The sequence below is a fragment of the Cryptomeria japonica genome, chromosome 2, assembly GCF_030272615.1.
Source record: "Cryptomeria japonica chromosome 2, Sugi_1.0, whole genome shotgun sequence".
In the NCBI taxonomy this organism is placed as follows: domain Eukaryota; kingdom Viridiplantae; phylum Streptophyta; class Pinopsida; order Cupressales; family Cupressaceae; genus Cryptomeria; species Cryptomeria japonica.
The window spans coordinates 66,045,307-66,189,485 of record NC_081406.1 but is presented as its reverse complement, the minus strand read 5'-3'; positions in this window follow the sequence as shown (position 1 = coordinate 66,189,485).

The window sequence follows — 144,179 nt, the reverse complement described above, 5'->3', positions numbered from 1 at the left end:
AAAGGACCATGAACCATTGGATGATGAAGATGTGGTTAGAAATTTGTTGAGAAAAGATGATGTACAAGAAAGGAGAAGAAAATGGAAAAATTTGATGAGAGTTGAAGTAGAATTGAAGGCTGTTGACCCTAGTTTCTTAGGTTTTTGCCCTGATAGCCCGTACCTGGAGAGGATTAACAAAATGTTGAGTTTATATGAAAATCTGATGGAACAAATGCCTCAAATTCTAGATTCAGAAGTGGCTGCTCAATAGCAACTGCAAGACCCCCAAGATGGACATTCTTCACATGGCAAGAGGCCACTTATTGTGTCTGTTGATGATGTAGAGAGTGGGGATGAAGTTCAATCTACCTGAGTGCCAGCTGCAAAGAAACAAAAAACCAATGAGGTCGGTACAAATTTGAGGAGAGACCCTGCTAGAGCAATTGTTACAGAACAAGGACAATACTTTCATCAAATAAGGACACATCTCAGAGAAGCAGGGCAAAATGAAGAACAGGGAGAAACAAACGAAGCCCTTACTCAAGGCTTTGATGAGTGTGTGATGTTGTCAAATGAGTTCATGAAAGATGATGACTTTATTAAGTCAGATGAATTTAAAAGTTTTTGACAAGATTGAAATGAAAACAATTAAGAGAAAATCAGATCATAGAGGAAGCAAATGAAGAAAAGAAATAGGAGATCATCAAGGCACTATAGGAATATGATCCTGACAGGGAGCAAATATCTGTGGAACAAGCAAGACAATTGATTAAGAGTACTGGTATGATTATGATGCCTAACTGGGATATCCTGTAATGTCCGCCAAAATACCCTAGAGAAATATAGCTAAAACATGCTAATTTAATTTTGTTTTTTTAACCAATATAGCACATAACATCACTTAGTCAATGCAGTGAGCACACAACAACATTTAAGTGTTATGAACATAGAATAATTCACTCAAACTATTCAAACAATTACGCAAGCGAAATACAATAAATCATTACTACCAACTCCCTAGGGTATCTCAACACCATTACTTAATCTAGTTACATAAGCAATAAACATTTACTTTCTTCTAGATCAAAACCACATAATATTAATCATTATACACACATAGATACATCATAGGAATACCTAACACACATGATATGCAATCTACTTAATCTTTCATTTAACATGAGATTATATCTTTTAATGCACATCTATTTCCCTTTTCACTTAGATTCATTTTATACACCAAGTCCAAATGTTCCTATTACCTTTAGCCAACCTTCGACTATGGACATCACCATCCATATATCAAGATTAACCCTTTCATTGCATTAACATAATTTCAATTTACAATTAACTCCTACATAGTCACTTATAATTCTATGCTCCTAGCATACTTATTACTTCATCATGATTCCAGAAGCACATAATGCAATACTCACAAAGTATCCTTAATCATTTGACCCATAGCTCATTTAATACTCATAAAATATCTTACACTGTATCAATTAACCAACAATCATCTCATTACAAATCAGGTAACTACACGAATTCATCTCAACACAAACTAAGGTACAATATCCCAATTCCATAACAACTAATAGCATCCACCAAATGGAGATATAATTCTTAAACTATAACACATGATACATTCTAATCCTTTCCTAAAAGACAAGAACTCATTTAATCATCTTCCCATACACTTACTAGTAATTTCCATTAATAAGATTAGCAATTCATTCACTAAGAACATCCATACAATATTTCATAAGGAACCTTCAATTACATCCCAAGCATTATAGGATTTCGATTCAATCATTAGATCATTGTCTACGAAGTATGAAATATAATTTCAAATTATTTAATCACAACTCATAAACATGTCATAGAATATCTTCCAACATTACTCAAACTCATACATCCTATCAAGACATAACATTTCTTCTACTTAAATCATTAGTTAAAGACATCATTTCAGATCTAATACCATTGCCATAACATTTGCACCATTTTCTTTTAACATGGCTTATCAAGAACACGAAATGCATCATTAAATTCTAAACCACCATACTTATCCACATCTCATGTATCAATTTCATTTAATATAACTATGTTACAACACAAATCAAGGTTCATCATTACAATCATATATCATAATCAAAATCTATCACTATATCTAGAACAACATAGTCATTCCTCATAAACATGATCTCTTTTACAACCATTACATAAGAATTTCATTACATAAGTCACATCATTATTTACATTCTTTCTCTAATTATTATCCATAAATAATCTAAGAAGCATCCTCATCCACACAAGAAGAATCCAAAGACAGGAACATCACAATGGTTTAAAAGCACCAACCACCCAACCATGTGGAACCAAAGGAACCACCCCCCATGCTAGGAGATGACACAAGGTCCCAACACACACTCTACATCTAGGCTGAGAGTCAAAACCAAAGAGACTAACCAATAAGGACTCTCAAACAAGAACTCACACAGAGCCACAAGAATAAACTCCTAGAGGCGTAAAACTCATAAGGACATAAATGCATCCAATAAGCATATTCATAAATCACAAAGGGAGAACACATGTAGGAGTGGAGTGTCATCACATGCCATCCTCATAACATAATAACACAAGGCACTAGCCTGATGGACATGTGGAGCCATCTCAACCTATGAGAGACCAAGGGAGATTAGCTTACCGTCTTCACGGCCTTCTCATGTTTATCCTAAAACATCCTCCCTAGGACATAAGTCATGAGGCTCAAAACTATTCATTATCTTATTTAAATGAGTTATAATTTTTCCATCCCAATAAATTTATTATCAATGTTATCACTTGTTTACAAATCATGGAAAACTCCAATGTGCCCTGGTGGTCTAGACTTGATGCATCCTTACAAGGAACCTCATGCAAGCCTATCTCTCATGACCCCGATCATCACAAGGAAGCCCACTCCTCCTAACATGGCCCAACAACACATCACAAGAGGCTCTACCAATATAAATACATTAAAATAATACTCAATGCAACCAATAACTTCCACACATACTCTCACAACATATGCAAGGCTACAATAACATCAATATAACAAAATGAGCCTCTTGGCTAGCAATAAACAAAGGCATATCAAGCCATCAAATGCTACCATCAAATAGAAGATAACATCACAACAAGGCCTACTCACTTTCTGGTCCAAAATAGAATATATATTCACCTCAATCATCCATGGCCTATTCACATGGAAGAGAGTCTATAATGTCAACAATGGTGCAGAGGAGCAAATATACATGAGACCATCCAAATACATCGAAACTGATAAAAGCCAAATCTGGAAAATATAATAGCCCTCAAATAAAACCTCTAGTACAAAAATTAATCCGGAAAGTACCACATAAGCAAACAAATAGAAAATTAACCTATAGGAAAAACTAGAGGAAAAACTACAGGAAAAGTTATAGGCAAAATTACAGGGAAAAACCACAGGAAACCATTTCTCACATTCTAATTTGATCTCTCAAAAACAAGAAGAATAAAATAATCCCTTCCAAATTTGATTTCTGAAAATCCCAAAAAAACACTAGTCCAAGCCTTTAAACCAATTTAAATCCAACCACCAGAAATCTCCAAATTAATCTCAAGAAATTCATTAACTTTTAAATAAAAGAATACAAATTAGCCCCCTTTTAATTACTTAATGGTAAAATAATATTACCCAATAAATAAAATTCACTTCAACATTAAATAAATAAGAAACACTTGAAGGCCAATATTAAATCAAGACTCCATGCATGACACAGACTCAGAAAGACACAGAAGGCTTTCAGCAAACCTAGAAATACAAATATTTACCACAAACTATAGAATAAAACCTTACAACAAATTTATGCCTTCATATATTTCCTTCCTCACTATACAAATTTTAGATTCATTTCCCCAAGCTCACGCATTCAATCTATAGACACGGAGCATACAGGAAAACTGTAAAATAAAATATAGAAAGGTAGAATACATCTCCAACCTGCAACCCGTGTTATGGAAGAAGCTGAAGAAGAGATTCCACCAGCCAAACCAAATCCAACCCACGCTCCAGCCAAAATCCAAGAGAGAAGAAAACCAAAACCAAGAAGAAAACTTGCTGGAGAAAATTTTTCCAGAGAGGAACCAGCCCCCGAAAACTTCACAGAAAATAAAATAAAAAGACAAACATTAACCAAAACCCCTAGCCTCAATCTCAGCCAATCAAAATATTCCAATCTATAATATATTTTACCAACCCCACCATATAATATAATTTTACCTCCCTTTTAAATTCAACCAATAAGAGAAGAGGGTAGGTAAGGTAAATATAAATCATGCTTTTACAATTTGGTGGGAATGTTTTATCATTTTATTATTTATACAACCCACTTAATATAAAAGTCAAACTAATAAATAAAACATGAGCCACAATTAAATAAATCAAATGGGAAAATTAAATTAAATAAACCAAAGGCTCATAAATGAATTAATGAACCAGATAAACATTAAAAGCCAAATAAATATTAAACCATATACGATTAAATAAATAAATAAATTCCAATAAAGGTCAAATCACAAATAAATATAAAACACATCATAAAATAAACAAATAAAAATTAAATAAATATTAAATCATCATTAAAATAAATAAACATTTAAATATCAAATAATCAAATCACCAAAAAGGCAAGAATCTAGTAAATTAAATTAAACATTAGATAACCAAATAATCAAATCGCTATTAATCCAAATAATTAAAATAAACATCATTAATTATTTAATCTCGCATCAATAATCAATAGTCAATCTCAACATAAAAGGAATAATCAGCTAATACTAGCATACTCACAACACAGAAGAAACTCAGCTTACTAACTATCATGACGACTTGTGCCAAGACACTGATGACTCACAGTGAACAACTTAGACCTAGAGTATGTGAGGGGAAATTGTGCCGACTCCGAACCACATACCATTGGGATTTAAAGACATGCTCAAACCTGTGGAGCCAGGTGGAGTCGGTGTCTGGTACCTACAAATCTTGCATCCACAAAGAAATGATATGACATATGCACATATATATATTATAACAGACAAGGGTTAGAGAATCACAACGACACATCCTGCTCGCAATGAGTGATGTGGAATTGTCTCTATCCCGAAGACAGTCATACAACAATCAAGCACACCATAAGATCAACTCATCATAGATAATCATTAAATATGGTTAGTACATAAAAACATCATCAAGTACATGATTAGTATAATTCACGATTATAGTAAGGCATGTAAAATCCATCAACAATTATGCTCATCAAATCACATGATCAATATAATCTTTCGATAGTCAATCACATAATAAGCATATAGTGTCTAATAAATCACACGATCATTAATGATAGTATCAACATCCTATAAATCATCTAAAATAGCCTTTTCCCAATAGTGTCTATCACGCATGAATTAAAGGTCAACTCTAGTCAAACAAGTCAAGTCAGGGGTGGACCCTACATATCCAGTGTATTTTTATTATTGATCAGATTAGGAAGCAAGAGGACCCAATGTTTAAAACTGAATTTGAAATTGGAGATGTAATAAGAGGAACATGATTTAATCCTAAGTCAAAGACACTTGCTGCTTGGTCTTTGGCCCCTTCCACTCAAAAGCCCCATGTTCTAAACATCCAAGTAGAAAAGAAAGTTGACAGAATGATCTGGAACTTTCAGAACACAACTGACACGAAGATTGCCTCATTTTTGACTCAAGTGTCTTTCATGAATTTATCAAAAACAAAGGATTTGTCAAGAAGATACATAGAAACATATACCCAATTGATTGCATTGTCTAAAAAATATGAAGAGACACTGATGAAGAAGGGTGCTATGGAGGAAGAGTTAGTGTAGTTGAAAGAAAAAATTACAAATGAGCCCCCTCCAATACAGATTACAGAACAAGTACAAGAAATACCAGCTGATGCGACAACAAAAATGGAGGAATACACAGGGAAAATTGAAAAGCTTGAAAAGGAATAAAATTTAATGCTATCTCTATTGTGTCAAGAATTCTGAAACATAGGATTAATGTATTGAAAGGAAAATTGATGGTAGTGCATGATTTGCACATTTCTTTGAAAGAGGCAAGTAAAACATCCTATGAGGCTGTCGCTTTTCTTGGACCTTTGTTCAATGTATGGTCAAGAAGAAGCAGATTAATGGATAAGCTAGATACTGCAATGATGTATAGTGATGAGTTCCCTCCCAAGATCAGTGACACTAAAGACATGGTGGAGGTAATGAATGTAGCTTATGCATTTTTCACAGGGAAGGATGTGCTTATAAATGAAAAATTGCAGACATTTGGGGAAGGTTATAGTAAATTGGTGCCTTCAATTTATGGTAGTAATGGAGATTTGAAATCGGTTTTTGTTTGGACCAATGAAATTTATTTGATTCTGGAGCAAGAAGAAATAATCAAGCATGTAAATAAACAGGTTGATGTTGATTTCCTTAACGGTATGCTTGATTCATTGTTCAAGGTTGAGGTTGACCATGCAAAGTTTATTGTTGAGTCCAGGGTAGTTACAGATGCTAGATGGATAGATTCAGTTGCAAAGTTGGAAGAGGTAAAGGCATTCAATTGGCCAATAGACAAAGAGGTGGACAAGTGGCAAGCCATGCTAAAGCCAAAGAAGAAATCTCAAGTTGAGGTTGCTACCCAAGATTCCTCACAGTAATCCTAAGCTTGTTGAATCCTCATCTTATAAAAGGATTCCAAGATTAATTTGAGAGGGATGACCACTTTTTATTTTTGATCGGTAGAGAGGGATGGCCAGTTGGCCACTTTTATTGATGTTGAACTTGAAAACTCTTATATAGTTATAATAGCTCAACTATTCAAGAATTTGATAAGTGCATAGTTGAATCGCATTGTGAATTTACTTTCTAATATCATTATGAATATAATATCAATATCATTTGCATTTTGAGCAATGAGATCTTCACATAATTGTCTTTGTGTTGAATTTATGTTTTCACTATGAATTGAATGGTCAAGGGTTTTTCAGTTTACATATGAATTTGGGTTGTGTATGTAATGGCATTATTCATAATTTCATTCCTATTTATCTACAAATGAATCTTATTGAAGTTTATTATCAGGTTGTCTTGAATTGTAAGTGATTGAGACTCTATGCCCTAGGATAAGGCACTGGTCTGTTGTCTTGATGTTTTACTAATTATGTTGTATTCCTATCTATTGTGGTGTTTAATACTTTCATTCTTAATACTCTTATTATTTTATATGCTATGGATGTTTATGTAATATATATGGAGGTGTTCTATGATTGTCTATAATCTGCCCACCAATTACAATGAGGTGAATCCTTAATATGATTCCAGACTAATAGAAATTTTGTATTCCTAGGCATAATAGGATTAGGAAGCATTAAATGAAAAATTACATACACCATAACAATGCAACAAATGAAAAAACTTAAATCTCATGATTCTGATCATTTGAAAGAGATACAATTATACACAAAATAAATTTATATATAACTCCTTCAAGAACCTACACAAAGCTTGACACTAAATGCTTTTCATTTGCTCTGTAAATGACTATATAGTATAAAACTTGCTCCCTTCACCTAGAGTCTAGAATCACTATTGGAACTAGAAAAGGAACCTCAATGACTATACAACTTGCAAAACTTCTTGAGCCATGCCATTATCACCCTGATGCCTTCATTTTGGATGGAATGTGAGATGTTATGTTCTATCCAACAGATCATTTCCAAATAGAGGAGGAAGCCTTCATGCCCAGAAACAAAGAAAATGGAAAGAGGAGCTTGATTCTTCATGCCCACGATCAGGAAAAGTGGAAACAAGAGCTTTAGGGTAAATGTAATCTGTTTGGGAGGGGTCACAGCTTGTTGTCACAAAGATGACTGGCTGCCACTCCCCACCCAAACAAATCCTTCTTTCATTCCTCTATGGGCTCCTTCTTCAAATCCCTTGCCATCCTATGGCAGAGTAGAAGCAAAGGATGTGCTATGCTTGGCCCTTCTTGACAAGAAAAGGCTTTCACACCCCCTCTGGCAATCCTCTCACTTTCACAACCCCTCTGACAATAAACAAACTCACACAGAAGAAAACAAAAAAACACCCATCTGGTATCACAAAGCACACAACAAGTACAAATCCATGCACAATCCTACTCAAACATCATCTTCCTTTCTGAGGAAAAAAATCCACTCTCAGAAAATGAAAAAGGTTTATTTTCTCTTCTACTAATTAAGTCACCACTCCATTGTATTTATAACATTTTCCCACTTCATTTGGTGATTCTCATTCACATGAAAAATCATCATTTTGGTGGTTTTCAACATGACTGTAGACTCGATGGTTTTGGAAGCGGCAATGGGAGAAGGAGCAGGAAGCGGAAATAGGAGAATTCAAAATTCAAATTCTTTGCAAGGCGGGAACTCTAGTTCCAATGGTGGGAGCGGCTAGATCAATGTAGCTGGTCTCATAGGAGAGAAGGATAAGCCTCTGGACATTCTGAAAGTTGTTGCCATTCCACAGACTGGTGGTACTCTGCTAGAGGAGAAAATTGGTTCCTCTGAGCTCTTGGGGGAAGGGTCCAGTGGGGGGCCCATCCCACGTGCGGACTCCGGGGAGAGCGGCGAAAAATAAACAAAAAAATGGTCTTCTCTCTTTGGAACTAGACCAACTAGTAAATCCTCACTTCCTCCTGTTAAGAATATTTTTGATCCTTCTGGTGGAAAGTTCGCTATCTCTATCCTTGATTTGGTTTTGGATCACAATATAAATAGTATGTTGAATTCCTTGGTAGGCAAATTTATGGGCTCGCGTCCTAATATTGAAGTTGTTAGGGCTTATGTCAAACGAAAATGGGCCCTTAAGGGTAATGTAAAAATTTTGGCCTTACCTAAAGGCCTTCTATCTTTTACTTTCTCATGCGAAGAAGATAAACTTAGGATTCTTTATGGGAGTCCTTGGTTGGTAGGAAAGATAGCCTTGGTTCTTCGAAAATGGCAACCGAATCTGAATATGAATGACTCTCTCTTGGCACAAGTTCTAGTTTGGGTAAACCTACCAGGCTTACCTCTTGAATATTGGGTAGAAAGAATCTTCTCTAGAATTGCAAACTCCTTTGGTGAACTACTTTCTATAGACCCAATAACAGCCTCAAAAAGGAGACTCACTCATGCTAGGTTCTGCGTAGGGATAGCCCATGATGCAGACATGACGAAACAAATAGATTTAGTATCAAAGTTGGGAACATGGAAGAAACATATTGAATATGAATCTATTCCCTTTGCCTGCTTCCATTGTAAAAAAGTAGGTCACTAGGCAAAATCCTGTCCAATCAAACCAAAGGTAGAATCCAAGCAGCCTAAGCCTCATACTGAAAACCAAAGGGCGCCAGAAAAAATGGTATGGCAAGTTAAAAACTCAAAGAATAAAGAAGAAAACTCAAATCATTTTAATCCTTTGGGGGAGAAGAAGGAAGTGCCCTTAGCTTCTATCTCTAGTCCCTTAACCTAGGAAGCATTGAGAAACAATTCAACCAAAGTCAACATTTCGCTTACTTCTCAAACAGGGGAGTTGAAAGATTAGACTAATTACCCAAATGATATAGCTGAAGTGGTAGCTGACATTTTTGAGGGAAAGGAACTACAAGAGAAATATGATCAACCTGAGGAAGGAGAGATCCCTGACTCCCAAGAAGAAAAGACTGACTCCTCTCTGCTCATGCCTAGTCTTAAAATACAAGAAGCCCAAAAATGTGCAATTTTGGGTCTGAACCTCTCAGACTCAGACCAGGGCTCAAAAATAGCTAACAGTGATTCAAATGCTTCCAGAACCCCTAATTGGGGTAATGAAGAAGAAATTTCCAAAATTATTAGCAACCCGGAAGTGGCTCTTGAGATAGATGTTGAGTGGAAAATTCCAAAGCATAGGAATAAGAAAGGAACTACTCCCTCAACTTCTCTTCTAAGGAAATCCAGTAGAATAGCTCAAGTTGATGTCGGGTATACCTCCTCTTCCCTAGGTCGACCCTCTAACCATATAGTTAGAAACAAGGAGGCCAACAAGAACATTGCAGATGGAACCCAAAAGACTCTTAAGGAGTTAGGAATTGGTAAGTAACTATGAAGATTATTTCTTGGAATATTAGGGGACTCAATAATTCCCATAAGAATGATATCATTAGGAATATGATAAGGGATAGTAAACCTGATATTTTTCTAGTTCAAGAAACCAAAATGAGTAAAGAAAAAGTTGAATCATTGAAGTTTTTCAAAAATGGAAATGTTAGTGGCGACAGTTCTAAAGGTACCTTAGGAGGCATAGCTACCATTTAGAACCTTAATTCTATCAAAGGTCATGTTATTATTCAGGATAACAATTTCTCTTGTATCAAATTTGAGCATTTAAAAGATGGTACTTCATGGGTTCTCACCAACATTTATGCTCCCAACACTTTGAAGGCTAGAAATTCCTTCTGGAAAAAACTTATTCAAGCTAGGGACAGCTTCAGAAATCTTAGCTGGCTGGTTATGGGAGACTTCAATACTCCTTTGAGAGAGGAGGAAAAATATAGAGGAAGCCCCCCTTAGCTGAAAAGTAGGTTGGCCCTTATGGATTTCATTAATTCTTAGGCTCTCAATGACTTGGAAATTCAGGGATGTAATTATACTTGGACTAACAGGAGAAATGGTAATGATCTTATCCAAGTTCATCTTGATAGGACTCTCATCTCTGATGACTGGTATAGTCATTATTTATGTTCTCTATCGGCCCACATTTGGGTTGGATTGGATCACTTTCCTATCACTTTCATTGCTGACTCCATTAATAGAAGGAGAAACTTCCCCTTCAGATTTGAAAAAATGTGGACCCTTCACCCAGACATCAAAAGTAATATCCAGAAATGGTGGAGCATCCAAGTTGAGGGAACTACTATGTATAGAGTTGTTAAGAAGCTCAAAAGTGTAAAGGATAACATAAGACTCTAGAATAAATCTAGCTTTGGGAGCACTTTTTAGGCCAAAGGCAAAGTCCAGGAAGACCTTAAAGAAATATAGGCTCAAATCCAGAAAGATGGTTTCAGTACTGTGTCCATTGTTGATGAAAATGAGACTCTCAAAAAATACCATGATATCATTTCCAAAGAGGAAACCTTCTGGAAGAAGAGATCTAGATGCATTTGGCTTAAGGAAGGAGATAGGAAGACAAGATTCTTCCATATGTCGACGATCAAGCATAAAGCAGTTAATAGGGTTACCAAACTAGTGGTGGATAATGGGGAGATGATCAAGGAGGATGAAATTAGGAACAAAGCTAAAAGGTTTTTCTCGAAACTGCTAAAGAGGGATCATAGTTTGGATGTTGAAGCTCAATCTTCTTTTCTTCATAGCATCCCTTGTCTCATTGATGAACAAAAGAATGCCTCCCTTTCTTCCATTCCTTTGATTTTGGAAATTAAAAATGTTGTCTTCTCCTTCGATGGTAACAAAGCGCCTAGCCCGGATGGTTTCCCCATGTTCTTTTTTCAAGATTTTTGGGATATTGTCGAGAAAGATGTTTCCAATGGGGTCAAGGAATTTTTGGGGCTAGAAATTTTTTGAAAGAAATCAATGGTAATTTTATTTCTCTCATTCCCAAAACTCAAGATGCTGACTCTATGGACAAATTTAGACCTATTAGTCTTTGCAATTCTTTTTATAATATTATCTCTAAGGTTCTAACTTCCAGATTTTTGTCTGTCCTTCCTACTCTTATTAATCACTAGCAAAATGGTTTTGTCCCTGGATGACAAATTCTTGACTCTATTATAACTGTCCATGAGAATATCCACTCTCTTGTTAAAGCAAAGAAGCAAGGTCTCATCCTCAAGCTTGATCTCTCCAAAGCCTATGACAGGGTTGACTGGTCATTTCTCATGAAGGTTCTTATGTCTTTTGGTTTCTCCTCCAGAGTTTTGGACCTCATCACCCAACTTATCACCTCTACCTCTTTTGTTGTCCTTGTCAATGATTCCCCATCTCCCTTCTTCCAAGATTCTAGAGGTCTAAGGAAAGGGGATCCTATTTCCCCCATCCTCTTCATTATTATGGCAAAATGTTTTGGAAGGACAATGGAAAATATGGTTCTGCAAGGCTCCTTTAAGGGTCTCCAACCTTCCTCAGCTGATCTTGTTTGTTCTCATCAATAGTTTGTCAATGATACTATTATCATTGGGGAATCTAGTATTTCTAAAGCTAAAATCTTGAAGAGTACTCTTTGTAAGTTTGTCTCTGCTTCTGGTCAGCTAATTAACTAGACAAAAAGCGAGGTTTTTTTCATCAATTCCCCTGAGAGAAGACAACAGAGAATCAATAGAATCTTGGAGTGTAGGATTGCTGATCTTCTTGCTACCTACCTTGGTCTCCCCATGGGCACTGCACCTCCGGACTCCTTCTAGAGTTCTCTAGTGGACAAATTCCATAAAAAGTTAGTTGGATGGAAAGAAGCCCTCTTAAACTAGGCTGGAAAGCTCCAACTACTTAAAGCTTCTCTTCAAAGTATTCCAATTTACGCTCTTAGTCTTTTCAGAATTCCAGTTAATTAAGTTGATGCAATCGAGAAAATTCAAAGAAGATTCCTATGGTCTGGAGTTGAGCACAAGAAAAGAATGTCTTTGGCGGATTGGGACCAGGTCTGTAGACCGCAGAGCCAAGGAGGTCTGGGCCTGAGGAGAATTCAAATCTTAAATGAAGCTCTCCTATCCAAACAAGTCTGGAGAATGTTTCATTTAGATACTAAATGGTGTAAAATTTGGCAAAGTAAGTACTCTCTTCAGTCCTCCTCTCTTTCTTCTTTTATCAATTCGGATCTCAGTATTAATGGATCCCACATATGGAATCATGCCTCTAAATGCAAAGAAAGTTTAGCCAAAGGAGTGATCTAGAAAGTTGGAAATGGTAGGAAAGTTAAATTCTGGGAGGATCCCTGGCTTTTTGATAAACCTTTGATAGAAATCAATGAATGGGCCCCCCATGCTCCCTCTTGTATTAGAACTTTTGGCTCCTTGGTTGCTGAGTACTGGGTTGGTAACAATTGGTAGAATATTGAAAGCATCCATCCAAGCCTTTCTAAGCTCAAGATCCATCTGTCTACGATTTGGTTGAATAAAGAGGTAGACTCCCTAATTTGGAAACATGATCCCAAAGGTACTTTAACTGTTTCCTCTATGTATTGTTTCATGCCCCCCACCCCTTCAGGTAATCCTTACTAGTCAAAACCCTAGATTAAGGGTCTTACCCCCAAAATCAATTTCTTCTTATGGACCATCCTCCAAAATAAAATCTTGACCCTTGACAACCTAAAAAGAAGAGGCTTTGCCTTCCCTAATAGATGCACTTTGTGCCTTCAGGAAGAAGAGTCTGTGGACCACCTTGCCATCCACTGTTCCTACTCAGCCTCAATCTGGGATAGATTTCTTATAAGTTTTAGCATTGACTGGGTGTTTCCTAACACTATCAGTGATTTGTTTTCCTCTTGGAATATAAAATGGACTAACTCCTTTTTGAGATCTTTGTGGCAGCTATCTCTTCCTCACATCCTATGGGGACTATGGAAAGAAAGAAATAATTGAATCTTCAAGGATGTCTCCTTCAATCAAGATATTGTGTTCCAGAAAATTCAATGGGTGATTTTGGAAAATATAGGGATCATTGAGGGTCCTTGTTTCTCGAACAACTCTCTGGAATCAAATATCTTAAGTGCATGGAATTTGAAGATTACTGATAGTTCTAACTCCAACCATAATAAAAGACTTGAAGCTAGATGGAAAACCCCCCTTTATGGTTGGTTCAAAGTTAATTTTGACAGTGCTACCAAAGGTAACTTGGGTCCTTCAGGTTGTGGAGCTGTTCTTAAAGACGACAAAGGAATTTGCAAGGAAATGGTTGCTATCTCCATTAGAATCCAAACTAACTATAAAGTTGAAGCAATGACAGCTCTCCAAGGTATCCTCCTTGCTAAAAAATGGAACTGTACCTACCTATGGATTGAAGGGGACTCAAACAATATCATAAAATGTCTTAAGGGGATCTCAAAACCCTCATGGTCGATCAAAAATATAATCATCTCTACTATAGACCTTATTAGCACTTTTTAAAAAAGCTACATTTCCCACATTTACCGAGAGGCCAATGGCTTTGCTAACTGGGCTGCCAATGTGGCGGTTAGCAAAGAGGAAATGATTATGTGGATGGGAGAACAAGGACTCCCCAAAAATGTCAGGAAAATCATTTTTAATGATCAATATAGAAGCACTCCAAAGATTCTTGATGGACAGGATAATAATGAAAAGGACTAATTGGAGTACTTTGAGTCATTATAATAATGAGAGACTCACTCATTATAATACCTATGCCATTAGTTCCCACACTTTCAGGGTAACTTTGATAGTTCTGAAAAGCTCTCCGGCTAATTTGCTCTGCAAGTTTCAAAATTTGGCTTTAAACAGTGACAACATGGGTGGTAACAGGAGGTGATACGAACCAAGTAGTTGCAAAGAATGGAAATAGAAGGAGGAGGTTTGGGGTATACTACAGAAGGGTGGTTTCTCAAAATTCATGGAGAGACTCCATGAATGAGATGGCACGGTCACCAGTTTTTTTTGCAAAAACTGGAGAAAAGGTATGCTAAAAATAGGAGACCAGACTATTGAAATTGATGAAGATCTAATTGCCCAAGCCACAGACCTCACAAGAGAAGGTTGCAACTTCTACAGAGATATGAAAATCAGTAAGGAAGCTATCAAAAGATACCCCGATACCGAGAAGGAGAAAAAATGACTAGTAAAGTTGAGCAAAACCTACTACTCGCCTAGGGATTTTTCCAAACCCTAGTGGGAGGTCCTCTTTGTTTTAGTGTGCTACATCACATTAGATGGTAGGTTCACAAAAGTTTATGGTTATCACTTTGTTCTACTGAATCATTTTAGGCACAATGAAAAGGTTAATTTCCCTTATTTTCTGCTCTGCTTGATGAATGCTACTATTAAGGCCTACAAAGAGAACCCAATGGGGGATACTGCCATGCATCAAGGCCTAATGGTCCTTATTTATGACCATCTCAAGGCCAACCAAATTGCCTAGATGCAGCCCTCTATGGATTCTAAGGATGAAGGGTCTGACTCTGCCTTCTTAGTGGAAGAGGAGTTTGACAGTGACCCTTCGAGTGATACTGAGGATAGCATGGCTGTTTCAGATTATAAAAGTGGGAAGAAAAGGAAACACATCAAAACAAGACCTTCTTCCTCTAAGGGCAAAAAGCCTAAAGGTAGATCCCAGATTAGCATTTCTTTGGAGGAGGAGGTCTTAGAAGACTCTGAGGAGGAGAACCTTCAAGGGTTGTTGAAGAAGAAGACAAAAGCTCACACCCAGACTAGGAAAAAGCACAAGAAGGAGGAGATTGTTAAGGAACCAGAGGTCCACAAGCAGGTAAGGACCTTGGTAGCTGAACATAATCTAGAGAAGGTGACCATGGAAGAGGCTCTTAGGGTTGAAGACACAACCACTATCTGGGACACCCCTAAAAAGGAAAAAGCAACCCCTGGTAAGCCTGACCCCCCCCTAACCCTCCACTAGAGGATATGCAAGGTTTCATGGATACTATGGAGTGGCTTATTAATGGTTACAAGAAAGCTGTGGACAAAAACAAAAAAATCTGCAACAAAATTCTGATTTTGGAAACCATCAATACTGGGGAAGGGAAGACCATGGCTAATTACATAGAGGACTTGAAAAGTACCATTGGCAAAGCCAAAAACATAAGAGATGCCTTCAACTCCAGGTTTGAGAAAATAGAGAAGGATTTGCTGGAAAGGAAAAATCTTGCTGACGCTAATGACCAAACTATCATGGATACTATTAGCAAAGTCAGCAAAATTGAGGAGTGTCTAAAGAGCATTGTTGAACAGAGTCTAAGCATCTTGAAGATTTCAGCTAACAACACCAACACTCTCATCATCAAACTAGATGAAGAAAAGGAAATCCTGGATATTGACCCGGATACTGAAGGAACAGGGGAAGTTCAAGGTCCTAGAACCCGTACCAAAGGTAAAAAGAAGGAAAAGAAACCTAACAAGGACCTGGAAGACCTCAAAGTTGTCGGGGCCACTTACAAGAAACTGGTGAAAAGGCAGAGGACCTGTTGAAGAAAATAATTGTGTAGCACCTTCTTTGTTTCTTTGCTGTTGTTTGTTTAGCTGTCCTTTTGGTTTGCTGGTTTTTTTGCCAGTCATTTTGTAAGCAGTTCTTAAGCATTGGACATTTTAATCTCCTATCTTAAAGGTTTCGAGTCCTAAAAACCTATTTTTTTAATTAATCAGAACATGACTATAGACTCTAGAAGTCATCATCATGCCTATCAAATCCACTGCATCCTGCTAAGGCTCATCTATTATGAACGATTTTGTTCTAATTTTATTCCTCCTTTATTGGACAAATTCTGCTTCAAAATCCCTAACAACAAGCAACCTGAGCTCTTATTTCTCATAGAAATCTATGATCTCCCATCTCTAACTCAGAAGCTATCCAATCTTTTTATGCCTCTGAAACCGTCATCCTTTCTTGTCTAATCAACCTCGACTCAGGAGAAACCTTCAAACTAGTTCCTCAGGAATGAGTCAGCATCCAAGCCTTAAAAATTTTAGGTTGTGAGCTAGCGACCAGATAGTTTGTGGTTAATTTTTATGGTTATCTCTAGCTCACAAGGTAAAATGTTTGAAGATGTGATCAAACCGTGAGCTGGCGACAAGTTGGTTTGGGTTTACATCGCAAGGTCTCTAGATTTTTGGGTGTTAGCATTTTATGTTACCGAGCTAGAGATTGTTAGTGAAATTGCTTTGGTCGTGAGGTCTCGAGTTTGTCTGATGTCATACATTATAGCTACGAGTGTTAGCGAGTAACTCATTTCATACAGTTGTTGCTAGCTCTCATGTTTGTTTAATGTTAGCATTTTAGGTCACGAGCTAGCGACTAGACAGTTTGTGGTTAGGTTTAATGGTTATCGCCAGCTCGCGAAGTTAAATGTCTGAAGACCTGATCAAGCCATGAGCTTGCAAGTGAAGTGCTAGCGGTTAAGAGATAAACAATTTTATGTTGGCGAGTATGTGACAAGGGTTAAAATTACCACTATCTCCAAGTCACTGCAGAGAGTTGACGACTATGTGCCATGTGTTTTAATGACTTAAAGTTAATATCTTGAAATTGCCAATATTTTTTTTTATGGTTTGTAAATAGATTGAAATAGCCAAAATTTTATTATTATGGTTTGAAAATAGGTTGAAATCACCAATATTTTTTTTAATGGTTTGAAAATAGGTTGAAATCGCCAATGCAAATATTTTTCTATTTTTAAAAAACATTACAATTCGCCCATGCAAATATTTTTTGGGTTTTAAAAACATTACAATTCACCAAGATTTTTCACAAACTTTGAGCAATCACGGCTAATTCGCCAATGGAGATTATTATTTTTCTCTGTAAACTGCAAAAATTCACCAGTAAAATTAACATTTTCCTCGAGAATTATACAAATTTCACCATGTTTTTACACCTTATCCAATGGGGGGGGCTTCTTAAAGTTTTCCTTTCTTGGTTCTTCTTGGAACCCTCATGGCTTGAAATTGATTAATGTTGTAGTCTTAGGGCAATCGACTGATCAATCTAAATGTCCTAAGTAGTTTAACCAAGTCATCTTTATGTCGGTACTACCGGGTCATCCAATCTGAGTCAGTTACCTATCTCCTAACCACTACAGGGTTTTGCCACCGACATCTCATCAAACACACAGAGCAAGAACAACAAAACCAATCATTAAAACTGCCTGAGCTATGATTGAAATTTTCTTTGTATTATGTCTTTTAAATTAGTTTTCGCTTATTATTGCCTCTGAGTAACTCAAGGAAGTCTATCTTGACTAAGAGGAGCAAGGATTGGGGGCATAATAATTTTCTTTGTTTTTTGCTTGTAGGAATGATTCTGATGATCAACTCAATGATGAATAGTGAGTACCAAACTGGTACTGAGAGGGGGGCGGGGGGGTGAATGAGTACAGACACAAAAAACTTTTCTTGAACTAGTTTGAGTGCAAACAGTGCACTTGACAGACAAACACAAATATCGATCTAAACTAGATTACTACCGGTTAAACATAATGAGACTGTGAAAGACATAAACCGGCAACACTTAGCTTTCCATACAACCTACTTCCTCATTTCCACTTTATCCTTATGCATAAATAGATATTCTATCATTCTGAGATACAATAATTTGCTAGATCAACATGATTCACCACTAAACAGGAAATAACAAAACATCACATGAAAGAGGCATCACACATGACACACATATTTTTCACGTGGAAACCCAATTGGAAAAAACCATGGTGGGGATGAATACCCACAAGCTGTTTTTGAACTCTTTAGAAGTCCACTCTGTTAGGAACCTAGTCCGGTTAAAGACTGTTACAATAGGTTCTGTTAGGAACTGATCCTGTTAGGGATCACGCGGTTAAGGGATGGCTACAATACCTGGTTAAGGGTTAAACCCTGTTAAGGGTTACCTTGTTAGAGGATTTAATGAACTCAATGGCTTTGAGTCACCCTGTTAAAAGATTTACAACAATTTGGTTAAAGCTACCCTGTTAAGGGATTTTCCAATTGTTGAAGTGATTAGAGATCAACAAGTATTACAATGATCTGGTAATAGCACTCAATGCCAATGCAGACCCGGTTTAGTTCCTTCCTTTTGCACACACACTTTGTAGGTATCAATCTCTTATTTGGTCTAGCAAGAATCACGTATTTATGTACTTAGATACACATGCAACATTTTAAAACAACCTCAACATCAAACACAACATCAACCTTATAGGAAACAAATAGGTCAGTAGCATAAACCCTAGACCCTAAACATTTAGGTTGAGCAATTCAGTCGGTTCAATCCTGACCATTGAACACTTTGTATTTGAATACAACGGTCTTGAACAAATATCAAGACATTCTCTATCGTTCATTCTTCACCACTTCTTGGAGGTGATAACCCATCACGCGTTCTTCACCATTTGCAGGGACTTCACACATTCTTGAGGTAGATAGGATCAATCCCTTTCATGCAAGATCCTTCATGTGCACGAGGCTGACGTGGCAACATGATATGATCTCCATTACAATGCTAACTCATCACATAATGCCATCGATTGAATCACACAGGCTCGAAACACTTCAACTGGAAACCCTAAGGCTGGAACTACCAACCGGTAGTCATACCATATTAAACCTTGATAGAGAACATTCCATATACTAGTTCACTTGGACAAATGTACCACTTCACCTTTTGCACATATACCAGTTCACAATCTTATATCGGTTCACTTTTCCAGTTGCTTAACTTCAATAAACTGGTTCATCTTCTACATAATACCGGTTCACTCTCCAGTATATTCACATCAATGACAACACAATATCACCATGTCAACATACTCTCCTCATATGCCAACAATCTCCCCCTTTGGCATTGATGGAAATATACAAAGATAACTCTCTTTTTGCATCACATCAACATTCAATAATATTGCAGATATCTTATCTGCTTCACATCTTCTCCCCCTTTGACAACAATGCCAAAGTGGAGGCACGAGCTTCCTTGTTCCACTATACTGCTCCCCCTAAGGAGTAGCATCCTTGAACACATCAATCTTGAAAAGATATAGCAAATTAATAGCTGACTGATGTGGAGCACAAAGCTTTAGTTTACCTCTTGAAGGGGCAGTACCCCTAATTCACCTCTTAGATAGGTAAAAGTAACCTTCGATAGAGGCTTAGTGAATATGTCTGCTAACTACTCCTTACTGGAAACATCTTCCAATACCACCTCTTTGTTCTGAACCTTTTCCCTCAAGGAATGATACTTGAGTTCAAAGTACTTGGTTCTAGCATGTAAAATCAGATTCTTGGAGATGTTAATTGTACTTGTATTGTCACAAAATATACTTACCGGTTGAGATACATGAAGTTTGAAGCCATTCAATACATGCTTCATCCAAATAGTCTAGGTGCAGTTCATAAAAGTTGCAACATACTCTGCTTCTACTGTAGACTGAGAGATACAACTCTGCTTTTTACTCATCCATGAGACCAGTCTACCACCAAGAAAGAATGCACCACCGGTTGTGCTTTTCTGGTCATCCACATTACCAGTCCAATCAGCATCTATGAACACTTTCAAGTTGAAATCATCATTATATGGATACCATAATCCATAGTCAATAGTTCCCTTCAGATATCTAAGGATCCGCTTGACTACTACCAAGTGGGATTCTCTTGGGCTTTTCTTAAACTGAGTGATAATACCCACTACATGTGCAATGTTTGGTCTGCTATGTACTACATAATGCAACTTACCAATCATTGATCAGTATTCCTTCTCATTTACCAATGCTGAGTCATCCTCTTTTGATAGTTTACAACCGGTCACCATTGGTGTACCGACCGGTTTGCTGTCTTCCATGCCAAAAGTCTTCAACACCTCTTTGACATACTTGGACTAAGTAATAAAGATTCCATCTTTCATTTGCTGAATCTGTAGTCCAATGAAGAACCTAATCCCCCCTATGAGTGACATCTCAAATTCCTTCTTCATCTCATTTGCAAAGTCATGACTCATCTTGTCATCTCCACCAAAGATTATGTCATCAAAAAATACTTCACAAATCAAAATCTGATCTCCTTCTGATTTCAAGTAGATATTGCTATCTTCACTTGTTCTTTCAAATCCAATCTTCACAAGATGGGAGTGCAAGTGTTCACATCATGCTTTAGGTGCTTGCTTCAGTCCATACAAGGCTTTATGTAGCCTACACACCATGTCATTGTCTTCTGATAGGGAAAACCCATCTAGTTGCTCTATATACACCTCTTCTTCAAGTATTCTATTTAGAAATGCAAATTTTACATCCATTTGGTATACCTTGAATCCTTTAAAAGATGCATATGTAAGAAGCATACAAACCCCTTCCAATCTTGCTACTAGAGCAAAGGTTTCTCCATAGTCTTCTCCTTCTTCTTAGGCATATCCTTTACATACTAGTCTGGCTTTGTTCCTTACCATTGTGCCATCCGCATTCAGTTTATTTCTGAAGACCCATTTGGTTCCAATGACATTTTTATGCTCTGGTCTAGGTACCAAAGACCATGTACCATTCTTTTCTATCTGATCAAGTTCCTCTTCCATTGCCTTGATCCAGTCTTCATCTTTATGTGCTTCTTTGAATGATTTAGGCTCAAATTAAGAGATCATACATGAGTTTACTTTGACCTTTCTTCTTGTAAGAATTCCTGCATCTTTGTCTCCTATCATCTTCTTTGGATCATGATTGAGTTTTACATACCTAGGTATATTCTTAACAGATTCCTCTTGCTTTTCTTCTTCATCCTCATCTTCATCAACATTAGCATCCACCAGTGTAGGAGCACAATGATAACTTAATGATGAACAATAAGTACCAAATTGGTACTAAGAGGGGGGGGTGAATCAGTATAGTCACAAAAAATTTTCTTGAATTGGTTTGACTGCAAACACTGCAAATGTTTGATAGACAGTAACACCGGTCTGAAATAGAATGCAACCGGTAAGACTAGGAATGACTGTGACAAGCATTAACCAGTTAATCACTTAGTTTTCCACTCAACTTAATACTACACTTCCATTTCACCCTTATGCATGAATAGGTAATCTAAAATATAATAACAGCTAGCTCAACATGTTTTACTTTCAGACACAAATCACTTAATCATCACATGAAAAATACTACACATGACACACAAATTTTTCACGTGGAAACCCAACTGGGAAAAAACACGGTGGCGATCAATACCCACAAACTACTTTTGAACTCTTTAGAAGTCTGCTCTGTTAGGAGCCTAGTCCGGTTAAAGACTATTACAATAGGTTCTGCTAGGAACCGATCCTGTTAGAGATCACTCGGTTAAGGGATGGCTAAATACCCAGTTAAGGATTAAACCCTGTTACAGGTTACCTTGTTAGAAGATTTCAAGAACTCAATTAGTTTGAGTCACCCTGTTAGAGGATTTACAACAAGCTGATTAAAGTTACCCGGTTAAGGGATTTTCCAACTGTTGAAGTGGTTAAAGATCAACAGGTATTACAATGATCTGATAATAGCACTCAATGCCTAATGCAGGTCTGCTTAAGTTCCTTCCTTCTGCACACACACAATGCAAGAATTAACCCTCTTATCTCATCTGGTCTAGCAAGAATCACATATTTCTTCACTTAGATACACACACACCATTTGCCAACAACCTCAGAAAGAAACACAACATCAACCTTATAGGAAATAGATAGGTCAGTAGCATAAACCCTAAACCCTAAACATTTAGGTTAAGCAATTCAGGTGATTCAATCCTGGCCATTGAACACTTTGCATTTGAATACAAAAATCTTGAACATATCTCAAGACATTCTCCATCGTTCATTCTTCACCACTTTCATGGCAGCTTGTAACCCATCACACGTTCTCCACCGTTTACAGAGACTTCGCATATTCTTGAGGTAGATAAGATCAATCTCCTTCATGCAAGATCCTTCACGTGCTCAAGTTGACGTGGAAACATGATCGGATCTTCATTACAATGCTAACTCATCACACAATGTTATCAGTTGAATCACATAGGCTTGGAACACTTCAACCAGAAACGCTTAAGCTAAGACTACCAACTGATAGTCATATCATGTCAAGTCTTCATAGAGAACATTCCATATGCCAGTTCACATTTCATCATACCGGTTCTCTTGGACAAACATTCCACTTCACCTATAGCTCATTATACCGATTTATACCACTATACCGGTTCACTTTGCCAACTATTAGCTTCAATATACTTGTTCACTTCTTTGCACATATACCAGTTCACCACATTGTACCGGTTCACATTTCAGCATATTTTCGGTTCACTCTCCAACATATTGGCATCAATGACAACATAATATCATCATGTCAACATACTCAGTACAAATGCCAACAATCCCCCCCTTTGGCATTGATGGCAATATACAAAGATCTCTCTTTCTGCATCACATCTTCTCCCCATTGCTACAGATATCTTCTCTGCTTCAAATATTCTCCCCCTTTGACAACAATGCCAAAGTGGAGGTACAAGCTTTCCTGTTCCACTATGCTGCTCCCCCTGAGGAGTAGCATCCTTCAACACATCAATTCGGAAAAATTTGGACACTGCAATACCTAACTTATGTGGAGCACATAGTTTTAGTTCACCTCTTGAAGGGGCAACACCCCTGATTCACCTCTCAAATAGGTAAATATAGCCTTTGGTAGAGGCTTGGTGAATATGTCTACTAACTGCTCCTTACTGGAAACATGTTCTAGTACAACCTCCTTGTTCTGAACCTTTTCCCTCAAGAAATGATACTTACGCTCAAAGTGCTTGGTTCTAGCATGCAAAAATGGATTCTTGGAAATGTTATTCGCACTTGTAATGTCACAAAATATGCTTATCGGTTCAGATACAGGAACTTTGAAGCCATTCAATACATGTTTCATCCAAATAGTCTTGGTGCAGTTCATAAAAGCTACAACATACTCCGCTTTTGCTCTAGATTGAGAGATACAACTCTGCTTTTTACTCATCCATTAGACCAGTCTACCACCAAGGAAGAATGCACCATCGGTTGTGCTCTTCCGGTCATCTACATTACCAGTCCAATCAGCATCTATGAACACTTTTAGGTTGAAATCATTATTGTATGGATACCATAACCCATAGTCAATAGTTCCCTTCAGATATCTAAGAATCTGCTTGACTGCTACCAAGTGGGATTCTCTAGGGCTTTGCTGAAACTGAGAGATAATACCCACTGCATGTGCAATGTCCGGTCTTCTATGCACTACATAATGCAACTTACCAATCATTGATCGATAATCCTTCTCATTTACCACTGCCAAGTCATCTTCTTTTGATAGTTTACAACCGGTCACCATTGGTGTACCAACCGGTTTACTATCTTCCATGCCAAAGGTCTTCAACACCTCTTTGACATACTTGGACTGAGTAATGAAGATTCCATCTTTCATTTGTTGAATCTATAGTCCAATGAAGAACTTAATCTCCCCTATGAGTGACATTTCAAACTCCTTTTTCATCTCATCAGCAAATTCATGACTCATCTTATCATCACCTCCAAAGATGATGTCATCAATAAATACTTCACAAATCAGAATCTGATCTCCTTCTGCTTTCAAGTAGATATTGCTATCTTCACTTGTTCTTTCAAATCCAATCTTCACAAGATGGGAGTCCAAGCGTTCATACCATGCTCTAGGTGCCTGCTTCAATCCATACAAGGCTTTATGTAGCCTACACACCATGTCACTGTCTTCTAATAGGGTAAACCCATCTGGTTGCTCTATGTACACCTCCTCTTCAAGTATTCTATTTAGGAATGCAGATTTTACATCCATTTGGTATACCTTGAATCCTTTGAAAGCTGTATATGCAAGAAGCATACAAACTCCTTCCAATTTGGCTACTAGGGCAAAGGTTTCTCCATAGTCTTCTCCTTCTTCTTGAGCATATCCTTTACATACTAGTCTAGATTTGTTCCTTACCACTGTGCCATCCTCATTTAGCTTATTTTTGAAAACCCATTTGGTACCAATGACATTTTTATACTCCAGTCTGGGTCCCAAAGACCATGTACCATTCTTCTCTATCTGTTCAAGTTCCTCCTCCATTGCCTTGATCCACTCTTCATCTTTATGTGCCTCTTTGAATGATTTAGGCTCAAATTCAGAGATCATACAAGAATTCTCTTTGACCTTTCTTCTTGTAAGGATTCTTGCATCCTTATCTCCTATGATCTGCTTTGGATCATGATTCAGTTTGACATATCGAGGAATGCTCTTGACTGATTCCTCCTTCTTTTCTTCTTCATCCTCATCTTCATCAGCATCAGCATCTACCGGTGTAGGAACACTGTTACTGGTACATGGTTGATTAGCAACAGGTTCCCAGAAGGTTACTACCGGTTCATCTCTTACTTGCTTACTGTCGGTTTCCTTAGGTTTTCCATAATTTTCATCAACTCTAACATTGATGCTTTCAACAATTCTCTGAGTCCTATTGTTGAAACATTTGAGAGCTTTTCTCTTGGTGGAATATCCTAAGAATATTCCTTCATCATATTTTGCATCGAACTTGCTCTGATGTTCACTTCTCTTGATATAACATCTTCTACCAAACATTCTAAAGTAGCTTACCACTGGTGTCTTAGCAGTCAAGTACTCATAAGGAGTCTTATCCTTTCCTTTCTTGATGAGTACCTGGTTCATTGTGTATACTGTAGTGCTCACCACTTCTCTCCAAAAGTTGTGAGCAACTTTTCCTTGGATCAACATAGTTCTAGCTACTTCAACCATAGTCTGGTTGTTTCTCTCTACTAAGCAATTCTATTGTGGATTCTAGGGGGCAAACAGTTGCCTCTTGATACCATTCTCTTCACAATATTTCATTGAATTCACCAAAGTGAACTCTCCTCCTTGATCAGTTCTGAGGAACTTGATTCTTCTACCACTTTCTTTTTGTACCAGTGCTCTGAAAGCTTTAAACTTTCCAAAGGCTTCAAACTTGTCCTTAAAGAATGTGATCCACATCATTCTTGAGCAATCATCTGTAAGAATCATAAAATACCTATCTCCCTACACACTCTTAGTTTTCATAGGACCACACAAATCAGTATACACAAGACCAAGTAAATTTCCTGCTATGAAAGATTTACCTTTGAAAGTTGAGGAAGACATTTTCCCCAGTTGACATTCTCTGCACAAAGGATTTTCTAGTTTTCTCAGCACCAACAATCCTCTGACTACCTTGGTCTTATTGGCCTTCATAATGTTATCAAAGTTTACAAGGCAAAGTCTCCTATGCCATATCCAGCTATCATCAAATTTAGCCATAAGACATGTACTTACATTTGCATTTAGCTGAAATAAGTTACCTTTGATCTGCATATCGGTGGCCATCAATTCACCATTCTTTCCTTTGATTTTGCACAATCCATTTTTGAATTCTAGAGTGAGTCCATTGTCATTCAGCTAAGCAACACTCAATAGATTGTATTTGAGACCTTCCACCCAATACACATTGTCAGCGCTACTCTTTCCATTCAGAGAGATGGACCCTCTTCCTTTAACCATACATGGTGCATCATTACCAAAGCGAACCACACCACCATCATATTCTTCCAAAGATAGAAACTTGCTCTGGTCACCAGTCATATGGTGAGAACAACCACTGTCAATAATCCACTCATTGAAATTATCAAAGCGGGAGACAAGACCCTTCTTGTCTGACACATCTTCCTTTACTGTAACAAACACAATATGTTCATTTTCTTCATCTTCTGATTCCTCATCTGTGACACCTTCATCAACTGCAACAAAATAGTTTCTCTAGTTTCCTTCTTTGGATTTCTTGAACCTCTCTAGTTTGTCCTTGCTGTCACCATTAGGTCAGTTTATAGCAATATGTCCTATCCAATTACAAGAAAAGCATTTCAAAGGGATCTTACCTTTGTATTTTCCAGTTCCTTTAGGAATTTTACTAGCAAGAAGAGCTTCAAATTCCATCAGGATCTCCTCATCATCCATTTCTCTGCTCTGTCTTGGTTCACCACTAGTGCTTGCTTCTTTTCCTTTTCTGGATGGTACAACAGAAGCTCTAAAAGCTGATTCAGTCTTTTGAGCACTGCCATCAAAACTATTTAGCTCATAGGCTATCAACTTTGCAATGATGGAGTCTAGGGATACCTTAGTCTTATCTATTGATCTCAACTCCTGAATAGAAGCAACCCTTATTGCATAGACCAATAATAAGGATCTCAGAACTTTGCTTACCATAGTGGAATCTTCAATTTTACCACATGCACTCTTGATATCTCCAACAATAGTTTTGATCCTTATTCCATACTATTGAATAGTCTCACCTTCAACCATCTGCATGTCTTCAAACTTCCCTCTAAGGCTTTCTTCCTTATCTTGTTTTACATGCTCATCACCGCCATAGATATTCTCAAGAGTGTCCCATACTTCTTTGGGATTATCTTTATCCTGGACATCAATAAACTCAATGTCAGATAAGCTACTAATTAGGGCTTCCATGACTTGCCCATTCTCCTGTATTTCTCTCTTTTGATCATCGGTTAGAGTACTGGTAGGAATAACAAAAACATTATCAATATAGCTCCAGTGTTGAGCACCCATACTTCTAATGTAAATCTTCATTATGTCCTTCCAAATTTTGAAGTTATCTCTATCGAACTTTGGACCTTCTCTCTTCATCATTACAATAGGTTCTTTCCCTCAAGCGGTTAAGCTTACAACACAGAGGACCTGAAGGAGGCTCTGATACCAATTGATAACTCAATGATGAACAATAAGTACCAAACCGGTACTAAGAGGGGGGGGGTGAATCAATACAGTTACAAAAACATTTCCTGAATCGGTTTGACTGCAAACACTGCAAATGTCTAGTAGACAGTAACACTGGTCTAAAACAGAATGCAACTGGTAAGACTAGGAATGACTATGACAAGCGTTAACCGGTTAATCACTTAGTTTTCCACTCAACTTAATACTACACTTCCATTTTACCCTTATGCATGAATAGGTAATCTAAAATATAATAACAACTAGCTCAACATGTTTTACTTTCAGACACAAATCACTTAAATCATCACATGAAAAATACTACACATGACACACAGATTTTTCACGTGGAAACCCAAATGGGAAAAACCATGGTGGGGATCACTCTATTAAAGGATGGCTAAATACCCGGTTAAGGGTTAAACCCTGTTAGAGGTTACCTTGTTAGAGGATTTCAAGAACTCAATTAGTTTGAGTCACCCTATTAAAGGATTTACAGCAAGCTGATTAAAGCTACCCGGTTAAGGGATTTTTCAACTGTTGAAGTGGTTAAAGATCAACAGGTATTACAATGATCTGATAATAGCACTCAATGCCTAATACAGATCCACTTAAGTTCCTTCCTTCTACACACACACAATGCAGGAATTAATCCTCTTATCTCATCTAGTCTAGCAAGAATCACATATCTCTTCACTTAGATACACACACACCATTTTCCAACAACCTCAGAAAGAAACACAACATCAACCTTATAGGAAATAGATAGGTTGGTAGCATAAACCCTAAACCCTAAACGTTTAGGGTAAGTAATTTAGGCAGTTCAATCCTGGCCATTGAACACTTTGCATTTGAATACAAAAGTCTTGAACATATCTCAAGACATTCTCCATCGTTCATTCTTTGCTGCTTTGATGGCGGCTTGTAACCCATCACGCGTTCTCCACCGTTTATAAAGACTTCGCATATTCCCGAGATAGATAGGATCGATCTCCTTCATGTAAGATCCTTCACGCACTCAAGATGACATGGAAACATGATCGGATCTTCATTACAATGCTAACTCATCACACAATGTCATTGATTGAGTCACACAGGCTTGGAACACTTCAACCGAAAACGCTTAAGCTAAGACTACCAACCGGTAGTCATATCATGTTAAGTCTTCATAGAGAACATTCCATATGCCGGTTCACATTTCATCATACCGGTTCTCTTGGACAAACATACCACTTCACCTATTGCTCAATATATCGGTTTATACCACTATACCGGTTCACTTTGCCAACTGTTTAGCTTCAATATACATGTTCACTTCTTTGCACATATACCAGTTCACCACATTGTACCGGTTCACATTTCAGCATATTGTCGGTTCACTCTCCAACATATTGACATCAATGGAAACATAATATCATCATGTCAACATACTCAATGAGAACATAATATCATCATGTCAACATACTCAGTACAAATGCCAACACACAGTTACTGGTACTGGGCTGATTTGCAACTGGTTCCCAAAAGTTTACTACCAGTTCATCTCCTACATGCTCTCTGTTGGTTTCCTCAGTCTTCTCAGAGTTTTCGTCAACCCTAACATTCATGCTTTCAACAGTTCTCTGAGTCTTATTGTTGAAACATTTGAGAGCTTTATTCTTGGTGGAATAACCTAATAATATTCCCTCATCACATTTTGCATTGAATTTGCTCTGATGTTCACTCTTGACATAAAATTTTCTACCAAACACTCTAAAGTAGCTTACTACTAGTTTCTTACCAGTCCAGTACTCATAAGGAGTCTTTTCCTTTCCTTTTTTGATGAGTACTCGGTTCATTCCGCTTCAACCACAATTCAGTTGTTCCTCTCTGCTAAGCCATTCTGCTGTGGAGTCCAGGGGGCAGACAGTTGCCTCTTGATTCCATTCTCTTCACATTATTTGTTGAATTCACCGGAAGTGAATTCTCCTCCTTGATCAGTTCTAAGGCATTTGATTCTTCTACTGCTTTCCTTCTCTACTAGTGCTCTGAAAGCTTTGAAATTTCTAAAGGCTTCAGACTTTTCCTTCAGGAATGTGACCCACATCATTCTTGAGAAATCATCTGCAAGAATCATAAAATACCTATCTCCCTGCACACTCCTAGTATTCATAGGACCACACAAATCAATATGCACAAGATCAAGTAAATTGTCTGCTCAACATATGCAATCCTCTAACTACCTTGATCTTATTGGCCTTCACAATATTGTCAAAGTTTACATGGCAGAGTCTCCTATGCCATATCAATTTTTCCTCAAACTTAGCCATAAGACATGTACTAACATTAGCATTTAGCTGAAATAGGTTACCTTTGGTTTGCATACCGGTAGCCATCAGATCACCACTCTTTCCTTTGATTTTGTACACTCCATTTTTTAATTCTAGAGTGAGTCCATTATTATTTAGTTGAGTAAAACTCAAAAGGTTGTGCCTTAGACCTTCTACCCAATACACATTGTCAGCGCTGCTTCTTCCATTCAGAGAGATGGACCCTTTGCCTTTTACCATACATGGTGCATCATTACCAAAACAAACCACACCACCATCATACTCTTCCAAAGATAGAAACTTACTTCAGTCACTAGTCATATGGTGAGAACAACCACTATCAATAATCCACCCATTAGAATTATCAAAGTGCGAGACAAGAGCCTTCTTGTTTGACACATCTTCCTTGACTGTTACAAACACAATATCTTCATTTTCTTCATCTTCTGATTCCTCATCAGTGACACCTTCATCAACTGCTACAAAATAGTTTCTTCGGTTTTCTCCTTTGAACTTTTCTGGTTTGTCCTTACTATCACCATTAGGAAAGTTTGCAGCAATGTGTCCTATCTGGTTACAAGAGAAGCATTTCAAAGGAATCTTACCTCTATATTTAACGGTTCCCTTAGGAAGTCTCTTGGCAAGAAGAGCTTCAAATTCCATTAGGATCTCCTCATCATCCATTTCTCTGCTTTGTCTTGGTTCGCCACTGGTACTAGCTTCTTTGCCTTATCTAGATGATGCAGAAGATGCTCTAAAGGTTGATTCAGTCTTCTGAACACTGCCATTAAAACTATTTAGCTCATAGGCTATCAACTTTGCGATGATGGAGTCTAGGGATACCTTAGTCATGTCTATTGACCTCAACTCCTGAATAATATCAACCCTTATTTCATATACCGGCAATAAGGATCTCAAAATTTTGCTAACAACAGTGGAATCTTCCATTTTACCACCTGCACTCTTGATATCTCCAACAATAGTTTTGATTCTTAATCCATATTGTTGAATGGTCTCTCCTTCAACCATCTGCATGTCTTCAAACTTTCCTCTAAGGCTTTCTTCCTTAGCTTGTTTCACATGCTCATCACCACCATAGCTATTCTCAAGAGTATCCCATACTTCTTTGGGATTCTCTTTGTCCTGAACATCACTAAACTCAATGTCAGATAAACTACTAATTAGGGCTTCCATGACTTGCCCATTCTCTAGAATCTCTCTCTTTTGGTCATCGGTGAGAGTACCGGTAAGGATAACATAAACATTCTCAACATAGCTCCAATATTGAGCACCCATGCTTTTGATGTATATCTTCATTCTGTTCTTCCATATTTTAAAGTTTCTCTATTGAACTTTGGACCTTCCCTCTTCATCATTACAATAGGATCTTTCCCTCAAGTGGTTAAGATTTCAACACAGAGGACCTAGAGGATGCTCTGATACCAATTGATAACTCAATGATGAACAGTGAGTACCAAACCAGTATTGAGAGGGGGGGGGATCAGTACAGACACAAAAAACTTTTCTTGAACCTGTTTGACTGCAAACAGTGCACTTGACAAAGAAACACAAATACCGGTCTAAACCAGATTACTACCGGTTAAACATAATAAGACTGTGAAAGACATAAACCGGCAACACTTATCTTTCCATACAACCTACTTCCTCATTTCCACTTTATCCTTATGCATAAAAAGATATTCTATCATTCTGAGATACAATAATTTGCTAGATCAACATGATTCACCACTAAATAGGAAATAACAAAACATCACATGAAAGAGCCATCACACATGACACACATATTTTTTATGTAGAAACCCAATTGCTAAAAAACATGGTGGGGATGAATACCCACAAGCTGTTTTTGAACTCTTTAGAAGTCCACTTTGTCAGGAGCCTAGTCCGGTTAAATACTGTTACAACAGGTTCTGTTAGGAACTGATCCTATTAGGGATCACCCGATTAAGGGATGGCTAGAATACCCAGTTAAGGGTTAAACCCTGTTAAGGGTTACCTTGTTAGAGGATTTTATGAACTCAATGGCTTTGAGTCACCCTATTAAAGGATTTACAACAAGCTAGTTAAAACTACCCTGTTAAGGGATTTTCCAATTGTTGAAGTGATTAGAGATCAACAGGTATTACAATGATCTAGTAATAGCACTCAATGCCAATGCAGACCCGATTTAGTTCCTTCCTTCTACACACACACTTTGCAGGTATCGATTCTCTTATTTGGTCTAGAAAGAATCATGTATCTCTGCACTTAGATACACACACAACATTTGCCAACAACCTCAACATCAAACACAACATCGACCTTATAGGAAACAGATAGGTCGGTAGCATAAACCCTAAACCCTAAACATTTATGTTGAGCAATTTAGTCGGTTCAATCCTGACCATTGAACACTTTGCATTTGAATACAACGGTCTTGAACAGATCTCAAGACATTCTCCATTGTTCATTCTTCACTGCTTTTTGGAGGCGATAACCCATCATGCGTTCTTCACTATTTGTAGGGACTTCGCACATTCTCAAGGTAGATAGGATCAATCCCATTCATGCAAGATCCTTCATGCGCATGAGGCTGACGTGGCAACATCATTTGATCTCCATTACAATGCTAACTCATCACACAATGCCATCGGTTGAGTCACACAGGCTCGAAACACTTCAACCAGAAACCCTGAGGCTAGAACTACCAACCGCTAGTCATACCATATTAAACCTTGATAGAGAACATTCCATATACTGGTTCACTTGGACAAATGTATCGCTTCACCTTTTGCACATATACTAGTTTATGACATTATACCGGTTCACTTTGGTAGTTGCTTAACTTCAATAAACCGGTTCATCTTCAACATATTACCGGTTGACTCTTTAGCATATTAATGGTTCACTCTTCAACATATTGACATCAATGACAACACAATATCATCATGTCAACATACTCTTCTCATATGCCAACAAAAACATCTCATAAACTGGGTGTCTGTGCTAAGTGTCTTCACATCAAGGTGAAATTACCACACATACCTCGACTCTGTTTATTTGTACACTACAAGGAGGTTGGAACTATTTCCTTGTCTATTTTGAGTAAATTTCTTTATTATGCAATTTGAATTCATGCTTAATTTGTCCTAGGATATGAACAATAAAATGGTCATTGCAGACAACATAATCACTATTGCATAGTAAAAATGGGAACTCTGCTTTGTCTGGTGTGTTTGCACGCAAGCAACATTCAGGTCATCTTGGCTCTTTATGCCCTTGTGCTTATGTTCGCTTGCTAAATCAAAAGGACATGACATTGAGGTCATCCTGACTCTTTGTGCCTTGGTGCTTATGTCTATCTCCAACATTTTAAAATGCTCAGTGATGATAAATAGCATAACAAGTCTAGTGACTAAAGTATTAGGCTGCATTCATACTAACCTTTATGCATTTCAAGAAATTTTAGCATGATAACTTTACTTTCTCTTTCCTTTGAATGAAGCTTGAATTTGAAATGATCATCATTTCTCTAAGAAGTGGTCAACTGCATATCATTATCTTTGACACGATTGAGTACCTATGTATTGACATCAAAATTCCTACATGAGATGTTAGCCACATACATGAGCATATCATATACATCCATGAATCAATTGCATATTCATTTGCATCCATATTATAACATTGAAAAATAAAATATATAAACATGGCATTCACATTTACATCAGAATCATCACATTTATCCATTAAGTCATTCATTTGCATATGACATGAAATTTGTACCCCTAGCTAAATTGACCATCTTGAGTCCATTTTCAGGACGGAAATCAAAATCTGACATCACTTTTCTAGTCAAATTCTCACAACATTGACCACTTGGCACGTTCATCTTCAGGTCAATATTTGCATCAATTTGTGCTCAAATATTTTCCAATCAACTCGAAAGTCCTTTAATTTATCTCAAATCAATTCTTAAATCATTCTTCGTTCTCAAATTATCATCGCTAAATATTTGTGTCACTCAAATTGCCTAAAATCACTTAGGTATCTTGTCATCTTTTGATTTCACTCCCAAGGGGGCATACTTATTACATCATCATTATCAGTGATTACATCATCAAAAGTCAAGATTTTTTTAAAAATCTTCATCAAAAGCCGAGCAGCAAATATTTTCAATCAAATATTAATTGAACATAAGTTAAATATCATCAAACAAGACAACATTTCTAGGGGAATCTCAACTTCATCATTCATATCAAGTTGAGGTTCTTCAAATCAAATCAATCTCTAGAGGTATATAACTTTCATCGCACCAAATCAAGCTCATATTGTCTTCATTTGAATCAATCTCTTAACGGTAATCAGTTTCATCGCACCTCATCAAGTTCGTTATTCGTCTAAACCTAATCAAGGGTTTAAAGAGTGTTTTTTATAGTGATAATACACTCAATCCAAATAGGCGTTCAGTTTCATCGCATCAAATCAAGCTGGACATTTTGTTTTGCTAATCGGTTCTTGTTCAATCAAGTTAAGAATCAGTATTATCTCTTCGCTCAACTGATTCTAGTTCAATCAAGTCCTAGATCGATACTTGCTTCTTGATCCATCTGATGAATAATGATGAATAAATGATACCCTAACTGGTACTAAGAGGGGGGGTGAATCAGTACAAACAAAAACTTTCTCAACACTTTATCATATTAAAACAATGCTGACCGGTTATCTTCACCACTGAACTTAACCATGGGTATACCAATTAAACACAGATACTTCAAACATCTAAACCGGTTAACCAAATGTACTTTAACAGATCTCAGATCTTGCTATCTACTTTACTAGTATAGTCATGCATGAGTTGTATCAATAATACCACAATCACTTAGCACTGCATGCATATTCAACTTTAATTAAAAACTACTCAATCATCACATGAAAACTCACAACCCATAACACATATTTTTCACATGGAAACCCAAATGGGAAAAACCACGATGAGGATGAATACCCACAAGCTTGTTTTGAACTCTTTTGAAGTCCGCTCTATTAGGATCCTAGTCTGGTTAAAGACTTCACAATAAGGCTCTATTAGGAACCGATCCTGTTAGAGATCACCCGGTTAAGGGATGGCTATAAACCCTATTAAAGGTTGGAACCTTGTTAAAGGTTACCTCGCTAGAGGATTTAAAGAACTCAATGAAATTGAGTCACCTAGTTAGAGGATTTGCAACAAGCCTATTAAGGCTACCCGTTCAAGGGATTTTCCTTTTGTTGAAATGGTTAGAAGTCAACAGGTAAAGCTCTAATTTGATAACAACATTACTTGCTAAGGCAGATCCTTTTCAGCTCCTCTCTGTAATCACACTCTACAAATTCCACACTTTGGTTTAGCAAGTATCTTAACACACAAACACATCATTTGCCAACAACAACAATAACAAACATCATCAACATTATAGACAACAATTAGGTCGGTAGCATAAACCCTAAAACAATTTAGGTTTACAGTTACAAGCGGTCCAATCTTGACCATTAGATACATTACATAGAATGAAGCGATCTAAAATAGCTCTCAAGTCATTCTACATCATTCGATCTTCACCACATTTGGAAATCAGTAACCCATGCGCACTTCATACACCACTCAGAACATCATGCATTCCTGAGGTAGACATTCAATGCATTCAATCTTCATGTGCAAGATCCTCAAAGAAATCCTTCACATGCACATAACTGACATGGCACCACAATCTCATCCTTATCTCTTAACTAACTCATCACATAATGTTATCGGTTGCACCACATAAGCCAAGCTAGAAACCCTAGAGCTGAACAAAGGCTACCAACCGGTAGTCACACTTAGTGAACCCCGACACCTATCCACTTCATCCCCATTGACCATAACCGCTTCCAATCTTCATACCAGTTCATATCGGTTCACCTATTGACATCAATGACAACATACAACATACATTGTCATCACTTCATCATATGCCAACAATATCCCCCTTTGGCATTGATGGCAATACTAGGTGTATCACTGCTCAGTACCTGCACCATACTCAATAACATATACCGGTTGACATACACCGGTTCACAGATCACAACCACCACCATCTGGACTGGTCAGTGTGTACTCTGCTATATGTCTTCATCATCAGATATCATCTCCCCCATACATCATATATCTTCTCCTCTAGATATCTTCTCCCCTTTTGACAACAATGCCAAAGTGGAGGCACAAGCTTCCAAGCTCCACTATGTTGCTCCCCCTATGGAGTAGCATCCTTCAACACATCAATCCTATAAGATTTTTCACTATAGTACCTGACTGATGTGGAGTACACATTTTTAATTTACTTCATGAAGGGGCAGAACTGCTAATTCACCTCTCAAATAGGTAAATGTAATCTTTGGTAAGGGCTTAGTGAATATGTCTGCTAACTACTCCTTACTGGAAACATGTTCTAATACAACCTCTTTATTTTGAACCTTTTCTCTCAAGAAATGATACTTGAGCTCAATGTGCTTTGTCCTAGCATGCAATATCAGATTTTTGGAAATATTTATTGCACTAGTATTATCACAGAAAATACTCACTGGTTCAGATATAGGTATGTTGAAGCCATTCAGTACATGCTTCATCCAGATTTGCATATGACATGAAATTTGTACCCCTAGCTAAATTGACCATCTTGAGTCCATTTTCAGGACGAAAATCAAAATCTGACATCACTTTTCTAGTCAAATTCTCACAACATTGACCACTTGGCACTTTCATCTTCAGGTCAATATTTGCATCAATTTGTGCTCAAATATTTTCCAATCAACTCGGAAGTCCTTTAATTTATCTCAAATCAATTCTTAAATCATTCTTCATTCTCAAATTATCATCGCTAAATGTTTGTGTCACTCAAATTGCCTAAAATCACTTAGGTATCTTGTCATCTTTTGATTTCACTCCCAAGGGGGCATACTTATTACATCATCATTATCAGTGATTACATCATCAAAAGTCAAGATTTTTTTAAAAATCTTCATCAAAAGCCGAGCAGCAAATATTTTCAATCAAATATTAATTGAACATAAGTTAAATATCATCAAACAAGACAACATTTCTAGGGGAATCTCAACTTCATCATTCATATCAAGTTGAGGTTCTTCAAATCAAATCAATCTCTAGAGGCATATAACTTTCATTGCACCAAATCAAGCTCATATTGTCTTCATTTGAATCAATCTCTTAACGGTAATCAGTTTCATCACACCTCATCAAGTTCGTTATTCATCTAAACCTAATCAAGGGTTTAAAGAGTGTTTTTTATAGTGCCATACACTCAATCCAAATAGGCATTCAGTTTCATCGCATCAAATCAAGCTGGACATTTTGTTTCGCTAATCGGTTCTTGTTCAATCAAGTTAAGAATCATTATTATCTCTTCGCTCAACTGATTCTAGTTCAATCAATTCCTAGATCGATACTTGCTTCTTGATCCATCTGATGAATAATGATGAATAAATGATACCCTAACTAGTACTAAGAGGGGGGGTGAATCAGTACAAACAAAAACTTTCTCAACACTTTATCATATTAAAACAATGCTGACCGGTTATCTTCACCACTGAACTTAACCATGTGTATACCAGTTAAACATAGATACTTCAAACATCTAAACCGGTTAACCAAATGTACTTTAACAGATCTCAGATCTTGCTATCTACTTTACTAGTATAGTCATGCATGAGTTGTATCAATAATACCACAATCACTTAGCACTGCATGCATATTCAACTTTAATTAAAAACTACTCAATCATCACATGAAAACTCACAACCCATAACACATATTTTTCACGTGGAAACCCAAATGGGAAAAACCACGATGAGGATGAATACCCACAAGCTTGTTTTGAATTCTTTTGAAGTCCGCTCTATTAGGATCCTAGTCTGGTTAAAGACTTTACAATAAGGCTCTATTAGGAACCGATCCTGTTAGAGATCACCCGGTTAAGGGATGGCTATAAACCCTATTAAAGGTTGGAACCTTGTTAAAGGTTACCTCGCTAGAGGATTTAAAGAACTCAATGAAATTGAGTCACCTAGTTAGAGGATTTGCAACAAGCCTATTAAGGCTACCCGTTCAAGGGATTTTCCTTTTGTTGAAATGGTTAGAAGTCAACAGGTAAAGCTCTGATTTGATAACAACATTACTTGCTAAGGAAGATCCTTTTCAGCTCCTCTCTGTAATCACACTCTACAAATTCCACACTTTGGTTTAGCAAGTATCTTAACACACAAACACATCATTTGCCAACAGCAACAATAACAAACATCATCAACATTATAGACAACAATTAGGTCGGTAGCATAAACCCTAAAACAATTTAGGTTTACAGTTACAAGCGGTCCAATCTTGACCATTAGATACATTACATAGAATGAAGCGATCTAAAATAGCTCTCAAGTCATTCTACATCATTCGATCTTCACCACATTTGGAAATCAGTAACCCATGCGCACTTCATACACCACTCAGAACATCATGCATTCCTGAGGTAGACATTCAATGCATTCAATCTTCATGTGCAAGATCCTCAAAGAAATCCTTCACATGCACATAACTGACATGGCACCACAATCTCATCCTTATCTCTTAACTAACTCATCACATAATGTTATCGGTTGCACCACATAAGCCAAGCTAGAAACCCTAGAGCTGAACAAAGGCTACCAACCGGTAGTCACACTTAGTGAACCTCGACACCTATCCACTTCATCCCCATTGACCATAACCGCTTCCAATCTTCATACCAGTTCATATCGGTTCACCTATTGACATCAATGACAACATACAACATACATTGTCATCACTTCATCATATGCCAACAATATCCCCCTTTGGCATTGATGGCAATACTAGGTGTATCACTGCTCAGTACCTGCACCATACTCAATAACATATACCGGTTGACATACACCGGTTCACAGATCACAACCACCACCATCTGGACTGGTCAGTGTGTACTCTGCTATATGTCTTCATCATCAGATATCATCTCCCCCATACATCATATATCTTCTCCTCTAGATATCTTCTCCCCTTTTGACAACAATGCCAAAGTGGAGGCACAAGCTTCCAAGCTCCACTATGTTGCTCCCCCTATGGAGTAGCATCCTTCAACACATCAATCCTATAAGATTTTTCACTATAGTACCTGACTGATGTGGAGTACACATTTTTAATTTACTTCATGAAGGGGCAGAACTGCTAATTCACCTCTCAAATAGGTAAATGTAATCTTTGGTAAGGGCTTAGTGAATATGTCTGCTAACTACTCCTTACTGGAAACATGTTCTAATACAACCTCTTTATTTTGAACCTTTTCTCTCAAGAAATGATACTTGAGCTCAATGTGCTTTGTCCTAGCATGCAATATCAGATTTTTGGAAATATTTATTGCACTAGTATTATCACAGAAAATACTCACTGGTTCAGATATAGGTATGTTGAAGCCATTCAGTACATGCTTCATCCAGATTTGCATATGACATGAAATTTGTACCCCTAGCTAAATTGACCATCTTGAGTCCATTTTCAGGACGAAAATCAAAATCTGACATCACTTTTCTAGTCAAATTCTCACAACATTGACCACTTGGCACTTTCATCTTCAGGTCAATATTTGCATCAATTTGTGCTCAAATATTTTCCAATCAACTCGGAAGTCCTTTAATTTATCTCAAATCAATTCTTAAATCATTCTTCATTCTCAAATTATCATCGCTAAATGTTTGTGTCACTCAAATTGCCTAAAATCACTTAGGTATCTTGTCATCTTTTGATTTCACTCCCAAGGGGGCATACTTATTACATCATCATTATCAGTGATTACATCATCAAAAGTCAAGATTTTTTTAAAAATCTTCATCAAAAGCCGAGCAACAAATATTTTCAATCAAATATTAATTGAACATAAGTTAAATATCATCAAACAAGACAACATTTCTAGGGGAATCTCAACTTCATCATTCATATCAAGTTGAGGTTCTTCAAATCAAATCAATCTCTAGAGGCATATAACTTTCATTGCACCAAATCAAGCTCATATTGTCTTCATTTGAATCAATCTCTTAACGGTAATCAGTTTCATCGCACCTCATCAAGTTCGTTATTCATCTAAACCTAATCAAGGGTTTAAAGAGTGTTTTTTATAGTGCCATACACTCAATCCAAATAGGCATTCAGTTTCATCGCATCAAATCAAGCTGGACATTTTGTTTCGCTAATCGGTTCTTGTTCAATCAAGTTAAGAATCAGTATTATCTCTTCGCTCAACTGATTCTAGTTCAATCAAGTCCTAGATCGATACTTGCTTCTTGATCCATCTGATGAATAATGATGAATAAATGATACCCTAACTAGTACTAAGAGGGGGGGTGAATTAGTACAAACAAAAACTTTCTCAACACTTTATCATATTAAAACAATGCTGACCGGTTATCTTCACCACTGAACTTAACCATGTGTATACCAGTTAAACACAGATACTTCAAACATCTAAACCGGTTAACCAAATGTACTTTAACAGATCTCAGATCTTGCTATCTACTTTACTAGTATAGTCATGCATGAGTTGTATCAATAATACCACAATCACTTAGCACTGCATGCATATTCAACTTTAATTAAAAACTACTCAATCATCACATGAAAACTCACAACCCATAACACATATTTTTCACGTGGAAACCCAAATGGGAAAAACCACGATGAGGATGAATACCCACAAGCTTGTTTTGAATTCTTTTGAAGTCCACTCTATTAGGATCCTAGTCTGGTTAAAGACTTTACAATAAGGCTCTATTAGGAACCGATCCTGTTAGAGATCACCCGGTTAAGGGATGGCTATAAACCCTATTAAAGGTTGGAACCTTGTTAAAGGTTACCTCGCTAGAGGATTTAAAGAACTCAATGAAATTGAGTCACCTAGTTAGAGGATTTGCAACAAGCCTATTAAGGCTACCCGTTCAAGGGATTTTCCTTTTGTTGAAATGGTTAGAAGTCAGCAGGTAAAGCTCTGATTTGATAACAACATTACTTGCTAAGGAAGATCCTTTTCAGCTCCTCTCTGTAATCACACTCTACAAATTCCACACTTTGGTTTAGCAAGTATCTTAACACACAAACACATCATTTGCCAACAACAACAATAACAAACATCATCAACATTATAGACAACAATTAGGTCGGTAGCATAAACTCTAAAACAATTTAGGTTTACAGTTACAAGCGGTCCAATCTTGACCATTAGATACATTACATAGAATGAAGCGATCTAAAATAGCTCTCAAGTCATTCTACATCATTCGATCTTCACCACATTTGGAAATCAGTAACCCATGCGCACTTCATACACCACTTAGAACATCATGCATTCCTGAGGTAGACATTCAATGCATTCAATCTTCATGTGCAAGATCCTCAAAGAAATCCTTCACATGCACATAACTAACATGGCACCACAATCTCATCCTTATCTCTTAACTAACTCATCACATAATGTTATCGGTTGCACCACATAAGCCAAACTGGAAACCCTAGAGCTGAACAAAGGCTACCAACCGGTAGTCACACTTAGTGAACCCCGACACCTATCCACTTCATCCCCATTGACCATAACCGCTTCCAATCTTCATACCAGTTCATATCGGTTCACCTATTGACATCAATGACAACATAAGTTGTCATCACTTCATCATATGCCAACAATATCCCCCTTTGGCATTGATGGCAATACTAGGTGTATCACTGCTCAATACCTGCACCATACTCAATAACATATACCGGTTGACATACACCGGTTCACAGATCACAACCACCACCATCTGGACTGGTCAGTGTGTACTCTGCTATATGTCTTCATCATCAGATATCATCTCCCCCATACATCATATATCTTCTCCTCTAGATATCTTCTCCCCTTTTGACAACAATGCCAAAGTGGAGGCACAAGCTTCCAAGCTCCACTATGTTGCTCCCCCTATGGAGTAGCATCCTTCAACACATCAATCCTATAAGATTTTTCACTATAGTACCTGACTGATGTGGAGTACACATTTTTAATTTACTTCATGAAGGGGCAGAACTGCTAATTCACCTCTCAAATAGGTAAATGTAATCTTTGGTAAGGGCTTAGTGAATATGTCTGCTAACTGCTCCTTACTGGAAACATGTTCTAATACAACCTCTTTATTCTGAACCTTTTCTCTCAAGAAATGATACTTGAGCTCAATGTGCTTTGTCCTAGCATGGAATATCAGATTTTTGGAAATATTTATTGCACTAGTATTATCACAGAAAATACTCACTGGTTCAGATATAGGTATGTTGAAGCCATTCAGTACATGCTTCATCCAGATTGCCTAAGTGCAATTCATAAATGCTGCCACATACTCTGCTTCAGTTGTAGATTGGGAAATACAACTCTACTTTTTGCTCGTCCATGAGACTAGTCTTCCACCAAGGAAGAACACTCCACCGGTTGTACTCTTCCGGTCATCCACATTACCTGCCCAATCTGCATCAGTAAACACTTTGAGACCAAAGTTGCCATTGTATGGATACCACAATCCATAATCAACTGTCCCTTTTAGATATCTAAGAATCCTCTTTACTGCTACCAAGTGGGATTCTCTTGGACTCTTCTAAAAATGAGCTACTATGCCCACTGCATGAGCAATATCTGGTCTGTTGTGCACCACATAGTGCAGCTTACCGATCATCGACGGGTACTCCTTCGCATCCACCAATGGTGTATCATCCTCCTTTGTCAGTTTGCAGCCAGTCACCATCGATGTCCCAACCGGTTTGCTCTCCTCCATGCTATTATCACTGATTAAAAATGGGCTTTTCTTTTCCCATGATTGGCTATAGGTTGTTGAAATTTTGAATAGGGAGTAGTTCCAAATTCTTTAGCTTTGTTCTAGACCTCAAGGGTTTAAGGGTTTTTGATTTTAGATCCTCTTGTGTTCGTTTTTAACCCTCTGGTTTCTAATCTTTCGTTACTTTATTCACTTAAGTAATGGGTCATGGGGTCGTAGGAAGTGTCCCCCTTGTTGTTTGCCTAGGCGGTTATGTTAATTAATCAAAAAATTTATGCCTTATATATTTTTCTTCTGAAGTGGTCAGGCCCAGTAACTAGTGTGCATCTCGTGGATGGATCCACGGCTCGCGTTATTTCGCTAGGCGAACTTGCACATAGTTTAAAACCAGAGAAGTTGTGAAAAACACATGGCATGCCACATAGACGGTCCAGCTGGTGGTTGACAGTGAGTAAGTTGGCGGCATGTGGCACAAGTCACAACAGTCAACGGATCAGGATTAAAGGTTAAAAGGCGGGCCCCAGAGGTGAGTCAGGTCGCAGGTGGAGATGACTTGGCGGGTATAGCTATTAATAACTTACTGGAGCCTCGTGGTTTCCTTTTGGCGAATGAAAAGGTGACAAGTCAACTCCAAAAGTGATTGGGTGCCAGGTGTTCACAATGAGTTAGCGGGCCCACCCCTCCTGAGAGCCTTTTCAAGCGGTTAAAAGCAGATAAACTTGAGAGATGATCCGACGGCCCGCGCTATTTCGCAAGGGTAAGATGCCCATTCTTTATACCCCGTGAAATAGCGAGACTGCACGAGAGTCATCCATGTGTCATGGTGATGACCTGGAGGATATAGCTATTATGAAGAAAGTGGGGCCCCATGGTTTTCTTTCGGCGAATGAAAAGGTTACAAGTCAGCTCCGAAAGTGACTGGGTGCCAGGTGTTCACAATGAGTCAGCGGGCCCACCCCTCCTGAGAGCCTTTTCAGGTGGTTAAAAGCAGATCAACTTGAGAGATGATCCAACGGCCCACGCTATTTTGTAAGGGTAAGATGCCCATTCTTTATACCCCATGAAATAGCAAGAGTGCACGAGAGCTGTCCACGTGTCATGATGAAATGTGATCTAAGAAGAAAGTGTGGGCCCGCCAAGGTGGAGCCAGCAGTATAAAGGAAAGACACGCGGCCGGCATTAAGTTGACTACGAAGGAAATTTCAAAGCCAATGGCTCGGTACCACATGGTATTATATAGCCAATAGGGAAGTAGGGCCTAGCGCGAAGCCAAAGTTGTTAGTTAATCTAACATTCAATCAAGTTTCTTTTGATCGGACGGTCGGCGCTATTTCACAGGACTAAGTTGCCCGATAGTTATGCTTTGCGAAGTTGCGAAAGAGCAGAAATGAAACACTTGCAAGAATGTTGTGACCCATTGGAGCAAAAATACGAATTCATGTAGGAATTCAATTTTGAAGGGACGGCCGAAGCATGCAGGATTAATGTTGTAGTTAAGGCCCAGAGTACTAATATTTGATTTACTAACAACTGGGTAAAGATATCTTTTAAAAGATTTTGCAGAAGAGCAAACGCAGAGTTATTCTCCTCAGATATAGAGCAAGTCGGTTCAGTTGAAGAGAAAATTCCTTCAAGCAAAGAACAGGTTCTCTCATATTTTTGTGTAGCAATTCTTGTGCAGTGTTCTAAATAAGATAATTGATTCGTCGTAGAATTTTTTAATAGTGGCATTCATTTCTTGCATTTTCAAAATGGCTCCTAAAAGAGAATTTTCTGGTAAGGTTAACTATTCAGAGAGGAGTGTTTGTGATGATTTTTTATAATAGTTGACGTTGTCAACTAATCAGGCATCCAAGGCAAAATAGTTAGTGCCCAAGGCTCCCCATCTAAAGATAGGAGAAGGATTATATGACAAGGGTAATTGGTTGAGAGACCCACAGGTTAGATTGTCTGGGTTGGGGTTGTTTAAAGTTGGATTCGGAATGAGAAATTCTCCTACCCCGCAAAACTGTATCTGGGAACTAGATGTCAGGAAATTAGTTGTCCCAGGAGTATTTATGGACATAGATTTGCTAACCCAAATTGCGCTCAACTATGATCTAGTCACAAGAAGCATTCGGGATGTAAATGGGAAAACCCTTGTTGAAATTAATGTTGAAGAGTTTAGGACAGCATTTGGGCTTAATGAGTTTACAAACTTTCTAGAACCTATAAACTTCACAGCATTAGCCCAAATTTACAGTGCACAGAGGAGTCATCTCAGGAATGGGCCTCTCAAGGAATTTTTTGTGAAAATAGGAGGGTTAAAAGTTGTAGGACCCAACACACAAGAGCCCTTCTCATTAAGTATGTTCACCCTGAGGGCTAAAGGAATGTATTGGGCACTTTGCCAAGTTTTGGGAGAAGATGCTGAAGCAAATATGCTGAATCATTACTTGTTGATGATTGCCCAAATTCTGAATCCTTCTCTTGCAATCACATTTGATTATGCCTCTTTTATTGCTGATGCTATCCATGGAGGGTTGATAAGAATCAAGACTGGAAAGGTGGATAGGCCTTTTGGATGGTACTCACTCCTAATGCATCTTTTTCTCTTCAAAGGTGGTGATTACTTTGCCAGTGGACTAGACCTGGTTAAGGAGAAGGAAGGAGAAAAAATGCTAGTACAATTATGGAGTACTGTGTTGTCATGGGATAGAGAGGATGCCAGTTTTTTGAAGTTTGATAAATATTTTGCATCCAAAATAAGGACTCTCCTCTGCTCTGATAACCCAAGAATCCCCAAGGTTCTTCTGGAATTCGTAAGACCAAAAGAATTCATAGAAAATATAAAAATTGTTCATAACTGGGGTGACATTTATTTATATCTAGTCTCCACAATTTTCAGAGTTTTAGGTTTCAGGGGCACCCCATTTTTGTTACCTTACCGGGTCCCTCTCAAAGTGGGAATCGCAGAGATCCTTAGACAAATTGGTGGCTTACAAGAGGCAGAGTTAACAGGTAGGGGTAAAGGGACTATTTTCCCTACAGCTACCATAGCCCACCAATTTGTAATAACAAAGGGAGGCTAGAATTGCTTTGAGGATTTCCTCAAGCCTTATCATTTGTCCACTGTAGTGTCCAAGTGTGCTGATCCAGAAGACTTCTTCAATGGTATGTTTAGGAAGAAGGTAGCATGCAGAGGTAGGCCTCATCAATTCTAGTTTCCTGAAGACCTCATCAGAAATGAGTTTGATCTGGATGAGCAGGAGCTAAGGAAAGAAAAGCGGGTGGCTTATAAGAACGCCTTGGATTTTGTGCATCAATTTGATGCTAGCTATGACCCATTGTCTAGCTTTTTCCTACTAGAAGAGAAAATAAAGATTTTGATTGTTTTCTTTGAAGATGTCATGCAGACACTGAAGGAGAAAAGGAAAGTTGTAATTAAGAGCAACCCTGAGAAGGCAAGAATGATCCTTAGTAGGTCAGCTTCTAGCAAGCCAATCCCTCCTGGTCAGTACACACTGCGTAAGGAATCAGGTTATAGTGTGCTGGTGCCTACAATAGGGGAGCCCTCTACCTCCAAAGGAAAGAGGAAGATACAAGATGTCATCGACATCCAAGAGAGCCCAAAGAAGCAAAGGGTAGGGAAAGAAATACAATCAGATACACCTATGTATTCCCCATCCCAATCCCCTCTCCATATAGGAAATGAGCAAGCAGCAGCTGAGCAACTCTTACAATTGGGTAGTCTAGGGGAAATTGCATACACCTATGATGAAGTGGAGGAAGGGATGCTGGAAGAACCCATTGTTGCTGGAATGGATATTACCTCCACTAAACTTAAAGGTTAGGAGTGGGATCCTGAGATAAAGCAGGCAAGTATTGTCTTTCTAGTTGATAACAATTTTGTCACATCAGAAGCATTTATGCAGTTTATATGGAAACAACACATAGATATATATAATGCTAGATGTGAAACAAGAAAGGCTGAGCAGCCCAATAAAGATCCAGCCCTGGTGGAAGAGGAAATAAAGCAAGAGATGATGGAAGAATTAAAAACCATCACCCCTGAGTAGGGAAGAGACATGGTAGCACAAGCTGGAGTGCTTATATTACCCGAATGGGATATTGCAGATGCCCTGGTACTAGATGCAGTAAGAAAAGAGACTAAATCTATGCAAGGGGTTACTTTCAATAAGGACAATGCTGCACTTGTCATGTGGTCTCTCAAGAGAAATGAGAGTAAGAAAAGCAAAGACACCCTGGGGTCAAGTTACCTCAATGGAATGATGGTGAAGAGAGTGCAGAGTACAGGGGTAGTAGAGGCTGCTAGCACTGTGTTGGAGACTGCAAAATTCAGTGTTGTAGTAGCAAAGAAGGAAGCCAAAGAGAAAGAGGCCCTCCAAATCAAGTTGGAAATAGCTTTAAAAGCCTATAACAATGCCAAGGAGGAGGTAAGAGGTAAGGACAACATCATTGCCAAACTATAGAGCCAGTTGACTGGACAATACCATCAAGGTGAGTCTTCACCACTGATGATCTCCTCTTCTCCTGCAAGACCTCCACCTACCAGCCCTATTATTGAGTTTGCACCATCTCCAGCACCCTCTAGCTCTCAAATGGTCGAAATTACTCCTCAAGAATTGGAAAAATTGAAAAAGGCTCAGGCCTTATGTGCAAAGAAGTATGAGGAGAGAGTAAGGGCTACAATTTCTAGTTTTGCAGATACAATAAATGTCTCATTGCTCTACAACAATGTAGGTAAAATTATGGAAATATAGAATGAGATCAGGAGAGACAAGGCCATTTTGACACCTATTTTTGACAGATGGAGGCCTAGGGAGCAAGATTTAGAGTTTATGTGTGTATCCTACGATGAAGCAAGGGCCAATCCCATCATTAAATCCACTTCTGATGTTGCTAAAATCTTAATACAATTAGCAGCAAAGGTGGATAATGTGGATAGGAAGGTCAATTTGTGCAAGAAGGAATACACTGACCAAGTTTTTGAGTTGCTCCTAGGAGTTTTTGCTAGCCCAGATCAGTTAAAAGACAAACAAATGTGGCTTAAGGAGATAGAAGCTAAATTGTCAGCAAGAGTTAAAGGAATTATTGATCTTGATGATGCTTCTTTCTTTGTTGTGACAATACAAGAGATAGAGAAAATTAAGTCACATTATGCTTTTCTCAATTCAGAAGTCAACAAAATGAGAAATTCTTGGAAAAGGTTGACTAAGACTGAAGATAAAGTGATTAATTTCTCATGGCCGACAAAAGAAGTGTATAATGACTGGAAAATTAAATATCCCACCCATGATCCGGAATAGTTGGAGAGTGCTCCTAAAAAGATAGAAGAGGTTGCAACCGAACAACCTGTTGAAGAAACTGCAGAGGCTGAAAAGAGTTTGTAACTACTTTTGCGAAAAGTTTGTAACCTCTTTACTCTGAAAAAAATGATTGTAACAAACTCTCCTTGATAAGTCTAAAGCTTTGTGCATCCATTTTGTTATAAATGGATACCAAGACTAGAGGAAGAGGGATCGCAAAAGATTGTAAGAAAATGCTGCAGAAATTTATCTGAGCTTTTCTAAGTTTAATGGAGAATACTCAAAATTTCTTGTAATATTTCTTGAACTAAATATCAATATAGAGACCATCGGTTTTGAATAAAGCTTTGTGTTGTCTTCGAGTGTGTTCACAAATTTGTTTACTGCTTTCATTCTGAATAATCTAGGATTGTTTTGTTTGAATGGAATTGCAAAGCAATTTTAGTAGAAGTATTCATTAGCTTTTCTCTTTAGGAGGGAAATTAAAGAGGTGGGGATCACTCATACCAGTAAACTCTTTGGAATGAACTTTGAATTTTGATGACCATAGCTTGGTTTGGAATGCTTGAATTCTTGTAGGTGTCAGGCATATACAAGGATTAATAGAAACCAAGCCGACGGGAAGCATAAAGATGTTTTGTTTGAGGAGTCTTATTTGAGTTTAGATGACTCTGTGACCTTGGATAAGGCACTGATATTAATTGAAGTTGTTTATTGCATACTTTATTGATCGAAATGCTGAACTTAAGTACAATTTCCATTCTTTATTTTCAGTTGATTTCAAGGTGAATAGATCCACTAGTTTTCTGGACTGGTTTGCTATGGGTTTATGTTTGAAAGCGTGAATTTAATTCACAAAGGTATACCCACCTAGGCTCTGAGTAAGCCCGAAGTGTAGAAGGTCTAATCAAACCTTGTCATATTGTGTCTTGAGAATTTCCTTGTCTTTGATGTCTCTTCTGCACCAAGATTTAAGCCATATTATTTTAAGGATGTTAAAGGGAATCAGATTTTGAAGACAACGACAGTGGCGACTCTGCTGGGGAGAGTTACAATAAAGATATAAGCATAGATCTGTGTTGAGGCTTGTAAAGAAAATTATTGTGTGTTTGTTGATAAGATTGCTTATTTTCATTATTCCCATAGTTTTGTGGGTGGCGACTCTATTACTTTGAACCAGTCCTTGTTTGATACAAATCTATCTGAAAGGAAGACAAGCAAGATGCAAGGAGCAAAAAACACAAGATCATTCATGAAGAAACATCCTCATGAAACTTTGCAAGAAGGTCTGCCAAAACAGTCACAGAGAGACTAGAAGAGATCCGTGTTGCATGAGCCATCAAATGCTGCTTGGGTGCAGAAAAACAATACTATTGGTAAGATGCTTGACCGACCTGTTTATGCAAAGTCTAATTCATCTTCCAGAGATTCAGAGCATGATATCTTAGGTTTTTATTCGAGATTGTTTGGAAATATTGATGATGCATCTATTTTAAATCAAGATCTATCTCGTGCTAGTGTTTCTGCAAAAGATAGAACCAGTTCAAATGCAATTAGGCACTCTGTTCCTAGGACAATTGATGGGAACATTAGTTTGATTGACATAGATCAAGTTAATGCATCAGACTTTGAAGAAAACTTCCCTAATAAGGATAAAGTGTCTCAAGAGATTGAAGATTTAAATAAAAGAGTCCATCATTTAATCTCCCTAAGATTTCAAAAGGAGGCAAATAAGGAGAAGGAAGTTAAAGCCAAATTAATGGAAAGAGATAGACTTCTTAGACAGATAACTGATCTTGAAATTCTTGCTAAGAAAAAAGAAAAAAGTGATGAGGAAGGCCCTGTGATTAGGGAAATCCTAATCCTTAAAACTAGACAAACTTGTAAGTCGGTAGCCCAGCCAATTAGGGAAGTATTAAATGACTCCCAGCCTCTTAAAGCCAATTTAGATAAAGGAAAATAGAAATGGGTAGATGATGGAATAGAATCTAAAACTACAGAAGAGATCTTTCATAGGATTCTAGCACATGAGAGAGAGATGGAAAGGATGAGGAAGGAAAAGGAAGATCTCCAAATGGAACTAGAAAAGGCTGAGTTAGAAGCAGCGAATCAAGAAGTAAAAAAAAAGATTAACTACTTAAAGGCTCCCCCTATTACATTCCCATCAGAAGATCTTAGCAAGCCTAATCCCCAACACATTTCATTTCCTCAGGTTAATACTCAACCTACAGTACAGGCCAATATTGCCTCAGTAAGCCAACTACCTGTGAATAAACAGTACACCCCAGCACCTCAATCTCCAATCCCAAAAGCTAGAATGACCATGGGAAATAATAGTGCTATTACCCCTTTTTAAAGAAGGCCCATCAATCTAGAACAATATAGACAATTATTTTTCGATGGGATCCCAGGATATCCAAATCATGTTCCCACTGAACTAAGAGATAGACTCCATAAATTTGTTGAGAACAATGCAATTAGTGCTGAGGAACATCTGAAATCTTTTAGGGATTTAATAAATGATTATGAGATAGCAGATGAAGATGCTATTATGAAACTATTTGTTCAATCCCTGGTTGATGATGCAAGAGATTGGTACAGAGGTCTTCCAGTAAATAGCATAGGTTCATGGGAAGATTTTAAGAATTGCTTTCAAGAGCAGTATGGTGATAAGACTAATGTGAGTTTCATGCTAAATGAGTTCAACAACATTAGAAAATCTGAAAATGAAATGGTCACTGATTTCAATGCCAAATTCCAGAAAGCTATGCACAGATTGTATCAGGTGATGAGGCTAGATGACAACATGTGTCTTAATACATATTACAATGTGTTTGATTCCAAGATGGCCTATATCTTAAGAGATAAAAAACCCCATAATTTGAGAGATGCTTTTAGAATTGCCATAAATGTAGAGAGTAACAGAAAAACATCTGGAAAATTAGGAAGAAGGACAGATGGTAGATGGCAAGAAACCAAACATCAACCTAATAAAGTTGCTAAAGAGGATGATAAAATAGAGAAATTGGTTAATGCTATAAAAGATCTGACTGCTAAGGTTAACAAAAATGATAAACCTCATTATAATTGGCAAGCTAGACAACCTAGATTACATGATATGCCATATAATACCAATTGGAAGGATGGTAAACCCCAAATTGAGAAGCCCAAAATTGCCCAAAGTCAAGACACACCAGATCCTTTGAAAGGGAAAACTGTTCACAATATAGAAAATATTCCCTGGTGTATTGCTTGTGATGGACCACATTCTCCTCATCAGTGTGCAGTGGCTCAAGCTCTGGAAGAGTCTATGAGACCAGAAGCAGAGCCTGACATTAATATGTTTGAAGCTATTGTAGAAAGTGATGAGGAATCCGTGCAAAGTGAATACAGTGATGTGCTGGCTAGTGCAAGGATAGTTAGCCTTAGTTTGGCATCCTACATTAAATGTGGTAACAATTGAAGATGAAGAGGTTCATCTTAGGAGGCCTAGTGAGGAAGAAGTTAGAAATCTCACTAAGGTTGCAATTGCCAAAGAAAAACATAACTATAATCTGAGAAGCACCAAGAGAGATACTGATCAAGGTGAGCCAGGTTCTATGTTTGTAAAAGAAGTCACAAAAAGGGGGGCATCAAGCAGTGCTACTACTTCTCCTAAAGTCAGTCAAGAAAAAGAGGAACAAGTTAAAGATGCACCTAAAGACATAGATGATAGAAATGTTGGTGATGTGCAAGGAGCAGAGACAGTGAAAAAGACAAGTCAATCCAAAATAGAAAAAGTTAGGGTTAATACTGAAAAATGCACTAATTCTACATTTGATATGACCCAAACTTTAACTCAAATGAAAGTCACTGTTCCATTAGTAGAGTTGCTAAAGATTAAAGAACATAAGGATGCAGCTTTGTCTTTATTCTTTAGTATATCTGATAGTGACACAATATTACCCACTAGTTTAGCTAAAGTTGGAAAGGGTCATGAGTTCCGAACCCCAGAAGTTTATGTTGGAACCACTATCACTCAGGAGCCTTCTCAGGTAGATCCCTTCTATGTTACTTTGTTAGTTAATAACTGGTTGATTAAAAATTGCATGATAGATTCAGGAGCTGCTACTAATATAATGCCCTATGGTGTTATGAAAGAATTAGGGTTATCAGTAGCCACTATGTATGGGAAATGCTATGCCATGGATAACAGAGAACTACCTGTGATAGATACAATGAAGGATGTAGAAGTAAAAATAGCAGCATTTCCTGAAGCCACTTACAAAATGGATGTTATTGTTACTGACACTAAGCCCCACTATGGTATGTTACTTTCCAGACAATGGGTAGCAGCAGTAGGGGGAAATGTTCAACTGGACTTATCTTATGCTACCATTCCTATTGGTGGTAATCACGTCAAATTATATAGAGAGCCACGAGCTCCTAGGGTAATTGAAAATGTAGACCCTAGCATGCTTAATTGTATGATTGATGTAGATTTAGATAATTTTAGAATACAACCAGTTTCACCTCAATTAAAGAATACTGACCCGATTGTAGTCGAGCTACAAGCACAGCAGTATGAGTTGTGGCAGATGTATTTTGATGGAGCTTGCTCTAAAGAAGGATCTGGAGCAGGGGTTATTTTTGTGTCCCCATCAGGTATAACTTTTAAATACTCATTTTTATTAGCATTCCAGTGTACAAATAATACTACAGAGTATGAAGCCCTGTTACTAGGACTTGAGGTTGAAAAAAGGCATGGAATCCAACTGTTGAAAGTAATGGGGGATTCAGAAGTGGTTGTTTCTCAGGTGAGATCTAAATATGCATCCAAAAATGATAGATTGAAGTAGTATAAGCATGCTGTTTGGGATGTTATTGAGCATTTTGACACATTTTCTATTAATTAGATAGAGCGAGCAAAAAATATTATGGCAGATTTCCTAGCTAATGTTGCTTTGAAAAACAATGATGCAACACTAACCGGTATTTCCACTGTGGAAATAAAATCTAGGCCTGCTATTCCTGATAATGTGTACAATTGGCAAGTTTTTGCTGATGATGAAGACATTCTCAGGTTTATCCAATGTGTTGATGATTATGATGGACAAAAGATTGATTGTAATGCATTGGTGGAAGTGGTAGACAATAGAGAGACATTGTTTGGAAATGATGTTGTCTAGTAGAAGACAAATGAAATACCTAAAGGGCTAGTAGAGCTAGAGAGCATATTTAGTTATAATGATAGTCATTTACATCAGCAGTCTACCACCAAGTTGGAAGAGTTAGAGGAGGTAAACCTGGGGACAGAATCATCCCCTAAGTTAGTATATATTGGAAAGAAATTACCCCCTCATGTCAGGACTAACCTTATTAATTTATTGAAAAGGTATAAGCATGTCTTTGCTTGGTCTTATGAAGACCTAAAGGCATATAGACAATCTTTTTCAGCATGAAGTTCCTTTACTTCCAGATGCTAAGCCTTTCAGACAGAAATAGAGGCCTATCAATCCCTTGTTAGAAACTAAAATGCAACAAGAGTTGACCAAATTGAGAGAAGGGGGGATTATCAAACCAATAAGGCATTCTTCATAGGTCTCCAGTTTGGTCCCAGTAAGGAAGAAGAATGGAGACATCAGATTGTGTGTAGATTTCAGGAATCTAAATGTTGCTTCCTTGAAAGATAATTACTCATCCCCAAATATGGAAGCCATGCTACAAAGAGTGACAGGATGTGATCTTTTATCCATGATGGATGGTTTCTCAGGATATAATCAAGTGTTGGTAAAGGAGTCTGAACAGTTTAAAATAGCTTTCACTACTCCATGGGGAACTTATGTATATGTGAGAATGCCATTTGGACTAAAAAATGCAGGAGCTACATTTCAGAGAGCTATGGATGTAGCTTTCAAAGAATTCATAAACATCATCATGGTGGTATATCAAGATGATCTAACTTGTTTCTCTAAAAGGGCTGATGATCATTGTGGACATCTAGAAAAGGTGTTCAATAAAGCCTTGGAATTTGGTGTATCACTGAATCCAAAGAAATGTCATTTTGGGGTCACTGAAGGAAAGTTATTGGGACACATAGTTTCTAAGGAGGGGGTAAGAATAGACCCTAAGAGAATTGAAGCAATCAATAGAGTGTCTGAACCTAAAAATGTGAAAGGTATCCAATCCTTTTTAGGTAAAGTAAATTTTGTTAGGAGATTCATTGCAAACTTCGCAGAGATAGTGAAGCCTATTGTCAAATTGCTTAAGAAAGACATAAAGTTTCATTGGGATCAAGAAGCTTCAAAAGCTTTTGCTGAGATTAAGAAGGCAATCTACGAGGCACCAGTGTTGAAATCCCCTAATTATAGTAACCCTTTTTCTCTGTTTTCTTTTGCTTCATATCATACAATGGCCGCAGTATTACTACAAAAGGACAATGAAGGATATGAACATCCCATAGCCTTCTACAGTAAATCTTTGCAGGCAGCAGAACTAAAATATGAAACCATGGAGAAACAAGTTTATGCCCTAGTTAAAGCTGTTAAGGCTTTTAGGCCATATTTAGTGAATGCAAATATCATTGCCTATGTCCCACATGCTGCAGTTAAAGATATTTTGTCTCAGTCTGAGGTTACTAGAAAGAGATGCCAATGGATTAATAGAATTCAGGAATTCAACTTGGAGATAAAGATCACCAAATTGGTGAGAGGTTTAGGTTTGGCTAAGCTCATGACTGAGTTGAATCCCATGAATGTAGAAATACACAATGTTGAGGTTAGAGATACTTTGGTCACTAGTATTGAGAGGCAACCCTGGTACACAAAGATAATCCAAGTTTTGAGAGGTGATACAATCCCAGAAGAAATGACATACAATCAGAAAAGAACTTTGAAACTCAAATCCCAAAAATATGTGCTCATTCAGGGTGATCTTTTCTAGAGAAAAAGAGATGGAGACTTACTAATGTGTTTGGATGAGTTTCAAGCTAAACAGGTGTTGACTGAAATGCATGATGGGGTATGTGGAGGTCACTATTCTGCTAAGACTACTGTTGGTAAGATAATACGAGCTGGGTATTATTGGCCCACCTTATTTAAAGATACCCATGCATATGTTCGGAGATGTGATCCATGTCAAAGATTCTCATCCAAGCTCAAGTATGAAGGAGCCTTACCCCTAAATCCAGTCTCTGTAGAAGCTTCTTTTGTTCAGTGGGGTATTGATTTTATTGGAGAAATTGTTGAGAATTCAGGGAGAGGTCATGGATGGATCATAGTGGCCACTGATTATTTCACCAAATGGATAGAAGCCATCCCTACAAGAAGAGCTACTAGTAAAATTGTCATTGATTTCCTGATGGATAATATTGTAACTAGATTTGGGACACCTACAAAATTGGTGATGGATAATGCCATGTGTTTTAGATCAGAAGAATTTGTAGGCTTTTGTACTAGTCATGGTATACTCATGTCATACTCTTCACCTTATCACCCTCAAGGGAATGGACAAGCAGAATCTAGCAATAAAAGCCTATTGAATATCATCAAGAAAATCCTAGAAGAGAATAAAAGATCTTGGGATCAAAAGTTGAAGTTAGCTTTGTGGGTAGATAGAATAACAGTTAAAAAATCCATTGGAATGTCACCTTTTGAATTAGTTTATGGTGCCCAAGCCAGACTGCCGATAAATAACCTTCTTCCAGTGTATAAGTTTTTGCAGAATGAAGATATGGAGGTATCTGAACCAATGGAAAACAAAATGATCCAAATTGTAGAAATGAAGGAGCTTAGGGCTTCTACCCATAAGAGAAATCAGAAGATCCAGTTGCAGTCAAAGTATCTTTTTTATAAAAGGACATCACTAAGGAAGTTTCAAATTGACGACATGGTTCTTTAGTGGAATGCAAAAGGATATGATAAGGGAAAGCATAAGAAATTTGAATCACTATGGATTGGCCCTTTTGTGGTTTGTAACTTAAATGGTAAGGATTCATATTTCTTGAAGAATATGGATGATGAAATGTAGGAATTTCCAGTGCATGGACAATTCCTGAAGCATTATTTCTCTTAAATGTCCATGCACGGTAGGTCCTTTGTTTGTACATATTTTGTTCCTTTCCTGCTTTTCTGTTTTGGTCTGTTTCTCCAAAGTTTCTGAGTTTTCTTGTGTTGACCTTGTGATCAACCATCCCCAGTCAAAGTCATTGTTATCACTGATTAAAAATGGGCTTTTCTTTTCCCATGATTGGCTATAGGTTGTTGAAATTTTGAATAGGGAGTAGTTCCAAATGCTTCAGCTTTATTTTAGACCTCAAGGGTTTAAGGGTTTTTTATTTTAGATCCTCTTGTGTTCATTTGTAACCCTCTGGTTTCTAATCTTTCATTACTTTATTCACTTAAGTAATGGGTCATGGGGTCGTAGGAAGTGTCCCCTCTTGTTGTTTGCCTAGGCAGTTATGTTAATTAATCAAAAAATTTATGCCTTATATATTTTTCTTCTAAAGTTGTCAGGCCCAGTAACTAGTGCACATCTTGCAGATGGATCCACGGCTCGCGTTATTTTGCTAGGTGAAGTTGCGTGTAGTTTAAAACCAGCGAAGTTGCGAAAAACACATGGCATGCCACATAGACGGTCCAACTGGTGGTTGATAGCGAGTAAGTTGGTGGCACGTGGCACAAGTCACAACAGTCAGCGGGTCAAGATTAAAGGTTAAAAGGCGGGCCCCAGAGGTGAGTCAGGTCGCAGGTGGAGATGACTTGGCGGGTATATTTGTTAATAACTTACTGGAGCCCCGTGGTTTCCTTTTGGTGAATGAAAAGGTGACAAGTCAGCTTCGAAAGTGACTGAGTGCCAGGTGTTCACAATGAGTCAGCGGGCCCACCCCTCTTGAGAGCCTTTTCAGGGAGTTAAAAGCAGATCAACATGAGAGATGATCCGACGGCCCACGCTATTTTGTAAGGGTAAGATGCCCATTCTCCATACCCCACAAAATAGCGAGAGTGAGCGAGAGCCATCCATGTGGCATGGTGATGACCTGGAGGATATAGCTGTTATGAAGAAAGTGGGGCCCCATGGTTTTCTTTCGGCGAATGAAAAGGTGACAAGTCAGCTCCGAAAGTGACTGGGTGCCAGGTGTTCATAATGAGTCAGCGGGCCCACCCCTCCTGAGAGCTTTTTCAGGCGGTTAAAAGCAGATCAACTTGAGAGATGATCCGACGGCCCGTGCTATTTTGCAAGGGTAAGATGCCCATTCTTTATACCTCATGAAATAGCGAGAGTGCACGAGAGCTGTCCACATGTCATGATGACATGTGATTTAAGAAGAAAGTGTGGGCCTACCAAGGTGGAGCCAGTGGTATAAAGGAAAGACACGCGGCTGGCATTAAGTTGACTGCGAAGGAAATTTCAAAGCCAATGGCTGGGTACCATGTGGTATTATATAGCCAATAGGAAAGCGGGACCCGGCGTGGAGCCAAAGTTGTTAGTTAATCTAATGTTCGATCAAGTTTCTTTTGATCGGACGGTCGGCCCTATTTCGTAGGACTAAGTTGCCCAATAGTTATACTTCGCAAAGTTGTGAAAGAGCAGAATGAAACACTTCCAGGAACGTTGTGACCCGTTGGAGCGAAAATACGAATTCGTGTAGGAATTCAATTTTGAAGGGACGGCTAAAGCATGTGGGATCAATGTTGTAGTTAAGGTCTAGAGTACTAATATTTGATTTCCTAACAACTGGATAAAGATATCTTTTAAAAGATTTTGTAGAAGAGCAGATGCAGAGTTATTCTCCTTAGATACAGAGCAAGTCAGTTCAGTTGCAGAGCAAATTCCTTCAAGCAAAGAACAGGTTCTCTCATATTTTTGTGTAGCAATTCTTGTGTAGTGTTCTAAATAAGATAATTGATTCGTCGCAGAATTTTTTAAGAGTGGCATTCATTTCTTGCATTTTCAAAATGGCTCCTAAAAGAGAATTTTCTGGTAAGGTTAACTATTCAGAGAGGAGTGTTTGTGATGATTTTTTAGAATAGTTAGCGTTGTCAACTAATCAAGCATCAAAGGCAAAAGAGTTAGTGCCCAAGGCTCCCCGTCTAAAGATAGGAGAAGGATTATATGACAAGGGTAATTGGTTGAGAGACCCACAGGTTGGATTGTCTGGGTTGGGGTTGTTTAAAGTTGGATTCGGAATGAGAAATTCTCTTGCCCTGCAAAACTGTATCTGGGAACTAGATGTTGGGAAATTAGTTGTCCCAGGAGTATTTATGGACACAGATTTGCTAACCCAAATTGTGCTCAACTATGATCTAGTCACAAGAAGCATTCGGGATGTAAATGGGAAAACCCTTGTTGAAATTAATGCTGAAGAGTTTAGGATAGCATTTGGGCTTAATGAGTTTACAAACTTTCTAGAATCTATAAACTTCACAACATTAGCCCAAATTTACAGTGCATAGAGGAGTCATCTGAGGAATGGGCCTCTCAAGGAATTTTTTGTGAAAATAGGAGGGTTAACAGTTGTAGGACCCAACACACAAGAGCCCTTCTCATTAAGTATGTTCACCCTGAGGGCTAAAGGAATGTATTGGGCACTTTGCCAAGTTTTGGGAGAAGATGCTGAAGCAAATATGCCAAATCATTACTTGTTGATAATTGCCCAGATTCTGAATCCTTCTCTTGCAATCACATTTGATTATGCCTCTTTTATTACTGATGCTATCCATGGAGGGTTGATAGGAATCAAGAATGGAAAGGTGGACAGGCTTTTCGGATGGTACTCACTCATAATGCATCTTTTTCTCTTCAAAGGTGGTGATTACTTTGCCAGTGGACTAGACCTGGTTAAGGAGAAGGAAGGAGAAAAAATGTCAGTACAATCATGGAGTACTGTGTTGTCATGGGATAGAGAGGATGCCAGTTTTTTGAAGTTTGATAAATATTTTGATCCAAAATAAGGACTCTCCTCTGCTCTGATAACCCAAGAATCCCCAAGGTTCTTCTGGAATTCGTAAGACCAAAAGAATTCGCAGAGAATATAAAAATTGTTCATAACTGGGGCGACATTTATTTATATCCAGTCTCCACAATTTTCAGAGTTTTTGGTTTCAAGGGCACCCCATTTTTGTTACCTTACTAGGTCCCTCTCAAAGTGGGAATCGCGGAGATCCTTAGACAAATTGGTGGCTTACAAGGGGTAGAGTTGACAGGTAGGGGTAAAGGGACTATTTTCCCTACAACTACCATAGCCCACCAATTTGTAATAACAAAGGGAGGCTGGAATTGCTTTGAGGATTTCCTCAAGCCTTATCATTTGTCCACTGTAGTGTCCAGGTGTGCTGATCCAGAAGACTTCTTCAATGGTATGTTTAGGAGGAAGGTAGCATGCAGAGGTAGGCCTCATCAATTCCAGTTTCCTGAAGACCTCATCAGAAATAAGTTTGATCTAGATGAGCAGGAGCTAAGGAAAGAAAAGTGGGTGGCTTATAAGAAAGCCTTGGATTTTGTGCATCAATTTGATGCTAGCTATGACCCATTGTCTAGCTTTTTCCTACTGGAAGAGAAAATAAAGTTTTTGATTGTTTGCTTTGAAGATGTCATGCAGACACTGAAGGAGAAAAGGGAAGCTGTAATTAAGAGAAACTCTGAGAAGGCAAGAATGATCCTTAGTAGGTCATCTTCTAGCAAGCCAATCCCTCCTGGTCAATACACACTGCGTAAGGAATCAGGTTATAGTGTGCTGGTGCCTACAACAGGGGAGCCCTCTACCTCCAAAGGAAAGAGGAAGATAGAAGATGTCATCGACATCCAAGAGAGCCCAAAGAAGCAAAGGGTAGGGAAAGAAATAAAATTAGATACACCTATGTATTCCCCATCCCAATCCCCTATCCATATAGGAAATGAGCAAGCAGCAGCTGAGCAACTCTTACAATTGGGTAGTCTAGGGGAAATTGCATACACCTATGATGAAGTGGAGGAAGGGATGCTGGAAGAACCCATTGCTGCTGGAATGGATATTACCTCCACTGAACTTAAAGGTTAGGAGTGGGATCCTGAGATAAAGCAGGCAAGTAGTGCCTTTCTAGCTGATAACAATTTTGTCACATCAGAAGCATTTATGCAGTTTATTCGGAAACAGCACATAGATATATATAATGGTAGATGTGAAACAAGAAAGGCTGAGCAACCCAATAAAGATCCAGCCCTGGTGGAAGAGGAAATAAACCAAGAGATGATGGAAGAATTCAAAACTATCACCCCTGAGTAGGGAAGAGACATGGTAGCACAAGCTGGAGTGCTTATATTACCCGAATGGGATATTGCAGATGCCCTGGTACTAGATGCAGTAAGAAAAGAGACTAATCCTATGGAAGGGGTTACTTTCAATAAGGACAATGCTGCACTTGTCATGTGGTCTCTCAAGAGAAATGAGAGTAAGAAAAGCAAAGACACCCTGGAGTCAAGTTTCCTTGGTGGAATGATGGTGAAGAGAGTGCAGAGTACAGGGGTAGTAGAGGCTGCTAGCACTGTGTTGGAGACTGCAAAATTTAGTGTTGCAGTAGCAGAGAAGGAAGCCAAAGAGAAAGAGGCCCTCCAAATCAAGTTGGAAATAGTTTTAAAAGCCTATAACAGTGCCAAGGAGGAGGTAAGAGGTAAGGAGAGCATCATTGCCAAACTGCAGAGCCAGTTGACTGGACAATACCATCAAGGTGAGTCTTCAACATTGATGATCTCCTCTTCTCCTGCAAGACCTCCACCTACTAGCCCTATTATTGAGTTTCCACCATCTCCAGCACCCTCCAGCTCTCAAATGGTTGAAATTACTCCTCAAGAATTGGAAAACTTGAAACAAGCTCAGGCCTTATATGCAAAGAAGTATGAGGAGAGAGTAAGGGCTACAATTTCTAGTTTTGCAGATACAATAAATGCCTCATTGCTCTACAACAATGTAGGTAAAATTATGGAAATATGGAATGAGATCAGGAGAGACAAGGCCATTTTGACACCTATTTTTGACAGATGGAGGCCTAGGGAGCAAGATTTAGAGTTTATGTGTGTATCCTGTGATGAAGCAAGGGTCAATCCCATCATTAAATCCACTTCTGATGTTGCTAAAATCTTAATACAATTAGTAGCAGAGGTGGATAATGTGGATAGGAAGGTCAATTTGTGCAAGAAGGAATACACTGACCAGGTTTTTGAGTTGCTCCTAGGAGTTTTTGCTAGCCCAAATCAGTTAAAAGACAAACAAATGTGGCTTAAGGAGATAGAAGCTAAATTGTTAGCAAGAATAAAAGGAATTATTGATCTTGATGATGCTTCTTTCTTTGTTGTGACAATACAAGAGATAGAGAAAATTAAGTCACATTATGCTTTTCTCAATTCAAAAGTCAACAAAATGAGAAATTCTTGGAAAAGGTTGACTAAGACTAAAGATAAAGTGATTAATTTCTCATGGCCGACAGAAGAAGTGTATAATGAGTGGACAATTAAATATGCCTCCCATGATCCGGAATAGTTGGAGAGCGCCCCTGAAAAGATAGAAGAGGTTGCTACCGAACAACCTGTTGAAGAAACTGCAGAGGCTGAAAAGAGTTTGTAACTGTTTTTGCGAAAAGTTTGTAACCTCTTTACTCTGAAAGAAATGATTGTAACAAACTCTCTTTGAGAAGTCCGAAGCTTTGTGCATCCATGTTGTTATAAATGGATACCAGGACTAGAGGAAGAGGGATTGCAAAAAATTGTAAGAAAACACTGCAGAAATTTATCTGAGCTTTTCTAAGTCTAATGGAGAATACTCAAAATTTCTTGTAATATTTCTTGAACTAAATATCAATATACAGACCATTGGTTTTGAGTAAATCTTTTTGTTGTCTTCGAGTGTGTTCACAAATTTGTTTACTACTTTCATTCTGAATAATCCAGGATTGTTTTGTTTGAATGGAATTGCAAAGCAATTTTAGTAGAAGTGTTCGTTAGCTTTTCTCTTTAGGAGGGAAATTAAAGAGGTGGGGATCACTCATACCAGTAAACTCTTTGGAATGAACTTTGAATTTTGATGACCATAACTTGGTTTGGAATGCTTGAATTCTTGTAGGTGTCAGGCATATACAAGGATTAATAGAAACCAAGCCGACGAGAAGCATAAAGATGTTTTGTTTGAGGAGTCTTATTTGAGTTTAGATGACTCTGTGATCTTGGATAAGGCACTGGTATTAATTGATGTTGTTTATTGCATGCTTTGTTGATCGAAATGCTGAACTTAAGTACAATTTCCATTCTTTATTTTCAGTTGATTTCAAGGTGAATAGATCCACTAGTTTTCTGGACTGGTTTGCTGTGGGTTTATGTTTGAAAGTGTGAATTTAATTCACAAAGGTATACCCACTTGGGCTCTGAGTAAGCCCGAAGTGTAGAAGGTCTAATCAAACCTTGTCATATGTTGTCTTGAGAATTTCCTTGTCTTTGGTGTCTCTTCTACACCAAGCTTTAAGCCATATTATTTTAAGGATGTTAAAGGGAATCAGATTTTGTAGACAACACATGCCAAAGGTCTTCAATACCTATTTGATATACTTGGACTGGGTAATGAAGATACCCTCCTTCATCTCCTGAATCTGTAGACCAATGAAGAAATTTATCTCTCCAATCAGAGACATTTCAAACTCTTTCTTCATTTCTTCTGCGAATGCATGGCTCATTTCAACATCTCCTCCGAAGATTATGTCATCTACAAATACTTCACAGATCAAAATCTAATCACCTTCATATTTCTGGTAGATGTTGTTGTCCTCACTTGTTCCCTGAAATCCTATCTTCACAAGATGCGAGTGTAACCATTCATACCATGCCCTTGGTGCTTGTTTCAATCCATACAGCGCCTTGTGTAATCTACACACCATGTTACTATCTTCTGACAAAGCAAACCCATCCGGTTGCTCAATATACACTTCTTATTCTAGGATTCCATTCAAGAATGCAGATTTTACATTCATCTGGTATACTTTGAATCCCTTGAATTCTGCAAATGCAAGTAGCATTCAAATACCTTCCAGTCTAGCCACTAGGGCAAAGGTTTCTCCATAGTCTTCTCCCTCTTCCTGAGCATATCCCTTGCATACAAGTCTTGCCTTGTTCCTTACCACTTTTCCTTCTTCATTCGGCTTATTTCTGAAGACCCATTTGGTACCAATTACATTCTTATGTTCCGGTCTAGGTACCAAGGACCATGTTGTCATGCCCAAACTTTTGGGAAAAAATGTAACCACAAAATGTTTTTTTTAAACAACAAATCTCATAGAATAATCTACATTTATAACTAAGTTAATCACGTATTGTCTTAACTAAGATGTAGATAGTATTGTTTACTAGGATTGAAATAATTAAATCAATCAATAGGGCGACAATAGTTAATGAAGACTACTTAATTCCTAAGAGGGTCATCGCAATTTAATTAGTTAATATAATTAACCTAATTAAATTACCGCTAATTAAAGTCGAGGGATGATTAAATATCTCAATTGCATTTAAAACATTCCAGGCCAAAACAAAGATAATGCTATCTTAAATTTAAAATTAATTAATCAGGCGCATGCAAATTCATTACTTAAAATAACCAATAAGGTTTCAAATTTGATAAGGTTATTTGCCAAATAAATCTAATTTATACTATAGCCAATTTTAATTTCCCCTAAACCTTCAAATTTTGACTATTAATTAATCTGGCCAAAATTGGCCTCATAGGTTAAATATTCACATAAAATAATTAATAATTTTCATTTACAAATTTCCCCCAAATTAAATTTAACTTGACGTCCATATTTAATTAAATACAAAAATTATCTAAGAAATATCCTTATAAATAATCCTTGATAAATTATGTCAATAATTGCGGTATTAGAACTATATAAAAATTAATTCCCCCCCCAATCAATTTCAGTCAAAAGTGAAAGGGGTCTAATTATTACTTAAGCGTTCATTAATATTTATTAATAAAATAAAATAAAATAGGTTTTCAAACAAATAAATAAATAAATATATATATATATATATATATATATATATATATATATATATATATATATATATATATATATATATATATATATATATATATAATAAACAACTCTAAATTTATACCTATTTATACATATATATTTCTTTAATAAAATGAGCCAACTATACCCATTAAATATTATATTGCAACTTATAAATAAACACTAAATTAAAAGTTATAATTTAAAAACTATAATTTAAATTCCCTCTCATATTTTTATATGCAAACCCTAACCCGAATATGGGCTAGGGTTGCATTTATAATATATCTTTGTTATTTAAATGCTAACCCTAACCCGAAATTGGGTTGGGGTTGCATTATTAGCATCTAGAATTCTTTTCTCATTTATTTGCTTTTACCCTAACCCGAAATTGGGTTAGGATTTATTATATTATTATTTTTTTTTTTTTTTTTTTGTGTGTGTGATGCAGGGTTCGGTGGCCATGAGGTGGTGGCCATGGAGGCGGCGATGAGTTTGAGAGAGAGAGAGCCACAGAGGGAGGTTCGAAGGGGAAACCATGGTGGTCAGTCGGGAGGCGTCCATTGTGTTTAACCACAGTGGCGACCCCTATGCCGCCCACTGTGTTTAAATACAGTGGCGGCCCCCATGCCGTCCATTGTGCTTAAACACAATGGCGGCTCCTGTGTCGTCCACTGTGCTTAAACACAGTGGCTCGGCTGCCCGTCATACACTGTGTTTAACCATAGTGGCTCGACCGCACTGCAACTCAGTAAACCCCCCCTTTTTTTATTTTTATTTTGTAATATTTTTTTTTAAAATATATATATATATATATTCCATTTTCTAGGGTTAGGATCTCCCTTTTTTCTTTTTTTTATTTAACAGAAACATGCAAGAAATAGAAAAATGAATGACAACATAAAATAGATACACACTTATCTCTTTTTTTTTATATATATGTAGCTCTAACAATATTATGTCTGTTAGTTTCCATAGTTTGATAAAAAAAGTCATAAATCTATATGCAGATTTCTAGTTTTCTAAGTATCTGAATGCATCCATTTTCCCTTTTTTTTTTATTAAAAAAAACAAACACATAATAAAAGACTTTTTTAAACTAACAGCTACATCTACAGCATTGCTTTTCTTTTTAACTTCAATTAGATATATATGGGGAAAAGTAAATGTACATTGTTCTAATTTAGCTTTCTGCTTTCTTTTGTTTTAAGTAGAAAAATGACAATAAACAACAACATTTAAATATTATAGGAAAATCACTTAAAACATTTTCATTTCTCTTTCTGCATCCCTTTTTTTATATATAAATTTCAGAGATAATAGATGACAAAATTTAGTTAAAAGACATATTTAAATAAAATACATTTTTCATATAAATGACAATTTTCAGATAAAAGACAACAACATTACATTACATCCTTTCATTAAAAACAAAACACTATTTTCTCATAGAAATATTTTGAATACAATAGTCAACTTTTACAATGGGTGAAATACCCCAACTAGTCTCTCATTCCTATTAATGAGGACTTATATAAAATAATACATTTCTTTATACAAAAAATTAATACAACACAAATCTTCTCACTTACATTTCTACAACTCAAATATATTATTACATTTCCTATTCTTTTCTTTTCAACAAAATACAATATTACTTTTTCTTTTCTTTTTGCAACTAAAGTAAAATCTGCAACTCCTAGCTTTCTTTTCCAAGCAACCTGCATCCAAAACTTAAGGCTGTGACCATGGGGTGCTCACCTCCCAGCCTAGGCTTACTAGAATCCAACCTTGAGCTTGGAGAACCAAGCAAGGGGAAAAACTCAACAAACACATTCTCATCCCAAAGCTGAAACTTCATCACATAATGTGATGTTTTACAAGGGTGGAAGTGGACCAAATACCTTGAGGAGATCTGTAAGATAATAGATCACAACCAACTCATGGCAACCAAGAACACCACAAAAATCCATCTCAACCCAACATCCTTATGACCCCCAAGGCATACATCCCATATTTTCTCCCCTTATGACCCCCAAATGCATAAACAAGACTATGCAACAAGGGTCACATACACAAACCCTTGAGATCACTCTCATAATGAGAGCCTCTCACTCTAAGGCTATCAATCTCCTTCCACCCCCAAGACCATTCTACCCTCCCAAGCATAGAACGCCTTGGATACTCCCAAAACACAAGAAAATGCATACAGGAAAAGAAATACAAAAAAGATCACATAATATTTTTCACAAAGGAATACAAAGAAAGCAACATTTACACTCAAGCAATCCTACAACAACTTTCCAAACATACAAGTAAGAATAAGCACCAACCTTGAATCTGCCAAGGGGTTTCTAGGGATAGCTTGGAGAAGAGCAGCCCAATTCCATAAATCTTTTTCTGCAACACTTAGCCAGAATTCCTATTCTAAAACTAGTTTTTTTTCCAAAATTGCCAAAATCTTCAAAGATGGAGAGTGGGTGATTAACTCACTAAGTCTCAATCTCTATCCTATGAAGGCTTCTCTCACTCCTTCCAACCTCTTGGATAGAGTGAGAGACTCCCATTGGTTGGTCTTCCCTAGGTCTTACACACTCCCTAACCAAGGCACCTCAAGAAGAGGAATGAAATGGGGAAGAGGAATGACACATACCAAGAAGGTTATCTAACCAAGGATGGCACTCCTAAAGATGAAAGTCGGCCATCTAGGAAAACCCACTTTTTTTGGTGGTTAAAGAAGTCCTAGGGGAAGGACACGTGGCCAAATTTGGCCTTCACCCATAGATACCCCATGAGGCCCAATAAAAAAGCTCCAAAACTTACTCTAGGAGTTGATTTAACCCTTTGAAAGTCCACCTAAAGTTAACCTATGGGTCAACTCTAAGTTGACCCTCCTTATGGCTCACTATCCTAGATTTCTTGGTACCTTCAAGGATAATCTGGAAATATAACAATTAAACAAAAATAAATCTCTCCAAAAAGGTGACATGACAATTGCCAACACAACATACAACATATGTGTCAAGTAACACTACAAAAATAATTCCATATCACAATTATACACATGGCAATTGTCCCTTGAATGATTTACACAATTTAATAAATACAATTTACACACATGCAAACAATTACATTTATGAATAAAATATGATACATACGGGGTGTTGTCTCTCCAAATAGAAATCCCCTAGTTTTACGAACATACATAGGCCTAGGCTTGATTCTCCATAATGTTTCCATGGTCACATGGATAATTTCCTACGCATCTCAATTACACATTAGTACTTTCCAATAGTCTCATATAATATTAAATCACATAAATAAGCATACACATCAATCACTCTGCATACAATTGACATCATACAATTCAATTTTCCATATATCAAAGCAAATCCACATAAGAAATTATCATAGTCCTCATAAATTTAATCCATTCATAAGATATGCATCATATTTCTAGCATCCTAATAAAGTCCTACAAATAAAATAATGACATACATCATCTCAATGTTATCCTATTCTAGAATCATATAAAACTCTATACCTACAAAGCATAGAAATGAAGCATCAATATATCAATGTTATCAAATTCCTGGGATCATATAAAGTTCTATATCCATAATGCATTAAAAATAAAACATCCATAATAGTTCCAACATGAAAATCACTGAAATGTTAGGATGGGTCGGGGTAGGGCCTCACACCCTCCCCCTCTAGGCATGAACATCCTCCTAGAGTTCATCAAAAAGATGAGGGTACTGTGATCTCATATGTGTTGCATCTTCCCATGAAGCTGTAACCTCATCATAGCAATCCCACTAGACCCTAACCTGGCCTAGCTCTTGACCTCAAAGGGCCAATGCCTGATGAGCCAAAATGTGAATGGGCTCCAAAGATAGCTGCCCATCCGACTCCACCTGCAAGGCATCCCAATCTAAAATATGAGACTCATAGATATACTTCCTCAAAATTGAAACATGAAACAAATAGTGGATGCGTGACAGGCTAGGTGACAAAGCTAGGCAATAAGCAATTGGTCCTATCCTCTCAAGGATCTCAAATGGTCCGACAAAGTGAGGTGCGAGCTTAGAACCCTTTTCATAATGGATTGTACTCTTATGTGGTTGCAGTCTCAAGAAAAATCTATCCCCAACCATGTAACTCTGGTTTATCCTCTTTGCATCTGCATACTTCTTTTGCCTATCACGTGCCTCTCTAAGGTGCTGTCTAATCAAAATTACCTGCTGCTCCATATCACAAACCATCTCAGGACCTATGGCTACTCTATCCTCAATACGGTCCCAACTCAAAGGTGTCCTGCAAGGTCTGCCATACAAAGCCTAAAAAAGTGGCATCCCCAAAGAAGTGCGATGCCCATTATTATAGGCAAACTCTACTAAATGAAGGTACTCTTACCATCTGATCTGATGATCCATGACGTACATGTGGAGCATATCCTCTAACACTTGGTTAACCCGCTCTATCTGTCCATCCATTTCTGGATGATAGGTTGTGTTGAAATTGAGCTTGGTGCCCATTGCTGCCTATAATGCCTTCCAAAAGGAAGAAGTGAAGAGGGAATCCCTATCAGAAATAATCATGTGGAACACCATGAAGCCTGACAATGTCTCGCAAGAACACCTACGCCACTACTGGTGTTGTGAAGGTAGTCCGGACTGGTGAGAAGTGGGCCACTTTGGTCAACGTGTCAACTATCACCAAGATAGCATCATGGCGACGAGATGACATGGGAAGATAGTGACGAAATCTATGGATATAGTATCCCACTTCCACTCTGGTATAGCATGAGACTGGAGCAACCCACCTGGATGGCGGTGCTCCGCCTTGACTCCCTAACACTCAAGACATCAGGCTACTAACTCAGCAATAAGCTGCCACATACTTGGCCAATGACACAACTACCTCAAGTCTGCATGCATCTTCTTAACCTCGGGATGCGCTACATAAGGAGCTCTGTGAGCCTCCATGATAATGAACTCTCACAATCCCCTGGAAGAAGGTACATAGATGCGCCCTCTATGGTGTAATAGCCCATTAGACTCTAAAGAATACTCCATGTACTTCCCCTCCAGGTTCTCCTAAGATCGAATCATCTGACAAACCTCTAGATACCATCCATCTTGTGGCAACCGTTACAATATACGGTCTCTCAAATCTGTGCTCATAGATATAGAGTATACCTCATGTCGTCTCCTACTCAAGGCATCTACAACCACTTTCTCTTTCCCCTTGATGTAGTGGACATCAAAATCATAATCACATAGAAACTCCATCCATCTCCTCCGATGAGCACTAAGGTTAGGCTAGGTGAAGATGTACTGCAAACTATGGTGGTCTGAATGAAGCTCGAAGTGATGACCCAAAAGGAAGTGTCTCCACCTCACAAGTGCATGTACTACTACTGCAAGCTCTTGGTCATGCATAGGGTAGTTAAGCTCGTGAGTCTTAAGCTTCCTAGACTCATAAGTTGTAACTTGACCCTCTTGCATAAGGACTGCACCTAATCCATCCAAGGAAGCATCCGTGCATACCATAAAATCAGCCGTGGGGTCTAGCACAATGAGGATAGGTGCACTAGTGAGTGCCCTTTTCAGATCCTTAAAATCCCTCTCACACCTCTCTATCCACTTGAATTTCTTTCCCTTTCATTGGAGGGATGTAATGGGATGTGCAACTCTCAAAAAACCCTCAACGAAGCATTTGTAGTATCCTACTAAACCCATGAAGCTCCTGACCTCTGTCACACTGGTTGGTGCTGGCAAATCCATAATAGCTCTAATCTTTGATGGGTTAACTGAGATCCCATCACTGGATATAACATGCCCAAGGTACTTGACCTCTGATCTCAATAAAGCACACTTCAACAAACTGTTGAACAACTGGTTGTCCCTCAAACACTGCAAAACCTGTCTCAAATGCTCCTCATGCTCCTTCTCATTCCGAGAATATATCAATATGTCATCGAGGAACACAATCACAAATCGATCAAGGAAAGTGCGGAATACCCCATTCATGAGACTCATGAATACAGCTGGAGCATTCGTAAGACTGAATGGGACCACGATGAACTCATAGTTGCCATATCTGGTACGAAACGCGGTCTTGTGGATATCACTCTCCACAATCCTCAACTGATGATACCCTGACTTCAGATCTATTTTGGAAAACACTTTAGCACCTTGAAGTTGATCAAACAAATCATCGATCCTGGGCAAGGGATAATGGTTCTTGATGGTTACTTTGCTCAGTTGCCTGTAATCCATGCATAACCGAAGGGACCCGTCCTTCTTCTTCATGAAGATGACTAGTGCACCCCAAGGGGAGATGCTAGGATGAATGTGACCCTTCTCTAAGAGTTCCTCTAGTTGCATCTTGAGCTCATTAAACTCATGGGTGGTCATCCTATAAGGTACTCTCAAAAATGGCTCGGCTCTTGATACCAGATCTATGTGGAAGTCAATCTCTCTGCTAGGTGGCATACTAGGTAGCTCAGCTAGAAACACATCTACAAATGCCTCATGGATGGGATGATCATCTAGGGAAGGCTCCTTCTCATTTTTTTCCTCTCTATCACTGATGGTGATAGAAAACAACTGGCATCCCTTTCGCATGCTCCGCTTAAGATGCAAAGCAAAAATCATATGAAGAGACACGGGCCTCTAAATCCCAGTGATTTCTATGGGAGCACCATGATCATCCTCACACTCGATCTTTTTTAGGAAACAATCCATCTTGGCTTTGTGGGCGTAAAGACAATCCATGTCAAGTACGATAACATAAGATCTAAGTGGTGTAATTCTAAGGTCTACTAAGGTGGTGGTATTACCAATCTGGAGCGGACATCCCCTAACCTCTGAATCTACTGACACTCTAGCCCCTAATGCTAACTCCACTTCCCAACTGACACCTTGCCTAACTGCCACTAGCCTGCAACGCTCCACAACCAATGGAGATATAAAGGAGTCAGTAGCTCCTAAGTCAAACAATATAGAAATACCGATACCTATGATCATACCTATAGCCTCAATGACTATGGCCTGGTGCTCTTCCTGGCAGTTGTCAACTGCTGTGAAAACCCTATGGGACTTGCCCATATCTCGAACTATAGGCTCTGATGCTGCCATCCTCTGAATACCTACCATCTGACCCTACAAACACTCTATTGCCATGTGCGCCATGGCTCCACATGTGAAACAAGCACCGCGTGCCTGAAACTATGCACCCTGAGGCCTAGAGAAAGGCTAGCCACCTGTCTTGCTCGAGCCACTGTACCCACCCCTAGAGGACTGCTGAATCCATGTCTGAGGTGTGTATGTACTCTGTTCTCTCTGGTCATGCCTAGGACCCTATGAATGCCACTACTTGGGCTTGGAGTCTTGTTGTCCCTAAGGGGGCCTTTGCCTCTGACTCTGTTGTGACTACTATGGAGGAGGGGGTTTATAGGACCCTGATGCATTTATGTGGTTGCCTTTCTAGTAGGGTTTTTGAAACCCGAAAGACTGAGGTGTCAGGTTTCGGTTCTGAAACCAATCCCTCGTGTCCTGTGGATTGACCTGAATCTCCTTAGCTATCAAGACCTTCTCCATGGCAACCTGAAGGCTCCCTAGCGCGGCCATCCTCACCGGTCCTTCTATCCTGACATTAAGTCCCCTGATAAAATGGTTGACGAGAAGCTTCTCATCCTTCAGGTAATCCACATAAGGTAGGAGCTCAATGAACTTTCTCTTGTACTGGGTCACTGAAAGACCCTTCTATTGGAGGTCATGGAACTCATCTATCCTACGCTACCTGAAGTGCTCTAATAGGTATCTCTCCCTGAACCTTTCTGTGAAGATCTCCCATGTGAGGGTGTTTGCAGCTAGACCACACTTGTATTCCTTCGATCTCCACCATGTGGAGGTCATCTCTCTCAAAAGGTGGACTGCAACTCATGCCTTCAAATTGCTTTCATAAGAATGCAATGCAAAGCATCAATCTAGGCTCAAAAGCCAAGCCTTAGCTTCTACTCCATTGGTAGATCCCTCAAAAAATGGTGGCTGGAGGCGCAAAACCTCTCTGATCAGATCCCCTGGATCTTGACATGTCCTCTCAATATAAACAGGCGTGACTATTGGAGGTAGTCCAAGTAGATGAACGGACTCAGGCTCATGCTCAGCCTGGCCCTCTAAGGAATTAGGAGGTGGACTCCTACTTCGTTCCCTAAATACTGATCTATGGCTCCCTGAGTTCTGGTTCTCTGCATGACGGTCAACTTGTGGAAGCCTATCCTGCACTATCCCAATCAGGTTCTAAAATGCTAAGAAGATGTCTTGGTTTGGGTCAACTGGTGGTTCGGGAGGGGCCTCTGGGTTCCCTTCCAGAACTAGTTCCTCCCTATCAACATCTTTGTGTGCCATATGCATATGCCTAGGACCCCTTCCGTGCTTGTGAGCTTGTCACGTAGTCGGAGGCATCCTTATGAGAAAATAAAATAAAATGAAATAAATAAATAATTTTTGGAGAAAAATTTAATTAATTAAATAATTAAAGTGAAATATAATGGAGAAAGGTTCCTAGTGTTGGAAACCTTGCTCTGATACCAAAATGTCATGCCCAAACTTTTGGGCAAAAATAGAACAACAATTTTTTGTTTTAAACAACAAATCTCATAGAATAATCTACATTTATAACGAAGTTAATCACGTATTGTCTTAACTAAGATGTAGATAGTATTGTTTACTAGGATTGAAATAATTAAATCAATCAATAGGGCGACAATAGTTAATGAAGACTACTTAATTCCTAAGAGGATCATTGCAATTTAATTAGTTAATATAATTAACCTAATTAAATTGTCGCTAATTAAAGTCGAGGGATAATTAAATATCTCAATTGCATTTAAAACATTCCAAGCCAAAATAAAGATAATGCTATCTTAAATTTAAATTTAATTAATTGGGCGCATGCAAATTCATTACTTTAAATAACCAATAAGGTTTCAAATTTGATAAGGTTATTTGCCAAATAAATCTAATTTATACTATAGCCAATTTTAATTTCCACTAAACTTTCAAATTTCGACTATTAAATAATCTGGCCAAAATTGGCCTCATAGGTTAAATATTCACATAAAATAATTAATAATTTTCATTTGCAAATTTCCCCCAAATTAAATTTAACTTGACGTCCATATTTAATTAAATATAAAAATTATCTAAGAAATATCCTTATAAATAATCCTTGATAAATTACGTCAATCATTGCGGTATTAGAACTATAAAAAAATTAATTCCCCCCCCCAATCAATTTCAGTCAAAAGTGAAAGGGGTCTAATTATTACTTAAGCGTTCATTAATATTTATTAATAAAATAGGTTTTCAACTTACCCTCTTATATATATATATATATATATATATATATATATATATATATAAACAACTCTAAATTTATACCTATTTATACATATGTATTTCTTTAATAAAATGAACCAACTATACCCATTAAATATTATATTGCAACTTATAAATAAACCCTAAATTAAAAGTTATAATTTAAAAACTATAATTCAAATTCCCTCTCATATTTTTATATGCAAACCCTAACCTGAATATGGGCTAGGGTTGCATTTCTAATATATCTTTGTTATTTAAATGCTAACCCTAACCCGAAATTGGGTTAGGGTTGCATTATTAGCATCTAGAATTCTTTTTTCCTTTTTTTTGCTTTTACCCTAACTCGAAATTGGGTTAGGGTTTATTATATTTTTTTTTATTTTTTTTTGTGTGTGTGTGTGATGCAGGGTTCAATGGCCATGAGGCAATGGCCATGGAGGCGGCAACAAGTTTGAGAGAGAGAGCTGCAGAGGGAGCTTCGAAGGGGAAACCATGGTGGTCGGTCGGGAGGCATCCATTGTGTTTAACCATAGTGGCGGCCCCCATGCCGCCCACTGTGTTTAAACACATTAGCGGCCCCCGTTCCGTCCACTATGCTTAAACACAGTGGCGGCTCCTGTGCCATCCACTGTGCTTAAACACAGTGGCCGCTCCCATGCCATCCACTTTGCTTAAACATAGTGGTGGCTTGGCCATGCCGTCCATTGTGTTTAAACACAGTGGCTCGGTTGCCCGTCATCCATTGTGTTTAACCACAGTGGCTCGGCTTTTGCCACCCACTGTGTTTAAACACAGTGGTTCAGTTGCACCGCAACTTGGTAAAACCCGCCCCCTCCCCTTTTTTAATTTCTATTTTGTAATATTTTTTTTTTATAATATATATATATATCTTCCATTCTCTAGGGTTAGGATCTCCAAATTTTTATTTTTTTTAAAATTTATTTAACAAAAACATGCAGGAAATAGAAAAATGAATGACAACATAAAATACATACACACTTATCTCTCTTTTTTTTATATATGCAGCTCTAACAATATTACGTCTGTCAATTTCCACAGTTTGATAAAACAGTCATAAATCTATTTGCAGATTTCTAGTTTTCTAAGTCTCTGAATGCATCCATTTTCCCTTTTTTTTAATTAAAAAAAATAAAACACATAACAGAAGATTTTTTTAAACTAAAAGGTTAATCTACAACTTTGCTTTTCTTTTTAACTTCAACTAGATATCTATGGGGAAAAGTAAATTTACATTGTTCTACTTTAGCTTTCTGCTTTCTTTTGTTTTAAGTAGAAAAATGACAATAAACAATAACATTTAAATATTACAGGAAAATCACTTAAAACATTCTCATTTCTCTTTCTGCATCCTTTTTTTTATATATAAATTTCAGAGATAATAGATGACAGAATTTAGTTAAAAGACAGATTTAAATTAAATACATTTTTTAGATAAATGACATTTTTCATATAATGGATAGATTTTAGATAAAAGACAACAACATTACATTACACCCTTTCATTAAAAAAAACAACACTATTTTCTCATAGAAATATTTTGAATACAATAGTCAACTTTTACAATGGGTGAAATACCCCAAGTGGTCTCTTATTCCTATTAATGAGGACTTAAATAAAATAATATATTTATTTATACAAAAAATAAATACAAAATTAAATCTCCTCACTTACATTTCTACAACTCAAATATATTATTACATTTCCTATTCTTTTCCTTTCAATAAAATACAATATTACTTTTTTTTTTCTTTTTGCAACTAAAGTAAAATCTGCAACTCCTAGCTTTCTTTTCCAAGCAACCTGCATCCAAAACTTAAGGTTGTGACCATGGGGTGCTCACCTCCTAGCCTAGGCTTACTAGAATCCACCCCCGAGCTTGGAGAACCAAGTCCTAGATGGGTTACACTCAAGAAAACACAAAGAAGCAAGGGGAAAAACTCAACAAACACATTCTCATCCCAAAGTTGAAACTTCATCACATAATGTGATGCTTTACAAGGGTGGAAGTGGACCAAATACCTTGAGGAGATCTACAAGATAATAGATCACAACCAACTCATGGCAACCAAGAACACCACAAAAATCCATCTCAACCCAACATCCTTATGACCCCCAAGGCATACATGCCATATTTTCTCCCCTTATGACCCCTAAGTGCATAAATGAGACTATGCAGCAAGGGTCACATACACAAACCCTTGAGATCACTCTCATAATGAGAGCCTCTCACTCTAAGGTTGTCAAACTCCTTCCAACCCCAAGACCATTCTACCCTCAAAAGGGTAGAGGGCCTTGGATACTCCCAAAACACAAGAAAATGCATACAAGAAGAGAAATACAAAAAAGATCACATAATATTTTTCACAAAGGAATACAAAGAAAGCAACATTTACACTCAAGCAATACTACAACAACTTTCCAAACATACAAGTAAGAATAAGAACCAACCTTGAATTTGCCAAGGGGTTTCTAGGGATAGCTTGGAGAAGAGAAGCCCAATTCCCCAAATCTTTTTCTGCAACACTTAGCCAAAATTCCTATTTTAAAACTTTTTTTTTTTACAAAATTGCCAAAATCTCCAAAGATGGAGAGTGGGTGATTAACTCACTAAGTCTCAATCTCTGGCCTAATAAGTCTTCTCTCACTCATTCCAACCTCTTGGATAGAGTGAGAGACTCCCATTGGTTGGTCTTCCCTAGGTCTTACACACTCCCTAACCAAGGCACCTCAAGAAGAGGAATGACACATACCAAGAAGGTTATCTAACCAAGGATGACACTCCTAAAGATGAAATTCGGCCATCTAGGAAAACCCACTCCTTTTGGTGGTTAAACAAGTCCTAGGGGAAGGACACATGGTCAAATTTGGCCTTCACCCATAGGTACCCCATGAGGCCCAATAAAAAAGCTCCAAAACTTACTCTAGGAGTTGATTTAACCCTTTGAAAGTTCACCTAAAGTTAACCTACGAGTTGACCCTCCTTATGGCTCACTATCCTAGATTTCTTGGTACCTTCAAGGATAATTTAGAAATATAATAATTAAACAAAAATAAATCTCTCCAAAAAGGTGACATGACAATTGCCAACACAACATACAACATATGTGTCAAGTGACACTACAAAAATAATTCCACATCACAATTATACACATGGCAATTGTCCTTTGAATGATTTACACAATTTAATAATTACAACTTACACACATGCAAACAATTACATTTACGAATAAAATATGATACATACGGGGTGTTATCTCTCCAAATAGATAAACCCCTGGTTTTACGAACATACATAGGCCTAGGCTTGATTCTCCATAATGTTTCCATGGTCACATGGATAATTTCCTGCGCATCTCAATTACACATTAGTACTTTCCAATAGTCTCATATAATATTAAACCACATAAATAAGAATACACATCAATCCTCTGCATACAATTGACATCATACAATTCAATTTTCCATATATCAAAGTAAATCCACATAAGCAATTATCATAGTCCTCATAAACTTAATCCATTCATAAGATATGCATCATATTTCTAGCATCCTAATAAAGTCCTGCAAATCAAATAATGACATACATCATCTCAACATTATCCTATTCTAGAATCATATAAAATTCTATACCCACAAAGCATAACAATGAGGCATCAATATATCAATGTTATCAAATTCTTGGGATCATATAAAGTTCTATATCCATAATGCATAAAAAATAAAGCATCCATAATAGTTCCAACATGAAAATCATTGAAATGCTAGGATGGGTTGGGGTAGGGCCTTACAGATGTTGCATTCTTTTCTATCTAGTCTAGCTCCTCTTCCATTGCCTTTATCAAGTCTTCATCGGTAAGTGCCTCTCTAGTGGTCTTAGGCTCAAATTCTAAAATCATGCAAGATTTTTCTTTCACCTTTCTCCTTGTGAGTATCTCTGCATCTTTGTCTCCTATGATTTTCTTCAGATCATGATGTAGTTTCCCATACCTAGGAATGACCCTAGCTAGTTCTGCTTGCTTTTCCTCTTCTTCTTCCACTTCATCTTCTTCTTCACCTACTGCAGCTTCTACTAGTATAGGAACACTGAGGTCTTCCTGGTGTTTGTAATTTGTTTCCTTCTTAACCAGTTACTAGAAGGCTACACCCCATTCATCTTCTACTTGCTTGATGTAGGTTTCCTCAGGCTCCTCAGGGGATTCATCAACCATGACATTGATACTCTCAACAATTTTTTGAGTCCTGTTGTTGTAGCATTTGAGAGCTTTTATTTTAGTAGAATATCCCAGAATATTCCTTCATCACATTTAGCATCAAACTTACTCAGATGCTCACCTCTTCTGATAGAGTACTTACTGCCAAACACTTTAAAACAACTCACATTAGGAGTTCTCGCATTCTAGTACTCATAGGGGGTTTTGTCTTTACCTTTCTTGATGAGTACCCGGTTCATGGTATAGACTGCAGTGCTCATCGCTTCTCTCCAAAAGTGCGTGCAACCTTTCCTTAGATCAACATAGTTCTGGCCGCTTCAACTAAAGTCATGTTATTCCTTTCTACTATGCCATTCTATTGTGTTGTCCTAGGGGTAGACAACTACCTCTTGATGTCATTCTTTTCACAATACTTGTTGAATTCATCAGAAGTGAATTCACCTCCTTGATCAGTTCTTAGGCATTTTATTCTTCTGCCACTCTCCTTCTCCACCAATGCTCTAAAGGCTTTGAACTTTCCAAACGCCTTAGACTTGTCTTTCAAGAATTTGACCCACATCATTCTTGAGTAGTCATTGGTAAGAATCATGAAATACCGATCTCCCTGAATGCTTCTAGTTTTCATTGGACCACATAAATCGATGTGCACAAGATCAAGTAAGTTCTTTGCTGAAAATGACTTACCTTTGAATGTTGAGGAAGACATTTTCCCAAGTTGACATCCTCTGCATAAAGCATTCTCTAGCTTGTTCAACAAAGGCAATCCTCTTACTACCTTGATCTTACTCGCCTTTACAATATTATCAAAATTCATATGACAAAGTCTCCTATGCCATATCCAATTGTCATCAAACTTTGCCATCAAGCACTGACTAGTCTTGGCATTCAGCTGAAACAAGTTTCCTCTAGTCTACTTACCGATGGAAATAAGTTCACCACTCTTTCCAATTATTCTACAGACTCCACCTTTGAACTCCAGAATGAGTCCTTTGTCGTTCAGTTGAGCAACACTCAAAAGGTTGTGCTTAAGGCCTTCCACCCAGTAGACATCATCCACACTGCTCTTTCCATTTAGTGAAATGGATCCTTTTCCTTTCACCATGCAATGTGCATCGTTGTCAAACCGGACAACACCTCCATCATATTCTTCCAAAGACAAAAAATTTCTTCGGTCACTGGTCATGTGGTGAGAACACCTGCTATCAATGATCCACTCATTGGAGTTGTCAATGTGAGAGACAAGGGCTTTTTTATCAAACACCTCTTCCTTTACAGCTACAAACACTATGTCCTCATTCTCTTCATCCTCAGATTCTTCATCGGTAACACCTTCAGCCACTACAACAAGACAATTTCTCCTACCTCCTCCTTTATACTTTCTAAACCTTTCCGATTTATCCTTATTGTCACTGTTAGGATAGTTAACAACTATATGTCCTATCTTATTGCAGGAAAAGTATTTTAGAGGAAGTTTACCTCTATATTTTCCACTGCCTTTTGAAAGTCTCTTGGAAAGAAGAGCTTCAAATTCTATCAGAATCTCCTCATCATCCATGTCTCTACTTGGCCTAGACTCATAACTAGTGTTGACTTCTTTTCCTTTCCTGGTTGGTGCAGAGGAAACAAATGCTCTAAAGGCTGACTCGATCTTCTGAACACTACCATCATAGCTATTCAATTCATATGCAGTCAACTTTGCAATGATAGAGTCTAAAGATACCTTTGTCTTTTCGATAGACCTTAACTCCTAAATATCAACAACCCTGATTGCATAGACCAGTAAAAATGATCCCAGAACTTTACTGACAACAGTGGAATCATCAATTGTTCCACCAGTGCTCTTGATATCTCCAACCATAGTCTTGATCCTTATGCCATATTGTTGAATGGTCTCACCTTCAACCATCCTCATGTCTTCAAATTTTCCTCTAAGGCTTTCTTCCTTAGCCTACTTGACATGCTCATCACTGCCATACATGGTTTCCAGTGTGTCCCATACATCTTTAGGAGTGTCCTTATCTTGTAGATCAATGAACTCAATATTGAATAGACTGCTAATAAGGGCTTCCATGACTTGCCTATTTTCTTGAATCTCTCTTTTTTGATCATTGGTTAGAGTGCCAGTGGGGATTACATAGGTATTCTCAACATAGCTCCAGTGTTGAGCACCCAAATTCTTGATATAGATCTTCATTAAAGCAAGATCTTTTTCCTCAAGCACTTCAGCTTATATCACCAAGGATCTGGAGTCGCTTTGATACCAATTGATGAATAATGATGAACAAATGATACCCTAACTGGTACTGAGAGGGGGGGAGGTGAATCTGTACAAACAAAAACTTTCTCAGCACATTATAATATTAAAACAATGCTGACCAATTATCTTCACCACTGAACTTAACAATGGGTATACCAGTCAAACATAGATACTTCAAACATCTAAACCGGTTAAACAAATGTACTTTAACAGATCTCAGATCTTGATATCTACTTTACCAGTATATTCATGCATGAGTTGTATCAATAATACCACAATCACTTAGCACTGCATGCATATTCAACTTTAATTAAAAACTACTCAATCATCACATGAAAACTCACAACCCATAACACATAGATTTTTTACGTGGAAACCCAAATGGGAAAAACCACGATGGGGATGAGACCCCACAAGGTTGTTTTGAACTCTTTTGAAGTCCACTCTATTAGGAGCCTAGTCTGGCTAAAGACTTTACAATAAGGTTTTGTGAGGAACTGATCCTATTAGAGATCACCCGGTTAAGGGATGGCTATGAAGCTTGTTAAAGGTTACCTCGCTAGAGGATTTAAAGAACTCAATGAAATTGAGTCACCTGGTTAGAGGATTTGCAACAAGCCTGTCAAGGCTACCCGGTCAATGAATTTTTCTTCTGTTGAAATGGTTAAAAGTCAACAGGTAGCTCTGATCTAATAACAACACTACTTGCTAAGGTAGATCCTTTTCAGCTCCTCTCCTCTACAATCACACTCTACAAGTTCCACACTCTAGCTTGGCAAGTATCTTAACACACAAACACATCATTTTCCAACAACAACAATAACAAACATCATTGACCTTATAGACAAAAATTAGGTCAATATCATAAACCCTAAACCCTAAACAATTTAGATTTACAATTACAAGTGGTCCAATCCTGACCATTAGATCCATTAAATAGAATGAAGCAATCTAAAACAGATCTCAAGTCATTTTGCATCATTCGATCTTCACCGCATCTAGAAATCAGTAACCCATCATGCACACTTCATACACCGCTCAGAAAATCATGCATTCCCAAGGTAGACATTCAATGTATTCGATCTTCACGTGCAAGATCCTCAAAGAAATCCTTTATATGCACATAATTGACATGGCACCATGATCTCAACCTTATCTCTTAACTAACTCATCATAGAATGTCATCGATTGCACCGCATAAGCCAAATCAGAAACCCTAGAGCTGAACAGAGACTGCCAACTGATAGTCACACTTAGTGAACCCCGACACCAGTCCACTTCATCCTGGTTGACTATAATTGCTTCCAATATTCATACCAGTTCATACTGGTTCACCTATTGACATCAATGATAACATACATTATCACCGCTTCATTATATACCAACATCATCAAGTTCAAGATCAGTATCTTAGCTCTTCATCAGTCCTAGTTAATGATGAATAATGATGAACAGTAAGTACCAAACCGGTACTGAGAGGGGGGGGGTTGAATCAGTATAGACATAAAAATTTCCCTCAACCAGTTTGACTGCAAAGACTGTACTTAACTGGTAAACAGTAACATCGGTCTAAATCCGAGCACCGGTTACACACAATGAGAGTATGAATAGCATAAATCGGTAAACTCTTAGATCTCTACACAATCTAATATCTCATTTCCACTTCACCCTTATGCATAAATAGGTAATATATCATCAGAAATATAATGACTGGTGGTTCAACATGCTTTACCACTTAATAAAAAATATTAAAGCATTGCATGAAAAGCATCACACATGACACACAGATTTTTCACGTGGAAACCCAACTGGGAAAAACCACGGTGGGGATGAATACCCACAAGCTGTTCTTTGAACTCTTTTAAAGTCCGCTCTGTTAGGAGCCTAGTCTAGTTAAAGACTTTACAATAGGCTCTGTTAGGAACCGATCCTGCTAGGGATCACCCAATTAAGGGATGGCTAAATACCTGGTTAAAGGTTAGAACCCTGTTAAAGGTTACCTCGCAAGAGGATTTGAAGAACTCATTGAATTGAGTCACCCTGTTAAAGGATTTACAAAAAATCATATTAAAGTTACCTGGTTAAGGGATTTTCCAACTGCTGAAATGGTTAGAAGTCAACATGTAATACACTGATCTAATAACAACACACAATGCCAAGGCAGATCCATTTTAGCTCCTTTTCTTCTGCAATCACACTCTGTAGGTATCAACACACTTCTCTAGTCTAGCAAGACTCAAGTATCTCTTCATTTGGATACATACATAACATTTGCCAACAACTTAAAAATGAAAAACATCATCAACCTTATAGGAAATAGATAGGTTGGTAGCATAAACCCTAAACATTTAGGTTTAACAATTTAGACAGTTCAATCCTGACCGTTAATCACACTGCATTGAATACAATAGTCTTGAACATATCTCAAGATGTTCTCCAACGTTCAATCTTTGTCGCTTCAGGAAGCTGATAACCCATCATGTTCTCTCCATTGTTTACAGAGACTTTGCACATTACTGAGGTAGATAGGATCAATCTCCATGCAAGATCCTCAAGGAAATCCTTTACGCACACAAGGCTGATGTGGCAACATTATTTGGTCTTCATTCCAATGGTAACTCATCACAAGATGTCATTGGTTGAATCACACAGCAATGCATCAACCGAAAACCCTGAAGCTCAGACTACCAACTGGTAGTCATGCCAAATGAAACCCCGATACAAAAGTTCCATATACTAGTTCTCATTCCCACATACCGGTTCACCTTGAACAAACATATCGCTTCACTTTTTCACATATACTAGTTTACATCATCATACCAGTTCTATTGCGAGTTAGCTTACTACAATATACCAGTTCATACTTCAGCATATTGACATCAATGACAACATACACTATCATCATGTCATCATGCTCTGCACATATGCCAACAATCTCCTCCTTTGGCATTGATAACAATATACAAAGATATCTTTCTGCATAGCAATATACAAAAATATCTTTCTGCTTCACATCTTCTCCCCAATACTGTAGATATCTTCTCCGCTTCACATCTTCTCCCCCTTTGACAACAATGCCAAAGTGGAGGCACAAACAACAATGTTCCACTATGTTGCTCCCCCTAAGGAGTATCAACCTTCAACACACCAATCCTAAAAAAGATTTATCAATTGCAATACCTGACTGATGTGGAGCACACACCTTTAGTTCACCTCTTGAAGGGGAAGCACCCCTAATTAACCTCTTAAATAGTTAAATGTAGCCTTCGGTAGAGGCTTGGTGAATATGTCTGCTAACTGCTCCTTACAGGAAACATGTTCCAGTATAACCTTTTTGTTCTAAACCTTCTCCCTCAAGAAATGATAGTTGAGCTCAAAGTGCTTGGTTCTAGCATGTAAAACCGGATTCTTGGAAATGTTAATTGTACTTGTGTTGTCACAAAATATACTTACCGTTTTAGATACAGGAACTTTGAAGCCATTTAATACATGCTTCATCAAAATTGTCTGGGTGCAGTTCATAAATGCTGCAACATATTCCGCTTCTGCAGTAGACTGAGAGATACAACTCTACTTTTTACTCATCCATGAGACCAGTCTACCACCAAGAAAGAATGCACCACCAGTTGTGCTTTTCTGGTCATCCACATTACTAGCCCAATCAGCATCTGTAAACACTTTCAGGTTGAAATCATTACTGTATGGAAACCATAATCCATAGTCAATAGTTCCCTTCAAATATCTAAGAATCTACTTGATTGCTACCAAGTGGGATTCTCTTGGACTTTTTTGGAACCATGCAGTAATGCCTACTACATGTGCAATGTTCGGTCTTCTATGTACTACATAGTGCAACTTACCAATCATTGATCGGTATTCCTTCTCATTCACCAACACTGAGTCATCCTCTTTTGATAGTTTACAACCGGTCACCATCGGTGTACCAACGGTTTGCTATCTTCCATGCCAAAGGTCTTGAATACCTCTTTGACATACTTGGACTGAGTGATAAAGATTCCATTTTTCATTTGTTGAATCTGTAGTCCAATGAAGAACTTAATCTCCCCTATAAGTGACATCTCAAATTACTTCTTCATCTCATCTGCAAAATCATGACTCATCTTGTCATCTCCACCAAAAATTATGTCATCAACAGATACCTCACATATCAGAATCTGATCTCCTTCTGACTTCAGATAGATATTGCTATCTTCACTTGTTCTTTCAAATCCAATCTTCACAAGATGGGAGTGCAAGCATTCATACCGTGCTCTAGGTGCTTGCTTCAATCCGTACAAGGCTTTATGTAGCCTATACACCATGTCACTATCTTCTGATAGGGAAAACCCATCTGGGTGCTCTATAGACACCTCGTCTTCAAGTATTCCATTTAGGAATGCAAATTTTACATCCATTTGATATACTTTGAATCCCTTGAAGGCTACATATGCAAGAAGAATATGAACACTTTCCAATCTGGCTACTGGAGCAATGGTTTCTCCATAGTCTTCTCCTTCTTCCTGATCAGATCCTTTACACACCAGTCTGGCTTTGTTTCTTACCACTATGCCATCTTCATTCAGCTTATTTCTAAAAACCCATTTGGTGACTATGACATTTTTATGCTTAGGTCTGGGTACCAAAGACCATGTACCATTCTTTTCTATTTGGTCAAGTTCCTCTTCCATTGCCTTGATCCAATCTTCATCTTTATGTTCCTCTTTAAATGTTTTAGGCTCAAATTCAGAGATCATGCAAGAATTTTCTCTGACCTTTCTTCTTGTAAGAATTCTTGCATCCGTGTCTCCTATGATCTACTTTGGATCATGATTCAACTTTACATACCTAGGAATGATCTTAGCTATTTCTTCTTTCTTTTCTTCTTCATCCTCATCTTCATCAGCATCAGCATCTGCTGGTGTAGGAGCACTATTACTGATACTAGGCTATTTTGCAACCAGTTCCCAAAAGGTTACAACTGGTTCATCTACCACTCGTTCACTACCGGTTTCCTCATATTTCTCAGAGGTTTCATCAAGTCTGACATTAATACTTTCAACAATTTTTTGAGTCCTATTGTTGAAACACTTAAGAGCTTTACTCTTGGTGGAATATCCTAAGAATATTCCTTCATCACATTTTGCATCAAACTTACTCTGATGTTCACTCCTCTTGATATAACATTTTCTACCAAACACTCTAAAGTAGCTTAGCACTGGTGTCTTACTATTTCATTACTCATAAGGAGTTTTATCCTTACCTTTCTTGATGAGTACCCAGTTCATTGTCTAGACTGCAGTGCTCACCGCTTCTCTCCAGAAGGTGTGAGCAACCTTCCCTTGAATCAACATCATTCTGGTTGCTTTAACTATAGTCTGATTGTCCCTTTCTACTAGGCCATTCTATTGTGTAGTCTAGGGGGTAGATAGTTACCTCTTGATGTCATTCTCTTCATAGTACTTGTTGAATTCACCGGAAGTGAATTCTCCTCCTTGATCAGTTCTTAGGCACTTAATCCTCTTACCACTCTCCTTTTCGACTAGTGCTCTGAAAGTTTTGAACTTTCCAAAAGCTTCAAACTTATTTTTCAAGAATGTGACCCACATCATTATTGAGTATTCATCAGTGAGAATCATAACGTACCTATCTCCCTACACACTCCTAGTTTTCATAGGACCACACAAATCAGTATGCACAAGATCAAGCAAATTGTCTGCAGTGAAAGATTTACCTTTGAAGGTTGAGGAAGACATTTTCCCTAGTTGACACTCTCTGCACAAAGGATTCTCTGATTTTCTCATCACAGGCAATCCTCTAACTGCCTTGATCTTACTGACCTTCACAATATTGTCAAAGTTTACATGGCAGAGTCTCCTATGCCATATCCATCTATCATCAAACTTAGCCATTAGACATGTATTGATATTTGCATTCAGCTGAAATAAGTTACATCTAGTCTACATACTGGTGACCATCAGTTCACCACTCTTTCCTTTTATTTTACACACTCCATCTTTGAATTCCAAAGTGATTCCATTGTCATTCAGCTGGGCAACACTCAAAAGGTTGTGTCTGAGACCTTCTACCTAATACACATTATCAACACTAATTTTTCAATTTAGAGAGATGGACCCTCTACCTTTTACCATACATGGTGCATCATTACCAAATCAGACCACACCACCATCATCCTCTTCCAAAGACAAAAACTTACTCCAATCACTAATCATGTGGTGAGAACAACCACTATCAATAATCCACTCATTGGATTTATCAGTGGGAGACAAGAGCCTTCTTGTCTGACACATCTTCCTTAACTGCTACAACCACAATGTCTTCACTTTCTTCATCTTGTGATTCCTCATCAGTGACACCTTCATCAACTACTAAAAATATGTTTCCTCCTTTGAACTTCTTGAACTTCTCCGATTTGTCCTTATTATCACCATTGGGATAGTTTACAACAATGTGTCCTACCCTATTGCAAGAAAAGAATTTCAAAGGGAGCTTACCTCTGTATTTACCAATTCCCTTAGGAAGTCTCTTGGCAAGAAGAGCTTCAAATTCCATCAGGATCTCCTCATCATCCATTTCTCTTCTTTATCTTGGTTCACAACTGGTACCAGCTTCTTTACCATTTCTAGATGGTGCAACAGATGCTCTAAAGGCTGATTCGGTCTTCTAAATACTGCCATCATACTTAGTTAGCTCATAAGGTGTCAACTTAGCAATGATGGAGTCTAGGGATACCTTTGTCTTGTCTATAGACCTCAACTCCTGAATAGCAGCAACCCTTATTACATAGACCGGTAATAAAGATCTCTAGACTTTGCTAACAACAGTAGAATCATCTATTTTACCACCTACACTCTTGATGTCTCCAACAATAGTTTTGATTCTTATTCCATATTATTGAATGGTCTCTCCTTCAACCATCCGCATGTCTTCAAACTTTCCCCTAAGGCTCTCTTCCTTAGCTTGTTTCACATGCTCATCACCGCCATAGATATTCTCCAGAGCATCCCATACTTCTTTAGGATTATCTTTATCCTGAACATCAATAAACTTAATGTCAGATAGACTATTGATTAGGGCTTCCATGACTTGCCCATTTTCCTAAATCTCTCTTTTTTGGTCATCGATGAGAGCACCGGTAGGAATAACATAAGCATTCTCAACATAGCTCTAGTGTTGAGCACCCATGCTTCTAATGTAGATCTTCATTATGTCCTTCCATATCTTAAAGTTATCTCTGTTGAACTTTGGACCTTCCCTCTTCATCATTAGAGTGGGATCTTTTCCTCAAGTGGTTAAGCTTACAACACAAAGGACTTGGAACATGCTCTGATACCAATTGATGAATAATGATGAATAGTAAGTACCAAACTGGTATTGAGAGGGGGGGGTGAATCAATATAGATAAAAACTTTCCCTCAACCAATTTGACTGCAAAGATTGTACTTAACTGGTAAATAGTAACACCAGTCTAAATTCGAGCACTACCGGTTACACATAGTGAGAGTATGAATATCATAAACCGGTAAACTCTTAAATCTCTACACAATCTAATATCTCATTTCCACTTCATCCTTATGCATAAACAGGTAATATATCATCAGAAATATAATGACTCTTGGTTCAACATACTTTACCACTAAACAGAAAATATTAAAGCATCACACATGACACATAGATTTTTCACATGAAAACCCAACTAGGAAAAACCACGGTGGGGATGAATACCCACAAGCTATTCTTTGAACTCTTTTGAAGTCCACTCTATTAGGAGCCTAGTCTAGTTAAAGACTTTACAATAGGTTCTGCTAGGAACCAATCCTACTAGGGATCACCTGGTTAAGGGATGGCTAACTACTCAGTTAAAGGTTAGAACCCTTTTAAAGGTTACCTCGCAAGAGGATTTGAAGAACTCATTGAATTGAGTCACCCTGTTAAAGGATTTACACAAAAGCCTATTAAAGCTACCCGATTAAGGGATTTTCCAAGTGCTGAAATGGTTAGAAGTCAATAGGTAATACACTGATCTGATAACGGAACATAATACCAAGGCAGATCCACTTTAGCTCCTTTTCTTCTGCAATCACACTCTATAGGTATCAACACACTTCTTCGGTCTGGCAAGAATCAAGTACCTCTTCACTTGGATACACACATAACATTTGCCAACAACTTTAAAATGAAAAACATCATCAACCTTATAGGAAATAGATAGGTCGGTAGCATAAACCCTAAACCCTAAACATTTAGGTTTAATAATTCAATCGGTTCAATCCTGACCGTTAATCACACTGCATTGAATACAATAGTCTTGAATAGATCTCAAGACATTCTCCAAAATTCATTCTTTTTTGCTTCAGGAAGCTGATAACCCATCACACACTCTCCACCATTTACAGAGACTTTGCACATTCCTGGGGTAGATAGGATCAATCTCCATGCAAGATCCTTAAGGAATTCCTTCACGCGCACAAGGCTGACGTGGCAACACTATATGGTCTTCATTACAATGCTAACTCATCACAAGATGTCAATGGTTGAATCACACAGGCAATGCATCAACCGAAAACCCTGAAGCTGAGACTACCAATCGGTAGTCATGCCAAATGAAACCCTGATACAAAACTTCCATATACCAGTTCTCATTCCCACATACCAATTCACCTTGAACAAACATATCGCTTCACTTTTTCACATATACCGGTTTACATCATCATATCGGTTCTATTGCCAATTATCTTACTATAATATATCAGTTCATACTTCATCATATTGACATCAATGACAACATACACTATCATCATGTCATCATGCTATGCACTTATGCCAATAGTTAAATGAAGTTCGGGATCGATATCACTTTGATCAATCTGTTCAGCTTCATCACTTCAAATCAAGCTGAATATCTGTCTCTTCATCTGTTTGTGATCCATCAAGTTCAGAACCGATATCTCTTCGACATCAACTATTCTTTGAATCAATGTGATGCTTGCACATTAATTCAAAGGGGCAAATTTAATACCCTAAAAATGGTCATCTAAACAATGGGCCCCTAATCTCGACTACATCACCAAGGTCCTAACCAAAGGCAATTAAATCAATTTTGAGCACCTAATTAATTAATTCCTAAATCATCAACGTCACATGGAAAATTAATCTTTTCAATTAAATAAATCATCAAAATCTCTTTAATCAATTATCCTTTTTATTTAATTAAATATCCTATCATATTTAATTAATAAATTAATTTGCCATTCAACTAAAATTGAAAAAAAAAGAATTATTTTGAAAAAGGAACTAATTTGAGATAATTTGAAAAAGAAATTTCAAAAAAGGAGCAAAATTGAATAAAAGGGAATAAATCAAAGAAAGCTTGCTTTAAGAAAGGAAAATGGAATAAAACAGTTTTTTTTATTTTATCTCAATTTAAGCTCAATCTTATCTCCTTCAAATATGAAGAAAGTAGTCAATCACATCAAATCACTTGGATTGTGCTACTTGTAGGAGAATCCTGACCACTCATCAATTATCAATCTCGACTGTTGCTTTCTCTCTGGATTTTCTGTGAATTCATGCTCTCATCTATCAATCAAGAAGGCTAGAGATTTTATTGTTATCATGTTGGTTTTTTTGTAGACTCATTGAGAATATTGCATCTTAGCTTATTGCATATTAGCTTAATCATATTAGCTTAATCATGTTAGCTTGATAGAATTATATAACTTGATATTATAGTTTGTATCCATCTAGCTTAATTTGCTTAATCTTACATTCATATAGATTAAAATCCTTTGTCTTGGTGTAGTCTAGTCACTGGTATTGCTTAGATAAATATGAGAGCAATTATATACTTGCATCTTTTAGGAGGCAATAGGTCGACTTGTTATGGTTTTACATTCATTGATTTTGATCAACTAACCATTCATGCAATGACTTATTGACTGTTTGTGTTTCAAATATAGATTCCAAATTTTACACACACAATAGGAAATTTTGATGCAAGATGTGATGAAAGAATCTTCTTGGGATATTCTACTGAGAAAGGTCTACCAGTGCTACAACAAGAGACTTGGAAAGATAGTTGAGAGTGCAAATGTAAAGGTAGATAAATGTATTGGAAAGAAGATCAGAGGATACAGTTATGATTTTGATGATGAAGATGTTGTTACAAGCTAGGGTTGTCGTTGCACCAAAAGATCGACTTGTCAATGCCCGATACAACCACTAGACTTATAGAATCCACAGGAGGTTGTTAAACCATGTTGTGAATCCCCACAAGGGACGTTGGCCCATTGCCAACAATCCCCCTCCCAACGTCACTCACCGCGGCCTGCGTGATTCGAACCTGTGACCAAGCTCTGATACCACTTGTTACAAGCTAGGGTTGTCGTTTCACCAAAAGATCGACCTGTTAATGCTCGATACAACCACTAGACTTATAGAATCTATAGGAGGCTGTTAAACCTTGTTGCAAATCCCCACAAGGGACGTTGGCCCACTGCCAACAAATGTTGTTCCTAAGCCTGTGCAGACTAAGATCTTGAAGCAGATTGATCTAGTGGAGACGGTTAATCCGAATATTGTTTTTGTTGGTGAAGAAGTACAAGAGCCTGAGAATCAAAACAATCAGAAGACTCCAAGGTATGTAAGATTGAATCATTTCTGGAAAATCAGATTATTGGTGATAAGAATAAAGGTGTGATGACTAGGAGAAGGATTGTTGCTGAAGAAATATGTTTGATTTCAAAGATTGAACCTAGAGATGTAGTAGAAGCATGTAAGGATGAGAACTGGATAAAATCAATGAAAGAAGAGTTGAATTAGATTGAGAAGAACAACACTTGGGAGCTTGTTCTAAGACCTAAAGACAAAAAAGTGATTGGCACTAAATGGGTGTTCCGGAATAAATTGAATGAAGTCGATAAAGTTGTCAAGAACAAAGCAAGATTTGTATGCAAGGGATGTTCTCAAATGGAAGGTATTTATTATGGGGAGACTTTTGCTCCTATACCTATAACTAAAGTTATTAGATTGATGCTTCCACATGTTGCTTATAATAACTCCAAGGTATATCAGATGGATGTCAAGTTAGCGCCCTTTTTGAATGGTGATCTTCAAGAGGAGTTCTACATTGAGCAACCAGATGGATTTTCTTTATTAGATGAAGGAGATATGGTATACAAATTGAAGAAAGCACTATACGGACTGAAACAAGCCCCTAGAGCCTGGTATACTAGATTGGATAAGTATTTGTTGAAGTTGGGATTCTGAAAAGGTACTACTGATAGTAATTTATACTTCAAAGTTGAGAATCATAATATTTTGATTGTTAAAGTCCTTGTTGATGATATCATTTTTGGAGAAGATGATGATTTGAGCATGAAGTTTGTTGATGATATGGAAAAGGAATTTGAGATGTCTTTGTTGGCATGATGTTGATGTTTTGATGTAAAGAGTGTTAGGATTCCCAAAGATACTGAGAGGGGGGGTGAATCAGTTACTGGCCGATATAAGAATTTATTTGAATTATAACATGAAAAGAATATCAAAACTATGTACTGATAAACCAAAAATAATGCAGTAAATAAAAGCAATGACCACAACATAAGAGACACACCATAACACAATATTTTTAATGAGGAAACCTGGTGTGGGAAAAACCTCAGTGGGATTTGTGACCCACAATATTCACTTACTGGCCAATAAGGGAATATTATTGTTTACAATAGGGGCCTACACATGCAAGAAGGCCAAGTGCCTAGAGCTCACTGCTCAGTTACAAAAGAAGTCTCACTGACTTACAAAAATGGATTATACAAATCCTATGTCTTGTACTGCTTCAGATCAACATCTACTATGCTAGATTCAATACCGGTTTAAGCTCTGCAATATACATAAACCCTTATCCAGTATCTGCTTACAATTTGCATATTAGGTCTGCATTAACCCTTCCATCTTCTATCACTCCTCTAAATGATCTACAATGATCTCATACATATATGATTCATATTACAATCCACCAAGTCGACTTACAAAAGATTTTACAATTAAATACAAAATACATTTAAACAAAATTCCTGTCGGCCATGGTTTCGGTGATCAATCTTTTTGGTGTCGGTGATCTGTGTGTTGGTGTTGAGTCTGTCAGTGTCGGTGCCTGTCGGTATCATAGGATTGCAAGGTTTCTATCAATGACAATACCTTCAATCACCTACAATTTCTCATTGGAGTGTGCATTTGCCAACAATCTCCCCGTTTGGCATTGATGGCAACACTCATGAGAAAAATCAAAAAGTGTCCAAAAATGTTGTCCAAAAAGAATCTACCAAAATGTCTTACCAAAAGTTGTGTTGTCAAAAATGTATGCTCCCCCTGAGATGTATGCTCCCCTGAGTTGATGATGTCTTTGTTCTGATCATTTTTCTCATTTTCACTACTCCCCCTTTGACATCAATGACAAAGGTTGTCATTCACTATCAGTGGAGTGAGGTTCCTACCTAGATCCTTGTAACCGAGGGGTTACAATCTGGAAAAGATCTGCCAATACGAAATTATGATTGTCGCTGAATCTTTTACTATCCTTTAATGTCGCTTCTCTTCTCTGAAATGTACCAGTTAGTATGTGCATTTGTTCTTCTGGCGTCTTAAGTCTGAGAACCAGAGCCTCAAAAATTTCTTTTCTCAAAGAAATGAGGTAATCTTGTTTAGGACCTAGTTTGTATTTTAAATCCTTTGCCTTAACCTTTATCTTTTCTTTGTCTTTTTCTAACTTCTCTATTTTCTCTTCAAGATCTTCAATGTTGTTTTAAATTTCCAAAATGAATCTGATGATCCTATAAAATTGTCAGCAATATTGTTAATGTCTTCTTGAGCTTTGCTGATCTCTGAATCTATGTTCTCTATCAAAATATTAGTTTTGCAGGTGTCTCTGTACAGTTTTTTGAAATCCAAAATTGTTTCTCCTAGTGTCGGTAATAAGATTTCTATTTTCTCCTTATTCTTATTCACTAATTCCTCAAAGAATTTATCTTTCTCCTTAATAATTCTCTCTCTGAATGTGTCCTCATTTATCTGATCAACTATCAAAATGTTACCGGTGATGTATTTAAACAATGTGTCTAGTTGACCTAAAGAATCTTTACTTCCCACAATGCACTTGGGTGCTATCAATTTAAGAATAGGTAGTGTGTCATCAATAGCCTTATAGGCTTGTGCATTACACCCAGTGATCTTCTTAATAGAATCCAATATACCTCTGTCACGTTCATTGGTCTGAACTCTATCATTGAAGTACCAGATGTTTGCCCAACTGTCTTCACAATTTCCATGCTATCCATTGTAGTAATAAATTTTCTTGTTTCGACCTCTGGTAGGTTAGTTTGTGTTTGCATTTCTACTAGAAAAGGTTTAGGCTTATAAACTATTTCCGATGGCACTGTCTCGGTTTGAACTTGTACCTCATCTTGTTTTTGTTCCTATTTCTCAACCTATGCCTCAGAGGGTTTCTCTGTGCTCTCTACTGCTGGTTTTTCAAATGTAGTCTTTGTATGCACTTCTGGTTTCTCTGTATTTACCTCTGATTGTTTTTCAGTTTCATTTATCGATGCTTCAGATGGTTTCTCAGTGGTGTCCTTTGCTGGTTTCTCTGTATCTGTAGGTTTTTCAGTGCTTATATTTATAGTATCACTAATTCCAATCTCAACATCTGTAGTCGGTGTCTCAGTAGCCATATCTTTCCTTTTGTCCTTAGTGGTCTCTTTGTCCACCACAATGTTTACCTCTTGGGTATCGATATTCATAGTGTACAAAACTTCAGACTCAGGATTTGTATCCTCTTGAGGAGTCTCCATACTTTCTATAGTTGGTTGATTGTCAATGGTTTCTACTGGTGGAGTATCAAAAAGAGGTGGGGGTAAGTTATCAGTTAGTTTTTAGGTTTGGAGGTCCACCTTCCTTACCATTCCCCTTATCCATGTCCTTTCGATAGACTCTGATAGTCTTAGGTCTTTTAAGTTCTTCATGTTTCTCCTTTTCAACAAAGAATATGTCCCATTGATCGACAATCTCTTCAGAAATTTCATTCATTCTTCCTGCCATCAATGCTACATGTCAGTGACCAGTTGAAAATATTGTCTGGTTGGCTTCACTGATTAATTGATCTATTTCTTCAGTGGAGTTCACTGGGTGAACTGCAAGCAATTTTTCAATTTTTATCTTTTTATCTAGCTCAACAATAGCTACCCTTCTAGCTTCTAGTCTTCTGTATAGATCAGTGGGTATTTCACCAACAATTTCCATCAAAAATTTCTTGTATATGTCCAAGTGTAAAATTACGCTATTTTCTATGCTTTCCTTATCATCAGTGGAAAGTGTGTTATACAGTTTGCTAATGTTTTCCAACTTTCCATCCTCTGTTATTTCACTTAAAAGTTTGTCCAGTGGAGCAATATCTTGTTTTACCTTCTTCTTCTTTGGAGTTAACTTCTTAACCGGACGCCTCACTGCCTATTGCTTTTGTCTTGTTCTCCTAGGTGTGGGTGAGGGTACTGGTGAGGGTTTTCTTTTCCTTTCTACCCTTTTGAATACCATCGATATATCACTTTCAGAAGAAGTCGCAATCAGTGAAAGATGAGTTTCCAGTTGAAGTCATTCCAACTCACTTTCCTTAATACCAATTTGCTTTAATACATCTTCCTTAATTGCTTTAGTTTTTCTAGTTCCCTTCCTCACTGTTTATTCAACTTTCTTAACTCTTTTCTGTGACTGAATACCACTTTCAATTGTTTCTGCATTGCCAAAGACTTTCTCAGATGGTTCCTTTGGTGCTTCAAGGAGGGTTTTTTCATAAGTTTCAATTATGTTATCATCTGTTTCATATCCCATTTCAGTTACCTAGATAGTTCTAGGGACAACTGCCTCCATCCAAATTTCATCTTTCTTGATTACAAAGCATATTTCCTTTTGATATTTATCTACAATTGCCTGAGACAACCTAATTCTTGTCTTCATTTGAGCTTTCAATTCTTGAAAATGTTCATTTATATTTTTCTCTCTGTTTTCTCCCATGTTGTTTAATGTATCCAATAGTTTCTTTCCTACCAGTATATCAAAGCCAAAGTCTTTTCTACCAATACCGAGTACTTCCTTAGTAATGTACAACATCAAACATACAAGCAAATTTCCAAATCTAAAAGTTCATTTCTTGTCTCCTTTGATCTTCTTGAGATTGTCTATCAATTCATCTTTAAGCCATTCACAGATGTCAATCTTAGCATTGTTGTTCACTAAGTCATAAGAACTTTTAATACACAAGCTAGATACTGAGTTTAACCTATTTGCATGTGTGGCTTTATAGCCAAGGATCATACTAAAAAATCTAACATGTATTTCCTTTACATCATTGATTCTAAGTGATCTCTTGTCAAATGTTGCGTCGATTAGGTCCATTACTGTGTCATTAGAGACCTTTTTAGTTCTGTCGGGCCTGCTACCGGTGGAAGGTAACCCTATTACTGCCTTAACCGCTTCTTTTATGATCTTATAAATTGAATCCAACCAAAAGAATTCACCATGAACTCTACTTAGCACAATCCTTATAACATCCATGGGAAAATCCGGGATACTAAGGATTTCAGTAAAACCTAGGGTTTCCACTATCTTATGTTCCGGTTTGATATTTCCAAATTCATCACATAAAACAGTCCTATACATATTCTTGATTTTTTCATCTCCTAATTCCTCTATATGACAATGTATGTATATCCTAGGATCCTCTACATAAACTACTTCTTTAGGAATTTGAGAAAATGCACCTACGTTATCATCTTTCTTCGCTATTTCGGGAACAAGTTTGAATATGGGTCTAGGGCACTTGATAACTTCAATCACAGTAGGGTTTGCAATAAATTCAGGAGTGGATGAGGAAGCCATAGTTATAAATACCTCAATCTTCCTTAAGGATGAGTGCTTGGATGAACTACTTCACTTTTTCGCTAAGGATGCCTTCGCTCGGGAATTTTCGCGCTCTTGAAGATTTGAATGCTCGGTGAATGAAAAAAGAGCCAAAACACTTACTTTATAATGTTATTTTCTCCAACTACCACATTTAATGCTTGCTGGTTCAGTCACAACTTAACTCATCTACCGGTAAAGAAGTAATTCAACTTCTCACCATCAACTGAGGGTATATTAGCATGTTTTTCAGTTTGTTGCTAAACCCCCAAAGGATTTTCTTTCAGTTAGATGAAGAGTCTCCTGTCGGTGGAGTGTTACTCCATTCTGCAGGTGGAGGAGTATTCCCATCAACATTCTGATCTAACTTTTTGATCCATTGTTTTGAGAATTCTTGCTTTACCTCTTCAACCTTTTCTTTACCTTTCAAGTTGGGTCCTTTGTTATTTGTCGGTGAAGTCTTGCTTCTACAAAATTTAGCAATATGTCCAATCTTGTTACAAACATAACAAGTCACATTGTTTTTCTGAATAGCTTTCCCATTTCCTATGCCAGTTTGTGTTCTGCATTGATTAGATAGATGTCCAAATCTTCCACAAACATAACATCTTACATTCATTCTGCAATTTTCTGAATTGTGACCAACTTTGTTGCATTTAGAACATTGACCGGTGGGTGTATTAGTGTTCTGATAATTTATAGTTAGAGCATTTCCCATTAAATTTGTAAGCATTAGGTTGTCTTACCGGTTTACTATGATCATGATTGTTTGCAGTACCAGAGCTTTCACCAATTTCAAAACCAAGGCCATTTGCATCACCATTTGGTTTCTGATTCTTCAACATGTCATCAAGTTCTTCTAAAATTTTCTTGAATTTTTCCTTGTGTTGATTTGCAGCAGCCAGTTCACTCTCCAAGATTCCTTTCTGTCTCATGAGTTGAGTTCTATCATTGTGTGTATGCATCAAATTTGTCTTTAACATATCATTTTAATGACTAAGTCTTGTGTTTTCATTTCCAGCACCATTCAGTCTTCCAACCAAGTCCTCTTCATTCTTTTTCCAATTTTTAGTTTCTTTACAAAATCTCATAGTCATATTTTGATGAATACTAAGAGGGGGGGGGGTGAATCAGTATACCAAAAAATACTGAACTCAAACACTTAAAAAATTTAGTTATAAACCGGTATAACAGTTTTACTAACAAACTGGTTAACACAAATGCAAACCAAATAACAAATAAGGCATTCACCCACAGAAGCACAATCACCATAACACAAGAGATTTTGATGTGGAAACCCAAATAGGAAAAACCATGGTGAGATGAAACTTACAAGTACCTATCTGCAAAATAGTAACCAGACCGGTTAAGGTCATACAATGTTCTTCACCAGAACAGATCCTGTTAGGAATCTCTATCTCTATTAGGAGATAAGTCTGATTAAGGACTGCCTTGTGAGAGGATTCCAGATCCATAGTTGTGAACCAACTTGTTATAGGATTTACAAAGGCTTTGCTAGGCCTACCCAGTTAAGGGTTTCAAACTTGTCAAAGATGTGAGTAATCAACAAGTGAGTGATATAAATACTAGCAAAGTATGCTTGGTTAGATCCTTGATAGCTCATTGTTAATGCATTTCAACATTACTTCAGTCTTCAAAATCTCCACACTCTATTTCTTCACACAAACCTAATCTTCTTCTATGATCGCACATACAAAACCTCATCAACCACCTAAAACCCTAACAACCGATAAAACCCTAGACATGATGTCCTTATAAAGGAATCTAATTTCATGTCGGTCCAATAGGATTACATTGCAAGTTTCTAAGTTCAATGCATCTGGACACATTTGGTAACATGACATAGAATCACTGGCCAAAGTGTCGGTGGATGATAACTCATCACAAAAATAACACCAGTTGGTAACTCATCACAGAGTAATACCGGTTCATACATTTACCTATTACCGGTTCACATATTTTACCAATTACCTGTTTGTCAAAATGAAGACTAGGAAAAAATGATAACAACCTCTTTGTTCCTTCGTACCGCTTTGGGATCCTTGAACTGCTTGAGGTCTTCATACCACTTGGGTCTTCATACCGCTTGGGTCCTCATACCGCTTGAGATTGGTAAACACTTTCTGCAAAACACCGATAGTCTAAAGACTATAATACATAATACCGGTTGGAACAAATAAAGGTTGAGCATAACTCATACATATAGAAAGTTATCTCAAAGCAAGTGTCTATCCATCAATGACAATCACAACATCATCATCAAAAATGCCAACAATCTCCCCCTTTGGCATTCATGGCAACACTTAGAAAAAAAAAATTGACATCTAAGTGTTTTACAACAAAAATATGCCATAATCAAAATTACTCCCTGTTGTTCACCAAATCTGGTTAACCCAAGAACACTAGCAAATCTATCTATGAGAAAGCCAATCTCAATCAATGAAATATTTTAGGGCTTGGACATCATAACATAGGATCCTAATGATCCTCCTACACATCAGGTTCTGCTAGACCTAGGGGGGACACCCTTTTGATGCATTAAATACAATGATTATAGACACATAACTGCATCAACAACAAGCAGATAGATCATTCCACAAACTCACCAAATTTAGAAACACATACAGATTAGCTGGATCTTGTACAAATAATGGGTGAAACAGAGCTTTGGAAGGATAAAGCACAAACCCCTAAACATAAAGGGAAATAGATTTTCTTTTAAAATATATAACTGAAACCATCCCCAAATCTGTCAAAGACCAATGCCTTGTTCATTGGGCAACAAAGTCACACACAGAACTACAAAATGTCAATCACAGCTGCAAATTTGTTTTCCTTACAAAATATCCCTACATTAATACCTTATACTAATGCATTACTCAATCCATTCACAAAATTATCAGATCTGGGACAAATTCCATTGTTTATGACTGATTATAGAATTTAAACTCTTCATTGAAGAATGCCTACAAACAATCATACAATCTCCTTGAGATGACAAATTATAAGCCTCCTTGAGGATTCAATTTATAACAATGAAATACACGCATAAAGACAATATCATGGGAAATTTACTCATGCCTGACACAAGTAAGACCTGCAACTAGAAAACAATCTGTCATCCCGCAATGTAGCCTCTATACCCTAAACAGATCCATAGAACTTTACAAGTTTGGGTCAAGAAATTCAGAAAATGGAAGCCATAAAAACTAGAGCACTTCTCATAGAATTCTAGAACCTTTACCATGAGAAGAAAATTGGAATAAGAAGGAAGAGGGAAAAGATTAGGTTTGCAACCGAAATTGCCAAGTGTCTCCTTTGTCCCTAACTGCAAAAATATCTTCTTCATTCCCATGGAAACTTCTCTCGCAATATCTCATATCTATTAAAATTAATTGCATAACCGCATTCCTCATCTCGAGAGCTTTCCGACAATATGTAATACTTGGTATTTTGGCCAAAAATGGACCTCTGGGTGAATTAATTCTTCATGTGGCTCTGTCATTTAAATTTTTTGAATTTCTTGTATAGTTGAGACTATAAATTTAATTTTGATTTTTCATCCATTTTTGCCTCTGATTTTGGCCTGATGCCCTGCCACATGGCGGTCTCTGATTCGTCAATGGAATCCACTGGGCGCCCTCTGGGATGACACCTCATCACTCCGCCACGTTTCCACCACCAAGCTGCTTGCTCATCGCCACATTATCACCATGTGTCTGCCACCTATGCGCCATTGGGACGGGACCCGCCTGCTGGACCGCCAACTGGCTTTTGCCATTTCGCAATGGCTAACCGGCGAGCATCTTTGGTCTTCGAAATCGCGCGAGCCGTTTGATCTTTCCGGACTTACTCGATCTTTAATGCGCAAGTATATCCCTTTCGTGAAGTCACGCAGACCGTCGATCTGCTCAGAACCTACAGGGTTTTTAACTTTGGTTTTCCGCACATGGTTTTTCGCTACTTTGCGGACCTTAATTGGTGAGCATCTTTCCTTCACGAAGTCGCACCGACCGTCGATCTCCTGTAACCTGCTCACTAGTTAAGTCAGCCTTCCTTTACAAAATTCACCCCCCTTGAGAACCGTGCCTGTGTGGGGTCCACTTGTCGCAGCTCAGTCAGCCTCCTTGGTCACTTTGGGAAGCATGCCCATGCACGTGGGGTCCACCTTGGGTGCCCAGCAGGCACCATCCATCAAAAGCCCTTAAGCTTTGACATATTAGATGGGTATCTTATTTGTTAAAAATATCAAAAAACCCCACTTCCCAGCGAATGTGGGATAATGCACTTCGCTTGGGACTGTGCTTTCTTTCTAGTTTCTTGAGACTCTTCATGGCGTTTTACTATGCCTTTGGGAGGAGAACTCAGATTGCTATTGTTTTACTATGCCTTTGTTTCAACACTACCGCTAGCAGAGAATTACACCTGCCATTTCAATTTACTGAGGTTTTCAAATGTTGCCCCCAATAAAAAAAGCCACACACAGGGAGGAGAAGAGGGTCTGTTGTTTGCACCTGCTTGGTTGCTTCAACATGCTGCTCCTACCACCAGCCATCATGCCACATGAGGGAGGGATGCTACTGGTTTTATTATTTCAATATCTTGTCTTCATCACATACGTGGAGGAGGAAAAACTGGCTGGACACCCAGCAATTGCATTTGGTAAAATTTTAATTACCTTTCAATAGCACATTTTACCCTTGCCAATGGACTTGCGGATGATTTTATTTGCTGAAATTTCTATTGCCATTACAACACCACAAGGAGGATTTGGCATTTGCTGAAGTTATTAAAATTTAAATCGGCATTTAAACCTGCCAATGCATTTGTTTGGAGTTTTGAATTCCTTTTACTAGGCACACAGAGAAGGAAACATCAAGCAGAGGGGAGCAGGCATTTGTTTTAACTTTATATGCTCTCCAAATATCCACACAGCAGGGAGGAGTTGTAGCTTTACACTAGGTAATTGCATTAGCTGAAGTTTTTATTTGTTGCTCCAATACCACGCAAGGATAGACTGCTGCTATTTTGACTTGGCAATGCATCTGCTGGAGCCTTCCATCGATCAATAGAGGAACAAGATTCATTTGTTCTTTCTAGCTCTTCTCCTCCTCTGTTAAATTATCGGAATCATTACAAGAATAAAGCTGAGTTATGTAAAGAAGTTCCTCCAATCTGCTAAAAAGCAAATCACCAATGTGTTGAGTTTCCATTCCTTGCTTAATAATATAATTGGTAAATTTGACATCTCTCTAAATTATTCGAAGTTTGCAACTACATGCAAGATATACATCCATTCAATCCATAAACAACAAGCAACTGAAATTGCCTCTCACCATCCTACTGGCGAACTGCAGTTGAGCTGACATTGACATACAAGCATGCACTTAAGACCATTTCGCCATAAAATTTAATGCACGGGCATTTATCCAGGTCGGGCCCCAAAGTGGGTTTGGCTAGAAAAAATTTTGTTTTCATGCAACTAACCTCTGAAATACCTCAGGAACCTTAAACACACCTTTGAAAATGATCGGCACCATTTTCGAATCATCAGACTGAGTTTTGCAACTTTCAGGCAATTACACCAAATTTTCGCATTTAATCGCGAAGACGTAATTTTCAAAGTGGTCAAAACACCTTTCTGGACCTCACCATCTGACAGGCATGTACTCTGATATACAAACATGAACTCTACCAAATGGTTTCTCAAGACGAGTCCCGAGTGAAGAGATATTAATTTTTAAAAATGCCCAACTGGCTTTGTCAACACTGCAGACTTGATGAAGTCAATGTTCTGGCAACACATGATGCCTTCCTCAAAAATATCAAACGACCTCCGTAGACCCTCAAATTTGAAACACAGGTACCTTGAAGTATGTATTATATCTTTGGATTCTCAGTTTGACCAAAAGTATGACTAGGTGCAAATGGCGCGCTCATGAAAATGGCTACTTTAACTGATATAGCACTGAAAGTACGGATCACTGAAAATGATGACTCAATGAACCCTTTTCAAAATAGATCAAACAGATTGGTAGGAGCTTGAAATTGGAAACATAGCTCATCATTTATATCAAAAATAGCCCAAAATAAATATTCTGGCATAACACTTAGTGAGGCAAATTTTACACTTATGCAAAACAGGGCTCCAACTAGGCGCTGAAACAGGGACTTGTCAAAACATTCAAAGTACAAACAGTTCAAGCTTGGAAAATTGAGCAAATGAATTCATGAAGACTTGAAATTTTTCATGGAGGCACACTTTTATGCATACAATTCAATCCATTTTGAAATTATTCATGACGATCAACAGGGCAAAAGATATAAACACCTAAAGTAGGCTACTCAATAAAATCTGCATTTGTGCCTAAAATGCACTTTCAGCTCACCCCTTGAAATGGGTACCTGGTAAACTTATCCAAATTGAATTCTGAAAGTTGCATATCACTGCATAGGCCAAATTAAAGGTGTAGGACATGTTTCCCGAGCCTTACCCTTTGAAAATCAACCGGCTCCATTTTGCCCTCTCTCTAACTAGGCCATTCAAATTGACTCATTTGGAAATGCAAAGAAAAAATTTGAATTGGACCTCAAAAATTGACTCAATTTGTAATGAGTCCCAACAGTGGCTCTGACTGGGGATGGTTGATTGCAAGATCAACACAAGAATCCAGATATCTATGGTTAAGCAGACCACCCAAAAATGGATCACTCTCTTCTCTTCTCTTCACTTCTAAAAAATAGGGCTTCTTATTCTACCCAAAAAATAGGGCGCTTATTGAAAACCACACAACTGAAGAAAAGCGACTATACAATATATACAAACATACTTACAATCAATCATAAGCTGCTCCACTTTCCTCAACATTTACCTCTGTCAAAAATCTGATTTTCATCTTTTGATATCATGATCCAAACAAAGGCACCTTCCAGTAACAACTGAGCATAATCATTATAATCAAACCTTACCATCAAACTACTGAAACAACTGGTGTGCATGCCCTTTGCCTGATTTTGAACTTTATAACCACACACTAATTCAACAAAAGTAAAATCATGAGATAAACCACTACAAAGGCCTTCCCACAAGCTGCCATACCTTTCACTGTCCCACTCAACTCTATCATTTTCAAGGGCATCATCATGTTGAACCTCAAAAATAAAACATTTATTCTCAACATTGTAATTCTCATCAGCACATACCTTATTATCATTTAAATCAATAGAATGAGGGACACTACTAACCAACTGATGCAAACAAGGAACATAAATGTTACAATCTGGATGTGACACTTCACTATGTTGATCACACCCCATACTATCCTTGTTTATCAAACTCAAAACCTCTGCATTCTCAACATCCCATTCATGGGAAAAAATGCATACCTCTGGCTGAAGCAAATCCTCAGCTAAGTCTTTCTCATTCAAACTTACATCCACCTGAAAAACTTCCATCTGTGGTCTGGAGTAATCATTACACAACCCATGCCTTTTACCTTCATCATGAAGTAATTTTTTACAACACATGCTACTGTTGTTTGGAATTTCATCAGCATTATGGATTGGTTCATCATTTACAACATCTGGCTGATCATTTATTTTTTCATACAAAGGGTTAGAAACCAAATGAAAAATCCCTTTATGAGCATTATGGCACTGAAGTGGTTGGTTCGTATCTATATCAACATTGAATAAAACATTAGTAAAATTGCTAAAGATACCATCTGCCCTATCATCATAATCATCTTCATCAGACAAAGAAGAAATTGAAACTAGGCTGGAACAATCCTCAATGTTCCATGTTTTACATCCATAAGATTTCATCTTATGACCATCATTCTGAAAATCAAGATAATCATACTTATCTTGCTACAATTGATCTTTTTTACCAATAGAATACTCGTCATCAGCCAAAGAACAAAGATGAATATCGCTGCCATTTACTTCATTTGATGAGTTTTCAGCATGTTCACTAAAATTTTCTGTCATAAAACCATATGTTAGATCAGCATGTTGTTCATCAAGTGTACAAGCATTCAGTTCACAATCCTTTTCTGAAGAATCCTCTTCACCATATTGCAGAAGGTCTTCATTAACAACTCGAAGGATCTCCAACATTTGAACCTTCTTGTCCACAACTTCAAGAGTTTTCCTAAGTTCTGCAATCTTTTGAAATTGTATTACACTTTGCTGTTCCATGTGACATTCTTTAAAAAAAAATTCATCCATGTGTGCTATATTTTCATTGCAATCATCTGTACCATTGAGAATTTCTTAATTAACTTTATGCATAACTTTCAAATTAGAAAGATCATCAACATGATTATAAGAAGTGAAATCTGAAAATACCTTTACTTCATCCCCAACACAATTGACATTATCAATATTTAAGTGAGGATCAACTATTGTTTGCACCAAACAACTCTGATTTTCATCATATTGCACATTTTCACTTGCACAAACAACAACACTTGGTAATCCCTCTGTATTTGGTATTTCAACATCAAATACATCAGCAACATGTAAAAATCAATGGTCATCACCATCATTGTTTTCATCATCACTAACCTTGGGAGATGCATGATTAACTTGATAATTTGCAATCATATAGTCAACATAACTGACATACAAATCAAATGGTACATATCCCTTGTATATATCTACCTCTGTATCAACATTTTCACAACACTTCCCACTGATCATTCCATCATTACTGTGAGATACAACCGGTATTAACAGCAAAGGTTCTTGACTCTCATTCAAATTTGAATCACATGCATCAACAAAACCTTTCGGAACTACAGAGCTTGATGCACCTAGACAAGGAATGATTTGCTCAACTTCACATGGTATTTCACCATTGAAAGTACTTTGGCATGAAACAACAACAGACACAAATCTCTTTGAGATCCCATACTTCAAGTTATTTTCCATATCCTTAGCTATGTTAAATGCTTCATACAAAGTCTTGGGTTCTTTGTTTCTCAATAAGAAACTCATCTTCTCATCAAATGCACTCATATAAACATCCAAACATACTTTATCATCAAGTTTATACTTTCTGGAAATTTTAGACAAAGCTTGTGAAAATATGATATTGAATGTTGGTACCAATTCATCTTCCCTGATTTGTATATAAGTGAATTCTTTCAGCAAATCACAATCACTCATCTTTTCATCAAATTGGTCTAAGAAATCTGAAACTAATTCTTCCCATGAAGAAATACAATCTGCCAGCAAAAAAGAGAACCAATCCTTTGCATCCTCTTTCAATGATTGGATGAATAACTTCATGCACACATCCTCTTGGCAAATTTCAAACTCTCCTATCAAATCTGAAAATCTCTTCAAATGTTGACATGCTGATTCTGATTTCTTCCCACTGAATATTGGCAAATACTTTCTAATCTCTGTGGGTATGGGATTTGGGTAACCCAGAATACCTTCAAAGTTTAGAGCAGTATAATACTTCATACTAAAACTCTTCCTATTACATGGTTGTGACATTTCACTAAGCATGGCCATATGTGGAAATAATTGGGGCTGAAAAAGTTCACTGCACATTTCTTCCGACTCCCACAAATAATTATGCAACCTTGTGTAGAATAATGAAACTCTCAAGTACATATCATCATACTGATCTATTCATAACATTGCTTGACACAAATCTTTCCCAAATTTGCATACTATAACAGAAGAACATAAACATTGGATATTTTAGCAGAATAGATATGCAAACTAATTTGAAAACCTCTTCTTTCCCTCTTTACTAGTGTTGTTCACTTAATGGGAAAACTACATTACACATTCAAAATTTCAAAAGAGATATCTTGCATTTAAAACCTCTAAAAATACTTGGAGATTTGCAGCTATAAGACTTGTAGATCTGAAGATTTACTTCACATTTTAGCACTGTCTTTTACCTCAGAGTCACCACCTCTTGCATAGAGGATATTTTGAACAGTAGAATACCATTCAATCACAAATTTAAATTCTTTGTTTCTCTTTCAATCTCGATGCAATAAACACTCTTCCAGGCTATTTAACACTGGTATGAACCATAGAGTCGCCACCCAAATAAGGAATCAGGGAAAAGTTTGCACACAACTGCAAGAATTTCTTACAACTTTCAATAATGAATTTATTGTTACTCCTTCATAATATATGACATGACATAACACATCATTCTACAGATCCATAACAAGGAACATTCTCTAACTCTGTGCATACACAATGGACAGACTGGTTGGAAATGAAATTGACAGGACGAGGGATACATTCAACTTATAACCTTATCAATCAAACATTCAAATCCATTAGAGTCCCCAATAGAGTCGCCATTTTTGTTATTCACCAAATCTGGTTAACCCAAGAACACCTACAAATCTATCTATGAGAAAGCCAATCTCAATCAATGAAACACTTCAGGGCTTGAACAACATAACATAGGATCCTAATGATCCTCCTACACTTCAGGTTCTACTAGACCTAGGGGGGGACACCCTTTTGATGCATTAAATACAATGATTACAGACACATAACTGCATCAACAATAAGCAGATAGATCATTCCATAGACTCACCAAACTTAGAAACGCATACATATTGGTTGGATCTTGTACAAATAATAGGTGAAACAGAACTTTGGAAGGATAAAACACAAACCCCTAAACATAAAGGGAAATAGATTTTCTTTTAAAATATATAACTGAAACCATCCCCAAATCTGTCAAAGACCAGTGCCTTATTCATTGGGCAACAAAGTCACACACATAACTACAAAATGTCAATCACAGCTCCAAATTTGTTTTCCTTACAAAATATCCCTACATTAATACCTTATACTAATGCATTACTCAATCCATTCACAAAATTATCAGATCTGGGACACATTCCATTGTTTATGACTGATTATAGAATTTAAACTCTTCATTGAAGAATGTCTACAAACAATCATACAATCTCCTTGAGATGACAAATTATAAGCCTCCTTGAGGATTCAATTCATAACAATGAAATACACGCATAAAGATAATATCATGGAAAATTTACTCATGCCTGACACAAGTAAGACCTGTAACTAGAAAACAATCTGTCATCCTGCAATGTAGCCTCTATACCCTGAACAGATCCATAGAACTTTACAAGTTTGGGTCAAGAAATTCAGAAAATGGAGGCCATAAAAACTGGAGCACTTCTCACAAAATTCTGGAACCTTTACCATGAGAAGAAAATTAGAATAAGAAGGAAGAGGGAAAAGATTAGGTCTGCAACCGAAATTGCCAAGTGTCTCTTTTGTCCCTAACTGTAAAAATATCTTCTTCATTCCCATGGAAACTGCTCTTGCAATATCTCATATCTATTAAAATTAATTCCATAACCGCATTCCTCATCTCGAGAGCTTTCTAGCAATATGTAATACTTGGTATTTTGGTCAAAAATGGACCTCTGGGCGAATTAATTCTTCATGTGGCTCTGTCATTTAAATTTTTCAAATTTCTTGTATAGTTGAGACTATACATTTAATTTTGATTTTTCATCCATTTTTGCCTCTGATTTTGACCTGACGCCCTGCCACATGGCGGTCTCTGATTCATCAATGGGATCCACTGGGCACCCTCTGGGATGACACCTCATCACTCCGCCACATTTCTGCCACCAAGCTGCTTGCTCATCACCACATCATCACCATGTGTCTGCCACCTATGCGCCACTGGGACGGGACCCGCCTGTTGGACCGCCACCTGGATCTGCCACCTAGCTTTCGCCATTTCGCAATGGCTAACCGACAAGCATCTTTGGTCTCCAAAATCGCGCAAGCCGTTCAATCTTTCCGGACTTGCTCGATCTTTAATGCGCGAGTATCTCCCTTTCGCGAAGTCATGCCGACCATCAATCTGCTCGGAACTAGCAAGGTTTTTAACTTTGGTTTTTCGCACATGGTTTTTTGCACATGGTTTTTCACTTCTTCGTGGACCTTAATTGGCAAGCATCTTTCCTTCGTGAAGTCACGTCAACCGTCGATCTCCTACAACCTGCTCACCAGTTAAGTCGACCTTCCTATGCAAAATTTGCTCGCCTTGGGAATCATGCCTATGTGGGGTCCACTTGTCACCACTTAGTCAACCTCCTTGGTCACCTTGGGAAGCACGCCCATGCGCGTGGGGTCCACCTTGGGCACCCATCAAGCACCATCTGTGAAAAGCCCTTAAGCTTTGACATATTAGATGGGTGTCTTATTTGTTAAAAATATCAAAAAACCTCACTTCCTAACGAATTTGGGATAATGCACTTCGCTTGGGACTGTGTTTTCTTTCTAGTTTCTTGAGACTCTTCATGGCGTTTTACTATGCCTTTGGGAGGAGAACTCAAATTACTATTGTTTGAGTATGACGTTTGTTTCAACACTACCGCCAGCAAAGAATTACACCTGCCATTTGCATTTACTGAGGTTTTCAAATGCTGCCCCTACTGAAAAAAAACCACGCACAGGGAGGAGAAGAGGGTCTGCTGTTTGCACCTGGTTGGTTGCTTAAACATGCTGCTCCTACCACTAGCCATCATGCCACGTGAGGGAGGGATGCTACTGGTTTTATTATTTCAATATCTTGTCTTCATCACATACATGGAGGAGGAAAAACTGGCTGCCCACCCAACAATTGCATTTGGTAAAATTTTAATTACATTTCAATAGCACATTTTACCCTTGCCAATGCACTTGCTACTGATTTTATTTGCTGAAATTTCTATTGCCATTACAACACCACAGGGAGGATTTGGCATTTGCTGAATTTATTAAACTTTAAATCGGCATTCAAACCTGCCAATGCATTTGTTTGGAGTTTTGAATTCCTTTTACCAGCCACACAGAGGAGGAAACATCACGTAGAGGGGAGCAGGCATTTGTTTTAACTTTATATGCTCTCCAAATATCCACGTAGCAGGGAGGAGCTATAGTTTTACACCAGGTAATTGCATTAGCTGAAGTTTTTATTTGCTGCTCCAATACCACGCAAGGAGAGACTGCTGCTATTTTGACTTAGCAATGCATCTGCTGGAGCCTTCCATCAGTCAATAGAGGAACAAGATTCATTTGTTCTTTCCATCTCCTCTCCTCCTCTGTTAAATTATTAGAATCATTACAAGAATAAAGCTGAGTTATGTAAAGAAGTGCCTCCAATCTACTAAAAACCAAATCACCAATGTGTTGAGTTTCCATTCCTTGCTTAATAATATAATTGGTAAATTTGACATCTCTCTAAATTATTCGAAGTTTACAACTAGACATAAGATATACATCCATTCAATCCATAAATGAAAAACAACTGAAATCACCTCTCACCATCCTACTGATGACTGCAGTCGAGCTGACATTGACATACAAGCATGCACTTAAGACCATTTTGCCATAAAATTTAACGCACAGGCATTTATCCAAGTCAGGCCCCAAAGTGGGTCCGACTAAAAATAAATCTATTTTCATGCAACTGACCTCTGAAATACCTCAGAAACCTTAAACACACCTCTAAAAATGATCGGCATCGTTTTTAGATCATCAGACTGAGTTTTGCAACTTTTAGGCAATTACACCACATTTTTACATTTAATTGCGAATACGTAATTTTCAAAGTGGTCAAAACACCTTTCTGGACCTCGCCATTTGATAGGCATGTACTCTGATATACAAGCATGAACTCTACCAAACAGTTTCTCAAGATGAGTCCCGAGTTGAAAAATGCCCAATTGGCTTTGTCAACACTGCGGACCTGATGAAGTCAATGTTCTGGCAACACATGATGCCTTCCTCAAAAATATCAAATGACCTCCGTAGACCCTCAAATTTGAAACACAAGTACCTTGAAGTATGTGTTAAATCTTTGGATTCTCAATTCAACCAAAAGTCTAACTAGGTGCAAATGGCACGCTCATGAAAATGGCTACTTTAACTGATATAGCACTAAAAGTATGGATCACTGAAAACGATGACTCAATGAACCCTTTTGAAAATAGATCAAACGGATTGACAAGAGCTTTAAAATGGAAACATAGATCATCATTTATATCAACAATAGCCCAGAACAAACATTCTGGTATAACACTCAGTGAGGCAAATTTTACACTTATTCAAAACAGGGCTCCGACTAGGTGCTGAAAGAGGGACTTGTCAAAACATTCAAACTGCAAACAGTTCGAGCTTGGAAACTGAGCAAATGAATTCATGAAGACTTGAAATTTTGCACGAAGGCATACTTTTATGTATACAATTAAATCCATTTTGAAATTATTCATGGCGATTAATAGGGCAAAAGATATAAACACCTAAAGCAGGCTACTCAATAAAATCTGCATTTGTGCCTAAAATGCACTTTCAGCTCACCCCTTGAAATGGGTACCTGGTAAACTTATCCAAATTGAATTCTGAAAGTTGCACATCACTGCATAGGCCAAATTAAAGGTGTAGGACATGTTTCCCGAGCCTTGCCCTTTGAAAATCAACCGGCTCCATTTTTCCCTCTCTCTAACTAGGCTATTCAAACTGACTCATTTGGAAATGCAAAGCAAAAATTTGAATTGGGCCTCAAAAATTGACTCAATTTTTAATGAGTCCCAACACTCCCCTAAGCATATACACTATCCCTTTTGCAGAAAATACAATGTATACTAGTCCCTTAAAGAGATAACATGAAAGTATACATGACATTCACCAAAATTTTAAATACAGAATACTACTCCCCCTTTGCCAACAATGACAAAGTATTGCAGAATAACCCTTGTTTCCCATTATCATGAATATAATAAATGTTTTTGACAATAATGTGTGAAACTTATCAAAAACTGATTTAAAATCCTGCATAAATGTCTTCATGGATAAGGACCATGACTCAAGCAATGAGGTAGCAACCTCACTTTCCATTTGCATCTGGGATACCTATTCCTCCATGGCGTCCAAGGTACTCATCTCTTGAGTGATCGTTAAAGCATCCAAATTGAGATAGCACTTCTAAAGTATTTGCAGTCATGGTAGTAGAACCAGATGAAGTTCCTGCAAATCTCCGGTCTGGTAGTCTGGAGTTGAAACCGGTGAACGGTTTGCCCATATGTGGTGAAGGAATCATAGGGCATCTTGAAGGTGCTTATATATGCCTTCAAATGAAATTGCAGTTTGTCTTTTTGTGCAAGCACATCATCACAAAATAGATGGGGTTGGCTTATCTTACTAAGCAATAATTTCTCCCTCATCCATAGCATCTCTTATGTCTTTCTGCGCTTTCTGAAGTTCAGACTGGAGCTCGTTGAATTTCTTCACTAAGGCAGTATTCAATGCCTTTTGATGCTTCTTTTGTGCATTGGCTTCTGCAACATCTTCCAAGCATTGCACCTGGTCCTCTACAACTGTGCATAAAAGTTTCAGTTGGGCCAGAGAGGAATCGGTACTAGGGAGGTTGGTACCGGGAATCAAACTGGTAAGAGTTTCCACCACAGTTTGAATAACATCTTGCTCCTTCTTCCTCCTTAGCACTTCCAGTCACTCTTGGGCGAGCTTAATGCTTTGGAGCAACTCCGTTTCATTTGCAGATCTGAGGTCAATGGGACTAGTAATGTCAGCCGGTTTGGCTTGACTACCGGTTTCCTTTGGGGTCTCCACTTGTGTGCTCTTTGTCGCTTCCTCCTCTTTAGCTTTTTGCTTTTCCTCTTCAACCTTCTTTTTCTCCTCTGCTTCTTTCTTTCTCTTCTCTTCTTCCTTTTTGCTATCTTTTTCTTTCTGCTTCTCTTCTTTCTTCTTTCTTCTTCTCCTCTTCCTATTTCTTCTTCTCCTCTTCCTTTTTCTTCTTCTCCTCTTCTTGTTTCCTTTTCTCTTCCTCTTTTCTCTTCTCCTCTTCCTGTTTCTTCTTCTCCTCCTCTTCCTTTTTCTTCTTCTCCTCTTCCTCTTTCTTCTTCTCCTCTTCCTTTTTCTTCTTCTCCTCTTCCTCTTTCTTCTTCTCCTCTTCCTCTTTATTCTTTTTCTCTTTCTCCGCTTGCACTTTATCAGCCTTTTCTTTGTCATGTTTTTCTTTGTCCACTCTCTCTTTGTCAGCCTTTTCCTTTGCTGCATCTGGAGTGACATTTTCACCATCCAAAGCATCAACGTCAATTGTGTCCATCTGTTCAGTGACCGGATCTCCTTCACTGTCATACACCTCATCCGGTTTTCCAATTTCTGATTCTTGCTCAACCTTCTTGTTGGCTTTAGACACCTGGTACAATCTTAGAGCGGCTTTGGCATGTGAGTGTGTATCTTTTACCACTTCAAGAACTTTCCCTTCTAGTAATAGGAGTCTTCTTCTTCTCATGAAGAAGAGGCCTTTGTATTTATCCATAACTTCATATTACTCTAAATTTGACACATCAGGAAAATGTTGTGCAAAAATTTCTTCTCTTATTTCCTATTCCTTTTCAATGGCAATGGGCCATTTGTTATCTAAAGAATTATATAAAGAATCCGGTATCACAGATCTAATTTTTTATGGTGACTAGTCATTAATACATAAATATTTAATAACTTCCTGTTCAACTTCCTCCTTTTCATTGTCATTAAAATCATCAAAATGATCTATTAAATCACTTAGCACTTTTCTCCTAATATTCTTGATAGTTCGTTGACAACGTGTCAAAGGTTTGTAAGAGGAAATGTCTATATTTACCAGTGTTGATGATGTCGGTTCATTGCTGGTTGTCTTTGTCTTCTTCCTCATTTTCCTAGTCTTTTTAGGTTGCACCTCAGGTTCTATATCCTTAGAATCTAGTGAGGTGTTCTTAGTTTTCCGCTTCCTTTCAAAGACCTTGGCAGGTGAAACTTTCAGTTTCTTCTTTGCCAATGACCGCTTGGTTACTTTAGGACTTGCTAAAGTAACTAGTGTCGATACCGATGACACTTCTTTCCCTTCTTTATTGAAGGTTCTTCAACCGGTGTTACCCTCTCAAAATAGGTGTCGGTTCTCTTCTTCTTAGGATCAAGAGATGAGGCAAGTAGGGTAGAGGCATACCCATCTAGCATGTCATACATTACCTCATATCCCATGGGCTCCACTTCTTCTTTTCTAGGCTCAACCACCTCCATTATGCACTCATCTACTCTGATGATAAAGTAGATGTCCTCTTCATACTTCTTGACAATATCACCAGATATTTTCATCCTCTGGCTCATCTTGCATCTGAACTCATCAAAGTATTTGTTTAGGACTTCAGGATAACCGGTTCCTACCACTTGGAGGCTTTCTCTGATTTGCTTGGTAACCGGTTGGTCAGCAAACCATTGTATATCACCAACTCTTGGGAAATAGCCTTGAAAGTAGAAAAACAATCCTACCAACAGTTGTCCAAATTTAAATCTTAAGGCATTGTCATGTTTAATAGACTTCAGGTTCACCAGAAGTTGCATTTGCATACAGGTGCATAAATCAAACGAAGCATCTTCCATGATCATCATGTAGGCGGCATATACCGCTGTAGCAAAGATAGAGTTAATTCTGCTAGCATAGAACATCCGGTATCATGTCACCATACAAGCATACTTGACCAGATCATCCTTGATGGTATTGATGGTCATTCCCCGTTGGTCGCTCATAGAACTGGTGAGCTTGGTCTTCCGTCTTAATGACTTTCCTTAGGGTTGGCACATCTCCAACGTTACAGAAACTGGTGATGACATGAATCACTTTCGGTGTGATGTCATGTGTTCGCTTAAGTTACATTTTATCACCGTGCACTCTGCTTACAATGATGTTGATGTGATCTATAAATTATTCAAGAAAATAGAACGCATTGTGAAGTTTCTTTCTTTCCAGGATGTTGTATTCCAGTTTGATCTTCTTGTCCTTCCCGCAGAATAAACTTAACTAAGAATGGATCACTAGAGATCCTAGGTCTTCTATTTTGCAATCAATATAATCTGAAATACCTTCCTCAACTATAACACCAACGAGTATCTGAGATAGGGAATTGAATTTCGCCTTCCGTTGGATGAAATCTACTAAATCATCAGGTGCACTAGAACTAGAGTGTGATGCAGAAGCCATGATAAACAGATAAATAAGAATTTCAATAAATACCTTCAGAAATCCATAATTTAGGGTTTGCAACTTCAGCTTCGCCACACACTACTTTGATTGCTGGTTTACCGCTTTGTGTTCTTCACCTGACTGATTGATAGTATCTCCAGATTTTACTTCAAAGGTTTTGAAATCTCTCTGAATCGTAAAACAAATTGCCTTTGGTCGCTCTGCACATGAGAATTTCTTCGCTCACAAATTGATAAGTGAAAATGACTTAAAAATCCCTTTTAAACAAATTCTTCACCTACCTAAATAAATGCTCCTCCATTAGGGCGTAAACCCTAATTTTCCTTTTACCATTTCTGGTCTTCTGCCAATTGACAGGTATCACATACTAGTTAAGGTATTTTACCGCTGTAAACAGGGGATTCAAAACATTTTAGCGATTTGCTCCCCCTAAGCTATTATGAAGCTTAGTTTGTCGGTTCAACGACTTCCACACTAGGTGCAGAAAACGGTTCTTCTTGCGACACTTCTTTGGGTTTCTTCTTCCATGTTGTCTTTATATCTGCTTGAACAGTTTCAACATCAATATTTCCTTCCAAAGTGACCGACATATAATCTGATATGTTCTTTCTCATTCTGTAGGTTCTAGAAGGGTGTCTCGGTTTGTTGCAATGATAGCAAACCATTCTAGGAGCTCTCCATGGTCCATTATTCATATTTCCATTCTTCCTTCTGCATGTTGCAACAGTGTGACCATGACCATGACAGATCAAACAGGTTGCTCTCCAACCGGTTGCCGCTTGATAGCCACCACCACCTGACCGATGGTCATAGGCACTATACCGGTTTGAATTCCGGTTCATAGAGGATTCAGGAAAAACTCCTAGACTCCTTTGAGGATATCTTCTAGTGTTGTGTATAACAGACCTGCATTCAAATGCTCTATGCCCAAACTTGTTGCATGCATAACAGTTACCATTGAATCTATTGGATCTAGGCTTATTGTTTAGAAAGTAGGGAAAATTATTGTAAGCCTTACTTCTGCATACATTGGCAGTGTTTCATTCCTTGAGACAATTAAAGAAAATAGGTTTGAACTTTTGCTTACCTTTATCCTTTGGTGTTGGTTTCTTCTTTGATGCTCCATCTTTTGTTCCAAAGGTCTCACCTTCCTCATAACCAGAAAAACCAAGTCCAGTGATATTCTTAACCAGTTTTGTTGATTCAAGTTTTTGTTCTAGCTTAACAGTGCTCTTATTGAATTTGGCAAGTATTTCCTTTGACTCAGTGAGTTCTTTGGAAATAGTAGCATTGGTTTCCTTCAAGGTTGCATTCTCAGAAATAGCCATGTTTAGTTCACCTTGCATTTCTTATTTTTCCACTTTACCCTCTTGGAGATGAGTGGTAAGTGCACTAATTTCTTGCTTCAGCTTGGAGATCTCATGATCTTTGTCTTTTACTAGATCTTTAGCTTTCCTCCGGTTCTCAAGCTCTTGAGACATTCTAATAGTCAGTCCTTCTAGTTCTCTTCTTAGGTTAGCATTAGATTCATTCAATTTTTCAACTTCTTCAACTAGGGCTTCCATTTCTGCTTCATCAGAAGAACTATTTTCAGTAAGCTCCATCAGTTTATTAGCACTCTCTCTCCTCTTTGCTAGAGAGGCTTTATATTTGACTTTGAGTTCATTAAAGGCTTTCTCAGTCTGAGTGAGATGATGAGTAAGTTCCCTCACAGTGTATTCCCCCATATCTCCTTCCAAGTGGTTAAACTTATAGAAAGGTTGGCTCTGATACCAATTGATGAATACTAAGAGGGGGGATGAATTAGTATACCAAAAAATACTGAACTCAAACACTTAAACAGTTTAGCAGTAAACTAGTATAATAGTTTTACTAACAAATCGGTTAACACAAATGCAAACCAAACAACAAATAAGGCATTCAACCACAGAAGCACAATCACCATAACATAAGAGATTTTGACGTGGAAACCCAAATGGGAAAAACCACGGTGAGATGAAACTCACAAGTAACTATCTACAGAATAGTAACCATACCAGTTAAGGTCATACAATGTTCTTCACCAGAACAGATCTTGTTAGGAATCTCAATCTCTGTTAGGAGATAAATATGATTAAAGACTACCTTGTCAGGCCTACGCGGTTAAGGGTTTCAGACTTGTTGAAGATGTGAGTAATCAAAAAGTGAGTGATCTAAATACTAGCAAAGTATTCTTGGTTAGATCCTTGATAGCTCATTGTATGCTTGGTTAGATCCTTGATAGCTCATTGTTAATGCATTTCAGCATTACTTCAGTCTTCAAAATCTCCACACTTTGTTTCTTCACACAGACCTAATCTTCTTCTGTGATCGCACATACGAAACCTCATCAACCACCTAAAATCCTACCAAATGATAAAACCCTATGTTATCGTTGTTTTAAAAATGGATGTTCTCAATCCATAATTGGCTAGGTTTTTGAAAATTTTTGAGTCTGGTATGCCCTAGTTGCTTCAAAATTATTTTTAGTCCTAAGGAGTTCAGGGTTTTAGGTTTTAAGTCGCTTCACTTTTTGAGAAAAAACCTTTGGTTTCTAATCCTGCGTTACTTTATTCACTTAAGTGATGGGTCCTTTTGTCATGCAAAGTGTTCCCCCCATTGCTATTTACCTAGGCGGTCACTTTAAATGTTTTAAATTTTATTTGCCTTTAAATCTGCCTTTTCTAATGTTCATTGGGCCTTGTTAAAGTCAATCAACTCTCAATCAATCAGACGGCCTGCATGAATTTGCGAACTCAACATGCTCGAAAGTTACCTATCATGAAATAGAGAAAAGGATTGGCGGGACCCAGCAATCAGGACTTCTCCCTTGGCTAAAGGATGATCAGTTTGCAAAGAGATCAATGGCCCACATTGATTTGCAACCTAAAGATGCTCGTGGTTTACAAGTTGCGAAATGGCAAAAAGATGGTGGGCTCGGGTGAAGTGGTTGGCAGAAAAAGTAATAGCAATGCAAGTCTCTGAGATCAGACGGCTCATGTTGTTTCGTGAGATAAAGATAACTGAGTTTTACCCTTTGCAAAATAGCGAAAGAGTTTGGTGGGGCCAATGTCCAAGCTTCATCTAAAGATTAAAGACCGATCATGTTCTATCTGATCGGATGGCCCTCATTATTTTGTGAGATCAAAGTGCACATGTTTTAACTATTGTGAAATAGCGAAAGGTTGTGGCAAGCCCCAGAAGCCGACGGGTTTTTGGACGAGTAAAGAGTGAGTGGTTCAGAGAATAATCAATAGCCTGTGTTGATTTGCAACCCAAAGATGCTCGAGAGTTAGTTTTCGTGAAATGGCAAAATGACATGGCATTCCAAGTGAGTGGTCCAGGAGGTAGGGATCATGAATCAAAAGGTTACATGTGTCCTCTAGATCACGTAAATCAAAGAACAAACTTGGCGACCAATTGGTAGGCACAACAAATAGAATGATGTAAACTGAAGACAAAGAGGATATATGTTAGGCACAGGTGGCATTTCCGAAGTAGATCCTGCTGAAGTCTTTCAGCGAGTAGGAAGTTGACATGTCAGTTTCAAGAGGGATCAAATGCCAAAGTGAATTGCACTGAATCAGAGGGCCCACGTCTATAGGTTCTAACAGTTTGATAAGGGACGAGCATCTCAAGAAAGATCTAACATCGGACGTTATTTCGCAACCCAACGATGTGAGCTTGTTACCATTTGCGAAATGGCAAAAATGGTTAGCGGTAACCGATTTGAGCATGGTTAGTAATATAAACCACCAGGTTAAGATGGAGTAAAGACCGATCAAGTTTCAATTGATCAAATGGCTAGCGCAATTTTGCAAGGACAAGATGCAAGATGGTTACCTATCGTGAAATAGCGAAAAAGGTTTTTCAGTGCATTGCCAAATGAGGACAAGTCAAAAGCTAAAAGTTGATCAAGTTTCAGTTGATTGGACAGTCGGCATGATTTTGTTAGATGAACCTACAAGCGCTTTACGCTCTGTGAAATAGCGAAAGAGAAAAGTGAAAAATACTCAGAGCTGTTCTGACCCATAGGAGCCAAATTTTTGAATTCTTGCATGAATTCAATTTTGAAGGGACGGTCGAAGCATGCGGTGTTAATGCTGCAATTAAGGAGCCAAATTATCATATATGTTCCCACATCAATTGAATGAGGGTATCATTCCATAGAAGTAGTTGCAGAGAGAGCTAGTGCAGAGTAGAGTTGCTTCGAGCTAAAATCAAGTTCCCTTGTTCTTTGTTTACCTTTTGCTTAAATATTGATTGAATTGTGGTCTTATGTTGTTAGAACATTGTTTTGATTGATAATTGGCTCAGTCGCATACTTTAAAAATGGAACCCAGAAGAGAATGAACAGGGAAGGTAAATTACCAAGACCGAAATATTTGTGATTCCTTTCTTGAGCAATTAACCATGTCGACCAATGTCGGGGCTAGGGCCAAGGAGTTAGTGCCAACAAACCCCCGTTTGAAATTTGGGGATGGTTTATATGATTAAGGAAATTGGTTGAGGGACCTGAAATAGGGATATCGGGTCTTAGTTTGTTTAAAGTGGGTTTTGGTCAAAGACATGCCTCTTCCCCTATGAATAGTATCTAGGATTTAGATGTGGGAAAACTTGCGGTCCCTGGTGTGTTCATGGATGTTGATTTGTTGACCTTAATTGCACAAAGTTATGACCCTGTTGCCAGATGCATCAAAAACATAAAGGGATCAGCCCTTGTTGAAATCAAAGATGATGAATTTAGGAATGTCTTCAAGCTTAGTGAAGCTTCCAGCTATCTTGAGCCTATTGATTTTGAGGCATTAACCCAAGTTTACAATGCCCAAAGAGATCATCTTAGGAGTGGCCCATTGAGAGAATTTTTTGTCAAAATAGGGGGATTAACAGTTGTAGGCCCTAGCACAATGGAGCCATTTTCCCTAAATTTATTTACCTTGAAAGCTAAGGGTATGTAATGGACATTATGTCAAATTTTTGGGGAAGATGCCGAGAAAAACATGCCAGTCCATTATATATTAATGATTGCCCAAATTTTGAACCCTTCCCTGGCCATAACATTTGACTTTCTCCTTTCCTCACTGATGCTATCCATGCAGGCCTAGTAGGAATTAAAAATGGTAAGGTAGACAAGCCATTTGGATGGTATTCTTTGTTGATGCATATGTTTCTTTTCAAAGGGGCAGATTATTTTGCAAAAGAGATGGACCTGGTTAAGGTCATGGATAAAGAGGAGATGCTAGTGCAATTGTGGAGTACCATTCTATCTTGGGATAGAGAGGATGCAAGTTATCTGAAGTTTGATAGATGCTTTCCATCTAAAATTAGATTTCTCTTGTGTGCAGAAAACCCTAGGATCCCCAAGGCTCTGTTGGAATTCCTTAGGCCCAAAGAGTTTGTAGAGGATATCAAGATTGTTCATAACTGGGGAGATGTGTATCCATATCCTGTTTCTACTATTTTGAGAGTATATGGTTTCAGAGGAACCCCTTATTTACTGCCCTATCAAGTGCCATTAAAAATAGGAATTGCAGAAGTACTGAGGCATATTGGTGGAGTGCAGGAGGCTGAGTTAAGTAACAGGGGTAAAGGGACAATTTTCCCAACCATCACAATGGTTCATCACTTTATAATAACCAAAGGTGGATGGAAGTGGTTTGAAGAATTCTTCAAGCCATACATGTTATCAACTGCAATATCTAGGTGTGCAGACCCTGAAGATTTTTTCAATGGCATGTTCAGGAAGAGGGCAGTTTGTAAGATCAGGCCTCACCAATTCCAGTTCCCCAAAGATCTAATCAGGAATGAATTTAGTCTAGATGAGCAGGAGCTAAGGAAGGAGAAGTGGATTTCCTACAAGAGAGCCCTTGACTTCATCCACCAATTTGATTCTAGCTATGATCCTCTTTCCAGTTTTACCCCATTTGAGGAAAATATTAAATTCTTGATTCTTTATTTTGAGGATTTAATGCAAACCCTAAAGGAGAAGAGAGAGGCCACAATGTAGAATGATCCTGATAGGGCTAAATTGGTCCTATCCAAGCCTACCTTTGCCAAGGTTGTTCCACTAGGTAACTATATAATGCAGAAAAAATCTAAATACATTGTGATGATGGCAGTGTCAGGTGAACCTTCTACTTCAAAAGGGAAGAGGGCTATTGAAAATATTATAGAGATTTGGGATTCACCAAAAGGCAGAGGGTAGGAAAAGAAAATGAAACCAATGACCCTCAGTACTCTCCCTCTCAGTCCCCAATTCATATAGGAGATGAGAAAGCTATGGCGGGGAAATTATTACAATTAGGGAGTCTAGGTGAAATTGCATACACCTACAATGAGACTCAAGAAGGAATGTTAGAGGAGCCACCCAGTGCTGAAATGGACATAACTGATTGTGAGCTACAAGGAATAGAGTTGGACATCACTGTCAAGCAAGCTAGTGAATAATTCCTAGCTAGAAGCAATTTTGTTGCATCAAGTGCTTTCATGCAGTTACTATGGAAATAGAATATTGATCAGTTCAAGATCAAATGTACAAAAAGAATAAGTGAACAACCTCATAAAGATACAAATTCAATAAAAGAAGAGGTCAAAAAAGAAATGATGGTTGAATTCAAAGCCATCACTCCTAAGGCTGGAAGGGAAATGGTTTCAAAAGCTGGTGTGCTAATTCTCCCTGAATGGGATAAGCTGATGCATTGGTCCTGGAAGCAATCAGAAAGGAAACCAAGCCAATGAAAGGAGTGGTATTTAGAAAATATGATTCCTCCCTGGTGATGTGGTCCCTTAAAAGAGATGAGGGTAGAAGAAGGAAGGACACCTCGAAGTCTAATCTCTTAAGAGGAATGATAGTCAGGAGAGTCCAAGACACAGGGGTGGTGGAAGTAGCTAGTACTATTTTGGAGATTGCTAAGTTCAATGCAGGATTAGTAGAGAAGGAAGCAAAAGAAAAGGTTGATCTTCAAATCATGTTGGAAACAATTCTAAAGGCTTATGATGAAGCCAAAAAGGAGGTAGTCAACAAGGACACTATCATTGTCAAACTTCAAAGTCGGTTGATGGGACAATACCAAGGAGGTGATTCCTCTACCTTGGCAATTTCTTCTTCTCTAGCAAGGCCCCCACCTACTAGTCCCATCATAGAATTCCCTCCTTCTCCTATGCCTTCTGGTTTTCAACCAGCTGAGACTTATCAACATGAATTGGAAAAGTTGAAACAGGCTTAGGCCTTATTTGCAAATAAATATGAGGAGAAGATAAAGGCTACAATTTTGAGTTTTGTTGATAAAGTTGATGCCCCCACAATACACATAAATATGAAGAGGATCTTGGACAGTCTTAGTGGGTTAAATGAGGACAAGGCTTTTTTAGAGCCCATTTTGAATAAATGGTTGCCCAGAGAAGTGGACCTAGAACTGATGTGTGCATCATATGATGAAGTTGGGTTTGATGTTGTTATTAAGTCCACATGTGAGTTGACCAAAGGCTTGACAAAGCTGGCAGAAGGGAAAGCCAATGTGGAAAGAAAGGCTAATTTATATAGAAAAGAGTATACTGAGCACAAATTTGAATTGTTTCCTAGAGTTTTTGTCAACCAAAATCAAATAAAGGACAAATAGGTATGGCTGGATGAGTTAGGAGCTAATCTGTCTCTAAGGGTAAATGAAATAATCAATAAAGATAACACCTCATTGATTGCTAAAACAATTGAGGAAATAGAAAAGATCAAATCACATTATGGTTTCTTGGAGTCAGAAGTGAGGAAAATAAGGAACTCTTGGAAAAAGCTATTAAAGTTGAAGAAAAAGATTATTGGCTACTCATGGCCTACTGATGATGTTTTTCAAGAGTGGTCCAAAAAATATGCGTTGCAAGAAGAAGATGCTCCAAGACCGTTAGAGGATATTGCAGAAGAGTTACCAACTGAAAAGGCCGCTGAGATAGAAAGAGACTTGTAACTGCTTTTTGAAACAAAGTATAGTTGTAACAAATTTTCCTAGGGAAGTCTGAAGCTTTGTATGCATCCATGTTGCTATAAATGGATACCAGGACTGTAGGAAAAGGGGATCGCAAGAAATTATCAGGAAATGCTATAGAAATTTATCTGAGCTTTTTCTAAGTCTTATGGAGAACATTCAAGTGTTTTTGTAATATTTTCTGAATTAATATCAATACACAGACCATCAACTTTGAGCCTAGAATCTGTGTTGTCTTCAAGTGTGCTCACAAATATTTATTGTTTTCAATTTGAGTAATCTAGGGTTATTCATTTGAGTATGGGTTGTAAGTAAATCTTAAATAGATGTGTTTCTTAGATTTTCTCTTCAGGAGGGGAATTAAATATGCAGGAATCATTTCTATCAGTAAATTTCTTATGGGAGACTTTGAATTTGATGAATGCTATCTAGTTTGATGAGGGTAAATTCTTATGTATGTCAGCCATATGTGGGGTTTATAAAAGCCAAGGTGATGGGATGTATGGAGATGTTTAATTGTGAGATTATTGTTTAAACTTAGATGACTTTGTGGCCTTGATAAGGCACTGGTATCCATTGTGGTTATCTTTTACATATCTTGTAGGTCAATACTGAACATGAGCATAAGATTTCTTTCTTTGTTTCAGTTAGTTTTGAGGCGATAAAATTCATTGGTTTTTGGACTGGTTTACAGTGGATCTGTCTTTTGAAAGTGTGAAGTCAATTCACATAAGGTATACCCACCTGAACTTTGGATAAGTTTGAAGTGTAGAAGGTTCATCAAACCTTGTCATATGTTGCTCTAAAGTTTCCTTCTCCTTGATTTCTCTTTTGCAGACAGAGTTTATTATTTTATTATAAGGGATTTTAGGGGGAATCAAAATTTGAGAACAACACCCTAGACATGATTTCCTTATAAAGGAATCTAATTTCATGTTGGTCCAATAGGATTACATTGCAAATTTCTAAGTTCAGTGCATCTAGACACATTTTGTAACATGACACAGAATCACCGCCAAAGTGTCAGTGGATGATAACTCATCACAAAAATAATACCGGTTGGTAACTCATCATAGAGTAATACCGGTTCATACATTTACCTATTACCGGTTCACATATTTTACCAATTATCGGTTTGTCAAAATGGAGTCTGGGAAAAAATGATAACAACCACTTTGTTCCTTCGTACTACTTTGGGATCCTCAAACTGCTTGAGGTCTTCATACTGCTTGGGTCCTCATACCGCTTGAGATCGGTAAACACTTTCTGCAAAACATTGATAGTCTAAAGACTATAATACATAATACCAGTTGGAACAAATACTGGTTGAGCATAACTCATACATACCTGTCGTGCCCAAACTTTAGGGCACAAAAACGGAACAACAAATTTTTTTTTGACGTCATGAACTCGCTATAAATCCTAATACATAACAACTGTATCTTAAAGTTTTGTCTTATCTAGGATGTAAATAAACTTACTTACTAAGGTTAAGTTAAATAACCAACTCGAGCGAGTGACTTGATTTGGTGAAGATTAATTTGCATTGCCGATTAGTTAGCTAGCTCAATTACCTAAGACAAGTTGTCGCTAATTAAACCAAGGGATAATTGGCTATCTTAACGTATTAAATCATTCCAGGTCATATAATGATGTTGCTAATGATTATTTGATGCTTATATAAAATTTATTATACGCATCCACCCGATGAGGGTTTCAATTTACTACAATGTCATTTGCCCACTAAAACCGACAATAAGCTAAGGCCAAATTCTGATTTTCCCTAAACCCCTTGATTTTGTCAATTAATTTTCAATCCGACCAAAAATCGATCTCAAGGGCTTAAGGTTCCTAAATAAATTTTCCTAACGTCCATTGATATGGGGGGGGGGTAAGTCCATTGATTAATTAAATATATTGCTGGGTTAAACGTATAGTTTATCCAACTATAGTAATCCTTTATTATTAACCCCCTTGAATTAAATAAAATTAAATTTCTAAAGAATGAGGACATATAATAATTCAAATATTAAATTAACCCCCTATTATCAAAAGTCTAAAATCCCATAAGAATCCAATTATTAAATTTGTCCCCAAATATATATACATTAAAATCAGGGTTCAAAATTCCATAATATTTCAATTATAAACTTAACCCCAAATTATATACTAAAATCTAACTTTAAATTTCCAATTTAAATTCCCCTTTTTTATATATATATATATATATATATATATATATATATATATATATCACATTATAAATTCTTAAATTCTAACCCTCATTATAAATTAAAAATCAATTTTAGTGTTTCAAATCTAAATCTCCTATATATATATATATATATATATCTAATTACCTAAAATGCTAACCCTAACCCGAAATTGGGTTAGGGTTGCTCTTTTTTTTTATATTTTACCTCTTACCTTATTTCCTCTTTACCATTTTATACCCTAACCCGAATGGGTTAGGGTTCTATATTACCCCTTTTTCTTGGTTTGCTTTCTTTCTTTTTTTTGAGTTGTAACTGCAGGTACGGAGGCGGAGGGTTTCATGCGGGGAGAGCGGAGGTTTTCGCAGGGGTTCGGGCGCCGCTGTGCATACGCACAGTGGCGGCAGCGCCGCCCACTGTGTGTACACACAGTGGCGGACGGCATAGCCGCCGCCCACTGTGTATACACACAGTGGCGGGCGCCGTTCACTGTGCGTAGCACAGTGGCGGCCGCGACCGCCCACTGTGTTACACACAGTGCGGTGCCCTTCGGCGCCGCCCACTGTGTGTAGCACAGTGGTTCGGCCGTGGCCGTCCACTGTGTTGCACACAGTGGCCCGCGAGACTTTGCTTCCCTTTTTTTTTTTGCAACATTTTTAATAAGTTTCGTGGGTTGATAAAAATGGTATAAGATGTAGTTTTTTTTGAATTTCCAATGTATATTATGTATATATATATATATATATATATATATATATATATATATATATATAATATGCATAGTATCGTTTATGAATATGTAGATATTTTCTTCTACAGGCATCCACAGAGCATGACTTTAGATTGCAGAATATATATATATATATATATATATATATATATATATATATATATATATATATATATATATATATATATATATATATATATATATATATATATATATATATATATATATATATATGATTAAAGGGTTTATTCTGCATTATATTTTATATGTTTGAAACAGAGGTGCACAAGTTCAAAATGCATCCTTTATTTTGTTGTTACAGGGGTATGCACATTACATGAAGCTTATATGTATATATATACTTTATATCTATATAGGTATATATTTTCAATATATATACTTATATACATATAGAGATATATATGACTAAGTGTTGAAGTAATAGGGTTAAAACCCTTATATTGATCTGAGGTTTTTAACCCTCTACATTCCGTTTTAAGTCTTCTAACAGCATTTAGAATAGATCTATTTATTTCTTTCTTTTATTTAAACTTGCTACAGAAATAAAATAGTTCTGGTTTTCTTTTAACAGTCATAAAATAACAAAATCTAAACTATGCAAGTAAATAGTGAGAAATAAAAAAAACAATACTAGTTCACTCTTTTTTTTTTTTAAAAACAGTCATAAAATTACAGAATTTACACTATGCAAGTAAATAATAACCCTACTGCATTTCTTTTTCTTTTCCTTACTAATGCAGTAAATAAACTAATGAATAGTAAATAAGGAATCCTAATGCATTTTTCTGTTGCTTTTCTTTAATATTGCAGTAACTAAACATGTTACAGACCAAATTTAAATGTAGTCTTCTACAACACAATAGGCATCAAAATATAATAAAAATTTACATTACTTTCCAGAATGATAAGTTACAATAGCCCAAATATGAAAATGGGTAGAATTTCTAAACAGTCATCTTTCTCTAATCTTTACACAGAAAATAAAAATTACATTTATTCAAATAGAAACAGAATCATTTAAGTCCTATATTTACATCTGCACTTTCTCTTCTTTTTTTTTCTCTTTTTTTTTTGCATTAAAATAAAAATAAGAATTCTGAATAGAAGTCTGCAACACATCAATCTGCAACTCCTAATCTTTTTCCCAAGCCACCTGCAAGTAAATTTTAGGACTGTGACCATGGGATGCTCACCTCCCAGCCTAGGCTTACCAGAAGCCACCCCCGAGCTAGGAGAACCAAGACCTAGACGGGTTACAATCAGGCAATACAACACAACAATAGGGAAAACACACAACACATACACTTTCCCATCCCAAGCTACACTATCACCACATTTGTGGAGATCAATCTATGGGTGGAAGTGGACCAAGTACCGTTGGGGAGACTGCAGCCAAAAAGAATATCACAAGCCACCTCATGGCAACACAAAATACTCAATCAGAATTCATCCCAACCACCTTATGCCCCCCCAAAGGCTCAAAGCCATTTCTCTCCCCTTATGACCCCCAAATGCATACACAAGGCTATGCAGCAAGGGTCACAAAGGACACCCTTGAGATCACTCTCCTTAAGGAGAGCCTCTCACCCAAGGCTGTCATGCTTCTTCCACCCCAAGATCATCCTACTCTCCCAAGAGTAGGAGATCTTGGACACTCCCAAAACAAAAACACAAAACAGAAAAACATAGAAATAAAACTACACATTATTTTCTTCAACAACAATTCACATACACACTTTCTTTACAAGCAAATCTTTCCTTCAACAAAACAACATAACTAACATAGACAACATAAACAAGAGGAGATAACAACCAACCTTATTCTGCCAATAGGTATTCTAAACTTGGTTGAAGATGAGCTGCCCAATCCACACAACTTTCTGCAAATCTTGGCCACCAAATTCCTCTAAATTTTCTAAAACTGGTTTTTCCTTTCAAATTTTTCCAAAAATCTCCAAAAGTGGAGAGTGGGTGATTAACTCACTAAGCTTCCATTCTTAGCCTAAGAAGGCCTCTCTCACTCCTTCCAACCTCTTGGATAGAGTGAGTGATCTCCCATTGGGTTGGTCTTCCCTAGGTCTTACACACTCCCTAACCTAGGTGCCTAGAGAAGGGAAATGGAATGGGGAAGAGGGATTACTCTCTCCAAGAAGGTTATCCTACCAAGGATGGCACTCCTATAGATGGAATTCGTCCATCTTGGGAAAACCACTTTTTTGGGTGGTTAAACAAGTCCTAAGGGAAAGACACATGGCCAATTTTGGCCTTCACCCATAGGTACCCCATGAGGCCTAATAGAAAAGCTCTAAAATTGACTCTAGGAGTTGATTTGACCTTCAGAAAGTCCACCTGAAGTTAACCTACGGGTCAACTCTGAGTTGACCTTCCTTGTGGCTCTCTAACCTAGATTTCTTGGTTCCTTCAAGGATAATTAGGGGATATAACCATTAACAAAAATAAAACCTTCAAAAAGGTGACATGACAAATTGCCAACACAACATACTACATAGGTGTCAAGTGACACTACAACATAATTCCACATCACAATAAACACATGGCAATTGTCCCTTAAACAATTTAAATATTCCAATAAATACAAATTACACTCATGCAACATTTTACATTTACGAATAAAATACAGTACATACGGGGTGTTGTCTCTCCAAATAGACAACCCCTGGTTTTACTAACGCACATTGGCCTAGGCTTGATTCTCCCTAATATTTCCATGGTCACATGGATATTTTCCTGCACATCTCAATTTAAACATTAGTACTTCCCAAATAGCCTCATATAAAATATAAAATCACATAATCAGAATACAATACATTCATTCTACAAAGACTTGACATTATGAAATATAATTTGTCACAATCCAAAGCAATTTCCTCATAATCCTCAAAATTGATCCATCTACAATATATGCAAACATTTTCCAAACATTATATCAAATCCTGAAATTCAGATAATAACCTGCATCATCCCAACATTACCCTAATCTAGAATCACAAGGCATAGAAATGAAGCATCCACATATATCAATGTTACCAAAATCGCGGAATCATGAAAAGTTCTATATCCATAGTGTGTCCAAACTAGTATCCAAAATAGTTCCAAAATGAAAATAACTGAAGAGATAGGATGGGTTGGGGTAGGGCCTCACAATACCAAAAGTGATCTCAAAGCAAGTGTGTGTCCATCAATGACAATCACAACATCATCATAAAAAATGTCAATATATCTTGTATCTCATTCTTCATTGTATTGTTTTCTTGTCTCAGTTTGTTTACCAGATCATTAAGAGTTTCTTTTTCATCTTCATCATTTTGCATCTTTTCACAAAGTTCTCTTCTCTTATTCCTTTCTATAGTGAAATTTTCTTGAAGTCCTTGAATAATATCTTGTACAGCCTTCAGATCATCTTCAAGTTTGATATTATTCACTTTTTCTACATCATAGTCTGAAAGTGTTGTTTCCAATTTCTTTCTCAAGTTTTCCATCTCTACCGGTATCAAGATCTTCCTCAAGTTGTTAGGCTTTTGAAAATAGAGGACCAAATTCTGATACCAATTGTTAGGATTCCCAAAGATATTGAGAGGGGGGGTGAATCAGTATCTGTCCGGTATAAGAATTTATTTGAATTATAACATGAAAAGCATATCAAAACTATTTACCGATAAACCAAAAATAATGCAGTAAATAAGAGCAATAACCACAACATAAGAGACACACCATAACACAATATTTTTAACGAGGAAACCCGAGGTGGGAAAAACCTTGGTGGGATTTGTGACCCACAATATTCACTTACTGGCCAATAAGGGAATATTATTGTTTACAATAGGGGCCTACACATGCAAGAAGGCCAAGTGCCTAGAGCTCACTGCTCAGTTACAAAAGAAGTCTCACTGACTTACAAAAATGGATTATACAAATCCTATGTCTTGTACTGCTTCAGATCAGCATCTACTATGCTAGATTCAGTACTGGTTTAAGCTCTGCAATATACATAAACCCTTATCCAGTATCTGCCTTACAATTTGCATATTAGGTCTGCATTAATCCTTCCATCTTCTATCACTCCTCTAAATGATCTACAATGATCTCATACATATATGAGTCATATTACAATCTGCCAAATCATCTTACAAAATATTTTATAATTAAATACAAAATACATTTAAGCAAAATTCATGTCAGCCATGGTGCTAGTGATCAATCTTTTTGGTGTTGGTGATCTGTGTGCCGGTGTTGAGTCTATCACTGCCGATGCCTGCCGGTATCATAAGATTGCAAGGTTGCCATCAATGACAATACCTTCAATCACCTACAATTCCTTATTGGAGTGTGCATTTTCCAACAAATATTTGATTGGTGACTTGATTTATGTTTTCATTGATGGCAACTATGTTTTTATAATCACATAAGTCTTGTAAGCCAACCAATAAAGCATAACTAATAGAGAAGATAGTTTAACAGTGAACCAACAAATAGGTCCTCAATTGGTTAATAGGAGAAGAGTTGCATTCAAGCAACCAGTACAGGAGATTGATGAAGAGTTGGATGATGCAGTTCTATAGGTGTGATGCATTAGTCCCAACCGGTTCTAAGAGGGGAGGGGTGAATCAACACTATATCGATTTCTTACCAGATATAACCTTAATCAAAGTTTCTATTCAAACTTAACACTTATCAATATTAGCAGCATTAATAAGAAATATGCACATGTAAAATCAAACACACATGACTACCAAGATTTATCACGTGGAAACCCAAATGGGAGGAAACCACGATGTGAGTAGAAACTCACAAAATCTGCACTCTTCTAGAGTACGCTCGGTGAGGAGCCATCCCTTTTAGGAGATTACAAAAACACTGTTAGGTGCCACCTAGTTAAAGGATTTCTTTAAGGCCTGTTAGAACCTTTACCCTATTAGAGGTAGCCTTGTTAAAGGACTTAGGATCATCAATTAAGATGTCACCCGGTTAAGGGATTTTACAAAGGGACCTGTTAAAGTCTACCCAGTTATGGGATTTTTTTGTTGTAGTTATTAGAAAAAAATAGAGAGAAGGATCTTCTATAGTAGCTACTCTTAGCTTAATCAGATCGAATTGAAGCTCTTTGTTTTGACCACCAGTTACACCTGCTCTACACTCTACTAGTTCTCTACATTACACTTGCTCTACACTCTACTAGTTCTCTGCATTTCACTTGCTCTGCACTCTACTGGTGCTCTGCATTTCACTTTCTATGCACTCTACTAGTGCTCTGCATTCTTTCTCTACTCTTCACACTATCCAAGCTCTGCACACTATTGGTATACGGATTTGTCTTTCATTATGTAATTAAATAACATCAGTGTGTAACATAGAAAAATAGACAATTTCTCCTACTAAACAGTTGGAAAACCATTTAATTGATTAACCTCTGAATTTAGGTATAGCTCCCTCTATTTAATGTTCATTCGGCTCCAAATTACATACAATCAATGGAATACTTTTCACCAGAAAGCACTTAAAGGCAGTTGCATACACTAGTCAATACAAAATGAATGCAGGTACTGATCCATATATAATTTTATATATAAAGCCGAAAGACTTCATATGATTGCTAAAACAAAATGAAAAGGCTTCCAAAATGAATCTAGCCAATAACCTTATGCATATATAAAAAGTATAACAGCCCTTTCTTCAAAATAGACTTGCCCAGAAATCAACTTTGAAATCAAACACACAGATTTGAAATTGAAAATAGTTCTTAAAAATATTCACATTCACAAATGTTCCTCCACTTTCTTCATACACAAAATGTATTTAACTAGTCTTAAAGCCAGTCTTTTCAAAAACTTAGCGAACCTCGACAAAGTCATTACACCAGATACTTATAGGTCACCAGACCCAATAGTTTTTAACCAAAGTAAAATTAACTCATAAGAGTTAATGGAAATCAACCCTAACTACAATAACTGAATTTTAAAGAAAATAACTAGACTTGTTGGCAAACAACTGCCAGCAGTGCTAGTCATGCAGACTGCTCTATTTCGGTGTTATCACTCGGATTAGTGTCTTGGATAGACACCATCACTGCCTTGGCCGTGCTCCATTATCGATGTACCTTTGAAAACTCTTGGATTACCGTTACATGTGACAAACTGATATGAATAACCCTCTGCTTCCAAAGCTCCTTCTTCCTCTTTACCATTTGCACTTTATCCCTATGAGAATCTAAATGATTGAGGCACACGGTGAGCATTGATTCCACCTTAGATATCCATGTGAAATCTTCCATAGATAGGGTTTTCTCCATCTTAATCTGCCTGATGTGACTGTCGAATTGGTTAATCATTTCCGTGGTGTCCTCCAGAGTTTCACTGCCTTCCTTAAGTAATTGAACATCCACACACCGCAAGTCCTTCTGCATGGTTGTCCTCGGGGCTATTAATTCACCATGCAAGCTAGCTGATTCATTATAACCTTGCTCAATAATCTAATTGCGCGATTCGATACTTTCTTTGCAAATGAACATGACATCTTCATTTAGGCCTGACACTTGGTTTTTAGCAAGAAAATTCATTAGCCCATAACGTTGGATATCCCGCATCTACTTCAAAATCATAGTCCTTTTAGACTTTTCTTTCTGCCATGAGACCAAGTCGGTATCTAAGGTTTTGGTGACCTCATTGGCATCCTTAAAAATCTGAAATAAGTCAGTTATGTAATTGGTTGCTTGGCACATGATTGTAGTGAGCCATTCTGAGAAAACCTCGGCGATCATCCTGTTTCATTGAACTTCATCCAGGAATTTTTGGTTGCTATGTGACTTTGGACTAAAAGGTCCTGAATGTTGTGATAATGGCAACGGGCTGTTCTGCAAGGCATGGATATATTGAGCCATTTGTGTCAAACTCTATTTCAACTCAGCCTTGTCCCTTTCATCCTTCCAGGTATGGGAGATGATTTGTTTGGTAGAAGTCTCCAGGTGTTTAACATCCACAGCTCTGGTTCCGACTCCCAAATCTATCTGTGCCACAACATAATCCACTTCTGAGGCCATAGCAGCATCTTTGTTAGGCCCGGGTCTAGCGATATCCATAGTCCAGTGCTTCATATTTTCATCAAAGTCAATCATTGACTCTGTTTTTAACTTTTTAGGCTTCATAGACCTTCCCAGGCATTTGCTTACAGCGTCCTCCATTGATACTGAAATTGGAACTACATTCCTTTTTCTGGAGATGGAGTCATTTAGCCATTTTGGTGCTAGGGTTAACTCTTTTGAGGGCATGGATGAAAACACTGCTGAGGATGGGGGAGTGGTATGACCTACATGAGACTAAATCTCAAGTGTTCTTGAATCCTGAAAAAATAGTATCAATGTCAATTGAAAGCTTGTCTACTTCTGAAATAGGGGATGTCATTCTGCTCGGTGTTTCTTCTGGATCCAAATCCAGAATGAGGTGAGAAGCTGGCGGTTTGAAACCCTTCTTGGATCTTGATCTGGTTACCCGACCAGCAACAGGAAATTCGACCCCGATGTTAGGTTTCTCCTCCTTATTCCTTCCCTGTACCTTCCCTGCATCAGAAACAAGAATGTTAGTCCCAACAGAAATTTTATTCATAGTATTCCTCTTCCCACTTTTGCTTATTGGGCTGGTGGTTTGCATTGGGTGAGAACGATGACCCCTCAACCAATTTTTTGTCCTCTGGATTACACCAAAAGTGCTCGTTTGAACACTGTCACTCATCTTCTTGTTCCAATCTACTTCCAGAAGAGGTTCATTATGAACCCATCTCATAAACTCAGAGTCAAGTGTATCCTCATCATCACTGGTGACACCTGAAGTATCCATGGGTAACTTCATATCATGAATTTGCTTCATAGTTAGTCTTGACCAACTCCTTCTCCGTACTTCAAATTCATCTTGATAGCCCTCCCAATAATCTTCCAACTGAGAAACATGCTAATCAGACACCGTTTTCTTTACATACTGAGGAATGAAACCCCTACTGTCAAAGTTATCCCTCTTTACAAAGGACTTCAAATGAAACTTTTTAAATTCGAGTTCAAGGTTCAATGCATCAGAAACTGATCTGCAGCTATAATGTCCTAAATCAATGGGAAAAATCCTACTTGTGTCGAAGTCCTCGCCATAATCTTTGGCCACATAAGCGAGCTGTCTAGATACCTCAATCAATATGAAAGAGTCTGAGATGTACCTAGGAAGCCTAAAGGGCTCACCCTTAAATCCTCTGACTCTTAAATAAGTGAAATGGTTGAACTGTATGAAGAAACTACCATATACATTGATGAGTTCAACCGCTTCCGCGGACATTCTTCTATGCAAATTTCCCTAAAAATCGAAGGTTAGCCTTCCAGCAAAAACATCATTCCAATGGAGGTAATCATCAACATGCCCTTTCAAGGTTAAACTAGGATGATACTCATAAATTCTCATACCTTGAACCCATTTTACATGTGACAACCCGGACCACTCTCTAGCACAGGCAAGCATGTATAGCAGATAGGATGACATATAAAAATTGAACATTCCAAGATAGTTACTCAGACCCTCATGTAATCTTTCTGTGATAATAGTTCCCTAGTCAATAAACCGATTTTTATCTAGAGTAACCTGGATGAAGAAATACATCCAGTCCTCCCAGTAAAAAGAATGAGAATTACCTTTTACCCTGCTCAGCAGTATGACCACATCTCAGATTACTGGGATTAAGTTTTCACGAGTTAAGGGTCTTGGTAACCTCTAGCCTCCCTTTTGTAATTTTATTAGCCAATTTCAGGCAATCACTATTCTATAATACTACTTCTTCTTAGAGAAGATCCTGTATGATTTACCAATGGTTCAGTCTTCATAGGGTTCCCAGTGTGGGATACCCATAGCTGCCATTACCGTCTATCTATCAATAGACAATAAAACTTCACCATCGTTTCTCCTTATGCACCTATTTCCCTTGTCATAATGATTCATACACTCTAAGACTAATTCTAAACAAGGAGCAGCAGTGGGGAAAGCAGTGACTTCCAATAAACCGCTCTGAGCCACATCTTTCATCATGTCTGCGGTTGAATTTTTAATTCTCCCTAGAAAGACCTCTAAATCTAGTTGAACCAGGGTTGTGTCTCCTAATTATGGTAAAGAGATTACAAGGGAAGATGAGCTCACCAATTTGGGTAAAATAGGCCTCATCTTCTGGTTTGTGGTTTTTCCCAAATTAACCCCAGGTGAAGAAAGAAATTGAACACAAAATAAGCAGCTAAAGAACACCTAGATCTTTTAAAACAAACTGCAGCAATTTAGAAAATTGTTGAACATACCTTCCTTTGCTCTCTGTACACCCTTATCACTGCCTAATTTTCCCACTCTGAAAACTCCTTCCCCAAAATCTTCTCACGAAAAATAATACCTCTGATGAGACAACTACTCAGTTTTAAAGTAGAGAAAATCTTACCCATCATTACTAAAACTGCCCTTATTGCTCCTTGTTCATGTGAAGTTACTTTCAACTGATTACGTTGTGGTTCGCCTTAACCGTTAAGTCACTCCTCTTTTGACATTGCTGATTTTCACACATACATGCCATAAATGGCAAATTTCAAATCACAAGAAAAAGAATATTCTTTCCTTTGGTAGTCATCAATCAAGTTCTAAAAACTTGTGCCATCACCACATGGCAAGTCACACGCCTTCCAAAGAAACCAAACATATAACTCAAAATCTTGCATGAGCACCACAAAAAAAAACATTAACACGACGAATGTTAAACTTGAACCTTGAACCAAAATGGTTCAAGTGCAAGGTTCAAAGAATGCAAAACGTCGGTAAGACTAGCAAAGCTTAAAGTTGCACAGGAAGCAAGGACGCTCAAAACAATGCTCATTGAACTTTGAACCTTGAACCAAAAAGGTTCAAGTTCAAGTTGAAGTTCAATGCAATGAAAACTAACAAGGACCGAAAGACAAGAGAAAAATTTAAACAAGCCTTCGACCAATGAACTAAACCAGCATGACTACAAACAAGGATGCATATAGAATGGAAATTTGTATATGGGCCCAACACACACTCTCTTCACCACTATTCTATTCACTTAGCAGTTTTGCACTCTTCTCACCTTGTTGGATCACCTCTCTTCAAAATTGCACTTAGCAATTTTACGATCAAACTTTTTGGTTTTCGCCAAAAACCTTTATACCATGTTTTGCCGACACATACGTGTTGATTCCTAAATGAGTTTACACCTAGTTCACTCGGTAGAATTGAAATTCAAATCTTCCCTCACTTTCTCTGCATGCTCTCCATCAATCTCGCCAACAACTCATCCTTATCTGCCACTACAAGTCATAATTCTACCAACTTCTTGGTCATGTTCTGCCTTTTTAATGTGAATCAGAAAATCCACACAAATCTCTCCTTAACTAGTTGTTAATTGTAGTAGACTTCACTAGAAGTTTGTTTTGATGATATCTCACCATGACCGACTCACCTTTGGTCAACGCATCTATCTTACTGGTCACTGCTCCGACATTCTCGATGGATGGAATTCTTCAACCTGTATCACTGGTTCACCGGTGTAACTCTTCATCTTTTTCTACTGGTCACAGATCATCAACCAAACTGATCACCTATCTGTGCAGAGTGTTATGGTCATGCATAAGACTACTAAACTGCAATTTGAGTCACCTCTTGTGACCGCATCATCATTTCAACTGCCTATTTAAGAAAGTGATCTCAACACCTATCGGATGCTTGACTAACCGGTTAGCTACTCTATTTATATTTCAATAGATTAGTCTTTGACCAACACACTGCTTAAGTGTGTCAATGATACATATTAGGGAAGCACTAAATCCTCCATACTATTTGCGGCCATGAGTAAACCATTGAGGTTTACCACACCTCCTTGCCTATGAACTTGGCCTTATTCACCAATAAGTATTCATCATTAATGAGAGTACTAACTGATGAACTGGTTGTGCCAACACCATTAGTTATGCCAACAATCTCCCCCTTTGGCATTGATGGCAACACTTCAAATTGTTCTTTTAGCAACCAATCACTTCTACATCTACTATATTGATCAGCTGCTTTGTTTGATCTTGAGTAAAGATCTTACTCCCCCTTTCATTGGCTTCCATTCATGGAACATCTGACTTCATCTCCCTTCATGTTCCATCTGACTTCACCCCCCCTTTGATAGTAATGCCAAATGTGTAGTCTAGACATCCTATTTCACATACTGCAATGACTACTCCCCCTAACAGGAGTAGTCCATAATCATCAATCCAAATACATAGAATTTTTAGGAAAATCATACCGGAGTGATGTTGTTCCAATCTTCACTCACCTTAGAGCATGTAGGGGAATTACCCCTAGCTTACCTATGAGATACTCAAAAGTATCCTTAGGTAGCGACTTGGTGAATATGTCTACAACCTGTTCCTTGGTTGGCACTGTTGGATACAAGATGCCACTGAGAGGAGGGGTGAATTAGTGATTTCTAAACTTAACCCTTTTCTATCCTATGTGTGGCTACCGATTAACAGTTCTAACATAAATAAGACATACCGGTTAGAGGGGAGAATGACACAAGTGCAACCACACATAAAAGGGATACCACATAACACCATATGTACAAGGAAAACCCAAGATGGGAAAAACCTCAGTGAGAAATATTGCTGGAGTCTACTGCTCCAATCCAGCCTCACAATGAAAATTTGATTAGAATATTTAGGGCACCAACCCCTAGTTTAGCACACCAACCCAAGGAGCACCAACCCTTAATTGATTTATGGGCTATAACCCTAAGGAGCAACAACCCCTGCACTGAGCTCCAACTTAGTGAACACAAAATGATTGTTGGCAAATGCACACTCCAATGAGAAATTGTAGGTGATTGAAGGTTTTTTCATTGATGGCAACCTTGCAATCATATGATACTGGCAAGACAAATAAATCGGCACCAGCACCAATAGACAAACTCTACACCGGCACACAGGACACCAACATTGAAAGGAAGGATACCGACACCTTGACCAACCTCAATTTTGTTTTAAATGTATTTTGTAATTAATTGTAAAATCATTGTAAGCCAACATGGTGAGTTGTAATATGACTCATATATGTATGAGATCATTTTGTAATAGGAAAGATGTGTGATATGATGCAAAATAAGTAGACCTAATATGCGAATTATAGGTTAAGGGTTTATGTATGTAGCAGAGCTTAAACTGGTACTGGATCTGGCATAGCAGATGCTAATCTGAAGCAGTACAAGACATTGGATTAATATAATCCATTTTTGTAAGTCAGTGTGACTTCTTTTGTAATTGAGCACTAAGCTCTAGGCACTTGGCCTTCCTGCATGTGCAGGCCCCTATTGTAAGAGTAATATTCCCTTATTGGCTAGTAAGCGAATATTGTGGGTCACAAATCCCACCAAGGTTTTTCCCACAACGGGTTTCCTCGTTAAAATACTGTGTTATGGTGTGCTTCTCATGTGGTTGTTGTTATTCTTGTTTATCACATTATTTCTTGTTTACTAGTACACAATTTTAATATGCTTTTCATGTTTTAAGTCAAGTAAATTTATTAACCGGTTAGATACTAATTCACCCCCCCCCTCTCAGTATCTTTGGGAATCCTAACAATGATAACATAAAATCAATACACAAGTAATAACCCTATTACAAATGAGTTTTGTAACACCTTCAAACCTTCTCTTGGTTCCCTCTTTCCTTTCACTCTTCATCTATTACACCGGTCACTTCTTTGTCTATCTGAATCCCTCTTCTCTGCTTGCTGACTCCATCGGTTTCTTCTATCGGTACTCTACCAGTCTGGATCATACACACATTACATGCAGTTCTGTCGGTTCTCTGCAATGCACCTTTTTGCCTCAATCTTCTTTGTCACACTCTTTCATCTCATGTTGAATCTTCTTACTCATTCTACACACTTGTACTGGTATGATCTCCTCTTTAATCTTCCACACTATCGGTTTTTTCTCTATCGGTTCACACACACACGTTACCAGTTTCTCCTTCAATACACAGTCACTTAATATTTTTTCCACTATGACAGACTGATTTCTTCACTTGTAGAGGCACACCCACATTCTATCTAGCATCCCCTCACTTCACCGGCATCACTTTTACATGCAACATCATTTAATCTAGTCTATAGTCAGCATACTTATAGCCGAGCTTTCCCGCCAAAACATGAGTTTAAACTTGGTGCCTTAGGGTTTTCTCACCGACCAATTTGGCATACCAGATCTAATCAAATCTTATTGGATCATGTCATAGATAAGGTTACATGCATAACACCACCATTTTTCTGCCTTCCAGTACACACCTTCTATTTTTAGCAACCATGGCTCTATATGTTGACCTGCTTCTGTCAAATGCCATAAATGTCTCAGTTATTCCCTTCGACAAGCGAGCACAAAGATCGGATCATCCTGCCTTGATCAACTCACCAATCTGCTTCGAGTTGCAAACCCTCTACAACTAATCTGTGAAATATGTAGTCGACATTAATGTTGACCTACCGCCAACTACATCACTGACACGCTTCACCGACCTGTGCATGCATGCCACTTCAACTCCAAGTGGCATCTTTGTTGATATCCATCTCAGCAAAGACCTCTATGTTGGCTAGACTTTCTCACCGACCAACAACACACAACTGGTCCTTTTTTGTTGATTCTCTAACCCTACCGATATCTCTCACTTTGTCAGTTAACCATCATGTTTGCACTTCTCTTCATTAGGTGAGAGTCTTTCACCTTTGCCTCTTTAGTCTCTCACCGGTTGACACAGTATATCAACTTTCTCTACTGCATATATCGGTAGATATGTTTACCAGTGGATAAATCTCTTGCTTACACACCAGTGATACCCTGGATGACTTCATGCCACCATTCTTCAACTGTTATGCACCTATGGCAACACTACCCTTCATCTGCATCCTCACAACTCCATGTTTGTGACTACAAACTCACTTGTGTTCTTCTTCATCTGACTGGTTCTCCTCTTAACTGGTTTATCAAGGTGGCAGACTCATTTGTCTAAGTGACAAACCCATCACTCTTCAACTATCTCGGTAGCTCAATATGCCTACTCTTTCTGATCCAAAGTACATCTTTGATTTCATGCACCTGAGGTATCTTTGTGATTCACTAGTAGATCTGATGTGAGCCTTCAATCACCTGCCTTTAATTCTTTTGTCTTATCTTGAAGAACTATGATGTACTCTATGCATAAAAGGAGATAAGCTCCACTTATCGGTGGGAGTCAATCCTTGCCATCTACTTCTAAAATTGCATCAATATGGCTTCCCTATTTGAGCAGTATATCTTCAAATAGGCACATGTGATTTGGTTTGGGCACACTCATTGTTAGTCTTCTCTTCATATGGTGACTACATCTTTATCCGGTGGGAGTCCTGCTGATTGAGATCCACACAACATACCAGTGGCTTTCACATACTTCACCTCCAGTGATGTCATTTATATAACATTCCCCCTCTTCATCACAATCAACCAACCAGCATCTTGCTCTCTTACATATGTCATCATTTACCAGTTGTTGTATCATATTAGTCTCTTTTCCATATCTTCAACACAAGTCAAACACTAACTTGTGTACCAGTGACTCCAATGGCCATTGTGTTGACTGACATTCTCTCCCTTATCGGTGACCTGCTAAGCTAGGTGACATCAAAGACATCACATCCAGTATGCATCAATGATAGTGCTGCACATACATCACCCATACCGGTTGCCATCCTATACCGGTTGACATCAATGACAACACAATGCCAATAATCTCCCCCTTTGGCATTGATGTCAACACATGTAGTATCTGACATACTACAAAATCTCTCTCCCCCTCTGACAACAATGATAAAGGGAATTGACAAGGTTTCTCTCCTCCTTGTGTCTACCAGGCACTGACAGAGTTTCCTCTCCCCTTTTTACTCTATCGGATGCTTCTCCTCCTTTGACTATCATTCATTTCATCTTCTCAAGTCATAGCACTTGAGATGGAGGGCTCAACCATCAACTGGAACCGATTTCTTAGCAACCAAGTTTATATGCAAATCAAAACCCTAATACATATGCAAGACTAAAACTAATTGAAGGCACATGTGTCATTGAATACAACATACCTATTGGTCAAGCTGCATCATCTCCCCTTGATATGCAGTAGCCATTATGACATCAAATTGTTGATATCAAGTGTTCAGGCTAACACTGATACCAATTGTATCTCTTTCAATACCAAATGCATGTTCTCTTGTATAAGTAACTTTCCCTCTTAGAAAGCAACACTCCCGATGATCCAATTGATTTAAATTGAATAGGCATTGAAATATCTCACAATACCGGATACCTCCAAAAACACAAACATACTAATATAGCCATAGACACTTGCACACCCTCTGTGTCCACCAAGTTTGATACTAGTCCAAAAACATGGCTATAAACTCCCCCTAAGTCATGCATCTTAGGTCCACATTTCCACTCATGTCCAAAACCAGAGCTCCAATCTTCACCATATACTAGTTGAGTTGTGCATATGTGATCAATCTAATGATCTATCAGCTCCATTATATCTACCACAGCCTATGACATGATCATGATCAACAATTGGGCCAACATATGTCATTCAGGTCTTCATCAACACTACTAAAGACATAAACTCCTCATTCCATGCTATCGGGGCTAATGTAATGATCCTGAATCTCATTGTCTTACATAACCTGCAAGTACCTATTAGCATTCCTACTAGTAACGTCCTACACATACCAGTTTCTTGTACCAGTCCATCATCACTACCGGAGCACCTTCCTGTAACTCCTAACTTCTTGTGTCAATTTGCATCTGATCCCAATTGCAAATTTCCCATCCATTGACACATGCATTAGTGATCCATCTTTCATCTATAGGTGAGTAGCCAAGATAGTCACTACACACACTTACCATCTCATTTTCTTCCTTCATATTGACAACAACTTGTTCTTCCATGTGTCCTTCATCATTGAGGGGGTGAATGATCTAATCAATATGTTACTCCCCCTGAGGTCCTGCATCTCCTTTAGGCCTTAGGAGATATCACCTATGCATTGAATGCACAATGTTGGTCCATGGTTGCATCTTCTTGCTTCTTCTTCCATACCTACTTGGTCTCATTTTTCTTCCCATTTTCAATCTTGGTAGCAGGTGTTACCTTCTTTTGTTGATGGGTCCTTGCATTGCCAAATTCTATCACATGACCAAAGACATTGTTGTAGAAGAAAACAGTGTTCATGCCAAACACATGATTGGGGGACCTTCTTTGAAACTGATTAGGCCATCTTCGTCTAGTCATACCATTGTAACTAGCTACCGAAACCAGTGGACCACTTGATCCTGCAGTAGTAAAACCTCTTCTCCTTTTGTTCCATGCAAAATTTTGTCTTGCAAATTCTCTAAACCCATTTTCATACTGAGTATAGTTGATATACCAGTTACCACATGACTGCACGTTCATCCTTTTGCAATCATGACTGTTAGGTCCAAACCTATTACACCTCCGATAGATAACAATATTGTCTCTAAGAAGAGAAAACTGTCTATTTCTAGACTTCATTCTATATTCATCTGCTCTATGGCCATATTCCTTGCATGCAAAACAATAACCAGAGAAAGGAGGCTTGTGACCTACAAATTTGTTTTGACAAGGATGAGGAGATCTTACCGGTTTAGTATCTCCATTTCTGCTTCTCCAAGAATGGATCATGGATTGTCCATGTTTTTCATCTCTTCCATCTAATCTCTTCTTTTCCCACACTTTCTTTGTCTTGTGGGTGGTAGCATTTCCTTGTCTTCTACCAGTAGGAGGTCTTTTTTGTTGTCTTCTCGAGTTCTTACTTCTAGTGAAGCAACTTTCTCCCATCTTTCCTTTTCCTTTGGGATTTTAATTGTCTCTCCTTCTTGCAGCACTAGCCTTCATCCTTGTCTGCATATCTTCACCGGTTGTGGATAGATCAACCTTCTTTCAAGGAGCATCTCTAACTATGAAGGTCTAACCCATGTTATCTCCATTTGAGGAGACAAACAAAATGTCATTATGGGGGACATTCTTGTTGGTGGAGCATTCATCGGCACCATGTCCTAATCCACTGGTATCCTTGGTATGCTTTGTCTTTTTCAACATTTTGTCCAAGGCATCATTGCTACCATCAAACTAGATTCTTACCTTGAGCTCATCCTGACATTTCTCAAGGTAATTTCAAAGAATCTCCATTTCTCCTACCAGCTATTGATGTTCTTTATCCTTGATTTCTAGCTCAGATGCTAGATCATTACATCGACACACCTTGGTGTCTTCTTGTTGAGTCTTTAATTCTGAGACACATTTCTCATATTCTTCAAGGCATCTGATCAACCGGTTTTGCTCAAAAATCACAATATTCTTGAATAACTTGTACTCATTCCTCACTCTACTAAGTTCTTCGAGTGCACTTACAAGTTCTCCTTCAAGATCAACTTCTTCTTCTTCTTCTTCTTCACCTTCACTATCACTGCCAAACACATCTCATCAGTGGGATCTATTTACCTTATCACTTTCATATGTGTGCTCCTCACTTTCTGTCTCTTGGGCCATGAAGAGATGAGTTTCTTCATCATTATTACTACAAATGATTACTGATCCGCCTTCTTCAACTACACATGTATCTACTGCATGTTTCTTCTTGCTTTCACAATCTGATCCAATAGTGGTAGGCTCATTACCATAGAGTTTCTTCAATCTATCCCACAAGATCTTAGCAAATCTACACTTATCCACCTTTGAAGAAACATCACTAGATAGTCCACTGAATATAGCCTTCATGGCTTCTTCATTGCACCTAGATCTTATTTCTACATTTGAATTGGTGGGAGGATTGACTTTACTAGGGAATCCATTTACAACAGACATCCAGATATCATACCCTAATGAGGATAGGTTGACTTCCATTCTATAACACCAAATGGAAAAGTTAGACCCATTAAACACCAGAGTAGAGATTGACTCAAAACAACCCATTATGTCCTTATACCAAAATCTACCCATGTTGGAGAAAGCTTATCAATCGAGAACCTAAGATATGATAGCAATTGTTGTACACAAGATGCCACTGAGAGGGGGGTGAATTAGTGATTTCCAAACTTAACCCATTTTTGTCCTATGTGTGTTTACCGATTAACATTTCTAACATAAAGAAGACATACAGGTTAGAGGGGAGAATGACACAAATGCAACCACACATAAAAGAGATACCACATAACACCATATATACAAGGAAAAACCAAGATGGTAAAAGCCTCGATGAGAAATGTTACTAGACTCTACTACTCCAATCCAGCCTCATAATGAAAATTTGATTACAATATTTAGGCCGCCAACCCAAGGATCACCAACCCCTGATTTAGGGAACCAATCCAAGGAGCACCAACCCCTAACTAATTTATGGGCTATAACCCAAAGGAGCAACAACACCTGCACTGAGCTCCAACTTAGTGAACACAAAATGATAACATAAAATCAATACACAAGTATTAACCCTATTACAAATGAGTTTTGTAACACCTTCAAACCTTCTATCAGTTCCCTCTTTCCTTTCAATCTTCCTCTGTTACGCCAGTCACTTCTTTGTCTATCTGAATCCCTATTCTCTGCTTGCTGACTCCACCAATTTCTTCTATTGGTACTCTATTGGTCTGGATCATCCACACATTACATGCAGTTCTATCAGTTCTTTGTAATGCACCTTTTTGCATCAATATTCTCTATCACACTCTTTCTACTCATGTCGGATCTTCTTACTCATTCTGCACACTTGTACCAATATGATCTCCTCTATGTTCTTCAATACTCTATCGATTTGTTCTATGTCGGTTCACACACACACCTTATCGGTTTCTCCTTCAACACATAGTCACTTAATATTTTTGCCACTATCACAGACTGATTTCTTCACTTGCAAAGGCACACCCACATTCTATCCAACATCCCCTCACTTCACTGGCATCACTTTCACATGCAACATCATTTAATATGGTCTTCAACCTACATACTTATAGCCAAGCTTTCCCACCAAAACATGAGTTTGAACTTGGCGCCTTAGGGTTTTCTCACTGACCAATTTGGCATACTAGATCCAATCAAATCTTATCGGATCAAGTC